Raw genomic sequence first — 144,179 nt, 5'->3', positions numbered from 1 at the left:
TGGTGGTGTTTCTACTTGGTCGGTGGTATTCCCCAACATCCAGAGAGCATTCCCTTGGACTTTGGCAGTCCTCAGAGGGGCAAGGCAGTGTAAACAGAGACAACAGTGGCATGGTATGGATTTTCGGGAAAGACGAGTCAAGCATGCATCATTCACGCATTTTGAGGGAGGGGCTGTGGCCACTTTAATTCTGTGTTTAATTTGTTAATTAATTAGAAATTCTATAATAATTAATTTAGTATTATTTATTCGGACTGTAATATTTATTCGGACCCTCTGCGCGAGGGCACAACTGTAATAAGTGTGCGTGTGTGTGATGTATGTCTTCCAACCCCACGTCTTTCTCCCTTTTATTTACCCATTTATAATGGTTAGATTAGGGCATGTTTCAATTAGCATACAGTATGATAGCATGTTTGCATTCATTCATCTGTCTTGCATGCACCGGGCTCGGCGCATCATACTAATTGCATTTGTATCTCAATTCCAAGTTGAATACATGTTAGTTATAGCATTTCACATGCCATCTTTAGAATAAGCCGAGCCTATCTTAGTTGCATTTTGCATGTGTTGCATTAGGCATTTCTGTATAGTTAGGATCATGTATGGATTTCTAACATAGCTTTTGTTTTGGCTTGGAGTACTCGGTAAGTGTTTATGCTTTAGCATCCTTGCATGTGTGTGAGTGACTGCCATGATAGCATGCTTACCATGAGGCTATATGCTTATATGATATAACTGCCTGAATGCCTGTGGGTGAAGGTTGGATTATTTGAATTGGAATAAATGCATTGACTGTGAGTTTTAAGCCCACTAGATAGTGGCAAAATCATGTTTTTCTAAGCCCACCCGAGGGTGGCAAATCCACGTCTTAAGCCTACTTGCGGGTAGCACCATCAAACCACTTTCAAAAATAAACATGAAATGTTTTGTTCCAATTCAGACGATCCAGTCTATACTTGTATGCTGTGCGCATCACATAGTAAATCTAGGCTAATAACCGGAATAAGAACGCATAAAGTCTTCAAAATTGGATATCATGGTTAGTAGAGGCCGATCTTCGGATCGGACGAAAGGGGGTGCTCATAGCTGACCTTCCCTAATCGTACCCAAGTTCCCGAGCCGAGGCAACTTTGGTGATGATTGACACGTGGCCTTTGGCACCGAGTCAGGGTTTCCTAAATCCCCCCAAAATAAAATATTTAGGTGGCGACTCTGTATCTGGCAAAGCAGTCCATGTTTGGCACTTCTTTTCAAAAATCTGTTTCTCAAAACGATTTGCCAGATTTGGACTCTTTGGTTCAGATTAAGAACCATGACAATTTGAGAGTCCTAAACTGTAGTGAACCCAAAACGAACAGAACCGGGGGGGGGAGGGGGGGACTCGTCCTCCCGGGGCGTTCGCGGACTTCTACAACAAGCTAAGCCATAAACTAGGCAACAATGCACAACACTCAAAGACACTTAAAGAGTGAATGAAGTGGGAACATGACAAAGCTAAAAGCTCTGAAATGTCATGTTAGATGATGCCAAATCATGTACACAATACAAATGAAGCATGCAATGGTGCTCAAAACTTGAAGCAAGCAAGAGCACTTGTACTACAAGTATGCAAAACATGAAGCATGTGATCAAGGCAACCCAAAACAGTCCTAGAACATATTAAAATAAGTCTAAAACATGCATGGAATGAAGCCAAAATAAGCTAGCATGAAGGGCATAAGTCATGATGCATACAAGGCAAATAAGGTGGATTACACTACACCTATTAAGACCAAGCATGGGATGACTTAACCAACAAAATTTAGAGTTATATCATGGCATAATAGCTCCAAAAACTCATTGAAATTATGGCTCGCAAGCTAAGGCATGAAGGCATACTCAATGACTCATGTTAAGGCATAAAGGGGCGAACCCTCCAATGCATTAAATGAGTGATAAATGCAAGTGCATGAGTATGAAACATGGACTAAAATCACATAATAAATGATGCCAAATCATTCAAATAGTCCAAGTAAAGCATGCTAGTGGGCTTGACACACAAAGCTAACAAGCTAAATTGAACCATAGCTATACAAAGCAAGTCATGCATGGCCAAAACAACAAAAATCAGAGCTAAAGCATGCTAAAACATGGACAAAAGCTTCATGAAGTTAAGCCAAAATCATGCTAGAATGACATGTTACAACATGATGCATGTTAGGCTATTTCATGGAATTACACCACAAGTGTATAAAGCATGCAAAGGGTGACCAAACCAAACCCTAACAAAGGTATGACATGGCAAAACATCACCAAAAACATGTTGAAATGGAAAGAAAACAAGCTAGAATGACATGTTACTTCATGAAGCATACAAAGCTAGTGTATGTGATTTACACCACAAGTGTATTATGCATGTATGGAGTGACAAAACCAAGCAAAAATAGTGGCATGCCACAACAAAATAACCACAAATACAAGCTAAGATATGGCCAACATAAGCTTAACAAACATGCTCACACATGAGGCTAATGAAGACAAGTATTGAAGACACAAGGAGAGGGGATGACCCTCTCCGTTTTGGGACCTCAAAACACCCTTCCCACCACTGAAATTCCTCTGAGTTTCAGTGGTGAGAAGGCCAAAACAAGGTGGTCCCAAAGGCTCACAAAGAACGCACAAAAGCCAGGCCAAACAAGGCCTAAGAGGGGGTAAACAACCCCAAACACAAAAGTGACATTAAGCAAACTTTTAAAGCACACAAAAGCAGAACTTTTTGCAGTAGGAAGCTAAGCTCAAAACAGCATGCAAAAAGGCTCAAAAGCTTAAGCAAAAATGGGGGTTTTAAGGGTTAAAGACTCACCCTTGATGAACTTTTTCAAGGTTGCAACTCCAGTAGGTTTTTCAAGCTCAAACCAACCCAAGAACACCAAAACCAGCTCCTAAGCACCTCAGTAGCAAAATGATGGTGTTTGAGTGTGTGTTTGTGTGTTAAAGTAAGACAAAATGACACTTTTGAACACAAAATAAGAGCAAAATAAAGAAGTATAAATACAAAACTATATGTATCACTCCTGCCCTTTTTTTCTGAACCTAGAGGAGGGAGGAGATGGTTCTCTCTTATAGAGAACCAAAAGCAAAGCTTCTTGGAGAAGCCAAGGTTCAAGGCAATCCCTCCATACATGTGTATGGAGGATAGCTTCAGTGCCCTCCAGTTGGCATAGCTGGAGAAAAATATCTCCAAAAAGATGGCAAAAAGCAGCTACTTCAAGTGGTTGGCCGACCACCACAAGTGGTCTCCCAAGACAACAAGTGGTCGGCCATGGTGGGAGATGATCAGCACACTGAAAACAAGCCAGAGATGGGGTGGTCGACCAGAAAAGATGGCTCAAAGACCTAGGAGACCAGTTGTCAGATCAAAAAACTGGCTGGCGAGAAGAAAAGTGGTCTCCAAGGAAAAAAATTGGTCTCCAACCCTTGTAAAATTTGCCCGCTGCCCAAAGCTTGCCCGCGGCTCGGGGTAGGCCCAGCTCGGCTCGTTGACAATGTGAATATTTATATTGACATGTTAGCATGTACATTGATAGGAATGTAGAATTGGCCCGCGTCCTGGGGCAGGCTCGTTTGGGTCCGGACCCGAGCCGGTGGGTCGAGCCTCGGGTCGGGCCGATGGGCCTGGGTTTAGCCTTAGGTTTGGGTTTGGGTTGGGCTTGGGCGGGCCTAGCCATTTTTTTAAAATTCTTTTTAATTTTTTCTACCAAAATTTTATTATTTTTCACAAAAAAATACACTAGGCTTCGATGCGGGCCGGGCCTTGGACCGAGCCTTGCATGGGCCTTAACCGGGCCGATGGGCCGGGCCGGGCTTCAAAGTGATGGCCCAGGCCTTAGCCTAGGGTCTTGGACTAGGCTCAAGCCTGGGCCCAAACGAGCCTTTCCCGAGTCGCGGGCGGCTTCGGGCAGCCTACGTTCTTTTTGACTATTCCATTAAGTCCTATTTGAGGTAAGAAGACCAAAATACCATTTTCATCTACTTATATTCTATTTAGTCCACATTATTTTCTTATGTTTCAATAAGTCCTATGGGAGACATAATTACCAAAATACCCATAATGTAAATGTTCGCATCGTCAATGTGAATGTTCATATCATCAATGCGTAGAGGCCCGGGCTAGCCCGTATCGAGCCTCGTGGGTGTCCGAAAAAATCCGGGCCGGGCCAAAAAATTAGGCCCACGCCCTAGTCTTGGCACAAGGGTATTCGGGCTTCGGATGGGCCGATGGATCGAGCCTCGGGTCGGGTCGGTGGGCCTGGGCCTAGCCTCGAGCTTAGGTCGGGCTTGGGCAGGCCTGGCCATTTTTTTTAATTCTTTTTCATTTTTTCTACAAAAATTTTATTATTTTCCACAAAAAAAGACATTGCGCTTCGGGCGGGCTGGGCCTCGGACTGAGCCTTGAATGGGCCATAAGCGGGCTGATGGGCGGGGCCAGGCTTCAAAGTGATGGCCTAGGCCCTAGCCTAGGGTCTCGGACATGCTCGGGCCCGGACCCAAACGAGCCTGTCCCGGTCCATGGGCAGGCTTCAGGCAGCCCACGGGCCGCGGGCCAATTCTACATTCCTATCAATGTGCATGTTAACATGTCAATGTGAATATTCACATTGTCAACGGGCCGGGGCGGGCCTACCTCGGGCCGCAGGCAAGTTTCGGGCAGCGGACAAAGTTTACACTCCTATCAATGTTAATGTTAACATATCAATGTGAATATTCACAATGTCACGGGTCGGGCTTCGGGCCACCCACGGGCTGCGGGCCAATTTACATTCTTATCAATGTGAATGTTTACATGTCAATGTGAATATTCACATTGTCAATGGGCCGGGTCGGGCCCGCCCTGGACCGCTGGCCAATTTTATACCCTTATCAATGTGAATGTTAACATGTCAATGTGAATATTCACATTGCCAACAGCCTAGGCCGGGTTCGCCCCGGACTGCCCACAGGCCGTGAGCGGGTTTCAGGCAGCCACGAGGCGCAGGCTAATTTTACACTCCTACCAATGTGAATGTTAACATGTCAATGTGAATATTCACATTATCAGCGGGCCGAGCCGGGCCTGGCCCGCCCCGAGCTGAGGACGGGCTTTTGGCTGCCCATGGGCCGCGGGCCAATTTTGTACTCTTATCAATGTGAATGTTAACATGTCAATGTGAATATTTACATTGTCAACGGGATGAACGGGGCCCGCCCCGGGCCGCGGGCGGGTTTCACATCGCCGCGGGACGCGGGCCAAATTTACACTCTTATTAATGTGAATGTTAACATGTCAATGTGAATGTTAACATGTCAATATGAATATTCAAATTGTCAACGGGCCGGGCCCGACCCGACCCGACTCGAATTTTTTCGGGCACCCACGATGATCGACATGGGTTGGGCCCCTACACATTGACGATATGAACATTCACATTGACGGTGTGAACATTCATATTAGGGGTATTGTGACAACCCCCACCACTGTTTACTAATAACACTACTAATTAGTGCTAATCTATGATTAAGCATGTTAATTGACTGACTGACTGAATTATTGAACTGATTGATTGATTGTGCTAGTTTGAATGTAATTCTATCTGTTAACTGTTAAATTATCTGTTCATGTTTTATGCTTTAAACTGCAAATTGAAGGTCTTATCGGCGGCCGAATCTGAAATTGATTGATGTTTTGTGCTAATTAAGATTTATATGATTTTATGATATATTTAATTGAAATGTGATTTGGTATGATTAAATTAGATTAAATGTTGATAAATTACAAGAGTTGGCCTTATTTACAACCTTGCCACTTAGTGGCCCACTCCATATCATATTTTGAGACTTAGAATCAACACTTCTTCAGCCATTTGCTTGCACCAAACCGACTAGAGAGAGAGAGCTAGGAGAAAAACTTGGTTTCATCTTGATTTGCTTGGAGGCTTAGGGATTTTGGAAGATAATTGGCAAATTGAGCTTCTAGACTTGTAATTGAGAACCCAAGGTAGGATATTCAACCTCTCATTAATGTATTCAAGTTAGTTCTTGCCTGGTTCTTGATTTATGGAAGAATTGAGTCTTGATTTAGTCTAATAATGTTGAATTGGAGCTTAATCCATGCATGCATGTGCATGATCTTGCATTTTGAGGTTGTTTTTCATGAAATTCTACATGCACGTTCATATCTTGAGCTTAGTCCATGAATTAATCTTGTTTTTGAGGCAATTGAGCTCATTTGAGCAAGTAATTGAAGCTTTGAATCTGATTGAACACATGCATGTTACATTTGAAGTATGTTCTTGAAGTTTGGTTTGAAATTGGGTTTAATTGACTCATCTTTGGGCCTTGATTTTACAAATTGAGCTTTGAATCATGTTATACTATGAGTTTTAAAGTGTTTTCCAGAAAATTAGCCCAAAAGGATCGAATTTGGTATATTGAAACTTGATTTTGAGCTTAGAGTTCAAATCTGAAAATTCCAGATTTTGGACTCCCGCTCGAGCGGGAAATTCGTGTATCCAGCACTTTTGTTGTGTCTACAGTCCGCTCGAGCGGAGTTTTGCACCATCGAGCGAGGACTTGTGTCACACGCTCGAGTGGGTGTCGAACGCCCATTGAGCGTGATTTTCACACATCCAGTACTTTTGCAGTCCGCTCGAGCGGGAAAGTTTAAGCTCGAGCGGAGCCTTTTGTTTGCATGTCCGCTCGAGTGGGGAAACCCACGCTCGAGCGGGACCTCTGTTTTCTGAAAATTTTGAAAATATTTTTAAAATGCATCTTTGAATCCTCATTCCATTCTAGGCATTCTTAGGCCTAGTTTAAGGTATCTTAACGGGGATATTGATGTAGAACTACACCGAGTCAAGATAGGGATTAAGTTATTATTTCCCAACTGTGTAGCTTAGTGTGTGTTCACTCTGTAACTGTGTAGGGATGGCATCCGAGAACGTGTACTAGCTTATCTATAGCCCAGAACTCTGTGAGTAACTATGTTGTAAAGATATGTTTAATTGAGATTATTTTCTGAATAAATGACTGTATTGCTTTATGAAATGACACTGTTTACTGAATGAATGTTTGTCCTATTTGTGAACTGTATTCGTGGCATCCATAGCAATTTACTGTTACTGAACTGTTACCACTACTGTTACAGAGATCTCTGTCGGTTCCCATGTTGGAACCACTACTTTTTACTGATATGTTGGCCATCAATTGACTGTTCGGTCTGTTAAGACCTACTGTATTATTTACTACTGGATGTATCACTTATGACTGCTATAATTGAATAACTGATATACTGTTTAAATGACTGTTTTAAATACTGAAAGGATATTTATTCTTAACCTCTTTATGCATATGTTATTCACTGGGTTTTAGCTCACTGCTCATATATATATGTAGGTGTTCAGGCACCGGACCGTTGCTAGAGGCGTCAAGCTTAACTCCTGTTTTGTCAAGCCAACCTTTGTGCCTCACTTTGAGGTTTCAGAACTGTTCAAGCTGAGGCTGCTTGGGGTGTTTTAGTTTTCCCCCTCTTTGTTTATGTTCTGTATAGACTGAATGATGTTGTACTGTACTGTTCTAATAGGAATTAAGTCTCTGTCCTGAATGATTGTATATATTGTACATACTGTTTTGGTACTGATTGTATATGTGTCTTGAAAAGTCTTTTTGCATACAGACTGTCACAGCTCATTAGACATCTTTTAATTGTTGTTTTGGCTTCCGCCAGCCCCTGTACTCTGTATTACTGTTAAGGAGGCCTTCGGTAATCTTAGATTACTGGCCGATTACGGTGCTAAACCCATAGGAGCGGGTTTGGGTCGTGACAGGTATTTTAGTAATTATGTCACTCATAAGACTTATTGAAACATAAAAAAATAATATGAACTAAATGGAACATAAATAGATGAAAATGGTATTTTGGTCTTCTTATCTCAAATAGGACCTAATGGAATAATAAAAAAGAATATATATTGGATGGAATAAAACTCTTAGAAACGGAATTTATCAAAAAAACTCTCTATATTTTTTAATCTATAATGAAATATCAAAATAAAAATAAATGTGAGAGAGATTTAATATGTAAAATTTATTACAAAATAATAGTTATATATATGAAAAATATTATGTAAAATTAATTTGTGTAATATATATAAAAAAATATTATACAAATTGATATTATATATTATGTAAATATTCAATAATTAATTATAATATTTTTCAATTAGTCAATCCATCTAAAATTGTTCAAATTATAATTTATCAAATCTGCCAATCTATTGATCTACAATTAAATTTATAATTTTACTTTTAAATCTACTGAATCGCACCGGACAGAGGTAATTTTTTTTTAAAAATACTTTAAAATTTTAATTTTTAAACCCTAAAACTAACTCTAATATGTTACAGTGAATTTCATTTTATGTAATGTGATATTTTAATTTATTTATTTTTTTTCTTACCATATCATCAGTCTCCATTAAAATATTAAAATTAGTGTTCTAAATGATGAAATTTTTTTGAAGTTGGTGAGTCGTTTCACTCTGACTCGCCACGTCGACCGTCCGTACCTGATCTTATCTTCTTCTCAGTCGCTCTCAACGGCACAAACCCACTCTCTCTCTCCGTCTCTCTCTCTCTCTCCAATCTCAGTTACAACTCCACTGCATAACTTTCACGCCATTTACAGCATTATATTGATTTTCCATGGAAATCCCGGCGAGACGATCGAATAACTTTCCCGAGAAACAAACAGGCCTTTCTGCGTCGACTTCAGCCGAATTATCCCCTGACACAGACAATTCCGAGTCCTCATCGGAATCGGCGTTCGGTCAGGATGTGTATGATAGGGTTTCGTACAAGAGCTGGGCTCAGCAGACTGAGGAGAGCTACCAGCTCCAGCTGGCTCTGGCTCTCCGGCTCTCGTTGGAGGCTTCGCGCGCCGACGATGCCAATTTCTTGGAACCTGGGACCGATGATCGGTCCACGAGGTCGGGTTCCGACTTGGCCGAGGTCCTCTCGCATCGATTTTGGGTATGGAGGTTTTTCTGTTTTTGAGTTTGTTTGTGTTTTATTGATTGACAATTTTGTGCTAATGTGGCTAAATAATTGTCTTAAACTATGCAAAATCTTTGGGGAAAAAATTGAATTAGACATTTGGATTGAAGTCGGGGTTGATAAATGTAGAATAATTTTCATTTGATGGGACTTAACTCTTGGGTTGGTTTGGGTTGGTTTGGTTTGGTTTGGTTTGGAAGATTTGGTCGAAATTAATCGAATTATTGAGAAAAGGATGGTAGTTTATTCTGCGATTGGGCGAATTTGGATTTGGACTAGAGAATTATTTGACCATAAATCCACGCTACATGTAAAACATTAGAAAATTCAGGCTTGTGATTTGGAGATGTGGAAGTTTTATTGTTTTTATTGATTCGGCTAACTATTTGGAATAAGAACTTTGAAATTTAGGTGAATAATTTAACAAATATGAAACATCAATAATTGCCCAGTGTCGTTATAAAAAAAATATGGATTCATTTGAAAACAGATCAGGTTTAGTTGGTTGCCATTCTTGTTCTTGCTGCTTACTTGCGCATTACATGATCTAAATGCAAATTAAAAGTACACTGGCTTGGGTGGAGTAAATGAACTTCAGTGTGCAATGCATTGCAAGTGGGTTTTGATTTTGTTTTATGTTTTGTTGATCCATTGTTGGATTCAATGTTGACAGTGAAATATGTAATAGAGGCATCTACCCAATCCTAATCAAGGCGGGATTCAATTTGAAGTCTCTAGCATGACTAACCACAAAAAGAATTTATTACACTTCAAGATTGTAGTGATTTTACGAACTTTCTTACAATTGTTTCTGTTGCTCTTAGAATAAACTACTACGTGATTTCGAATGTATTCTATGTCTTGAAAGATCCAGACTTTTTCCCCTTCTTGGTGCATGAAATGTGAATGGCATGTCATTTTTCTAACAGAAAATATTCTCAAAGAATCATGTCCACGCTTTAATTTATGTTATCTGTTTCAAGCTTGCATATTAATGAGTTATAATGGTTTTATAATATTTGTTTGAACCAGGTGAATGGCTGCATGTCTTACTATGACAAAGTTCCAGATGGGTTTTACTTGATTCATGGGGTGGATCCATATATATGGACTATAAGTACTGATCTACAAGAGACTGGTCGGGTCCCATCATTTGATTCATTGAAGGCTGTTGACCCTCTTGATGGTTTGCCAATTGAGGTGATTTTGATTGATAAATCTAGGGATCCTGGTTTGAAAGAACTGCAGAATAGGGTACTCAGCCTATCTAGTAGCTGGATTACTGGACAAGAGATGGTTGATCATCTTGCTGAGCTTGTCTGCAATCACATGGGGTAAGTTTTCTTACTTCCCTTTGTTTTGAATACTCACATTAAATATATTTTTGTTGTGATTCAATAGTCCAACCTTTCATTATGGTAACAAGGGGTGTAGCTTCTGGAGAAGATTGTTTTGCTGACGGCTGGAAAAAGTGCACTGGGCTTTTGAAGGGCTGCTTTGGCTCCGTTGTGCTTCCAATGGGAAGCTTGTCTGTTGGCTTTTGTGTTCATAGGGCTCTCCTGTTTAAAGTAAATTTTACAGCTTAACTATAATCTTATGAACTGTCGTGCTATTTTACATTTTCTGAATTGGTCTAATTTTCATATTATATCTGTTATTGATGGAGTGATTCACTCTTTTCATCATACATAAACTTCTATGTCTGTTATTAACTTACTGCACATGATGTTTGCTCATATCACTTATTAAATTATTGTTTGTTAAGGACTGGTGTGCACATTGAATTTTTGTAGCTGCTCTTCAGATGCTCTCAGATGAATTTTGTTCTTGCAGTTGTTGGCAGACATGGTTAACTTACCATGCCGTATAGCTAAGGGATGTAAATACTGTGGGAGGGATTTTGCTTCTTCCTGTCTTGTGCGATTTGGTAATGACAGGTAAGTTATGTTAGATTTGTTTACTATTTTACTTAAAAATAAGGATGCAGTCCCCTAGGGGACATCTTTGAGGTGGTCTATGGGCTACCATCAAACTTCTAGTTTTGACCCATATTATGGTTTCCTGTCATTAAAAAGCAAGTTATTAAAATCATAACACACACACACACACACAAATTATGATGAATGCTTCTTCAGGCTATAAACTAGACTAGACAATAAACCAAGCATAACGTGAGGATGAGAACAAAAATTATGAGTGGAACCTGAAAAAAAACCTCATAATGCAGGGAAGTAAAATTTACAGTTCTAATGATCATATGGGATGGTAGATGCAAACGATGGAATAAAGATGATAACTCACTTGAGTTTGAGGCAAAGGAATTGGAAAATTTTATTTTTTCTGTCAAGGGCATTACAAGTGAGACTACATAGGTTTATTTGAATAAGGATTGGACTGAGTAAAAGTAGATTTTGCAAATTTGAGTTCGGATTTCGTGTGAGGGAGGGTGTGGTGGGCACAAGGTGCCAGGCAATAAACTAGATTTTATCTTTTAAGCTCATTTCTTAAATGTTCAGACTTCAAACTATCTTTGTTTTCTGGGGTGGATTTCATTTTTTCTCTTGATCAGTCCTTGACATAATAGGTAGACTCAACATCATGCCTATTAATTATTTCATATTTGTAAAAACCTTGAGGTCAAATTTTGGTTCTTGCCAATAATGTGAACGTATGATTTTCAGAGAATATATTGTTGATCTGATTGGAAGGCCTGGATCTTTAAGCCAGCCTGATTCATTTCTTAATGGTACATCTTCCATTGTGGTTTCTTCACCATTATGTCATCCAAGGTTTAGAGCTGCTGAAAGTGCCGAGAACTTGAGGATGTTAGCCAGACTGTATTTTTCGGACTGCCAATCACTTAATATTACATTCGATGATGTTTCCTCAGGTAAATTTCTAGTTCCTTCACCATTATGTTATGTTATGTTATTTATTATTATTATTATTATTGAACGCTCATGTGTTTTTCTGTTTTAACCTTTTATTTATTTTTTTCTAATTCCTAAAATGTAAATATCTACAGTATTCTTCCAAAGACTATTAGACTCTTTTCTTAAAATCTTTTATCTTTGCATTTGTGAAGATTTGACATTAAAAGAAGTAAAATAATTAAAAACAAGAAAATTGAATTTTATGTAGAAAATATTATGTAATGATATATATATATATATATTTGTTACAATGAAAAAGGAGGGGCCAATCCAACCCATGACCTGCTAAGTGAGCTACAGTAGTTCTGACCACTAATATTTAAATATAAAAGGCCTTATTTTAACAATTCACCTTAGGCCCCTAAAAAGACTCTTGTGCCGCCCGCCCCTGCTTGGACACCATGCCTCGCCTTTGGTATGTGCTTCATTCAAGTAAAGAAATTGGAAGTTGAGATTAAAGCAGGGAGATAGGAGGAAATTTTTTTTGCGTCTGCCACTTCTATATAGGAAGCAGATATGTAAGAAAGCATATATGCCTATATATGTGTATTTGTGATTAGTCCTTAGTGCTTTTGCTAAAGCTTTGCAGATATGTTACTTTATAGTAGACATAGATTTGAAATAAGAAATTGCGAAGTAAATTTACCTAATTTCTGGTGGTAATGAAATAACTAAATTTGACAATTGAATCAAGCTCATATGTCTTCGTATTAAATCAGGACGCAGCCAACTGCCCAGATTTTACACGATATTTCTACCCTTGCCACTCCTATTTGTGGATTTAAGTTTCATTGTATATACCCTCATTGCGAGTGCTTCAGTTGACCTTGCATGCTTTTCCATAATGCATGCTTCAAGTTCATTTAAATTTTTTTATGAGCACATACATTCCTTTGTATGATAGAAGGTGATTATGCAATGAACAAATATATATGTTTAATTCTATTACAAATATTAAAAAGGGTTTTAGCATCTATAATTGTGCTGCGCTTTCATATGTTGTGTCTTTCTTTTGCACAGTTCCTATGAGTATTTGTAGTAAGCATAGTAACATAAGTGTTTGTGTCCCTTATGGCTACCTAAAAATGACCTGTGAGGTGACGTACCAAATGCATACATGATTTTGTGAATATGATGCAAAAAAATTGAGTATGCTAGTGATGCTGCTGTATTTAATGATTGCTAGGTAACATATTGTTCCTCAGTGATTTATCAAGACATTCAATGGGTTTTTGCTTTTCATCGTGACAGGTACTTCTATTAGTCAAGATAACACAGATCCTCAGGTCACTAAGCCACACGAAATGAAAAACTTTGATAGGAACAACCCTATTTCCAGTTCAAGTAATGACCATGAATTATCTGTGTCACCTTTGCCGGGAAGAGCTGGTTGGACAATCACCCATGACAGAGATTTCCAGATGCAAAACTCATTTAATCCTTTTTTAAATGTCTTAAGTTCAACACACTTGGCCAAAGGCCCTGTTCTTCCAAGTCAGATCCTTCGAAATGGATATAGAGAGGCTCAACCAACTTTAGCCTTCTCTGATCTAAGGCCCGAAACAGATAATAATGTGAGGTTCATGGAATCTAATTACTTAGCAACCAGGGAACCACCTAGTCATGGTCATGACTTTTCTCTCGACGAGGAGGATTTAGACATCCAATGGAGTGATCTTGTTTTGAAGGAGAAAATTGGATCAGGTCTCTGTTACTATAAAAATATTACAAACTGCAAGTCTTCATAGAGAAGTAGTAATTCAATGCAGTTCGGTAAAATTATTTTGAGATACATGAAAGATAATGATGATATAAATTTCAGGTTCTTTTGGAACTGTTCATCTTGCTGAGCTGCGTGGTTCAGTAAGCATCCTTTTCCCACTGTCCTTATTTACTTAGAAATATGTCATTACATTCAGATATTTTTGTTTCCTTAAAGAGCTCAATATTGAATGTGATAAGAAACTGGGATGTGCATGCCATTTTTTTTCACTCATAAGGGAAGTATGCATTTGGATTCAAAAAAACTGGCAATGAGCCTTTGTCAAACTTGAATAAATGACCTTTCAAGAACATATCTTCAACAAGGGCAATTAGCTGTAAGACAAGGTAAATGCTTACATATAGCAAATATTCTAAAAATATATCTCCATCAATTTTGATTCTATCCTAACTTTTTGCTTTGATCTTTACAATTCTTATTAAATTTGGTTTATTTTTTATAAATGATTGCACAGAAGGAGGGACAAGTTTCCTTCATAGCCATTGCCTTTTTGCCAAAAATATTTTGATATACTTTATTGGCTTCATTTTCAATGATGCTCAAAGCCTCAAACAAATATCAGGGTGTTTTAAGGAAATATGTTTTTGAACCATTTGAAGAGAAAATAGAGGGGTGGTATTATTCTTTTCTGGATGACAAGACTACCACATCAAAATATTCTTGTTCTGGATGATTCCATCTTATGAAGACTTGTACAAAAAGTTCAATTTGAAGACTTGTCAAGTCCTGGTTGTTGCTAAGTCATAGTCTACTGGATTATTAAGGTGTATCAGATCTCAATTAGTTTGGATTTCAGGCTTTTTTGAGTTCCTTATTGTGTAGGATCTGCACTGGAGCTTTTGTATGAAGTTTTCTATATTTCTTCCTTAACACAGTGATTCTTTCTCTGTTCTCTTGTTAATTTTATGATTTATTTATGGCCACATTTGCTAGTGCCAATAAGCACATGATTGCCCTTGCATCAGTCTCTAGTTTAGTGCTGCAGTGAAAATTGGCCTTGCATCCAAAGCATCCTTAGGAGGGATGGTTCATTTTAGAGTTGTAAATCTTATAATGCCCTTTCTTTTTTGCATTTTCTTTTAAAAATTTGTACAGGAATCTGTTTCTGATCCATTTTTTAATTTTCAACTTCCCTACTCAATTTTAGAGCTTTGAATTTGCTCTTCTAATATGAATCTTTACTTTTAGGATGTTGCTGTCAAGATTCTCATGGAACAAGATTTCTATGCAGAGCGCGTCAAGGAATTTCGGAGAGAGGTATGCTTTGGCTACTTTGTGATGCTTATCAACAGATTTGCCATGAACAAATGAACAAAGGTGTAGGATTACTTTGCCTCCGTTTTATTCCTCACCTGGGGTCTTTTGTTGTTGTTTGTTAGTTTGCAATGATGAAACGCTTGCGACACCCAAATATTGTTCTCTTTATGGGTGCTGTGACTCAGCCTCCAAACCTATCCATAGTTACAGAATATTTGTCAAGGTTTGCTGCAGCAAATTTATTAACATTTTACTTAAATTGTTCTCTCACAAAAAAAATACTTTGGAAATGCTTTTCCTGTTATAATTAGTATTCCAATTTGAATTGCAGAGGCAGCCTGTATAAACTTCTGGGCATGCGTGATGCAGGCGTAATACTGGATGATAGGCGTCGCTTGAATATGGCTTACGATGTGGTATACATTAGTAGCTAATTTTTCTCAAGTCGTACAGCGTTTCATTGTTTCATGATGTATATGCAAATTTTGTTAAAATTGATATCTACCATCTCTATGTAAGGAGCACCCAAGCTAAGTGGGGGTGGCAACTGGTCAGGTTTGGGGCAGGTCATCTGTTCCTTGCCCTTCTCTTGAGGAAAGGAATTGCTTCCAAAACCCATCCTTACCCCATGGCAGGGACAGATGGGTCTAAAAATATCTAAGGGCAGGGCTTGATGGGTAACCTGTATATGGTCTCTGAACTTTAAACTAAGTGTGTAGATGAATAGCTTATATACCACCTGCATGTAAAAAATCAGGAGGTTTTCTAAGCTCTTCATTTTTTTTTAATCACTCTTGAATAGGGCTGCAAACGAGCTTTGCTGAGCTCGAGCTCGGCTCTTTTACTTATGGAGCTCGTTTATTGAGCTCGAGCTCGGCTCGATAAGGAACTGGGCTCGAGCTCGGCTCAGCTCGTTAATTTTAATGAAACTCGAGCTCGGCTCGGCTCGGCTCGGCTCGGCTCGATAATTTTTTTTAATATTATTTATATTATTTAAATATAAATATTTAAATAAAAAATATTATTTAGATTATTTAATATATAAAAAATGTATTTATATTATTATTTATATATTTTTAATATATAAATAATGTATTTATATATTATTTAATATATAAATAATATATTTATTATATAATTTAAATAAAGATAAACGAGCCGAGCTTATGCGAGCTCGAGCTCGGCTCATTTACTAAACGAGCCGAGCCGTTAACGAACCGAGCCGAGCTTGTTCATGAACAGCTCGGTTCATTTGCAGCCCTACTCTTGAACTTATTTGGCACATGGAATTTAAAGAGGGAACGCCTTTCATGCAATTAAATGTAGAGAGGGGCCTTGGTTTCATGCACAATACCTCTCACATCTTACCTTTTTGTGTAACTATACTATAAGTGTTACCATCAATTTTTTCACACATCGATAATAAACAGACTTTTCTAGACTTCATAAACATCCAACACCACACTTCTTCCAAAGCATGTTTGACAGCGTGCCTGATAGTTGTAAAAATGGTATTTTAACATACAGGATATTTTTTTCATTAGAAAGTATAATCCGCGTAGGCTAGGGCAGGTAGGACTCTTTTATAATGATTGATTCTGACCAAAACCTGAGTTGTGATTGCTACTTTATTCTAAATCTGTGCTCATCCTCTGATTACTAGCTTCCCACACCTATCACATTAGGGGTGGGGTGGGACATGATACCTGAAGAAAATGTATTTGGACTTCTATCCGTACTGCCTGCTTTGTGTTATTATTATTTGTTTTCTACTTATTTTTAAGAAAAAGAAGAAAAAGAAAAACGGTCATCCTATCTTCATCTGACTGTGTTTATGGGTACATTTTATTGGATTTGGAACTGGTTTCTGCTTTTTCACAGGCAAAGGGAATGAATTACCTTCATCAGCTTAAACCTCCCATTGTCCATCGAGATTTAAAGTCTCCCAATCTTTTGGTGGACAGTAAATATACCGTAAAGGTAAGATTCAGATCAGATTGTATTGATATACTGAAAATTGTTTTTACCCGCTTTGTTTTTTGTTCATTTATCTTTTTCCTTCTTGCATTCAACTAGCTTTTCCATCAGCCAAGGCTACAAGACTGTTGGTTTGTTTATTTCTATGAGCTATTTGATACTAAAATTACTTCTTAAGAAACACCTTTTAGATAAATTAAGTGTTGTTTCTTTCTTTCTAATTAAAGGAAGTTTAAAATAGAAGGCTAATAGTTATCACTGGTGGCTCTTGCTGTGCTGATATTAAGCCCCATGTGGGTGATCATCAGGGTGGACTCACACATAGCAAAAAAAATTATTTTATTTATTTTATTCCTTCTTTGTTTCAAGTAAATCCTTCTATGCCATGCTTAGTGTTTTTATCTTTTACAAACGTTACTCCTCCTACAGTAGCTCTTAATATGAATAAGAGAAACTCTGTTAGTGATTTTTGTACATTTAACGTGCGAATAGAGGAATACATAGACTTAAACATAGTAAATTAAGAAATTGAAAGATTTTGTTGAAATTGTTCCTTCATGATTACGTCTTTTAGTAACATTTCTCAGTTGGATGCTGACATTTATGGTTACCCAGGTCTGTGATTTTGGCCTCTCCCGTACAAAACTCAACACGTTTCTTTCATCTAAAACGGCTGCTGGGACTGTAAGTTTTTATTTGGCAGCTTCCTTCAATTGTTCATGAATAGAAAGGGACATGGTTAGTTTTAGTTACTGACTTTTTCTTCTTGTTTCTTTTATTAGCCTGAGTGGATGGCACCAGAAGTCCTCCGTGATGAGCCATCAAATGAGAAGTCAGACGTTTACAGTTTTGGTGTAATTTTGTGGGAACTTGTGACCCTTCAACAGCCATGGAGAAACTTTACTCCATTGCAGGTTTTTATATAGTACTCACTTGAACTCCTACTGTCTTAGTATGAAAATGATGAAACTAAACAAAGGAAATTGATTTGTGTCTAGTCCTTGTAAACTTGCTACTTGATAAAAATTAAAAAATAAATAAATCAATGAAGTAAATTATAATGGAGAGTTTGTTACCAAAATGAGTGTGTAAGATGAAGGAAGAGCTGAGCCTGTGATAAATCTGTTAGATGTGATGTGATGTATCATGTGCACAGCACTATAAGATGTGCAGGGGATTTTTTTTTTTATCATGGACCCAAATAGACAAATTTATAACAAATCTGTAATCAAAAGAACCAAAAAGGCGTTAAATAAAACCCAACTCAAACATCTGCAAAGGGAATCTAGACTGGGAGGTTGAGTTTGCCAAGAAACAACTAGAATTTCAGTATTGAGTTTTATTGGATTGGGTGGCCACCAAAGTGAAGCTTTACTTCTTGCATGCTTTAATGGTAAAATTTGTCTAATTGTGTATGCTGTTAATATTTGTTTTTTGAAGTCCTCGGAATACTACCAAATAATTCTTTTTGCCATTCATGGTCATACACATCAACTAAATTACAACACACTCTACGAAGTGATTCGCCAACAAACAAATTGATGCATATACGTAGGCAGTTCCATTTTATTGTTGGGATCTAGCCAAACTTATATATACTTTACCTTTTGCAGGTTGTGGCATCTGTTGGATTTAAGGGCCAAAGGCTTGAAATTCCCAGCAACGTCAATCCTCAAGTGACTGCCTTAATTGAAGCCTGTTGGGCCGAGTGAGTATATATTCAAAATATGTTTGATTGAATTGAATTTACAAATTTTATGTTTCCGGAACTGTAGTCACGACAAGGCAGTAATTTACGTGATGATACATTGTTCTCTCTCTCTCTCTCTCATTTAAACTGTTTTGTGCTGCAGTGAGCCGGGGAGACGTCCTTCGTTCTCCTTCATTATGGAGGCTTTGCAGCAATTGATCTCGTAATGCACACACCAACCAATTCTTATATTCCACTAGTTACCTAAAAAGAGTAAATTTCCTGATGGCCGTGGGACAATTGCATAGAACATCTTGTTTACTCACGTGCGTCTACAGAATCCCCATCAGCAATTACTTTATTTTCTCATGTACAGAAAAAAGGGGTTCATGACTGGTACAGTTAACTAGATGGCTCAAGAAACCAACACCCCAAGTTTGATCATCGGGCTGACTTGATGCAAGTGATCTAGGGCTGATTCTGTGCAACAGTGGAGATTTTGGACTCATTGATACGATTAAAAAATGGTCCATTTTTATCTAGTAAAAAGAATGTTTAATCATGTATTGATGTCAACAGTCTTAGAGAATGAAGCAAGATGGCATAAGAGTAACCATATTAAAGGCAAGTTTGGCATGACCTAAATAATATAAAAAGTCAAAAAGTTACTATTCTATTTAAGTCACATCATCTTATTTAAATCACATCACTTCTCTAATATATCACATCAAACCCAATCCATATAAATCAATAAGTCAAAAAGTACATCTTTTTAGAAAATTCCAAACCAATCCTAAGAGTAACCGTATTGTACAAACATTTTCAACCCTTCAGTTGTTGATTTCAGATGCTCAAGTGTGGTCATTGTGTTTTGAATATCGGTCTCGGACATCATTTGTTGATTAGTCAAGTTGGATATCTTACCACCAGGATTGGTGTATCAAATATATGGGATCCAGTGGCGAAGTGAAGATTTTTACTTGTAATAATGTTCTCCACCTTTTGTCATGTCTCAGCTCTAGTGCACTTAATTCCCACTCCTAACTACGACACCAACTTGGATTGCAATGGTCATTTCCAGAGCAGCTCTAGTGCACTTAATTCCCACTCCTAACTACGACACCAACTTGGATTGCAATGGTCATTTCCAGAGTAATTAAGAAAGTGTTGTCAAAATCGTTTGGTATAAATTTTATATATTTAAAAATTAATTATTTAACGCATGAATTACAAATATATATATATTTAATTTATTTAAATTTTAATGTACAGTAAATTTTACAAAACAAAATGAAAAGGATTACACTTTTATTCATGTAGTTTGACTTAAATTTCATTTTAATTCTTATAGTTTTGTAATTTGAATAATTTAGTCTCTACATTTTAAATTTAGTTTCAATGTGGTCATTCTTTTCAAATTTTTGTTAATTTTCTTTATGTATACATCTTATAAAATTGACAAGTATTCTAAAATTATTAATTTTAATTTTTAATTTAGACGAAAGAATTAAATTGAAATTCTAGAAAATTAACAGTGTTTCAAAATTATTTACTTTAATCTCTAACTTAAGTGGAAGGATTAAATTAAAATTAAACTTAAAAGTGGATGGATTCAATTGTTTAAATTAAAACTATAAAGATTCAAATAAAATTTAAGTCAAACAATATGAGTGAAAAGTATAATTAACGCAAATAAAAAACACTTCAAACATTTTATAAACCAATATTTTTAAAATTGAACCGGTTCAATCACTCTGTTGAGTGGCTTTGGTTGGTTTAGGTCCTCATTCGGAATTAAAAAGAACTACAGTTAAACCGGTTTGATTAGGTAAATGGATTGGTTGTTGGAATTTATAGAAAGCGATGCACAAAATTTAAATCTAAGACTTTAGATGTAAGTAAGAAGATTCTTATTTAAACAATAAATTTTTTTTGAGGAATTATTTAAGCCATATATATATATATATTATAATATTAATTTTTTTATTATTTATTGCAGTATGCACCTATCTCAAAACATAGTGTAACTAAAATAAGTGATAATAAGGAGAAAATAAAATAAATAAATAAATAGGAAAAAAATAAAAAAAGGAAAAAGGGTGAAATGATGGAATTATTTATGAAATCACAGAAGAATGGACAAGAAAAGAAAAAATAAGAGAGAAGTGAAAAAGTAAAATATATACCGATAAGCTATTGTTTTTAAAAAGGGGATTTTTTTTTTAAGGTCTCTGCTATTAAGATTTTATAGCATAAAGGACACTCAATATTTTTATAATGTCTAAGGTCCCTCAACATCGATCCAGAGAATTTCTCTGGGCAAATCACAGAGAAAATTTCAAATTTCTCTGGACATATCACAGAAAAAATTTCAAATTTCTCCGGACAACAATGAGGACTACTGATTTGCTTCAGAGAAAATTGGGTTGGTCTAGAGAAATTCTCTAGTTTGGACCGAATTTTCTCTGGGTTGAACTCAAATTTCTCTGGGTTGGTGCAGAGAAATTTTCTGGTTTGGACTGAATTTTCTCTGGTTTGGTTCAGAGAAATTCTCTGGTTTGGATTAAAATTTCTTTGGATTGATTTGAGGGATCTTAGACATTATCTCCTTAGCATTTCATCAAATACATTCTTTGCTAAATCCATGTCCCCTTGTTTTTGTTTTTTGTTTTTTTTGTAAACTGTGCATCAAGGTGATGTCAATAAATAATTGCTTTTGTTTTGTTGTAAACCTCTATCTGCTCATGCTAAAAAGATGTGTGTTTTGTGTTACTACAGCCACTCTAGAAAGTATCAGGATATGACTCAACTGTAGTACTTTCATGTATACATTTCAAGTAATTGAATTTGTTCAATTTAAAGAACAATTACAACACTCTGGACAATATTTGATGGCAAAGATTGAAACACCCATTCTACAACTAAAGCAGAATGCAGATAACAACAATGAGGATTAGTGCTCTACTTCAGAGAAAATTGGGTTGGTCCAGATAAATTCTTTAATTTGAACTAAATTTTCTTTGGGTTGAACTCAATTTTCTCTGGGTTGGTGCAAAGAAATTCTCTGGTTTGGACTAAATTTTCTCTGGTTTGGTCCAGAAAAATTCTCTAGTTTGGATTGAATTTTCTCTAATTTGGTTCAGAGAAATTCTTTGGTTTGGATTGAAATTTCTCTAGATTTATTTGAGGGACCTTAGACATTCTCTCTTTGGCATTTCATCAAACACCTTTTTTGCTACATCCATGTCTCCAGCTCGTGTAAGGTTGTCTCCCTTTTTTAGTTGCCATTATGATATTTTCAATCATTATTTAATGACAGAAGTAGAGAAAAATCTTGTAATTGAAAAAGAACAGAACCACAATCACACTAAGACCTAGAATCTGTCAAACATAAAACATAAACGAGTGTAATGGAAACCCAAATTCCAATGTATACCTTCAACAGGTTTGGAAGAAACCTCTCCACTATATGACCATGATGATAATGGAGACGGACCACCACTACCACAACTATGAATTCGATTTAGAAGTTTCCGGCGATAAAAGTAACGATTGGAGACGAGCATGGGCATGGCGGTGGTGGTGGAAATGGGGATGATCTTGAAGTCTTCGTGGTGGGAATGTGGACAATCTGGAAGACGAGGAGATGAGAGAGAGAGAAGAAAAGATGGATTTAGCAGAGGATGAGAGTTTAGAGAGAGAAAAAAAAATGAAGTTTAATTTAAGAAATTTCTCTGTGATACATGAGTGTAAGGTTTAAGAAACCTTACACATCATAAAATAATATTGTGAATCTCTTCCATTACTAAATATAAGAGAGAGCCCTTAAATTAATTTTCTCTTTTTAAAAAAACATCTTAATTATTATTTTATAAAGGTGTGGCAAAAATATGTTAAGAATTCAAAAGACTCCTTGTGCTTTATTATATAAATATTTTTAATTTTAGGGTAGAAAGAAAGTTAGGGCTACCAGAGACTCCACGGCGTATCCATCTCGACGCCTACATTATACACACATATCTCTGCTCTCTCTGTAGTAGAGATTTCTCGTGTTCGGACCCAGAAATTCAGCTAAATCTCCGATCAGGTAACGAAGATATAGAGCCTACTGTACCTTTCCATATACATGAACAAGGTTTGTAAACATGTATATGTATTTGTTTTTGTTCAAAAACGAACACACCCTCGTTAATGATACTCAAGATTTATCTTATAGATCGGATAAATTTGTTGGTATTAGCAGAAGCAAAAACCCTAATTAAACTAAATTTGTTTGTTTTAAATGTTTATGGTGATTGAAAACTGTAATTGGGGCATTTTGGTTTCATCATTCATATATCTGAATTTGATTATTTTCTTTTGTATATGACTTTCTTATAATTATAACTTTTATATTTGTGCTGTTAGTGAGATGGGGGCCAAAGCAAAGAAAGCCATGATGAAGAAATTAAAGAAAGGTTCATCCCAAAAAGATGAATCTGCTGATTTCTTGGTATTTTTTATTAGTTATTCATAATTCTTTAAATTATATGCATTTTTTTTTTACATGTTGATTTATGTAGAATTTTATGTGATTGGCAGCCATTAGAGGGCGGTCCTGGCCATAAGCTTCCCAAAAGTGAAACTACGGAAAATAAAGCTACAGTGCTCTATATTGGTCGAATTCCACATGGGTTTTATGAGAATGAAATGGAAGGTACAATTTAAAAAAAAAAAAAAGTGTATATATACATGTATGTGCTGATGTGTGTATGAATTTCAAAGCAGAAAATGTTTTATTGTTCATATTTGTGCAGGTTTCTTTAAACAGTTTGGCACCATCAAGAAACTTAGACTTGCCAAGAATAAGAAGGTTGGGGTCTTAATTTTATTATTGCTTCTAGTTATTGTCATATATATTAAATTTAACTAAGCATTTGTGAATTCAAAGCTAAATTTGAAGATTTGTTTGTTTAATCATTATCTAAGAAGAATGGAAATTTCTAAGATTTTTAACCATGTCGGACGCATCCACTCACCGCAAGTCTCCTAATTAATTTTTTAAACTATACATGCTTTATACATTTGGAGGACACATGCTTAGATACAAATAAAGCATATTACCAGATTGAAGAAAATAACTTGGATCCAATAATAAAAATAAAAAAACAATATTGTTTTATTCCCATTAATCTCTCATCCTTTAGAATTTTTAAGTTTAAGAATTATGAAGGCCATATTGTTTTTGAATAGAGCTTTCTGAAATAGATATTAAAGCCTTTTGTACAATGTAGAAAATGCTTTCTTACTATTTCGATATAATATAAATGTATTTGCAATGTAAAAAATTGAGAGAATAATTATTATTTTAATGTATACATAAAAATGTATATTTATTTGTTAACTTGTCTCTAAAATTGTATGAAAAGAATGGAAATTACTAATATTTCTCCAAAATAACAAGGGAGGTAGGGGAGTTTCATACATTAGAAGGTAAAAAAACAACAATGAATTGTCTCCAATGTATAGCTAAAAGGATTGCTCTTCTTTATAATAATAATACAAGTTATATTATCATTGTTAATTCCTTTTGATTTTTTATGGTGTTATTGGTGTGACTAGAGCACTCATGTTTTGTGTTAGGTACGTATTTCTCTCTTTTAGTTTCAGTCTCTTAATTGCTAACTGTTTTTTATTGTTTATATGATTTGATGTTTTGTAGACAGGAAAATCCAAGCACTTTGGCTTCATTGAATTTGAGTCCCCTGAGGTTGTACTTACCTCAAAGAAAAAATTCATGTGGATACTTGTTATTTAGTAATGTTTCTTATCGTTTGTTTTTAATTAGTGCAGGTTGCAAAAATTGTATCTGAATGTATGCATAATTATCTTATGTTTGAGCACATGTTACAAGTCCATCTTATTCCTCCTGAGCGTGTTCACCCAAAGTTGTAAGCAATTATCTATTCTTGATTGTTATCGTTTAATTGTTTGAGACCTGCCTCATATGAATTCTAACTTATCATCTACTGTATGGAAAAATATGATATTACCATGTTCTTTTCAAAGTTGGGTTGGGTGTTTCCTCAGAAGCAGTTGCAGATTGTTAGATTGTGGTTTCCCATAATAATCGTAGATAATGATAAGATTTTCAAGAAGAAAAAAAAAAAAACAAAGGAATCAAATCAAGTAAATAAATAGAGGAGATAAATAAAATTGTTCTGCGTAAAGTTATTTAGTTTCTGTGACACCAATGAATTGCTGATGGTTTTACTTTATTTTTAAGGTGGAAAGGCCCTAGCAGATGGCACAAGCCAGTGGACTGGGTTCAAATTGAAAGGAAGCGACATAACAAGGTGTGTGAATATAGATACAGACGTCTGGCAATCCTTCTTGGATGCTTATGAGGCAAATTAAGAAAACCTGTCATTCACTATTGATCTCGAAGTGGTTATTTTTTAAGAGATAGTAACCATTTACCTGTGATGATTATTCAGGAAAGAACATTGGAAGAGCACAAGAAGCTGGTGGGAGAAATCCTAAAACGTGACCAAAAAAAGCGTAAGAAGATTGAAGCTGCTGGTATTGATTATGAGTGCCCTGAAATTGTAAGAATCTAAATCTTGCCATTTTTTGGTTCTTCAATGCTCTTGCAATTTTTATAAAAATATAGGGAACTACTTTCGAAAATTCAGGCTTGAATTTAAGGAATAATTTATGCTTTTCTGCTAATCCAAAATTTGGAGGCATGGGCCAGCGTTTTTTGACAAGCAAAGTTGCGAGTTCCTATTGTCTTGAGTCCTACCTAGTTTGGGTCCTATTGTCTTGGGTTTCTGGGTCAGTAACTGTTGAATTTAAGCCTTAAAACTATTCAGTTAGGTGATACATAGTAAGGCATCCAGATTTTCAGAGGATGTTATCCAGATTATCAGGAATTTGATTTTCCTGTTTTGTAATTTGATTTTATTGCAGGTGGGTAGCAACCAGCCTGCTTCGAAGAAGATTAGGTTTGAGGAAGACTAAATCTTTACGGGAGGATGAAAAGTATGCAATGTTGTTTATTTACTCAATGTTTCCAATTCGTAGTCATAGTTTTGCTTACAAATCCATAAGAAGAATTAATTTCCTTTCCCTTTCCGCTTCTAGGTTTATGATGATGGACATGGGGACGGAAAAAAGTGCACAAGTAACTGTGTTAGGTTCAGAAGTTTTGTATTTGCACTGGTTATGTAGGACTTCAATGGCTTTTTTGGATCTCCAAATGCCGTGTGCACCATTTGGATGCTGCTGTCCATGGCTTGCCTATTTTATTTTTATTTTTACCCTTTAATGTTTTTGGCTGTACTAACAATCTTCATCAATTTTGCTACAAGGAGAATAGAAGTAGTTGATGTCAAATTTTAGTTTGTTGTTCATCGGGGTTCAGCTTCAATGGCTGTGTGGAAACTTGTGTTTCTGTAAAAATTTGTATACCCTCGTCTCTCTCTTCTTCTTTTCACGCCTTTCCTCCTCTCCCCTTTCTACCTCTCTTAAATCATGTCTAATGCTGCTTTGAGTGGTGACGTTCAATGTTCATATAAGCATTCAATCGTCTCTTGGCTGCAAATTTGCTCTTGTAAATGGTTCTTTGCATCATATCTAACTTGATTGTGACGGTCATATTAACTCTCATAACCCACCCTGTATCAATTTCTTTGTGAGTCCGGATTCTCTACAGTACTTTCCTGCGGTGGTTCCTGTAATGTCTCAAAATGATGTCGTTTTGGGGCAAAATTTTCACAAAAAAAAAAAAAACTGTTGTTTACACTTCATGCTTCTCCAGTGTGCATCTTCCCTAACAGCTCCGATGACCCCCTTAACCCTCCTCACCCTCCGGTGACCTCCCCCAATTGTTCTCCACCGGCGATCCTCCCCCAGCCACATCACCCCCTCCTTCCTTGCTTTTCTTCTTCTTCCTTTCTTTCTTCTTCTAGATCTAGAAAAAAAAAAAAAACTGAGGGAGAGGAGAATCTGGTGGGTTTAATTGAGAGAGAAGTTAGAGAGAAAATGAAATATGCTATTGGAGTTTGTATGAACCCACTGCTAGAGCATTTGAAATATTCTTCATCTTCAAAGTCATCATCCAAATATTCCATTTTCAAGAGCCTATCATTGTCTCATCTTCCTCCACTTCGACTCTCTAAAGCAGAAACACAAAATTCGGTAGGAATTTGGGAAAGAACAAGACAGAAATTGAGGTGGGTCAATAAATCTGAGAGAAAAGGGAGATGGGTTTGGTGGGTTTTGGATGGATAAGGAAGAAATTGAGAGATGGTGCGGTGATGGGTGGTACGGCTGAACGAGGGTCGCCGTAGGGAGGAGAAACTGGGGGAGGGTTGCCGGAGAGGAGGGAGGGGTTAGGGGCTGGCCGAAGCTGGTGGACAGCTGGCCGGCAATGGAGGGGTGTGAAGATCAGGGCCTTGCTTGGTTTGTGTTTCCCAAAAATTTTTGAGAAAAATTCTCTACAAATAAGTTTTCAAAAGTAATCAAACCAAACAAATTTTTTCAAAAAAATTTCTCAAAACTTGTTTGGTTTACAAGTTTTCCAAACAAATCTCTTTCTCATACACATCAAATCAATCACTTTTTTCAAAACTCTCTCTCAAAATAATTTTTCAAAACATCTTTTGAAAAAAACCAAACCAAACAACTTTTCGTATTTTTTTATCTCTAAAACTCATCTTCCAAACTCAAACCAAACATATCCCAGATTTTTTTTAAAAAGAATTTTGTCCCAAAACGACATCGTTTTGAGGCGTTACAAAAATCACTGCAGAAAAACACTTGAGGATCTGGACTCTTTGTTCTTTCATGTTTTTTCGTCCACAATTTGAAGAATCAAACACTGCTTAGAAAAGTTAGTTTTCAGACTTGTTGAGAGCGTCTCCGGTGGTTGGCAATGTCGAAGCTAAGTTTTGATAGGCTGCTACAATAAAAAAGGTTATAGTTTTGGCAATTCTGTTTCAATATAATATATATATATATATATCTTTTATACATTCGGCACCGTTTGGGAAGAGGAATATGGAGTTTTTTTTGGCTATTTTAACCATAAAAGATAAAATAAGTTATTTTAGGCACAAAAAATAAAACATCACATCTAACCCATAATCATTACACTCTTCTTTCACAAAAAAAGTTCAAAAAGTCAAAAAGTTATTCCCTAACTAAACTTTTTAACTCAGGGTAAAATAGTCAAAAAAGCTAAAAAGTCAAAAAATCAACCCACTTTCCAAACCAACTCGGAATATTGTTTGAGTTTTATGATGAGACAGGTAAATAGAGAAAATTTGAGCAATATTATTGTTAGACAATAATTTTCCAGAACGTTCAAGAAATTAATTTTGAAAAGAGTGCTAAATTTTAGTTGCAGCAAGAAGATGGTCTATCATTTGGCTAAAATTAGAAGTCACTAATTTGTTTTTTGGTCTTATTTTGGGGTTTTCTGAAATTTTAAAAGAATTTTGGGTCAAATAATTAGATAATTTTATAACTAATTTTTTTTTTCAAAAAAAAAAAAACCAGAAAGTTATTTTGGATTTTTTAAAAAAAAATTATTTTAAAGATGGTCTAATTGAATTGTATTTAAAATTTTGACATAATTTTTTAAAAATTTATTAAAATGAAAATAAGTCAAACTAGGAAGAAAAAAAAAAAACAAGCAATTCCCAAAACATTGTACATGTTTCGTTGGCTAGCCCAAAGTTTTTTCTTGTGTGCTTTTTTGACTGATAATTATATGTCATTTGAAACAAATTAATGTAAAATGGCATTAAGCCTGGTTTGGCATTTTCAAAAAAAGATAAAAAATAAAAAAGTTATCAAAAAATTCAAAAAGTTATCCTACCTTCATGCATTGGGCGGCAAAAATGTGTCTAAATCTGCATAGAGTAAAAATACAATTCTGCCCCTGCTTTTTATTGCTTCCTTTGAGACAGATATATCACAATAATATATCCTCACCCAAAAGTTCCCCTTTCCTTCTCCAACCTGCATTCGTCGTTGAACAAGCAAGACAGTCCTTCAGTCGGAGAAACAAGTCCACTTCGTCACGCTCACACTAGCGACTGCCGAAGATCCGTCGCACCCTTCACCTTGCAGCACCACCACAGCCGTGGGAAAGTTGTACCTCGACTCGATCACGTGACAACAGTAACCGACGACTATCGGACCATCCGTCATCCATATCTACGCCACTGCTGACCAGATCTACACCACTCTAGCCCGTTTCACCCAAACTACAAGGTAACATCTCTTCTACGCCAATGAATTTTCGCATTTGAACTAATACCGTACAGATCCCCTTTTTGTCTAAGCAAAGCAAATCAGTACATAACAAATGAAAATAACCTGTTGAGAGGGTAATTTATATGAAAATTGGGCCGAGCTGGATAATGGGCCGTCATGGGCCGTAATACAAAGGGCTGAGTAAAAAGGCTGTAAAGTTAGTCCGGTCCAAGAGCCCCGAAGCTAGTCCGGCCTGGAGGAGACTTGAAGTTAGTCCGGTCTAAAGACACTTTGAAGTTAGTCCGGTCTCAGAGTTAGCCCGGTCATGGCGTATTGTGGTTAGAACGGTCAGAACCTTGCTACTCAGTAGCTCGGTCTAACCACGCCATTCTTTGTACATGAGAGAACCGAGATAAGGTGCAACGAAAGGAAGAACCGAACTAAGGATAGTTCGGCCTACTCAGCGGCTCAGCATAACCATGATTACTTTGGTCATATTGGAGTTCGGCCATGGTAAAAACCATCTCACTTGGTTTAAGCAGTGAGGGGGGTGTTGAAGGATAAGCATTATCTTTCAGGAGTATGAATCCTAGGAGGACTCTGCATGGAGAAGTAAAAGTCCTATTAGGATTATGCCACACGAAACCTATAAAAGCTCACAAGCATCACCTTTGGAGAGGTAACACACAACTTTGCTTTCTGAATACATAGAGCTTTTGTCTATTTGTCAAGCTTACTGACTTAGGCATCGGAGAGGTTTCCGGCACATACCCACTGGCTAGCTCACGTTTGTGTTTTCAGGTGATAAAGCGACGACGTACAGAGGAGTGCAGACTTGATCGACAGGATTATACGAAAAGGTTTATTTCTTTCCCGTACACCTGTTATTTTTCTTTACTTATTATAATATACCTTTGAAGCACCATCAACAGATAACTGAGTTTGAGAGACAGGAACATGACCAGATGTCTACTATCCCCACTAACGGTTTGTTTTTAGCGTAGAATGTTTGGTACTGCAGAAGAAATTTGATAAGATATAGAAAGGTAAATAAAAAATACAGGAATACAAATTGAAATAAAGATTTTTATTATTGCAGATTTGATATTTTCAGGGACTTTAATAATGCAATTCATGGAAACATTAAAAACTTACATCTTATTCCTGAAAAATTCATTAACATGACTCATTCTAGGATCTTTGTACCAATTAGCTAGAGAATCTCCATGTATGGAGTGTTGATGAAAATCAATCTCACGCAGCTGGGGAAGGTGTGGTAGTATATATATATATAAAGTTAAGTTGTAGCCACTGCTAGTTTTTATATATATATATATATATATATATGTATACACACACTGACACACATACAGTGTACCTACACTAGCTGTGATTTTCTAAATTGTTGTTTGGAGAGTGAAAATTGATATGGCAAGTGCTTAGTGTTGCGAGAATGCTCTGACCCTCCTCGGCGCAAGCTGTGGAGCAGGGCACGTTGAGGACTTTTGAGGCCTTAAGACCTACATTTCTGGTTCCCCTGATTCGAAGCTTGGGATCCTAATTGTCTCTGATGTTTTCCGTACTTTCCCTATTGCAATTTATATGTTTTTTCTTCGATATTTGATCTGACCACTTGTTCATTTGGTTTGCAATTGAGTCTTTTTCCTTAATTTCATTACAATCGGTATTGGGTCATACATTTATGATACACATCTCATGTTTGTCTGTATGTAACTATACTTCAACTGGGTACTTTTTTATTATCATTTTTTTAAAAGTTTTTACATTTTTAAAAAATAATAATAATATTTTAAGGTTAGTTTGGGAAGAACGTTTGTAGCATAATTTTTTGGCCTTTTGTCTAATTTAATTAGCTATGTTTGAGAATTTTTTATATGTTTTTGATTTTTTTTTTGAAAAAAAATAAAATAATTATGATTTATGTTATTGACTTATTTAGTTTATTTAAATGAAATTTAATTGTCCCAATTGAATTTGTAACAAATAACTAAGCAGTATTTTCACATTTTCGGTACACACACTTGTTCACATGTTCCTTAACTGATCATCATACACGAGTAGCACAACTTCAACATGACATGCGCTACGACAGTCTTACGCATTTTTTTCCAAGTAACTGACATAGCCTTCCAATTGTGACGTTCATCATACACCAGTAGCACTCAGTGTTAAACATGGTCTTCCAATTGAAGGCTGACATCGTCAACCTGTAGCACACATTGCATTTCCTACAAATTGTGACGTTCGTCTTGTCTATTATTGTTGTAATGTTGTGCTTCCATAGCTGTAGTTGATTTGCTTCGGTTGTTAGGTTGTATGTACTACCCACCTACATATTTGTTTGTCGATTTCATACAATGTATCCAATTTGTATTTCAAATGGTTAAGCAATATGCTATTTTATGTTATTTGTTATATTCTTGTCCATTATGTCGCCATGTTATGAATGCCCTTTTACGTTTGTCAAATACTTGCTTTTCTACGTATACCACAATTACTGTTGCATTGTAGTAGGTAAATGGAGCAGTCCCAAACGCAGTCGACGCCTTCCAAAACTTTGCGTAAGCGTGGTAGTAAACAGACACAGCAGCAATCCGCAAACATGCATAAAGTAGTTTGGGACTCCGACACAGTGTAGATTTTCTTGCAATTTGTTATCAAATAATTGGACTCTGGTTTCAAGGGGAGCTTCCATATAATGACAATGCATGGATATAGAGCTGTCTGCAAGGCCTTCCAGAAGTGTACAAATAAGGTCCATGATGTCAAGCAACTGCAAAACAAGCACGAGTTGCTAAAAAAGAATTGGCAGTCCTGGTCACGACTGATGGACAATAGGCATGGGCCAACCGTCATAAGTTACAATGAAGCGACGGGTTTGATACAAGCATTTGAAGACTGGTGGGCGCATTATGAAAAGGTAACATTTCCAAATTGTTTTACTTACGTCCAACGTGATACTCATGCATATATTAGAAACATTATTTTATATAATTATTGATTAATATTTTTATTTGAGCAAAAATGATAAAAGCCTTATCTGTCATTATATTCAATGAAACACAATGTCACTTGGTTGGACAGACAAATAAATGTAAGATAGATTGAAAATTTCAATTTTTTTGGGGAGAGCTTTAAGAGTTTTAGTGGCCATGTACTACTGCTGTATGACTAATGTTAGACATCTATTTTTCACCCCAAATAGCTTTGTTATACTTGCCAACTTGGCTCTCCGTTTCTCTATTCCCCCCCTCAATGTCAGACTATTTTGTGAAATTTTTTAAAGTGTTTTGTGAGTTTGTATGGGCAAGTACTTCTGTTAGACTTCCAGTTTGTACTGCAAATTGCATTGTTGTGGGTGTGGGCGTGCATGCACGTGTGTGGTTAAATTGGGACCTATTTTGGACTCCAAACAGCTTTATTATATTATTGACGTCGGAAAGTTGCCAAGCTAGTTTCATTCAAAAAACTCTTTCTCTCCGGTACTTTTATCTGGGTGTTTTTGTAGTTGTGAATGTGAATGTGAATGTGAATGTGAATGTGAATCTGCATGTACTAGTAGTGTTTTCCATATATTGAAGACTTCGTGATCCAAAGCAACTCGGTGAGGCTTTTTTTTTTTTTTGAAAAGTTCATAAATAAGAAAATTGTGAAGCATCTTTAACTTTTGTGATTTTTGAAAAATGTGCTACATCTTTAACTTTTTTAACGTTTTAACCCCTTCATTCTGATTTATACATATCAAAATAGAAGTTCTCTAAATAAACCTCAGAGAGTTTATCCCTTTCTGCTTTGGGTAGATAAATAAATTGAACTTCAAAGCCATATACATTTCAGTCCACATAGCAAAATTTAAATATAAATGAGTCATGCCTTATCACTTTGCTTCTATAAATTTCTTCTCTTTTTTGCCTTCCATGCTCAATTTTATGGCACGATTGAATAAGGAAACATAGTTATGATTGTATCTAACAGAATTTATTATTGACTTCATTGGTTTAATTTGACTAGAACATTGAAAATGAAATATCAACTAGACATCAGACACAGGAACTTCAATTAAAACACCAATAGGAACACAGAACATGTGGCATACACACTTGTAGGTGTCACCCCATTCAACCTTAGGATTTTAAAATTTTCAACTTTTGAGTGATAGATGTTTCAAGAAGGAAACATTTCAGGATGTTCCAACCAAAATGTTTGCAATCTAAATTATGAAAGAAAGTTATTGTATTGTAATTGGGAAGAATGAAGCCTCATTTGTCTGCAAGTTCAGTAAAGTTTACTAACCAAAACATGCATCTCCCTAGTTACACTGTTGAACGTGAATTTAGAATGTAGTTATCTAGTTATCTATGGTCTCAACTCTTAGCCTCAGATAATTAGTATAAGGAAGGAACCTTTCAATTGCAACACATAAAGATGTTGAAGATAATTTTACAATTAATTAAATGGTTCCCTTGTTCGTTGTCATTGATTTTTTAATAACAAGCTTAGTTTTTTTTTTTTTTTTTTTTGGTATGACTTAGCAGTAGGTTCATTCACACACCATGAAATACAAATATTTATTTCAAATCCTATGTTATAGATTTTGCAACCATTGGCATCTAATCCTGTGCAATTTTTTGGGTTTTTCCCAGGTTGACAAGAATACAATAAAGTTCAAAATGAAATCGTTGGAGCACATGGACCTCATACAAAGGGTGTACGAAGGCACTACGGCAACCGGAAAATATGCATGGACAACCAGGTGTAGTGTTCGAACCTGTCGCAATCGATGACGGTACTTCGCCGATAGATGAAGAAGATTTTGAGGACAATAGCGGTTTGCCCTCTTTCCATTCTGTCGCGCTGCGTGAAGACACCGTCCACCACACTTCTGTGCCAGAGGATGACATGCTGGTGACCGTAAACATTGCGTCGTCGACAATTCACGCTGATAACACACCTACAAGTGGCAGGAGCAAACGCAAATTTAGTCGCACAACACACCCACAGCGAAAAAAAGAGCAGAGTGAGGGAGCTTCGCTGTTGGCGAGTTGCATAGAAAACCTTGCATCTTCAGTTAAATTACAACAATGAGAATGTAGACACCCCATTTTTGACCGACCTTAAGACTCAGACGTCACCGATTGAGCGCTCGGTGATGGTGCATATTGTACTGGTTTAGAAGTTTTAGAGTCTCGGCTGCGAGCCTTGCCTCCGGACTTTCGGGCTCTTTCATGTCTTGCCTCGGTTTGCGAACCAGGCTCTATTTTCTCTGTTTTCTCTTCCCGAAGGGAGGGAGAGGTCTCGTAGATCATCTCTCAGTGGCCGTAGGCTACGTTTCGTGGTCGTAGGCCATTTTTCCCGTTTGGAGCTCGGTTTCTGATTTTTCGGAGCCGAGGGCCGTGTGCGTCGGTTCGGGACCCCTTAGCCACCTCCGTTTGCCCCGGTTTTTGGTATACACCCCACCACCATCCATTCCAACAACTTGGAGCTATTTTTTAGAGCTTGGGAGCACCATTTCTCAGACCAAGACCTGCTGGTTCATTGGTCTTCAAGGGTAAGCTTCTTTTCCCTCTTTTTTGTTCCATCTTGCTCTATATCTAAGGCTTGCTTGCAAGCATTTTTGGGCTCCGACCCAAACTGTAAATAGCCATATTTTGAGCTCCTTTTCATGTTTGATTAAGGACCTTTTACTGTTTGAGAACCCCAGCTACCACTTGCTTCTTTAACTCTCTTTTAGGCCTATTTTTGCATGTTATTTTAGGCCTGCTTGTGTTTATTTTCGTGGCTGGTTATAAACTAAAAAGTGTCTTGTTTTGAGCCCCTCTTCAACTTTGTTGAAGGGCTCTCTTCAGTTTGAGATCTCCTACTATCACTTGCCTCTTTAACTCTTTTTTAGGCCTATTTTGGGGGGAAATTTGAATTTCATTTTCCCCCCTTTTTTCTCCACTTCTCCCTCTATAAAACCAGACCCTCCAGCTCTGTTTTTAAGGTCACAAAAAATTGTTTGAAGCATTATACACACAACCTCCCTCTCCCTCTCCCTCTCCCTCTCTTCCAAGCTCCAAAACCCTTTGTTCTTGGACCATTTTTACACTACAACCCATAGCACCACTCCTCCTCACTCCATACCAGCAGCTTGGAGGCCATTTCCAGAGGCAAAGAGCACCTTTCCTTGGTTCAAGAGTTGTCAAAGATAAAGGCTACAAGGGTGAGTCCCATTTTCCCTCTTTTGTGTTTTATTTTGCTCTATATCTAAGCTTTACTTGCTTACATTTTTGGGCTCCGACCCTAACTGAAAATAGTCATGTTTTGAGGTTTTTTTTCATGTTTTATTAAGGGTCCTTCCCTGTTTAAGGGCTCCAGCTACCACTTGCTTCTTTACCCCTCTTGTATGCTTCTTTCTTGCATAGTATTCTAGGCCTATTTGTAAACTGTTTCGAGGCATGTTGTAAACTGTAAAGTGGCTTATTTTGAGCCCTTCTTCAACTTTGTTTAAGGGCTCCTCACTGTTTGAGGCTTCCTTTTGTTACGTGCCTCTTTATCCCTCTTTTGGCCTTATTTTTGCATGTTTTGTTAGCCCCTTGTGCTTGTATTTTTGGGCTCCGACCCGAACTGAAAATAGTCATATTTTGACCCTCTCTTCATGTTTGATCAAGGGTATTTTGCTATTTGAGGCTCCCTTTTTACACTTTGTGTTTAAACCTTCTTTTAGGCCTATTTCTTGCATAGTATTTTAAGCTTACTTGTGCACTGTTTTGGGCTCGTCCATAAACTGTAAAATACCTTTTTTTGAGCCCCTCTTCAACTTTGTTGAAGGGCTCTTCATTGTTTGGGGCCAGCAGCTGCTACTTGCTTCATTACCTCTCTTTTGAGGCCATTTTTGCATGTTAGCTTAGCCCTACTTGTGTTCACCTTTTGGCCTTGCTTAAAACTGGAAATATGCTTGTTTTGGGACTTCCTTGATTCTGTATTTATGCTTCATATTCAAATAATGCATGCTTTGTATAGCTATAAGTCATTCCATGCGCCTAGTTTTGTGTTTCGGGTTCATTCCATGCATCGGGTGCCATGTTTCCATGTTTCGGGGCTGTTTTGCATCATATTTCAGCACTGAAATTTGCATGTTTGCATACCATGTTTCATGCCTTGCCATGCCTTGTTAGTGTTGCATGCTATGCCTTGGGTTCGGTCCTCGGTTTGCGTGCATGTGTGCACGCATTTCGAGTGTCTCATTTTTCATCTCATGGCTACTAATGTGAGTGTGGCTGAGGTCCACTCATGTTGGTGTAAGTCCATTGTGCATTGAGTATGCCATTTCATTTTATAGCATTGCGTATGCTAGGTTGTATGTTAGAGCATTGCGTATGCCTTGTTACATCGTGCATTGTGTATGTCATTTCATAGCATTGTGCATGCTAGGTTGTATATTAGTTGCATTCATGCATGTCATGCATATTGCATTGTGTTTGGGATAGGAGTTAGCCCCAGCACGAGAAACGAGGGACGTTTCGTACTTTGAGTGACGGAACGTGTCTCAATTCCCAGTCACCGATACTCTGGATAATCCATGATGGAGTCTAGGCCCTGTTGTGTTTTCATGTGCATTCATTCCATATTGAATCATGCAATTTGACTCCCCGGTCATCATGCATCGAGATGCGTGATTTGTGGCACGAGGATCGAGGACTACACTCCCTGAAGAGTAGTCATGCATACATATGTGAAAATACTTTGCCATGCCCCTTTGTTGCTCTCTGTTACAGCAAATCAGAAATCGGCAGCCTTTTGGAGCTTGGCACGTATTCCAAGAACAATTACAAACAGACGTAAACTGGGGCATCGCGAGGGATTCTTCGCACAAGGCAACTCGAGCATGCATCATTCATCATCTGGAGCAGATTTGAGGCAGTCCCTGGCTTGCATGCCAATTTATTGCTTTCCTAGTTAAATTTGTTAATTAATTAGGGTTTTGTACTTATTCAGACTGTATTATTCATTTGGGTCTGTATATTATTTATTTGAACCCTCTGCGCGAGGGCACAACTGTAATAAGTGTGCGTGTGTGTGATGTATGTCTTCCAACCCCACGTCTTTCTCCCTTTTATTTACCCGCTTATGATGGTTAAATTAGGGCATGTTTCAATTAGCATACAGTATGATAGCATGTTTGCATTCATTCATCTGTTTTGCATGCATCAGGCTCGGCGCATCATACTAACTGCATTGTATTTTCAATTCCAAGTTGAATACATGTTAGCTGTAGCATTTCATATGCCATGTTTAGAATAGCCGAGCCTGCTATAGTTGCATTTTTGCATGTGTTGCATTAGGCATTTCCGTATAATTAGGATCATGCATGGATTTCTAATTAGCTTCTGTTTTGGCTTGGAGTACTCGGTGAGTTTTATGCTTTAGCATCCTTGCATGTGTGTGAGTGACTGCCATGATAGCATGCTTACCATGAGGCTATTTTCTTATGTGATATGACTGTCTGAATGCCTGTGGGTGAAGGTTGGGTTATTTGGATTGGAGCAATTCATCAAATGTGTGTTTTAAGCCCACTAGATAGTGGCAAAATTATGTTTTCTAAGCCCACCCGAGGGTGGCAAATCCACTTCTTAGCCTACTTGCGAGTAGCACCATCAAACCATCTTTCAAAAACAAACATGAAATGTTTTGTTCCAATTCAGGCGATCCAGTCTATACTTGTATGCTGTGCGCATCACATAGCAAATCTAGGCTAATAACCGGAATAAAAACACACAATGTTTTTCAAAAATAGATATCATGGTTAGTGGAGGCCGATCTTTGATCGGGCGAGCGGGGGTGCTCACGAAGTGACCTTCCCCAATCGTACCCAAGTTCCCGAGCCGAGGCAACTTTGGTGATGACGGACACGTGGCCTTAAGCAACGAGTCAGGGTTTCCTAAATTTTCCAAAATAAAATATTTAGGTGGAAACTCTGTATCTGGCAAAGCAGTCCATGTTTGGCACTTCTTTTCTAAAAATCTGTTTTCTCAAAACGATTTGCCGGATTTGGACTCTTTGGTTTAGATTAAGAACCATGACAATTTGAGGGTCCGAACTGTAGTGAGCCCAATATCGAACGGAACGGGGACTCGTTCCTCCTCGGGGCATTCGGGGACGTCTACAGAGAAGTCCGCGTGCATCATGATTATGGAGATTCGACATAGGAGCTCATTGATAAGTGTATGACAAGGTTGTACTCGCTGAAAGGGCTGGATCCACAAGACCCACTAATTGTTTTTGGTTTGATGGTACTGGACAACCCGGCAAATCAAGCCATAATGGTGCGGATTTTGACAGACGCGACTGTTATTAGCTGGTTGCGAATGAAGAAGTCCCAAAGTATGGGTGGCCCATCAGCGGCAAACTTTGGAATGGGTGGTTGGTTCTGACGATTGTCCAGCATTTGTATCACGTTGCAACCTCCTTTGTTTGTTGTTATTTTTTTTTCCCTTTTGAACAAACTAAGACAGTGTGCCCTTTTTTTTTTCCTTACCAAAAACTGTGACATTGTGCATGGAATTTTTTGTTATTATCAATCGGTTGGTTTGTGTGATGATGTTGATGTTGTAGTACATGCTTGCAGTTGTTTGCTGAAACAGGTTTTCTTTGGCCACTTGAGTTAGAAATTGTCTAATTTGCATTATGGGAATCTCAACCTGTTTTACTACTTTTTCAGTGAATATTGTTCGTACACTCTATCTTCTTCACAGAATTTCTTTGAAAGCTGCGTAGTGGGAGTGTATTTTCGTGGTTGTTGTTTGTAGTGAATTTTAAAACTGCATATTCCTCCAATTACAGATTCATAAAGAGAGTTGAACCAACAGAAGTTGATGCTTCACCTCTCACTGCTACTACTTCAAGTCTCAAGTTTCTGCATATTCCTCCAAATTTTTGAATGATTATATTTATTTATTAATTTTTTTAAATCCACTTCATAGAATTTTTAGCTCAAAAATAAGTATAGTGTGTCAAACTAGAACTCCTCTGTTTGGTTGTACATTTCTGTTTTTGATTTTTTTCTTTTTTATTATTATTTTTTTATTTTTCAGATTTGTAATAGAGCTGAAAAGTAAACAAAAAATTTACATAATTTTGAAAAAAAGATCATTAAAGATTAAAAAAAAATCAAGGAAAAAACTGGAGTTGCCCACACTAAACTAGAATCCTCCAAATTTTTTCAATGATCATTAAAGATAATTATATATATATATATATATATATATATATATGTACTTATTTTTCTTTTTAATCACTTATAAACGGTTACAATTGTAAATTTAGGAAACCCATTGTGGAGTTACCCACACTACACTGTGCTTTTATTTCCTCTTTTCACAGTTTACAATTTTCCTTTTTGCCATTACATTTTTCTTCTTTAACTGTTTTGAAGACTGGAGTCCTCCAAATTGGTTTCTTTTTTCTTTTTTCTTTTTTTTTTCATGCATAATTTTGTTCCCAATTAGTGTAAAAAAAAAATTCGGATTTTTTTTTGTAAAACTGTCTTACTATTTTTGTAAATTTATGTTACGTGTGTCTACCAATTTAAAAAGTTGACTATAAAATATGAACAGAAGGTGGAGAACACAAAAATTACGCAACGGGACAAAATAGAATTTTTTGAACACTATTTTTAAAAAATTATACCAAAACAAGGTGTCTATTTTTTTTTGGGTGCATAACATAGACTTTTCTGAACACAAATAATTTTTTTGGGTGAACCAAAAAAAGGGAATCATAGACGTAGGCTCCTTTCTCCTTGTTCTAATGCTCACAAGCAAGTGTACACAACACATACAAGAAAATGTACCCACCACCACCTTGTCCCATCTCTTCTTTCCCTTTTCATTTGTTTATATTCTTGTTTGTTGACAGTGTGGTTCTCTCTTACACTCTCTCTCCCCTAAACTCTTTGACTTTCCATAGTATTTGCAGAAGGTGTGTGCTTACATTTTTACTCATCACTCATTCAGGTTGTGGAAAATTCTTGTAAATCAAACTCGTAGCGGCCGTCGTATTGTCTTTAATTTTTGCATATTTTGCGTTCTATTTTTTACAAATGGCGGACGACGCTGGTCTTAGTCACATCGTGCACAATTGTACATCCCGGGAAGCTATCGCTGAAATTGCACGGGAAATGGTGGTTGAAATTGATCACAACTTGATAGAGACATGGAACAGTGCAGCTAGATATTATTACAACCATTATCACAAAGTCCCTCGAAATACATCAATACTTTCGGGACGTTTATGGATGTATGAGTTGTTTAACAGGCACGAAGGTCGGTTTGAAGATGCTGTCAGTATGTCTAAACCAGTCTTCTTGTTGTTATACGACGTGCTTCATAGTTTTGGGTTGACACTGCCACAGCGGGAGCATGACATTCTGCTGGAAAAGAAGGTAGCCATTTTCATTTGTGCATTGCAATGAATGTCTTAGAAAAATTTGCAAGAACGGTTCTAACACTCAAAGGAGACATTGTCATGCAATTTCCATGAGGCTATACAAGCTATGATACTGTTCACATCGGTTCATAGTAGGAGTCTTATGCCCGAGCAAGTGCAACAAGGGGGCCATCCACATTTACGATCGCAACGGCGGGACCGGTCATTCAAGGTGACACTTTTCATAAAATTTTAGTGAATACAGTACCGACATATACCCTGAATTTTTTATTTATACCTTCTGAAAAAATGATGCGTTGTGTAGGACTGCATTGGTGCACTAGATGGCACGCACGTGATGGCTCGTGTCTCGCAAGAGTACGCCACTTCGTACTATGGCCGGAAAAGCGTGCCAACACAGAATATACTGGCCATATGTGACTTCGATTTGTGCTTCACGTTTGTGTCAGCCAGTTGAGACGGGAGCATGCACGACAGTAGGATGTTGCACTATGTCACAACCGAGCCTAAACATCGCTTCCCAGACCCCGCACCTGGTAAAAATTATTAAACATTTAATAAAATAGTATACTTTAAAAATAATAGCAGATAAATTATGACATCATACTTGCTCTTTTACAAAAAATTGATAAAATTACTATTTCCAGTTGCTGATTGGAAAGATTATGAATAGTCATTCACAATAATAAGGAAATAAACAATATTATGAACATATCGGTAGGATTGATTTCATATTTTCTTCAAGTGTACACTTTTTGTATGTATTTTATTTGATACAATGAATAACGTTTCAATACTGGTAATACAAACAAAATTCATAAGTGTTGGTAGTGCTGCTGCTAAAAAATGTGCTCAGTGTAGTCATGCAAGTGCAATGTAATTTCTTCCCACAAATAATTGCCTTCACTAATGGCCACATATTTTGCTTGCATGTGCAGAACATATTTGTGTCAAAATTTCATCATCATCAAATTGCAAGTGCCAATAGCCAATATGTCCACATGATAATGCGATCATACACAGTATCATTTCAAAAAAAAAAATTGTAAATAAACAAATAAGAAAATAAATTAATTCAAAATTTTTTTATTTCGAAACAAAATATTTAAAACTGCAATTTACTAAAAACAGAAATGTAATTGAAAATTGTTGTATTTGACAAGAAAATTTATTGACAAAAAAAGTAGTTGAAAACAAAATTGGAAAACAAAATAATTAGTAACACAATAATAGAAAAATTATTTATTTGGAAAAAAAAAAACTGAATGGAAAGCAAAACTATTTCACAAAAAAAAAAAATGTAATTGGAAAATCATTATTTGAAAATCAAAATTAATTGAAAAACAATTACTTGCAAGAAAAATTATTTGAAACAAAAAACTTACTTGAAAAAAAAATTGTTACTAAAAATTTTAAATGTCAGTTTAAAAACAACGCAAACTCATTTTTTGACACTACGTTTTTTCCTCAAATTATTGTAGGTGACAATTATTTATAAACAAAAAAAAAAAAAAAAACTATTTTCAAATGATGTTTTATTGGCAGTAATTTTGAGTTTTGTAATTATAAACTGCAAACTGACAACGAAATGGTTACCAAAAACAAGCCACAGTGAATAACATTTTTGTGTTCGTTGCAGTAAAATACTATTTAGTGGATAGCAGCTATAGCAACAAGACAGGGTACCTAGCCCCGTACAAGGGTAATAGGTATCACCAAAATGCCCATCGGAATTGAACACCATAGAACGAGTTCGAACTGTTCAATGAGGCACATTTGTCATTGCGTAGTTGTATCGAGCGGACATTCCGTGCCTGAAAGGCGAAGTAGGGGGCATTGCAGAATATTCAGAAATTGAGTTCTCTAATCAGGTGACCTTTGTATGTACGTCGCTGGCGTTACATAACTTCATACGCCGACACAGTCAAATTGATGAGGCCACGCTGGCTATCCCAGATAGCGACGAATACGTGGCCCTGGAAATGCCCGACCACAATGAATACACATGGGTTACCGATGTGATTGAGGAGGGGGACTTCGACCCCACAATGGCTGCTGTAAGAGCAAACATTATGTACCAACTTGGACGACAAGCGCAGCGGTTGGGGCGAATATTTGAAACAATAATGTTGGTTAAAATTTTAATATGTATAACTGAGATTCAAATTTATATTATCATATATTTATAAAAACGTTTGGTTTTAATGTTTTGATGTCTTCGGTAAAATAGATTATGAACGAATTTTATTTATAAATGAAGTATGTCCAATCATTAATATATAAAATACATGATGGACGTATGTCCAATAATTTTGTGATACAAGCAATATTTTTTTTTTAGATGCACCTTCTATAAACAAAAATCTGTGACGAAGAAATTTGAAAAAACACATAACACAAAAATAATGTAATAAATTTGTTTTGGTTGTGTGAATTTTTAATACTTTTTAGCAGGAACTTTATATACTTTTCTATCCGTTTTTATGTTACATATGTCCACAAAAACATTGTTCAAAAAAATTTAAAAAAAATTACAATTTTTTTTTTGTTTATGGTACAGGGTTTTGATTTGTTGTTATTGGTCCCACACATCAAGCAAGACCAGCTAATAAAAAAGGAAAAGAATTAAAATAAAATAAAATAATGTTCAACAACAGCACTGCACATGACTATTGCACAGTGTTTCCTATTGTCCAGCTAATAAAAAAGGAAATGAATAAAAAATAAAAAATAATGTTCAACAATAGCACTAAAATATGACCGTTGCACAGTGTTTCCCATTGTCCAATTACGTGGACCAATAAGAGCCACTTATTCACAGGCAAGCTACCTAACAAGCACGTAACATCTCTTCCTGCCGCTGTGTCAATTTATAAGGGTAAAAAAGTCATTTTAGCATTTGTAATAATATTATATTACACATCTTTTCGTAAAAAATCAAAAAGTTATCCCAAATAACCATATTTTTTTCCTTCACTTTTTAGTCCAACAAGTTAAAAAGTGCACTTATTTAGGACACCCCAAACAACCTCTAAATTGGGAAATAGATGGAGATAGGCTTACATGAACTAATTTGAGAATTATATTAATAATTTTTTTTTCCTATAAAAATTACCAACGCTTCTAATCTTGATTGATCCCAACAATGAAAACTAAGGTAACATCTGTGTAAGGGGGTTCAAGGTTAGGAAGATGATTAGAGAGGCAAAACTATGATAATGATCCAATAATGGTGGAATGACTGGAGAATGAGCGGCAACAACTGTTTGGGAGTTGGAGAGTGTGTAGCTGGGTGAGGGTGAAGCAAGTAGCTCAAGGAGAAATGTATGGCAGTGCACAAATGGGCAGTATCTCTCCCAAATTTCCAAAATTCCTCCTCTTGAACCTTGGGAAATGGGTCCTATTTATAGGCTTTTCCTTGGTACCAAGAGGACACCAAGTGGCCAAATAGAGAGAGGACATGTGTCCTAGAGGATCACATGGAATATTCTGCCTTGAGCCACCAAACTGAAGGTGTCACGTATCCCTCTGCATGTACTGTGTACTAACAGTTTGCCTTTGCAACTACTTTTTTTGAGCCTCAGTAAGTATAGTTGTGACGGGAGTGTTTGGCGCTATAACTCCCTTTTGAGCCTCAGCAAGTGCAGTTACAGCGAAAGTGTTTGCCACTGCATTTGCCTTTTCAGCTCGAATCTCAACAAGTGCACTTACAACGGTAAACCTTGCTGCTGCACTTGCCTTCTTAGTTTTACTTGGCCAGTGCATGCATTCTCAGGACTCCATTAGTCTGCTATCGACTATGTTCATGCTCACCTCAGCGAAGCCTTCACCCTTAGCCACCTAACCACAAACTCCCCAGTTTTCCAAGGTGAAGGCCACAGCTAAGCCTGCTATCAGCCATGCTGTGTCTTACTACCAAGTCCAAGGGGGTTTCCTTAGTCTTGCCTACGCTACTAAGGTAGGTTCATGACCTAGGTAAATGGAAAGGGAGTCCCTTGCGCTTGGGCTGCACTGCTCCCATCTTTGCGGGGCTGTCGCAGTAAACTGATATCTCTAGGCCTGCTATCAACTCCAACCAGTAAGTCTTGAGACCTGCTATCAGTGCCAAGTGAATGAACTTTGGGGCCTGTTATCAGCCTTGGGCTAGTAATGCCTTGGGGCTTGCTATCAGCGCCAAGCATTAGCCTCTACTTGCAGAGGGGAAGCTTTTTCCAAAGACTGCTTTCACCTTGGCGGGATGTTTCCTTTGCAAGTTGGTTGCGGCGGCTGTAGTTGTTGCGGCAGTCATTTCCCGTAGCAAGTTCAAATGGCAAAGCTGACAATATTGGAGATGGCGGCGCCGACAAAGTGCCTCTGTAACTTGGGCGCTGCAAGTAATGCCTCTATAACTTAGTTGTTTCAGTTATCTCCTTCCCTCAGTAACTCCAGATGGCGGCGGAACCGACAATACTTAGAATGGCGGCGCTGAGACAAAGTACCTTCACAACTTGGCCGTCGCAAGTGTCACCTCTGCAACTTAATTGCTTCGATTGAACCGACATTATTGGAGAATGGCGGTGCTGAGGTAAAGTCCCTCAACAACTTGACCGCCGCAAGTGTTCCCTCTGTAGCTTGACCGTTGTATGTGTTGCCTCTACAACTTGACTGTTGCATGTGTTACCTCTGCAACTTGACTTAGGCATTTTCCTTTGTGGAGTCCATTTGGACCCTTGGCGGGTTAGACCTACTTCGACTTACTATTGGCCCACTTCCCTTGGGCTTTGGCCCATGCTTTTTTTTCCATTTCCAGTCGTCTCAGGAGGGTGACCTCACCACTTAGGCCCATACTTAATTTGGGGTTTAATTTCTGACCTTTTACAATCTGGAACACAAAAACAAATTTAGAGAGAGAGAGAGAGTCGAAGGAGGGAGGGTAATGAGGATGAAAAGGAGAAAAGCAGCCATGGATGTAAGAAAAATTGAAAAAACCGACAAAACCAATTGAACCGGACCAAACCGGCTATATTTGGTCTGTTTTTTAACAAGAATTGGTCTGTGCAGTTTTTAAATTTGAATTTTTTCGGTTTCGGTTCGGTATCTGTTTAAGCACCTTATGCACCGATCTAAACCAAAACCGATCGCTTCAACATATATTGTATTTATAATATATATATATAATCTATTAATATAATGATTTCTAATAAGTATAATAAATTATTAACCTTAATTAATTAATTTTATCATCTTCATAACCACAGTTGGTAAATTTTTATTATATATAATCTTAACTCTAACTCATTATTCTTGAAACCTTGATATTTTTAAACTTTTTTTTTGTTTTTATTTTTGTTAATTTAGGAATTGAAAAGTATATATTAAATGGATAGATTGGATATGTTTAAAATGGTGGACAAATAACTAATTTAATATTTTTATATAGATTAATAATTATATTTAAAAATGGTTTAAGTTTGAAAAATCTTAAACTGATTAAACCGCACCAAACTAAACCGTTCGGTTCGGTGCGGTTTGATGAGAGAAACAGTCTGTATTAGCATTCAAAATAATCAAACCGACATTATCGGTTCGGTGTAATTTTTTACCTTAATACCGACCGTACCGAACTGATTACATCCCTAAGAGCAACAATAAATGAATATTTGAGAGCTGCAACAATTATATATTAATGGGTAATATTAGAGATCCTAAAAGTTTTATCAAAATTTTTATTAAATGTCTCATATGGGTATGGGACCCACACCATATAGGTCCTATGTGAGTCCCACACTATGTGGGTTCCATATAAGTCCCACACCCATGCGAGATATTTGGCAAAACTTTTAAGTCTCTAACATTTTTGTTATATTATAGCCACTGATATAAAGAACGATTGCCATGCCACAACACTTGCACGCTTGCCCATGCCAGTAGCCTCGTCAATCCATCGGCCAAAATGTTATTAGGATCTGGGTCCAACAATAGATCTCCCTTCCCATCTCAAATTAAACGCTAGCCATCCATTCCTCATCTTCCTCACATCCTCCTCCTACTTATCACCAACGTTCATCTTCTTCTTCTTTTTTTTTTTTTTTTTTTTTTTTTTTTTTTTTTTTTTGTTGTTGTTGTTGTCATCACTATCATTTTCGTCCTCCTCCTCCTCCTCCTTCTTAGGACAATTTTTCTGGATTTTCTAGGATTTTTTTGAAATTGGGATTTAAGGGTTGAAGATGGAGGGATTTGGGTTTAGGTATTGATGGGGGGTTGGTAATAATGGAATTGTATGGAAGTAGCAGGAGAGAACCCTAACATGTTTTTCGAGAAAAAATGGGTTCCTTCCGAGCAAAGTTTTAAAAAACGGTAGCAACCGTTATGTAACGGTTGTGGTGCTTACCGTCATCCGTTACGGCTGCTATAGCGGTGTGACAGAAATTTACATGTGTAACGACTGTTTCGATATTACGTAATGGCCGTAGCAGTTCGTTAGACACCGTTACACCCTTTATAATATTCTGAATAACTTCATGTTCTTAAGAAAAAAAAAAAAACATACAAAAAAAGAACAAATACTCAAGTGATCAAAACCCAAAGAAAAAATCTTATATGAATTTTTTTTTAATTTATTTATGGCACAATTTTTATTTTATAATCCTTTCATTTAATAATTGTAAATATTTTTTATTTAGTTAGTTTAGGTATTGGTAAAAAATAATTTGTAAACATTTAGAATCAATTATTCTTAAAATCATTAATTATTGAAATAAAATGTAAAAAACTCATTTTATAGTGATTTAAAAATATAAAATATATTGGATCATACTTAAAAATTAACAAAAATTGATCAAAATTTATTTTAAACTCCAATAAATGTGATTCTAAAAAAAAAAATATGTGTATCGGTAAGTTTTCTTCAAATTGTGCAAAAAATTAAAAAAAATCATGATTCTGGTTACCGTAATCATTGAGCTACAACCTTTACACCCTGCAACCGTCACCGCAATCATTACGGTGACCACAACCACTTTTCAAAATCTTGCTTCCGAGAAGATAAAACCAAAGCGAAGAAAGGTGCACAAAGCACCAATCTAGAAAAAGGGAAATTCTATTTACACCCCTCCACTACTCTCAGGTGTTTTGGCGACATTAAATAAGTCAAAAATCAACTTTTAATTCATTTTGGGTCACCTCACCTCTCACATGAAACAATAAAAAAAAATCAAAAAAGTTAAAAATTAATTTTTATCCATCTTCCCAAAACACTCATCAATACACACTGTCACTCTATTTTTTTAATTACAATTTTAACTCACACTTGAATTATTTTTTTAGATAAAATTTTAAATTCTAAACCCTAATCGATACTTGTTGAAGTGACAGATTCTAAATGAAAATATAAATAATAAAGTAATTTTTTGAGGAAAAATACTCAATACATATACATGTAAAAGTATAATTTGTTAATATAACAATATACAAAATTTGGAGTATATTTTCATTTATATATATTTTTATATTTATTGAATTTTTAATTTTTTTAATAAATATTTAACTTTTTAAATACATTTAGATTAGGTGTATTTAAAAAATAATAATTTAAAATGTAAAAAAAAAAATCACTACAGACAAGACAACAAAATGCCAAACAATAAAAAACTAAAAAATTCAAAATATTTTTGAAAACTTAAAACCAAACACACCTTCAACAAATTGTTTTTAAATTTATTTTCTAAATTGAGGTGAGGAAGGGGGAAGGGGGAGGGATGAGGGTGGGGAGAGAGGTTCAGAAGGGGCTAGGAAAGGGAAAAAACCCAAAGTGAAAATAAATTATTTTCTTGTGTGTATTGAGTTAAGATACAATTTTTGCAAAGAACATGACATTATGCCCCTAAAATACACATGGATCCTACTAACAATTTCGTGCCTACATTGTCTTGTTTAATCGATAAGAATGCTTCATTAACAATTTTGGGTAAATATATATCCCTTTATAATCTACTCACTCGTGTAGATGTTATAATCCATTCCACATCAAACATTTTCAAGTCCGATTCTTCTGTCATGGTTTCCTGTAATGAGTTTGCTTGCTGTAATTTTTATTACAACAAGATATGTCAATATACGTCAGCAAAAATACACAATTCACCAAAACTTTTCTTCTATTGTCCAAATTCATGTCTCCAATCATTTCCAGACTGATGCACCACCATCAGTGTTGAATTCAATGAGCTGCCAGTGGGAAAATCTTTCCACCTTCAAACTCAGAAATAAAATTTCTGATCCATTTAGTTGAAATTGAGGATTACTGCTCATATTTTAAAGCCATCCCACTGAGTTTGAACCATCTCAAAATGATGACTGCATCACCAATAATCCCTACATGAACATGAACCATCAAGAAAGTGGTGGAATCTATTTCCATCTTGAATGACAATCTTCCTCCCAGTAACCTTGGACAAATATTTCATAAAATTGTGACAGTCGCAGCAAATCCTCAAGTTCTTCAAAATCCGAATAGGTGATCCATTAGGTGTGCTCAAGATCCCGAGGATAACAGCAAGCTTTTCGCTGTGGTAGAGAAGCTCATTTTGCTTTTGCTTCTCCTCCACATCATGCAGAACAAAGTCTGTGTCTGGGACATAACCCGTTGCTTGAAAGTGCCCATAAAATTCCATTAACACCGAGTAAATATTTTTAATCTGATTATGTGTCTTATCCCCTGTGAGGAAATAGTGAAGCTTACTCTTGATCTGAATCCAGCTCAATCCTTGTTCTCTACTCACTCCTCGATCAACCATTGATTTCTGTATTTCCCTTACTTTGTCCTGCATGCCATGAGAAGCATATAAATTTGATAATAAGACATAAGGCCCAGATTTCTGTGTACCCATTTGAACGAGCCTTTCTGCAACTTTTTGCCCCAGTTTGATATTACGATGGAATCTACAAGCAGCAAGAAGAGCTTCCCATATCACCAAATCTGCCTCTATGGGCATGTTCTCAATAAGAGACTCTGCTTCAGAGAGCCGTCCAGCCCACCCAAGAAGATCAACCATACAAGTATAGTGATGAACTAATGGCAAAATATCATGATCTTGGCTCATTGAATTGAAATACCCCAATCCTTCATCTACCAACCCTGAATGGCTACAAGCAGACAAAATCCCAAGAAAACTAATTTGATCAGGAACTACACCGTTGGTCTTCATTTTTTCAAAAATCTTGATAGCCTTGTCACCAAATCCATTTTGTGCACAGCCAGCTAGAATTGCATTCCATGTAACGATGTCTTGTTCACCCATCTCCTCAAATACTGAAAATCCATCCTCACACCCACACTTGAAGTACATTGTTACCAGAGAATTACCAACACAGACATATGAATTGAATCCAAATTTATATATCAAGGCATGTATTTGTTCACCAAGCTTAGTAGCACCTAGGCTCCCGCAGGTACTTAGGAGGCTAGTAACTGTCAGTTCATTTGGATTTATTCCATGGGCTAACATGTCAAGGAACAATTGCAAAGCCACTTCTCCATTACGGGCTTGGACATAAGCTGATATAATGGCAGTCCAAGACACAACATCCCGCTTAGGCATCTTCTCAAAAGTATTACGAGCATCATCCAACATGTGATTCTCTGAAAGGCCAGTGATGAGGGAGTTCCAAGAGACAATATCTCTGTGTCTCATTCTACAGAACATCTGAGAAACATCTTCTATGCTCTTGCACTTGGCATACATGGATATCAACCCATTTCCAACATATGAATTAAATTGACATCCACTTTTAATGGAGAGACTGTGTATTTGTCGACCCATCTCAATGGCTCCAATGTTGGCACACGCGGAGAGAGCACTCGTGAAACTGGAATGACTTGGAACAGCTCCTGATCTATGGAGCTCAGCTAACAGTTCTACAGCTTCCTTACTTTGTCCGTTTTGCACAAGCCCCGCAATCATGGCTGCCCAAGAAGCAGAATTCGTACTAGGCATTCGCAAAAACAAGTTGTTTGCTTCTTCAAGCATTCCATTTTGGGCATACCCAGCAAGCATAGCATTCCATGCAACAACATTAGGGTTCGGTATCTCATCAAATATTTGTTTTGCTTGTCCAATTCTCCCATTCTGGGCATATGCAGTCATAGTTGCAGTCTGTGTAGACACACTCTTCTCGGGAACCCTTCTAGACAATGCGATTGCGTCACCAAATCTGCCGCACTGCGAAAAGGCTGCAATCATGCTGGTCCAAGTAAATTCATTCCTTTCTGCCATCGATTCAAAAAAATTCATAGCAACCTCCAAACACCCACTTCTAGTATACGCATTTAAGATTCCTGTGCCAACAACCACATCACTCTCAAGACCCATCTTTATGGCAAGTGTCCTTAAACTCCCAATCAATTCAAAATCATTTAAACCCGTAATCGCCGAAAATGCTACAACAAAGATTGACTGGTCAGGCCTAACCTCACTTCTATGCATCCTCACAAACACATCCCAAGCTTCTTTAAAATCATTAATCTGAACATACCCAGAAATCATAACCATCCAAGAAACTGAATTTCTTTCAGGCATTTGATCAAACAACTCTCGAGCTTCCCTCATTCGACAACAATGACAATACCCAGTAATAATTGAATTCCAAGACACAATATTTCTCTCCCCCATCTGATCAAACAACCTACGAGCATTGCACAAATCACCATTTTGGACATACCCACTAACCATAGCGTTCCAAGAAACAATGTTTCGCTCAGGCATAGACTCAAACACCCAACGAGCCTCCTCAATTCGGCCATATTTGGAATACCCAGTTAACATTGAAGTCCAAGTCCTCACATTCTTGCCTGCAAACGAGTCAAAGAGCGCTCGAGCCTCCTCCAATCGGCCATTTTGAGAGTACCCAGAAATCATAGTGTTCCAAGCTACAGAGTCTCTCTGAATCATATCATCAAACAGTTTGCGGGCTTCATCGACTCGGCCGAGCCTCCCAAGCTCTTGAATCCTCTTGTTGGATTGAAAAAGCTTGAATTGTGGGGTCTCTTGAATTGGCAGAGCGCGAGTGGAGAGAGAGCGATAGCAGCGAAAGAGACCACGATTCATTAAACGTCGTGTTCACGACTTGCCTCTGCATATCTCAGTTACATTCAAAACCAAAACGAAACACAGTTCATTCGCGCAATTAAGAACTGTTTGGATTGATAACTTTTTGGAAAAGGAAGCAAAAACAGACGCGCAATTAGGAACTGTTTGGATTGATAACTTTTTGGAAAAGGGAGCAAAAGCAGACTATTTGTAAGAAAAACGCAGCATCCAAACAGAACGTTACCGAGATTAGGAACTGTTTGGATTGACTACTTTTTTCAAAAGGGCGCAAAATAAACTTTTTTGTAAAAGTACGAAACCGGAGTGGTAAGTAAAATGCGACCACAGTGGGAGTCGAACCCACGACCTTTTGATCCGAAGTCAAACGCGCTAATCCACTGCGCTATGCGGTCTTATATTTGTGATCTATTAAACTACTAATGCATAAGAGCTTTGTTTTTCTTGGGTAGAAGAAAAAAAATTATTTTTCACATAAACAACAAAAACAAAATAAGAAAAACACCATACAAATATTAATTATAATTCATTTAAATATAATAGAAGTTCAAAAACAATCATTTTTAGAGTTTCACTTAACAAATAAGTATTGAAATATTCAACTAATAAATGTATATAATTTAATGAATATGTTAAAATTATAAATATAATAAAATTAAGAAAAATTAATATAAAATTACTATAATATTACTTTAGTGGCAAAATTAGTTATTCTCCATACGAGAATCAATAAAGATGTGGGAAATACCGTGCACCATATGCACATTATAACTAAAATGAAAAATGACATAATTTTAATTTTCTAAGTTATAACTCAAAAAAAAAAAAAAAAATCCTAATTAAACACAACATGAGATATAACTAAAGGACTCATGTGTCATAATTAAAGAACTCATGAGTCATAATTAAAACAATGTTATAACTAAAGAAGAAAATTAGTCATAATTAAAAAAGAAAATTACATAACTATATATAGGTGCATATGATATGAAATTTATAAAGTGGAGTACATTAAAATTTCCCTTAAGATGTGTATATAAAATTCATAACTAGAAAAGTACTTATAAGTGTAACGTGTGATTCATATTAATTTTTGTAAAAGATAAGACCTTAGAATAGTGTGAATTAAGAAAAATATTTTTTAAAAATTCAAATTATATGTAATATAAACTAAGCCAATAAAGTGAATTGGGTGAATCTCTCATGCATCAATATTAATTTCAAATACATTTGTCTCAATTATTATATTTTTGGTATCTCCTAATGACTCATGTTTAATCACCCTTTTGTTTCAATCCACTCAAGACCCCAACAATCAAAACCATATATATAGGTCACATGATATGATATGGTAGTATAATGACAAGGGTTAGGCTGTCAAAAGATTGGGACCCACCTTTCCTAATTTGCATACACCTCACTTTTTTTTGTTTTTGTTTTTTTAAATCTTCCCCATCCAATTGGGTTATCCTTGCTTTACCATCTTTGGCTGGCCCTGGGCTGAGCTTGGCTTGGCTTGGCTTGGCTTTGACACCTAAAGAACAACATCTGGTCTCAGTTGAGGTACAAAAAAAGCTTTGGATGACCTGACCAGTGATGCAGTCATGCACTAGGGTTAAATTCAGCAACCTTTTCCTCACCTTAGTGATTTAAAATCATTCAATTTTTAGTATTTGTTAAGTAAATAATGTATCTATATAAAAAACAGATTGATTAGCTCTCAATGGTCAATTTTTTTTTTAAAATATTAAATATTCGATTGATTTAATTTTTTACATCAAAAATATTTTGAACGGTGCACAACAACTTCAACTAGACAATAACAAATAAGAATGGATGGTTGGATGAAAAACCAGTGCTTGGTGCGGCCTTCATACCATGGAAAAGTAAAACCCAAGGTAGAGGGAGAGAAGAATTGTTTGCGTGATCTTGTGCAAACTATGGTCAATTTTAGCCAATCTCAACCCACCAGTAGTTAATAAGTACAAGGTGGTAATTAAACTACATGCATTACTCGTAATAATTCTTTTCCATATGCACCCAAGGAAAGGGAAAGTCTCCACTTTAGGCTGATTGAGAGGAAATTAGGCCAGTGTTTATGGACTATAAATAAGTCTAAAAGCTAGCTAGGTATTGAGTAGAGAGAGAGAGGCCAATATGGACTAATTATTTAAGCTAGGTATTGAATTGTTTAAACATGATTTATAGAATATATATATATATATATATATATGTGAGTTTTTAAAACCAAACTTGAATATGATGTTATTTTAACAACTAATTCTTATGTTAAAATCTAGGACTTTTAGCATGACAAATGTAGAAATAGACTTTATGACATATCTTAAATAAGACAAATAAAATGTTATTTTTCATTGGTTAAAGAATACAGTTTGTGTCAAAAGGTATCCTTTTATGTCTTCTCACTTTAATGTTGACAATACATTTGGTAAAACCTTTTCCAATTGTAGGGTAAAAGATGGGTTTCTAGAGACTTGTCACAATGTATTCAACCCTAATATCTTAATCACTACTTTACAGTACTTTATGTTTCTTTTTTTGTTAGCAATCACTAGTTTTGTATTGCTTAGAAATAGGGAGTTCTGATGTATTTTGTTTATGCCCTTAGCAAAAAATATCATCATTATACATCATTAATTTTATCTTCATAAAAATTAAGCTAGTCTATTCTATATGTGGAGAGATAATTAGATTAAGAGAACAAGTTATACAAATCAAAAAGTGCTAATATAATTAATGTTAGACATTTCAAAACCTACGTGCTTAAAAAATGAATCGAACAATATATATTAAACTAACATATAGAAAGCCTTAAAAAATACAGTCAATTGAACTAATAGAGTTGGTTCAAGTTTACAATTAGGAAAATGTTAAAGCACCAAGAAATTTATACATAAATCATTTTATTATGTACAACAATTCTATACAATTTTTATTTATTTTTTGTATGTCACCATTTAAGTTCTATAGTAATTCAATTAACCAGTGTGCAAGCTGAAATGTGTTTCTTAACAAGCCGAGTTTATGATGTATATTTACAAGCTAAGCCACAGTTTGGTTAATTTACATCTCTCAAAAAAGATACTCCTATAATCTTAGGCACTAATCAAATCAAACCTTGGCTAACATTGGATCTCCAAATTCCCATCCTGTACTCTCAAACATTTGTCGGCCACCTATTGGTGGAGCAAAACCATTCCTTCTCTCTCCTCTTCTCTCACCTCTTCTCTCTCTCTCTCACTTTCCAGTTCCAACTATATAAACAGAGTTAAATCATTTACAAAATCAACCACAATTCTCTCATGTGAATTTTATAAAAAAAATGAGACTTGTTTTATATAAGAGATTATTAAAAAATGAGACTTGCTTTATATAAGAGATTATATCTTATGTTTAGTTTCTTTATTTTTTATTTTTTAATTAGATTAGATAATAATGATATTTATAATATTTCAAGTAAAATATAGAGTCAAATACCATATAAGTTAAACTAGATATTTAAAACCTAATTCTAATGAATTTTAAGTATCTAGGCTTGGATTTAACTTAAGATATTTGGCTTTACCTATTATTAAGAATATTATAATATTTTTATTTATAAAAAATAATTATTATAAATTTTTTTTTTATAAAATTGAACATAATTCTCAAAGTTCAATTTATATGAGAGGATTGTATGGGTATTTTGAAACTTTTTGAGTAAAGAAAGGTGCGGTGGACTCGGATCCTGTCGTCCACTAAAAGCTCGAATTTGTGCAGCTGCTTGTTGGCCCCCCTCTTCTCCATTTTTGAATCTTTAGGTCCATCTACCTAGCTTTAACTCTCTCTCTCTCTCTTTCTCTCTCTCAACTTTCTCTCTTTTCACATTCAGTCACTCACATATGATCTTCTCTTCTCTATTGCAAATAATTTCAGTTTCAAAACCTAATAATGGAGGAGAGAAACAGAAACAATTATGGCTTCCTTGATCTGAGACAGATCATGGGCGGAACCGGAAGGAACTGTTTTCCACAGCCACCACAGCCACAGCCACAGCCACAGCTCTCAGAACCATTCATATTGGGTGGTTATTGTCACAGCACTGGAGAGGTGTTTGGTCATGAATTTGGACAACATAACAACATTAATAACAACACTGGTAGTACTAGTACTAGTAGTGTTGTTGTTGTCACTCCTAATCCTAGTCCTAGTCCTCCTCCTCCTTCATTTTCTGCTGCTGCTCATGCTCATCAGTTTGGCTTAGAGATGGAGACCGTTAATGGAGATGGTGGTGGTGGAAGTAGTAGTAGTAGTAGTAGATGGCCTAGACAAGAGACTCTCACTCTTCTTGAAATCAGATCTCGTCTTGATTCTAAATTCAAAGAGATCAATCTCAAAGCTCCCTTGTGGGATGATGTCTCTAGGTATATGATATATCTAACCTTCTATTGTTTTTATTTTTTTTATTGTTTTTTGTTTCTTGCTATGCTGATTCTTGAGTAAAACTAAGGAAGACCACTAGGGTTCTTTTATATTTTACAAAATCTTGAGAACCCTATTTGGTTTTGTTGTGAAGGTAACTTAGCTTTCACTGCCTTACTTGGTTTATGTTTCACAAATCTTTGATTGAACACTTGAATTAATTCAATTATTAGTGTTTTAATTATCAATGGGTTTACACTTTGGTGCTTGTAAACAACATGCCTTCTATGTTATTCAGAGACCAAATATCCATATCAGTCAATACGAATTAGAAATTTGGATTTCTGTACTGATATTTACCAACATATTACCCGATATGAATTGGAACCTCTTCAATTCTGCTCTCTTTGTTTTGGGTTTACATATGATTGGACTTGATTCGAATGCCAACATAGTTGGGATGCGTTGTATTGATACTAATGCATTTTTGCCCAAAACCTAGATATGTATATATCTTGTATCTTGTTTGTTCTTTAAAAATATTTCTCCCTTTTTTCTTTTTTTTTTTTCGCTGATAAATAAACACATTACTTAATACTATCTTATATCTACCGATATATATGATGCAAAATGTTAGAGGAGAAACTTAAAATCTAGGGTTATTTATATATGTTTATGTCAATACTTTAGCTTCAGTTTTCAGGTTATTTCTGTTGGAAAAAATAAGGATGATTTGTTCCATTTAAGAACTCATGTTCACATAATAAATGTAAATATGTTTACCTAATAAGCAGAAAATTTGTGGAGATTGTACTCTTCTAAGGTCGTACAGAGCTCTTAACAGACACTAGTGCCTTTCAAGAACTCTAAAAACTTCTTTTCTTCTATAGTTTCTTATTCTTCTTTTCTTCTATAAACTAGCCTCTTTATATACAAGACATAGATACATCTAAACTCTTACAAAATGTATTTATCTCCCTATCATATTTAGTAGTGGTCCAAGATTTTTAGAGATCCGTCTTAGACTAAACATAAAAATAAAGTGTCCATCTAACTAAACTTTTGAAAAATTGGAGTCTTCCAACAATAAGAATTTTTTAAAACTATTTTATGAGACTCATGCGACAGTCTAAGTAACTTAATGGTTGAATCACCCCTGTTCATACTTAAGAAATTCAAGATAATTACACTCACACTTTAAACATATCTTAAGTGACTCTTAAAATCCCAACACTCTACTACATATTATACCATAAATAGTATTACGGATTATGAAAAAATTATCATGAAATATTTCATGAAAATTTTTCATCATTTGATTAGTGTGTGGTATTTTATTGTATTTGTAATCTAAGGATGAAAAATCTTTTATGATCATTTTATGATATTTTTTTTATCATCCCACACATTACTTCATACCATTCAATACATTTTACTTAATTACTAAAATTCTGGATTACTCCAACAATTTCTATTTTCTTTACTCTCTCTCTCTCTCTCTCTTTACAGGATAATGTGGGAGGAACATGGGTACCAGAGAAGTGGAAGGAAATGCAGAGAGAAGTTTGAGAACTTGTACAAGTACTATAAGAAGACTAAGGAAGGTAAAGCTGGAAGACATGATGGCAAGCACTATAGGTTCTTTCGCCAGCTTCAAGCCCTCTGTGAAGAACCCATCAATGAATCTTCAGATACCCATCTTGCCAAATACAATCTTGTTTATCCAAACCCAATGACAAACAGTTTTATTTTCAATCAAGAAAATCAAGAAGATTTGCAGGACCAGAAGCTACTCGAGAGCGATAACCGATCTAATTCATCTGAATTTGAGACTTCTTCTTCCATAAACAATGGTGATGATCTTTCAGCCATGGCATTGATGTTGAAGCGTTCTATGGAGAAGAAGGTAAGCACTAATTGTTTGGAATTTTAACAAAAACAAAGTTATTATTTAATAATTCAGTTAAAATTTTAATATGGTACATAATTACTATTTATTATATGAATCAATGTGTAATTGTTGTATATTTATTGAGAATTAATCACATTTGTTGCAATTCTCCTACATATATACTAGTGTATTCTTCAAGAGAAAACACGATACAATGTGTTACATTTGTTTTTCATAGTGTTTATATAGGATGTGATTTTTTGTTGGAAAATTTAAATTTAAATTTATTCCAGTTGTTGTGTCTCTTGAGATGGAAATGCGTGTCCTTTGAAGAGTCACAACCTCTTTGAAGAGTCACATAGAAGTATCTAAATTCCATATCCCCCACTTCAATTTGTATAGAGAATTGTCATTTTCTTCTTCACTTTGTATTTATTCTTCATATTTCCTGAGTCTAATTTTTCTATAAAGAGGGTACATGCATAGCTAAGTTCGCTAGGCTTGCAATAGTAGTGTTGCTAGTGTAAGATATTGATCGTTGTATCTTGGGAGATAGACGTCCATTGAATCCTAAGCACCGGTGGAAGGATGAATCTGTCTTAAGGAAAGAGCGTCACACACTCGACTCGATCAGGTTTTATCTATTTAAGTACTGTAAGTTTTATCACGTTATTATGTCGATTTATTTTAGTTTTTGATTTTGCCCAAAAATCGTTTACATAATTTTAAATTATATTTTTCATATAGTTTGATATTATTTTTCTAACAATTTTCCCATATAACAAAATTTGAGAGTTCTTATATTTCACATATTTTCAATCTTGAGTAATTTTGTTTCTTGAGTTGGTTCGAGTCTTTTAGTAATTATGAACACTGAAGAGAGATTACATCAACACATGTTGTGACTAAGAGGTTATTTGGAGTGTCTTAAATAAGTGTACTTTTTGTCTTTTTAGACTAAAAAATAGAGGAAAAAAATATGAATGTTTGGGGTTAACTTTTTGACTTTTTATGAAAAAATATGTATTAAAAAATTGTATAAATTAGTGTGTAGAAAAAAATTAGGATTGAGAGTTGTGTAGCCGTAATTTTTGACTTTTGGTGAATAATGATAACTTTTTAACTTTTTGAATAATTTTTTGACTTTTTGACTTTTTTGCAATATATCAAACTTAGCCTAAGTTTTATTTTGAAATTGTTTCATTCGTGTAACACTTTCGTGATATGAGTAAAAACATTTATGAGATAATGACATCATGATTCTCATATTCGCCAAAGGATCCCTATCCTAAATATTTTTGTCCAAATTACTCACAACTATTGGATATGTCTTGAGATTCTCAAATCTTGAGATTCTCATATGATCCAATGACTATGAATGATTTGAGATAGGGGGACAGAAATATTTAGGAACAAGGATCCTTGCTTCTTAGATTCTTACGAGCTATTGTTCTAAACTCTGATGACTTTACAAATTCTTAAAGTGCATGCTTATTATTTATTTTGAGTCAATTTGATCATAATATTTGTGATTAACATTCTGTTTATTGTTTTGCTAGACTAACACGAATGAGAGCCAAAGTTTTAGAAAGGTCAAGAAGAGCTGGAAAGCGAAGGTGGTCGAATTTGTAGACTCAGGGATGAGGAAGTTGATGGACACACAGGAGGTTTGGATGGAGAAGATGTTGAAAACTATTGAGCAGAAAGAAGAGGAGAGTATGATCAGAGAGGAAGAATGGAGGAAAGAAAACAAGGCTCGGTTGGATCAAGAATATAAATTTTGGGCTAATGAGAGAGCATGGATCGAAGCTCGAGACACCGCATTAATGGATGTTTTGCAGAAATTTACAAGGAAAGAACTAAAAGTTTCTTTACCGGAGATCCAAGATTGCAAAGATATGGAAGATGACACTAACAGAAGTACCGAGTGGCTTGAACCGGAGATCTCAAGTTTCATTCAACTAAGGACAAGTATGGAACCAAGGTTTCAAGAAAGTGAGAATTCAAAAGAATGGCTATGGGAGGAGATAGTGGCAAGAATGGCTTGTTTGGGGTATGATTGGAGTGTGATGAGGTGTAGACAGACATGGGAAAATATCAGCTTCTATTTTAACAAGACAATGGAGTATGAGAAGAAGGGTGGTAGTGTTCAGAATTCAAGAATTTATTACGATGGACAAGAGATTGGTACGCAAAACAATGATGGACTCTCAACTTGTAGCTCTAAAATTGGCAATGAAGTGCATGAGAACAACTTTCCAGTCCTGATGATGAATGAAAAGGGAACCCTGTGGGACAATTATGATTTGAAGTTCAGTAAAGAATAAAAATCATTGGGTATGGTGTGGAAGGCTCGTCTTACCAATCTTATATGTTGTCGCGCACATGACTAACACCGGAAGAGTTGAACCTGAACTTTGGTATAATATCCAATATCTTTTTACTCAACCAAACCCCTTTGGATTAAAACCACCAAGATTAGCTCAAATAAGAATTGCAGTGTATTTTTTTTTTTTTTTTTTTTTTTTTTTTAAAGGTCTTCAAATCTAAGTGATGTAAATTGTTTATTGGAAGAGGTATGATGATCTGTGTCGATTGGAAGATAGGTTTGTCTCTTCATGCAGGCAAAAGATTTGTGCTCAGAATTTTTATCAAGAATTTTATCTACAATGGTTAAAAGTGGTCAAGACTCAATCAGTGTGTTGTGGGTCTTTTCATGAAATGAATATGAAGCATTTGTTGATATTTTTGAATAAAATTATGAATAAGAATATTGAGTATGTAATATTGTTGGTTCATGTAATAAGTGGTGACTGGGGATATCTTTGTCATTAACTTCATTTATTAGGGTCACAGCTTGAAGGTTCTTGAAACCTAAATTATTATGGGGTGTTCTTCATGTTTTTAAATTGGAAGAGAAATTTGCTTCCATTTTTTCCCCCTTCTAAATTTGCCTTATTTTTTAATTTGGAGTTTTGTCCTCTTTTTTTTTTTTTTTTTTGTGTGTGTAAAAAATAGAATTTAATTATTTATATTTCTAATATTTCTTGATATCACTACAACATATAAGAGTTTTAGAGATCAAATATTTTGGTCTTTAAAAATGAAAATTTTGTTGTAGAAGACATTTAGGAACTAATTTTTATCGTCATGAGAATAATCGCTAAAAGGTCGTCCTGAAAAGTCAAAAACAAGGCTTTTATTGACAATTTTAAAAATGTTACTAATAAATAGATTTTTAGGGACAAAATAATTTGGTTTCAAATAGTTTATTTTTTAAGACAAAAAATTTGGTCCAAAAAAAATAATAATTCATCACTAATGTCTAATTTTAATTGCTAAAAATATAATAACACTTTTCATAACAAAATATTTGGTCTCTAAAAAATAATTTTGTCTCTAAATTGTGATCTCCAAAACCTTCTGTGTTTGGTTGTGTTTTGTAAATGTGATTTGAGAGTATGAGTTGTATTTTGAGTTTGTGTGTTGTGAAATTATGATTTGAGTGTAAAAAATTTGTTGGTAAAGAGTTTTGAAAATAGTTTTGATTTGAGTGTGAAATTATTGATGTGACATTTGATATGTGATAGAAATTTACAACTCATAACTAAACATACAACTCAAAATTATTTTAAAGCACATAAAAAATTTTAAAAATTTCAGAAAATATTTTTTTCGATTATATAAATCAATTGCAAAAAAAAATAAAAATAAATTACTGTTCCGGACAGTCGGCCGGTCAATCGGACAGACGTCCCGCCAAGCAAAATTTTCCCCAACAAAAGGAAAAATGCATCTGTCAAAAACAGAACAACGCAGGTGTTCTGTGCAGAGTTCTCAAAACATCATTTGAGAATCACAACCAAACATCATGCTTGAATTAGGGTGTGGAATTGTGATTTGAAATCACAACCAAACACTTTTTTTTTTTGTAGTGTATATATGAGCTAATAAAGTTAGATTAGCTAATAACGATCAGGATTCATTCTTTAGTGACTACATTTTGTGGGATTTATATTTTTTTTCAAATAAGAGAAAAAAAGAAAAAAGAAAAAGTGTGAGACATTTGGTAGAAATTTCGATAGAAATTTTGAGATCTCTAGCATTTTAAGAGAGGATTCCCTCCGGTCTAAGATCTGAAAATTAGAGGGGCTGTTTGGGTTCGTAGGGCCTACTGCAGGTCCTATTTTGATGATCCGAACAGTTAATTTTATCGGACACTTCGTATATTTCATAAAAAAATAAAGAAAATTTAGGTTAATATGATAATTGTAATTTGTTCAATTTATTATTTTTGCCATAATATGGTTCATGTTTTGGAAACATAATTATCGTTTATTTTTATAGTAAAAAACACGATAAATTGAACAAGTTACAGTTATCGGATCGACCTATTTTTTTTTAAAAGTGCATGAGGTGCCCAACAAAATAAACGGTTCGGATTATCAAAACATGGCTTGTGGTGGGCTCCACGGGCCCAAATAACACCCTCTAATTTAGATTTTGGACCGGAGGGAGTCCTCTTCAAAAAAAAAAAAAAAAAAAAGTTAGGGTTCTCTTATGTTGGGATCTCAACATGACAAAATTTGAGGGGCTCAACACGGGTCTCGTTTTGATAATCCGAATTATTCATTTTGAAGGGCTCGCAATGTATATTATCTATGAACAAATTTAAACCGATCCTATAATCGTAACATTTTCATTTTATCGCATTCGTCTCTAACAAAATAAATGACCAATATGTATTTGAAATAGACTATTTATTTTTTTAGAGACAAATGCGATAAAATAAAAGGTTACGATTATTAAATCGCTCCAAATTTTTTCATGAGTAATATTCATGGTGCGTCTTATAAATTAAACAATTCAAATTATCGAAATGATACCGTGTTGGGACCTATGGACCTCTTAAATTATGTTACGAGCGAAGTATAACAACAACAAAAAAACAAAAAAAACAAAAAAAAAAAACTCAGGGGTCTTTGATTCTCATTAAATGGAGAAGACCAGTAGGAGGTTGAGAAATTAATATTGCTTTCTAGTTGGCCAATTTAATTAATGTTGAAAAAAATTTGTGACAATTAGATACTATTTGAATAATGCCATATGCACCGATTAGGCACTATTTGACATAAATTAAATAAGTCCATTTAAGTCATATTATTTTATTATTTTTTTGTACATCTTTTCATAAAATAATAAAAATATATATTTATGTACATCATTCTAAATAACCCCTTAATGTCTTAATGTGGCCTGAAAATTACTACCCAAAGCTCGACATTTGCCCAATTCATACCGTAATCTAGTTTTTAACACAAGTTTTTTTACACAATTGACAGTATTTGATGATTCAACAATTTGTTTGATCCATTATTATTTTTTCTTTTTTCTTTTTACAATCAATTGAAAGGGAGTATGAGAAAGAAAGCTGCAATCGTAATCATAAAACTTATATTCAAACATTATAGATGGTGAAAGAATGGCTCATCAACAAAGTTAACCTGTTCGATCTTTCTAATTCATTATTTCAATGCTTCAAACTATGTTATGATTTTGCTTCTAATGGCATAATTCTACAAAAGCATGGGCCATGGGAATTTCACTTGATTCATAGGGGAATATGGTTTAATGGAAATAGGGGTTTATTATTAATTCTACAAATCAGTGGTTTAATGGCATAATTCTACAAAAATAGTTGTCTTTTTGGGATTTTTTTTTTTTAAGTAAAATTTTTAAATTTTTTGTTTTTTTTTTACTTTTAGATTCCTCTACAATAGACGGATTGGATATTTTTTTGATTCAAATTTTAAAAAACAATTACTAAAGATAAAATAGTTTGAAAAATTTATAATTTTTTTAGTTAGATGGGAAATGATAATGGTAGACTGTTACAATTGGTTCTTCTCTTCCTATTTTTTTTTTCAATTTCTCTCTCAATTAAAATTTAATTATTTTGATACTATATTTGGTGAGATGAGAGGAGAGACAAAATGAGGTTTTTTTAAGTTATTCTTGCCTAGCAAAACTAAGCGGTGATTAAATGCTATATATTAGATATATTTGATGAAAAAAAAATAAATTTTTTTTTTTAAATTCAACATTTATTTTAGTGCACAAAAAATTACAAAATTAAAACAAAAAGGCAAGAGAAAATAACAGCTGGGCGAAGCCTGGTTTGAAGATGGAGCACATGGGTGGGCATAGCCCATTTGCTTCCCAAACATAGACAGCCCTTGAAACTATGATGTCGACGAAGCAGGTGTTCCAGATATGGCAATTTATTAACAATTGGCCCAAGACTACAAAATTATTAGAGAATATCATCTTATTTATTTTTAATAAATTCATACATTTTAATCTCTCAATTATAAAAATATATTACTTTTACTTATCTAGAAGAGAGAATTTATACGAATTTTCCTTTAATAGTTGAAAAAGTCAAAATGTACAAATTTATGAATAAGATTATATTAACTAATAATTAAGGAATTTTAATATAATTAATCCTATATTTTGATGATAATATAATTTCAAAATACAATCAATTAAACGAAAAAAATTATTTACCTTTTCAGGAGTTAAAGACAAATAATTTGTTACACGAAGGGTTAGTCAGAATTTTGTTTTTTGAATATATATCAATGATCAATAATCAATGATATGATATCATCATCTAATTATTTTTTCTCTTAAGTATATATGGCATCCTAAAAAAAGATCATCTCTCTCCTATAGACATTTTATTAATTAACGATACCATGTATCACCGATGATGTAATGTCACTTTTACATTAAATTTTTACTCGTGAGTTAGAGCATCTCCAATCTAACATCAGATATTTCATCAAATTTGATGAAAAGTGCCAAATGAGGCACTCCAATCATTTTACCAAAATCATATCAAATAGAGGCAAAACTAAGGCTCTGTTTGGTTGTGAATTCAAAATGTAATTTCACATGTGTATTTCAGTATGATGTTTGGTTGTGTGTTTGGAATCAACTTTCCAAACTTCTGCAGAGAGCTCTGTATTACAGCCGCATTTTTTGTTCAAATTTTGGCCAGGGGAAGACCACGCAGACGTCCTTAGGGACTACCGCCCGGACGTCCATGGGGACATCCACCTGGATGTCCTCTGCTGTACAGGAAATTTTTTTTTTTTTTTTTTTGCAATTGATTTATATAATTGGAAAAAAAAATTTCTGAAATTTTTTTAATTTTTAATGTGCTTTAAAATAATTTTGAGTTGTATATTTAGTTATGAGTTGTAAATTTTTGTATCACATATCAAATATCACATCAACAATTCCCCACTCAAATCAAACATATTTTCCAAAACTATTTTCAAAACTCTTTACCAAACAAATTTTCTACACTCAAATCATAATTTTACAACACACAAATTCAAAATACAATTCATACTCTCAAATCACATTTACAAAACACAACCAAACGCAACCTAAAACTTTCATCAAATGAAGGGAACCTTTCATTTTTCATCAAATTTACTGTTGGGTCGAACATCATCCCAAGTGTCCACCAAGAGCAATTTTGACAATTTTTTTGTTCATGTTCGGATGACTTTTAGGATATCCGTTTGGACATTCTCCCGGACAACTGAAAATATGAAAAATCTAATAAAACTTTTAATTTTAACATTGAAGTGAATGATATCAAATCAAATTTTTTTTTATCAAAATTTCATTTAAATTTAATACTCCCTCTGTCTCAAAATATTAGTTCCTTAGTTCATTTTTCATTGTCTCAAAATATTAGTACCTTTTCAAAAATTAAGAAATAAAATAATATGAATTTATTATTTTGTTCTTCTTTTAAATTCATTAATAACACGAAGTATAATTATGACAATTGATATTTTTAAAAAAATATACTAACAAAAGGTAATTTTAAAATTTTAATAATTTTAAAATATAATAATTATATTATTAAAAAAAATTAAATTTTCTAAAAAAATTTATTATTTAGAAACGAAAGGAATAAATTTTTTAATTTACAGTTGGAAATGATCTAAGAAATGTAACAACCAAGTGCGGGGTAATTAAGGCCACCGCGTGCTAACTGATTCTGACAAGTATCACGCTCCCATGATCAAAGTAATTTATCATCCCAGACCTCTAACGACTTTTTTTTTTTTTTTGGGTAGGTAGATTTTCCTTTTATTTTTTATTAACAAAAACAAAAACAAAGATTCAATTGTAACCCAAAATATTGGCATTTATAATTGTGAACATAATATTGACATCTCTAATTATAATTATTTTATCTTATGTTTGTATATGTTGTATGTGTGTAAAAAAAATTTCTATCTATAATAATTTCATAACAGAGGTGTAACTTATTGAGAGCCTAACTTAGAATTTTATAAGGTTTGAACAATATATTTTTTAATTTAGCGGAGGCCTGAGCATAAATTTTAAAGGAAAATGCATCAAACCTCCACTGGGGTGACCCCCAAAACCCCCAGTGGGGTATGATTGGCCAAAAAAAATTTTTTTTTTTTTTTCTTCAAGTCTTGCACAGCTTCCACATGGGGCTGGGGGTGCTGGAGGTGCCCCACTGGGGTCACCAGCACGGCTGAATTTTAAAACTTGAATTAAATTTGAGCTGAATTGAGATAGAAACACTAAACAATCCAGCCAACTCCAAATCCGAATTGTATATATACATATATAAAATATTAAATACATATAAATTATTAGTTAAATATTCTTAGCATAATTATATATTTTTTTCTTGTTAAATATTGAAAGTATATGTTCTTTATTATTTTGTTAATATAAAAAAATTATATATCATCAGATTAATTTATACATGTTTTAAAATTTTTTTTAAACATGTTTAATAAAAATGTTTAAAAAAATAAAAGAAAGAAATATTATATACTTAAAAGTCAATTTCATCATTTAACTAGTTAATTCAGAGATTGGCTCAATTCGCTCATTACTATCCCACATATGGATAGTTTGATTTTTATTTGACTAATATTAGAGATTCCAAAAATTTTATCAAAATTTCTACCGAATGTCTCATGTGAATATGAGACTCACATGAAATCTGAGTCCCACGAAAACATTGCGTGTTTGGTAACATTTACGTTTTCAGTTTATATTTACAAAAATTTTATAAACTGGTTTTTGTTTATTTTTAAAAAAACATAAACTACAAACGCATTTGGTAATTGACAAAATGTTTAAAAAAATTTAAAAATATAAAAACTAGTGAGAAATGGCAAGTGGCGACGGAAGACGGTGGTGGAAAGTGGTGATGGTGGGTGTTGGGTGGGTAGTGGTGGTGGGTGGTGGGGTGGTAATGGTGGCAGGTGGCGGGTGGCGCGTGGCGCGTGGTGGGTGACGGTGGCGCGTGGTGGGTGGTGGTGGTGGCACATGGTGAGTGGTGGTGGCAAGTGGGTAGTGGGTGGTGATGGTGGGTGGGTGACGGTGGCCGGTGGTGGGTGGTGGCGAGTGGGTGGCAGTGGCGGTGGTGGTGGCGGGTGGTGGGTGGCGGATGGCGGATGGTGGTGGATGGTTGCGGGTAGGTGGCCGGTGGTAATGGTGGTGGGTGGGTGGGTGGGTGGGTGGGTGGGTGATGGTGGCGGGTGGTAGGTGGTAGCGAGTGGATGGTGGTGGTGGTGGTGATGGCGGCGGCGAGGGATGGGTGGTGATGGCGAGTGGGTGATAGGTGGGTGGCGGGTGGTGGCTGATGGTGGCAAGTGGGTGGTGAGTGGTGGTGGCAGGTGGTGGTGGGAGATGGGTGGTGGGTGGTGGCGGCGGCAAACGGTGGTGGAAAATGGTAGCGGGTGGTGGCTAGTGTTGGGCGGTAAAAAAAAAAACTCAAAACGGAAACACATTTTTTGTGTTTTTATTTTTGGGCCAAATTTATAAACTGAGACAACTGATTTATAAATCAAAAATTTTACCAAACAAGTTTTATTTGAATTTTTTAAATTTTTATAAATATAAACAGAAAATTAAAAACGTAATTGTTACCAAACGACATAATAATTAAAATCTCTAACATTTTTATTTTTATTTTTCTATCTAAACATTAAACTAAAATTCAATCTCATAATTCTATCCCACCAAACAACCACCACCTTCTCTCTCAGAGTGAATGAATATGAAGCCAAGGAGCCAAACGACCACTGCCAGTGCATGCTCTAAATGCGGTACAGTATGGGTACGATCGTCCATCCAGTCAGAGAGAGTGAGAATTTGACAATAGAAATAGAAGTACCTAGAGTTTGATATGGCTCACATATCAATAAGATCAAATTAAATTAGAATTTCATTAAATGAACTCTGAAAAATGTTACCATGGTTCGTTGAATCTGTAGTCTTCACCTGCAGCCTTTTAAAACCGTTGGCTTTCACCGCCAGATTTGGTTTTTCAGATAAAAATTATTTATTTTTATTTATTATTTTTTAAAATTTTAATATAATTGATCTTGTATTTTAGACTAATAAATTGTAGATAAACTTTCTTCCTTTCGTGTTTGACTATTTTCACTTTGATTCTTAAAATTTGTTTGATTTCACTTTGGCTTTCATATTTTAATTTTTTTTTTCAATTTATTCTAAAAATTAATTTATGTTCAAAATTAAATAGAAAATGATAAATTGACGGCAACTTGTCTTGCTAGCCACAAATAAAATATTAAATACATATAAATTATTAGTTAAATATTCTTAGCATAATTATATATTTTTTTCTTGTTAAATATTGAAAGTATATTTTCTTTATTATTTTGTTAATATAAAAAAAATTATATATCATCAGATTAATTTATACATGTTTTAAAAAAAAATTTAACATGTTTAATAAAAATAAAAGAAAGAAATATTATATACTTAAAAATCAATTTCATCATTTAACTAGTTAATTCAAAGATTGGCTCAATCCGCTCATTACTATCCCACATATGGATAGTCTGATTTTTATTTGACTAATATTAGAGATTCCAAAAATTTTATCAAAACTTCTACCGAATGTCTCACATGAATATGAGACTCACATGAAATCTGAGTCCCACGAAAACATGGTGCCGTTTGGTAACACTTACGTTTTCAGTTTTCTGTTTATATTTACAAAAATTTAAAAAACTCAAATAAAAACTTGTTTGGTAAAATTTTTGATTTATAAATCAGTGGTCTCAGTTTATAAATTTAGCCAAAAAATGAAAACACAAAAAATGTGTTTTCATTTTGAGTTTTCAGTTTTTTTTTTTTTGTCACCCAACATTAGCCACCACCTGCCACCATTTTCCACCACCGTCTTTCGCCACCACCCACCCTCCACCACCACCTGCCACCACCACTCACCACTCACCTGCTACCACCAGCCACCACCCGCCACTACCACCCACCTGCCACCCACTCGCCACCACCACCTACCCCTCGCTGCCGCCGCCGCCGCCGCCGCCGCCGCCACCACCACCACCCACCAGTCATCCACCTGCCACCACCCACCACCTGCCACTACCATTCACCGCCCGCCACCACCACCACCACCCACTACTTACTTGCCACCACCACTCACCACCCACCTGTCACTACTAGCCACCCACCACCACCTGCTATCCACCCGCCACCACCACCACCATCACCCACCACCCACCCGCCACCCACCTGCCACCACCACCCACCACCCACCACTACCACCCACTCGCTATCACTTACCACCTGCCACCGTCACCCACCCACCCACCACCACCACCACCACCCGACACCCACCCCCACCCACCACCCACCACCACCACCACCATCACCACCACCCGCCACAGTCACCCACCCACCCACCACCACCACCACCGCCACTTACCCGCCACCACCCGCCATCCGCCACCCACTTACTACCACCACCCACCACCCGCCGCCACCACCACCACCACCACCACCCACTCGCTACCACCCATCACCCGCCACCGTCACCCACCCACCCGCCACCACCCACTACCACCCGCCCGCCGCCACCACCACCACCACCACCACCATCGCCCACTCGCTACCACCCACCACCATCACCCACCCACCTACCACCACCACCACCACCCGCCACCCGCCACCCGCCATCGGCCACTCACCACCCACCCACCCATCCACCACCACGAGTTACCCACCACCCACCGTCACCACTTTCCACCACCGTCTTGCGCCGCCACTTGCCATTTCTCACTCTTTTTTATATTTTTAAATTTTTTTAAATATTTTGTCAATTACCAAACGCGTTTGTAGTTTATGTTTTTTTAAAAATAAATAAAAAATAAACAAAAACCTGTTTATAAAATTTTTGTAAATATAAACTGAAAACGTAAACGTTACCAAACACACGGTAACGTTTACATTTTCAGTTTATATTTACAAAAATTTTATAAATTGATTTTTGTTTATTTTTTGCTTATTTTTAAAAAAATATAAACTACAAATGCATTTAGTAATTGACAAAATATTTTAAAAAATTTTAAAAAGAGTGAGAAATGACTTTTAATCTACTTGTTAAAACAGGTTGTGGGTAGCAAGACAAGTTGCTTATGTTCAACTTTTTTTCGTCACATTACCTCACTATTTTTTTTATACTTCTTTTTAAAAAAACCAAAAAAAAAAAAAATTAAAAATTAACTTTTAATCTACTTGTTAAACACAGGTTGATATAATTTCAAGACACTTTCATCTCTCTAACTCAAGTGAGAGTTCTAACTTTTTCCGTATAGAATTTATTAAGATAAAGAAGGCATTTGCAAGTGATTAATAAGACATGCAACTGTCTCTGAAGCCTCCCCATTTCCCAACCCTCCTTCCATCTCCACTTGTTTAAATAAGTTGGGTAGCGAATGTTCTAGGAATGTCACATAAGAAAAAAAAAATTAAAAAATAATTATAATAACATTATAAAACACTTTTATTAATTTTAAAATATTTTCTTAATTTAATTTTTTAAAATAATTTTTTCCACCATTTAAAGTATTTTTATGCAAATATTAATACTTTTGTTAGTATTTACCAAACACGTTTAGGAATTAAGTAAAATCAGATACATAAAATAATATTGATGGGCAAAATTTTTTAAAAGTAGAAACTCAACTAATAGATTTTATAAATTCTTCTCTATTCATACTATTTATCACAATATTTATTTAATCCCGTGTATATTTATATAATCAAAGTTGTCTGTATGCATAATAAGACCTATTATATTTAAGAAATAATACTTTTACGCGAAGAGTTGGAGTAAAAGATTTTGATAATATATAATAATCTTTTCTTTCCAAAAAATCTACACACCTTCAATATCTAATGAATTAATGAATAAACAAAATTTAAATTATTAATTTATAATAATAAAAAGCCAGAATAATAAAAAAATGTTTGAGATCTTTAAAAAAGCTCTCACAGTTGTATTTACAATGATGTAATATTATATAATGTGTTAAATTTTAATTTGATATATACCCAATGATATAGAGCCTAATTTAGGTGGTGTTTGATAAAATTAAAAATTGAAAACTAAAAATTAAGTATTGAAAATTGAATATTGAATTTTTTAAACTGAAAAACTGTTTGATAAAAAATTTAAGTGTTGAACTAAAAATAATTCGTATACGATTAAATTTAGAATTTATTATTTTTAAAGTTTATATTCAATTTTTATATTATGATAGTGGTGGTAGTAATTGTGGTGGTGGTGGTAATAGTAGCGATAACAGTAGTAGTAAAATGATGATGGTGCTTATGACAACAATGACAATGATGATGAAAGTAATGGTAGTAGTTGTAGTGGCGACGAGATGATGGAGGTGGCAATAGTAGTGCTGGTGGCTGTAATGATAGCGGTAGCAGTAGTAATGGTAATAGTAGTAATAGTAATAGTGGTAGTGACATGATGATAGTGGTTGTGGTGGTGATAGTGATAGTGATGGTGATGGTGATGGTAGAGTAGTAGCGATAGCGATGACAATGATAGTAAAATGATGATGGTGCTTATGGTAACAGTGACAATTGGTGTATTCACTCAAAAAATAGTGACAACGGTGATGAAATTGGTAGCGGTAATAGTAGCAACAGCGATGACAGTAATAGTAAAATGATAATGGTGCTTATGGTAGTAGTGGTGGCAGCGGCAGCAGCATGATGGTGATAGTCGTAATGGTGGCGATGGAATGATAGTGTTGGTAGCAGTGGTGAGTTTATAATATTGTATATCGATATTTATGTTTAGTATTTATAATTTCAATTAGAATAAAATAAGTATCATATGATCTAAATTTTTTATAAATTTTAACTTATATTTTAAGAGATAATTAAGTGATATCAATTATAATTATTAAACCGAGCGAATTGATTATCCCTTACTGATATATTTAGTTTTAAATATTAAAGCCTTGTTTGGGGTGTACTAATACACTTTTTATCTTTTTTTCATCACATCACCTCTCTATTTTTCTGTACATCTTTTCGTAAAAAGTCAAAAAGTGCACTTATTTAGATTATTCTAAACCACACCTAAATCATATTATCAAAGGCAGTGGCTTTGGTCTAGTCGAAGATCGGACTGGACCGTGTTGTTGGGCTTATGGGGGCTCACCACAGGTCCCGTTTTGATAATCCGAACCGTTCAATGTGTAGAACTCGTCGAGTACTAAATGCCTATAAAAAATCAAGTTGATCGGATATCGATAGCTATGTGAACAAAACAGTTTTTTTATCAACCGTTAACTTTTTCACCATCTATTTTTTTTTATACAAATTGATTTGATCACATAGCTATTGATATCCGATCAATGTGATTTTTTACAGATATATAGTACTCGGCGATTTCTACATATTGAACGGTTCAGATTATCAAAACGGATCCAAAAAATAAATCCCATGAACCGAACTAGACGAATCTAGTTTTAATCTCAACTTGAGACAAGCTGGACCCATTATCAAATAACTTTTATTTATATCTGAATAAATTTATGTACTCACAAGAATGGGCCTCTGTCATCGTTCAGAATAATATACATTCATTGCTCAAATAATTGGGGAGTGTTTGGAAAGAAAGCTTTTTAGTTTTTTTTTTTTTGGGTTAAAATAACACTAAAAAATAAAATAGGTTAAAAGTTAATAAAATAAAATGTCATATCAAATTCATAATCATTTTATTTTTTCTCTTACAAATATCACATCTAACTATAAAAAAATCTAACCATCTTCTCAAATACAAAAATTTTAACCTCTTAAAATAACTAAAAACTAAAATATTCTACTATCTCTTCTGCCAAATCAGGAATGAAAAGAAACCGGTCTCATAGTGCTGACATGTGAAGTGATTAATAGACAACACCATTTACTCCATTTGTTTTTGCTTTCACTTGTATGTATATATATATACTAGTGGTGTGGCACATGCGATGCATGTGCAATTCAGATAAATAAGCATAAAAACAAATACTAAAGAAATTAATGCAATAATATGTATATTGTCTAAATGGTAAGAGTGTTCTTAATGAAACCCAAGGTCTTGGGTTCAAATCTTACTCATGCCTTTGAATAACATTTTTTTATTTTAGGATAGAAAAATTTGCCACGTGGCAGAAGGAGAAGCTACCACACTATTAGACACCAAGTCATGTGCTCACATATATAATAGTATAGATATATATATATGCATATCTTTCTCTACCATTAATTTTAATGCCTACCACTGGTTTTCTAGTTGAAAAATATTAATAGCCTTAATTGAACCCACCTGTAATTTCAAGCTGTTTTCCTTTTTTATACCACTTTCCCCCTTTGCTTCCTCCCACATTATACTCTCTTACTCTCTCTCTCTCCACCACCACCAACACCACCACCACCATGGATTCAATCTCATTTTCCTCACTCTCCCCCTACTACCATCTCATCTTCACTGCTCTAGCCTTCATTGCATCAAGCTTAGTCTTCTTGCTTTCTCGAAAATCGAAATCGAAGGTGGTCAATCTCCCTCCTGGACCCCCGGGTTGGCCAGTCGTCGGAAACCTCTTCCAAGTCGCTCGATCCGGCAAACCCTTCTTCCAATACGTGAGAGATCTGTTACCCAAGTATGGTCCAATCTTTACTCTGAGAATGGGGACTCGAACCATGATCATCATCAGCAGTGCCGAGCTCGCTTACGAAGCACTTATCGAAAAGGGTCAAGTCTTCTCGAGTCGGCCGAGGGAGAATCCGACCAGAACCATCTTCAGTTGCGACAAATTCACCGTCAACGCCGCCGTCTACGGCCCCGTGTGGAGGTCCTTGCGGCGGAACATGGTTCAGGGCATGCTGAGTACGAGTCGACTCAGAGAGTTTCGTGATGTGAGAGATGTTGCCATGGATAAGCTCGTTGCTCGGCTTAAATCCGAAGCAGAGGCTAACAATGGGGCTGTTTGGGTGCTGAGCAACGCTCGGTTCGCAGTTTTCTGTATTCTTCTATCGATGTGTTTTGGGGTCGAAATGGACGAGAAAATGATCGAGAAAATCGATCAGATGATGAAGACTGTGTTGATTACTGTCGATCCGAGGATTGATGATTTTTTACCCATTTTGAGTCCATTTTTTCCGAAACAACGGAAGAGAGTCACGGAGGTTCGGAAGGAGCAAATTGAAGGCTTAGTTCCATTGATCGAGAAGCGTCGAGCGGTGCTCAAAAACCCGGGTTTGGAACCAAACCCGGTGTCTTTTTCATACCTCGACACGCTTTTCGATCTTAAAATTGAGGGTCGGAAATCGGGTCCGACCACCGCTGAGATCGTCACTCTCTGCTCCGAATTTGTCAACGGTGGGACGGACACGACAGGTACGGCAATCGAGTGGGCCATCGCTCGAATGATCGAGAACCCGGATATTCAATCCAGGCTCTACGATGAAATTCGATCGACGGTCGGTGATCGGAAAGTGAACGAGAGAGATGCAGAGAAGATGGTGTACCTAAACGCCGTCGTTAAAGAGTTGCTACGTAAACACCCTCCTACGTACTTTTCATTGACCCATGCAGTCATAGAACCAGCCAAGTTAGCGGGTTATGATATACCCACGGACACCAATGTGGAGTTCTTTTTGCCTGGTATTTCGGATGACCCGAAGTTATGGACCAACCCGGAAAAGTTCAACCCGGATCGGTTTATCACCGGGGGAGAGGACGCTGATATAACGGGGGTGAAGGGAGTGAAGATGATGCCATTTGGGGTCGGGCGGAGGATTTGTCCGGGTTTGGGTATGGCCACAACCCACGTGAATTTGATGATAGCCCGGATGGTTCAGGAATTCGAATGGTCCGCTTACCCGGAAAATAGCAAAGTGGATTTTAGTGAGAAGTTGGAGTTCACTGTGGTGATGAAAAATACACTAAGAGCCAAGGTCGAACCAAGGGTTTGACTAAAGTGGTTTTTTTAAGGTGACAGCGAGGTTTATAAATATTTTATTTTATTTTATTTTTTGGGTGTTTTGTTTGTTTTTATTGTTTAATTTTGGGTTTAAGTAATTAGTGGAGTTTATGCAATATTGTATGTTTGGAATGTGAAACTCTTTGCCACACAACAAAAGAGGCACTATCCCTTTCAATCAATGTGACTACTCGTGTTTATTAATTATAAATGTTTGGTTAGCTCATGGAAATGGGCCGTGAATTTTTCCAAATGTGATTTTGGTGTACAATTTTTCTCTCATAATAACTTTAGTAAGGAGTAATAACATTAATAAACTTTAATCTTTTTTATTTGTATGTCTAAAGTTTTTAGAGGTGTCCACCACCATTTTTTCCTCCTCTCATTTAAAAAAGAGGAATTACTGTAAGTCAATCAAAAATACCAAACGAACAAAAAAGTCTCACACTAAAAAAAGTCAAAAAAATTAAAAAGTTAACTTAAAAAAATCATTGCCAACCAAAGCCTTCATGAGGTGGTGATGGCCACATTGGCCCCTTGTGTAAGCTCAGACGGATTGTTGTGATATATTTGATATATAATATGCTTTTTATAACTTTTGTTAGGAAAATTGTCTATTAATGTTAAAGTTGCTATAAAGCTAACAAAATATCTATACTCACTCTTATATGTAATGTGTACAAAAACACATTTTGAAGCTTTATGACAAGTTTTCACATTTCAAAATTATCTCTATATATCTTTTACTTTCAAATTTTGTAATTTTTTAAGCACACGTAAACTCATTCTAATAGTAATTTATGTACACAATTAGAAGTTCACAAGATGAAAATGACACCTAAAAATAAAAAGGAACATCTGTGGTGGAGTTTATTGGTTTTAAATTAAAAAAAATTATTAAGTGTTTTAGAGACATCACGTCTCTATTTTTAACTAACCATCGATTGTTATATTCTATATTGTTTTTCATTATTAGTAGAAATTAATAAGCTCCGCACCTATTTTATCAAGGAAAATGTTTGGTGGTCGTAAATTCTGTGGTTCAAATGGCTCGAAAATACTAAAACGACGTCATTTTGACATTTTCGGAGTTGTTTTGTATCTAAAATGATGTCGTTTTGGTATTTTCGAACTATTTAAATCACAGAATTTGTGACCACCAATTATTACCTTTCATCGATTACATTTAATTTGTGACATCACATAACCATAATTTGTCTTTAATTGGAGAAGGTGGCCGGTATTCTTGGTTGACCTGTTTAATAAGGCTAATAAATCTAATCTCAAAAAAATAAAATTAAGGCTAATAAATACTAGAAAACACTTGTATTAAATTTGGGTCACATTGGCTGACAATGATTTCACGTATGTGGTGTTGTCATCAATTTCGACCTGGCATATGCACGTGTAAAAATATGTATACACCAAAAGCCTTGGACTTTCTCCAAGTAAATTGCTGCCAACGCAATTTATTCTTTGGTCAGTGTCTCAGAGTGATTCTTTGCTCAGTGTCTCAGTGTCTCAACTAGAGAGAGAAAAAAATATAGAGTGATTCTACCGCTACTTTAATTTTTTTATATCTTCAATCTCATTATATCATTAAAAAGAATATAATTCTTATTATATTTATTATATTATTAAAATTAATCTTAAAGTAAAGTTCTTTAAAAACTCTTTCATCTCTTTACACCAATAGTTTTTGGAAGAAAAAGAAGGGAACAGAAAAAGACCCAGCAAAGAGAAAGGAAAAGAGAAAGACGCAGTTAATTTACATTCCTTCAGTGTTATGTTGTTGGAAAAAATAAATTTCTCTAGCATTTTGTTGTTATACATTTACATAGTCACTTTCTTCCAAATAATGATTTTTAAATTTGTGTTTGATTTGTTCAGTAATACAATGCTAATGAATTTAAATTGATCCAGTGTCATGTTACCAGACAAACTTTTTTTCTTAGCAATATGTTGACGTTCAATTGGATGATAATAAGAAATTAATTCGGGGCCATTTGTGCAATGTCTGTTTGGTAATACATTGCTATACAAATTAGATTGCTCTAGTATCATGTTGCCAAACTATAATAGATTTGTCTAGCCATTTCTCGTTGTACGTTGAAAGATTTACTTTTTTCTTCAAGCATCTATAAAAAGATATCTATAAATGAAACATGCATCCATAAAATCATACATAAAAAGTATCGATAAAAATATCAAGTGTACGAACATCCATAAAAGCATCCATAAAATCTGTCATTGTTTGCATCTATCAATCAAACATGTTATCAAAATTCATCTATATTGATAGTTTTGGTAGTTACTACATCAGGTCTGACAAACAAGCGGAATTGATGAATATGGGTAGTATATGCTTTCTCCTATCCACTAGCACACGGGTGATAAAAATGAATTCAATTATTTGTTATCGGAGGTACTGGATGACCAGGTTACAAATAAACTTATAACAAAGACATCAATAAGTAAAATTAAAAAATAAGATATGGTAATGATCTAAGTAGGCTCAGTAGTTTATACTTGCACGAAATGGTATCAATTTATAAATCCTATGCAGATATCTCTTTGATTAGGTGTTGCAGTCGATATTGATCTAAGTGGTAGAAATGTCAAGCACTGTTGCATGGATAAATGATAAAGAACGACTCAGTAGGATGATGCTATCAAATGACCTATGCCAGGTATAGTCATCCAATGATTAAATCCAGGGCCATGTTCAAAGTAGGATAAAATAGAAGTAATGTCATCAACCTTTTCCTGTGAACCTAGTGCACTACATTTGAATGCAGCTCAAGTGTAAGTCTTGATTTTTTGCCATTACTTTCTGCATTTGATGTCTTTATAATAATGATAAATCCAATCTTCTTCTTAACGTTAGAAGTCCATTTATTAATATTTGACGACTACTAAAAGTCTAAAGATAATAAATACATTTATACGTTAAATTATTAATATAATTTAATACAAATTAAAAATAAGAAAAAAAATCATATTCATAAAAAAACTTAACAAATCTCGTTTGTAATGAATTCATGACTGGAGTCCTCTAATAATGTAGTATTTGCATTGTTGCAATGAGTAGAAACATAATCATTCCAAGCAAAATATATATATATATATATATATATATATATATATAAAATGTAACGCCCTCAAAATAGAGAGGATAAACCAACCCAAGGGATTCATAAATATGATAGAAAAATGTTATACAATCATTCATCAGAGTTTATATTACAAGAGACACTACATGCATTATACTTCCATAAATGTTCATTCTGAAACTACAACATGTAATATTAGTTGATTACAACAAAATAAACGCCCTACGGGCTTACACATTTCCAAGATATCATTGGGTTACAACAAAAGAAAGAGTCCTACCTCTATACATATGAAGCCCTCGGCTTGAATAAACATTTAACACAAAACAAGATAACAAAATGAAGCCTTCAGCCCTTAAACCTCCCAAGCTATGTCATTGGAGGCGGCATGTCACCTGTACCTGAAAATGATTTCCCAAATAGGGTGAACCAAAGCCTAATAGAGATATGCTAAAACAGTATATGAGATTTAACTAAGATATAAGCATCAGATAAATGTGCAATATTCATAACCAACACATATTCTTTCCAAGACCATTCAATATAAATAACCATACCTCAATCCATTTCCATTCATCCGTTTCAGATTAATTTATTTACCAAATTCGTTATCATCTAATCAACCAAAATGAGACCACAACTCAGTGGTTTATAATTCAATACATTCATCAATCCAACACTTCTATTTTCTTGCCATTTTAAGGAATTCACATCTGAGGGAATCAACACCCATATATATAAGATTTCAGGACTTTCACTCTGGACACTCTAGCCAACTTAATTTCAATAGAGTCCATCCCCTATCTCCTCCCAAACAATGGAGTACATCCCCTATCTCCTCCCAAACAATAATATATGTACAATGTATTTAAAAGCGTTGTCATATACAATGACTAACCAAATCACATATTTAATGGTTTACTCAAACCGTCATATTCAATGACATAATTCAAACGATTAGTTTCAATTCACCTAATCCTTATGCAGTTTCTACAACAACCATAGCTATCCTCCACCGATAGCCCAAAACAGATATTTCTAAACAGATACACAATCTATTAAACCGATAATTTATCAAATTTCCATAGGTGAGTGACTTAACAAATCTAACTACACTAGTCATTTATACACTCTTCCAATTTCATATTTTCTACATCAATTTCATTATTTATACAAAATAATTTATTTAATACAAATTAGGGCAAGTTTCCTCTTGTTACCTAAAAAGCAACCTAAGAGGGGGGTGAATTAGATTTCTACAAATTAAAATTAATAATACCCCAATAAAATTAACTACTAGTACAACAAATTATTAACAAGCACAATGATGAACTTAGCAGTAAATGATCAAGCAAAATAACAATGAAGTATAACTAACATACATGGTAAATCAAATGATTAACATATGAATATTAGATAGCTATAGCAGTAGTAGGAAAGTAAAGAGATTATGGAAGAGGAGACAAACAGATTTATAGTGGTTCGGCTTCAACCAAGCCTACATCCACTCCTCAAGCTTCACTTGTTATTTTTCACTATCTTCTAGCTTCACAGGGGTGCTAGCAATCTCTTTACAAATGGAGCAATCCTCTACAAATTTTACATAAACTTCACAAGCCCAAACCTTTGCAAATCTTAGGTGATTCACAATCACTCTCAAGATTTCAAGAACACAGTATTACAAGATGAAATGGTATTTTTGCTTTCAAAGAAAACTTACAATAAATATCTCTCAAAGATAAATATATAAAATGAAGTTTTGATTTTTTTGTAAATCTCACACATGAAAGATGAGCTTAATGCTATAAGACTTAGTGTATAATTTCTGAGCGATGATGTAAACAAAAATTGAAGAACACTTCTTAGAGAATTTTTCAGAGAATAGATGTGAGTGATTATAGATCAAAGAATATTTTCTGATTTTTTGTAACTTGTTTATTTTTGAGGCTTTGGTATATCTAATGAAAGTTATAGCCGTTTATAGCCGTTGTATTTATTTGAATTTATAGCCGTTGTACTCCATCATTACTAATTTGAATATCTTCCACTTCATCATTACAAATTTAAATATCTTCCACTTGAACCTTTTGAACCTTTTGGCCTGCTGCTGTACTGGGCTGTTTGAACTTTTGTTTTAGACTGTTTGAACTCCTGATTTAATCAAATATTAAATACATTCTAATAACATTTAGAATAAAGGTTTAGGTGAGAAATAATGGGACAAAATAAATTTTGATTCTATTTTTCTCTTTCAAATAAATTAAAACATAATTAAATAAATCATCAAAATAAATAAGTCTAACACCTCTTTTTCCAATTATTAACCCCAAGACCCAATTTCACCAATTATACTCAAGTAACATCATGTTCAAGACCTCTCATACATATATGGAGCCCAAAAGTAGAAAACTCCTCTTTCTAAATTCAAATCCAAACCCTAGTTTTACCCAAATCCTCCCAAATTCCACTATTTATACAAAATGACCAATACCTAGGTTAAAATTCATATTAAAGAGTAGAATATCCCTACCTCAAGTGTAGAAGCTCAAAGGAAGAATGGAAGAAGCCTCAAAGATGCCCAAACTCGATTTTGCTTGGATGAAATGGAAGCCCACAAGATACTCTACATTTTTCTCAAAGGAAGTAGAGTAGAAACTCTTAGATTCTAAGGGACTTGTAGAGAGAAGTTGGATTTTTAGAGAGAGAGGGAGCCAGATTAGGGTTTTTAGTAAAAAAGAAATCAAAAAAGTGAAGTAAAAGGACCCAGTTGCGAACTGATATACGCGATCTTTGCTCGAGCAAAGGAGTTGTCGCTCGAGCGACCAGACACAACAAGTGACCTCGCTCGAGCGCAAGAAGCATCGCTCGAGCGTAAAATACAAAGCTTCAGAAATTTCACAGACGCGCACGCTCTGTAACGCCCTCAAAAAAATAACATTAAACCCATCAATAAAGACATGCATTGATACATAAAAACTTCACATTCCTCTATTCATCAGAGTTCCATTACAAAAAGTATTACATGTTAACGACAAAAGCAAATGCCCTACGGGCTTACAGCTTTCCAAGTTAACACTTGGTTATAATAAAAGAGTACTAACTCATTTACACATTAAGCCCTTGGCTTGAATTTACATGTAATACATCAAAAAGAAATAAGACAACAAAAGTGTGTCCGCCTTTAGCCTCCCAAGCTATGTCCTTGGAGGTGGCATGCTACCTGTACCTGAAAATGATATTCCCATATAGGGTGAGTCACAGCCCAGTAGAAATACACTAAACCAAATATGAACAATGACTAAAAGATTAGCAGTTGATAGATGGCCAACAGTGATACTTTCTCTTATCACACTTCACAGTTTCATGACATACAATTCCATGTTACAATTCATTTTCCAGTTCCTTTCAATTCTCATTTTATAACCATGGCTCAGAACCTGGCCAGACAACTCATATGAGACAGTAACTCATATCAAGCACTTCCCCATTTCATAATAGATAAGCATACTAGCTATATCACATACCAACAGATAAGCGTACAAGCTATATCATCAATTCCACAGATATGCATATGAGCACTATCACACTTCTAATGACAAGCATATGAGCTCTGTCAATACATCACTAGATGAGCATATGAGCTCTATCTACGGAGTCCATCCCCTATCTCCTCCCAACAACATCCGGTTTAGAGGTCCATCCCCTATCTTCCCCTAAACCGTGGAGTACATCCCCTATCTCCTCCAACGCAACACAATGCATATAAACAATAATTATACACATCATCACACAACACATAAATTTAACGTGTTCTTTCAATCATCATACTCAATGACTCATTCCAGTGATTAGTTTCCGTTTGCCTAATCATCATGCATTGTCTACAACAATCAAGACTATCCTCCACCGATAGCCCAAAGCAGTTATTTCTATACAAAAAAAATAAATGCAACAATGGATATACAATCAACATTTCAACCAGGTGAGCGATAAATAATCCAACTACACCCCTTAACCCCTTTCCCTTTCCAATTTCCACATTCTCAATTCAATTCCTCATTTCTAACAATTAATTATACAAATTAATCAACCAATGTAATTAGGGCATTTTCCATAATTAACATTACAACCCTTAGGTTCCATTTTCATTAATGTTTTAACATTAATTTCACTTTTTCCATGCCAAACATGCATCTAGGCTTTATATGGCTAAAGCCCCAACTTTTGTAAATTTACACAAAAGCCCCAAACTTTCACAAAATTACCAAACCAACCCCAACATCTCAAAATATTAAAATTTAAAGACAAAGCTCATAGTAAGGAGTAGGTTATCCCTACCTCAAAGAATGACACCCAACCAAGAAGATGATGGAAATGAAAATGCTCCAAACCACGAACTATTCGGATCAAAAGATAGCCCTCGACGATCAACAACTTTTTTGTAAAAGCCAAAGGTGAGGAAATCACTCCTACTAGATCAATACCTAGAGAGAAGGTAGAGCTCTAGAGTGAGAGGCTCAACAATGGTGTTTTTGAAAAAGTAAGAGAGAGAAGAGAAGTGGGGAAAGTGATTTAAAAGATCAAAACACGGAGCTTTAACCCAGTCGCCCCGCTCGAGCGTCCAACGCCCTGCTCGAGCGTCACTCACAGACTCCCGCTTGAGCGTCAACAATCCCGCTTGAGCGAAGGATACACACTTCCAGAACTTTTACAGAACCAGGTCTCCGCTCGAGCGTCAACTCTCCCACTCGAGCGTCACACACAACATCCCGCTCGAGCGTCAAAATCTCGCTCGAGCGTACAACACTGCAGAGGAGATACTGGAAGATGGAAAACTACGCTCGAGCGTCGAAAACCCCGCTCGAGCGGACAGCCAACAACGAAGGGCCCGCTCGAGTGTCAAAATCCCCGCTCGAGCGTGAAGGCCAAAATCTGGGCAACTACTCTTGGTTTCCAAGTTCAACCATCCTGTTTCAAACCTGCCCAACACAACCCAAGACTCGAACACAAGGAGTAAAGGATGTAAATAAGACGCACACAGCAACTAAGGCCTAGTTTGGGAAGACTAAATAAGTGTACTTTTTAACTTTTTATGAAATATGGGTTGAGTTTGGGTTGGGTTTGAAGTGATGTATTAGAGAGGTGATGTGACTTAAATAAGATGATGTGACTTAAATAGGATAGTGACTTTTTGACTTTTTGTCTTTTTTCAATCTTCCCAAACTAAGCCTAACTCCACGGAACCTAAGTCCGGATACAACAATTAAAGAAAAGGGAAGCCGGGATCGCTATACGCTTGCTTGAGCGCAAGAAGCCTCGCTCGAGCGAAGCACTTTACCTTTCCAGAAATTCTGCTTATGGAAAAGAAACCTGAGGACTCTCAATTCTCCCTCGAGCGTAAAAAACCTCGCTCGAGCGAAGAAGAAAATTACACAAGGCTCGCTTGAGCGCAAGAATCTTCGCTCGAGCGAAAAAGCCAAAATCTGGGCAACAACAATCTAGACCAACTAACAACCAACCTGTTCCAAACGCGCCCAACAAGTTCCAAAACTCAAATACAAAGAGTCAAAGGGAGAAAACAAGACATGGATACAATATTCAACCACGGAACGCAAGTCCGGGACACAATGAAGGTCGGGGCAAAATCGGAATCGCTATAACCTCCCCCCCTTAAAGAATTTCGTCCCTGAAATTTTAGTACAAGTTTCAAAACCATGATTATCCAATTTTCAAAGTGATTATAATTCTACTCTCATCACCATGACCCACCCATCGGTCATTCTACCTCCTCACAAGAGAACAAATCCGCAATATATATATAGCTCAACATATTTTATCAATATGCATTTTTCGAAATTTAACTAATTTCAATACATATATTCCATATCTCCAAAACATATTCAATGTTTATGATATATTTGCATTTTCAAACCGAAACAATATATATGATGTCAAAATCAACTTGCATTTCCGAAACATATTCAACATATACAATGCTTTCATAATTCAAAACATATACAATGTTCTCATAGTTCATAAGTAAAACTAAAATCTTAACATACACTCAAATATCAACAAATAAGTCCAGATATTTCTCTCGGACTTCCAATTCACGCTCTCAAGTTGCTTCTTCAACCCCGTGATGTTTTCACAATACTTTGACCAAAGGAATTGTCTTGCCTCACAAGACTTGGTCCCGTCTATCCAAGACTCTTACCGGTCTCTCCTCATATGAGGCATCATCATCTACCTCTAAGTCTGTCCAATCCAACACATGTGATGGATCCGACTCATATTTCCAAAGCATACTAATATGAAGCACGTCATGCACTCCGAAAAGTTGTGGAGGCAATGCCCAACGGTATGAAACCTCCCCAATCCGTTCAAGGATCTCAAAAGGACCAATAAATCGAGGGGATAACTTCCCACTCTTCCCAAATCTCATCAAACCCTCCCTAGGTGATATTTTCAAAAAGACATGATCGCCTAACTCGAATGACAAAGTTCTTCTTCTACGGTCGGCATAACTCTTTTGGCGACTCTGGGCTATAATCAACCTCTTACGGATAAGTGTCACTTTCTCTGTCGTTTCTCGAACCAACTCTGGACCTAACAAAGGTGCATCACCCACCTCGGCCCAACACACTGAAGATCTACACGGTCGGTTATACAAGGCCTCAAACGGTGCCATGCCAATACTCAATTGGAAACTATTATTGTAGGCAAACTTCACTAAGGGTAAGTGTCTCTCCTACGACCCTTTAAAGTCAAGGACACAGCCTCGAAGCATATCCTCAAGGATCTGAATAATACGCTCGGACTGCCCGTCAGTCTGAGGATGGTAAGCCGTGCTAAAAGTCAATCTAGTGCCCAAGGCACTCTGCAAGCTCTGCCACAACCGTGCAGTGAAACGCGAGTCTCTATCCAAGACAATCGTCGCATGGACCCCATGCAACCTCACTATGTCCTGAATGTACAAGTCAGCAAGGTAATCTACCGAATCTTTTACGCGCATAGGAATAAAATACGCCGACTTGGTCAACCAGTCAATTACCACCCAGATGGCATCACTACCCTATTGAGTCCTCGGAAGGCCACTACAAAATCCATCGTGACATGTTCCTATTTCCACTCAGCTATAGACAAGGGTTGTAACAAACCCGCTGGCCTCTGATGTTCGGCTTTCACTTGCTGACAAGTAAGGCACTTCGATACAAACACTGCCACATCCTTCTTCATATCCTTTCACCAAAACTAGCGACTCAGATCATGATACATCTTTGTGTCTCCCAGATGCACCGCAAGACGTGAATGATGAAACTCTTGGAGTACTTCCTCTCAGCAAGACTCCGGCGTAAACAAGTGGTCACGGTATCTCACACTCAGGTTGGGATACACAATTAAACCATTCTCTACCTTCCCACTGAAGATCTTCTCCCGGAGAAATTTTACCTCAAAGTCATCCTTTTGTGCTTCTAACACTCAATTTACAAGTGTAGGTTGTGCAGCTATAGAAAACAAGGCTGTAGACTCAACAGACTCGCCCAGATGCAAGTCAAATTCACAAAGGACACCCAACATCTCCCATTCCCGGATGGCAATACAAGCTACGCTACTAATAGATTTCCTACTCAAAGCGTCAGCCACTACATTGGCCTTCCCTAGATGGTAATGCAACTCAAAATTATAATCTTCTATGAATTCCATCCATCTTCTCTGCCTCAAGTTCGAGTCCTTCTGTGTAAACGATGCTTCAGACTCTTATTATCAGAAAACACCTCAAATCTCTTACCATACAGATAGTGCCTCCAAATTTTCAAGGCAAAAATCACAGCTGTTAACTCTAAATCATGAGTAGGGTAGTTCCTCTCGTGTGTTTTTCAACTGTCGTGAGCCATAGGCTACTACTTTCCCTTCTTGCATCAATATGTAACCCAAACCCTCTCGTGAGGCATCACAATACACTGAATAGGCTAATCCCCTCTTCGAAATAATCAGAACTGGATCGATGGTAAGTCTAACCTTAAGCTCTTGGAACGACTTTTCACAAGTCTCACTGTACACAAATTTGACCCATTTCATCGTTAATCTAGTCAAAGACGAAGCTAATCTAGAGAAATCCTTCACAAACCGACGGTAATACCCCGCCAACCCCAAGAAACTACGAATTTTGAAAGCATTCTTAGGTTGTGCCCAATCCTGCACTGTCTCAATTTTGGATGAATCTACAGTCACCCTTTCCTCGGATACAACATGACCTAAGAACTTAACCTCTTTTAGCCAAAACTCACACTTTCTGAACTTAGCATACAACTTATGGGCTCTAAGCAACTCAAGCACCACTCGCAAGTGTATCTTGTGCTCCTTCTCAAAGGGTGAGTAAATCAGAATATCGTCCACAAAGACGACCACAAAACGGTCTAAGAATTATCGAAAGATTCGGTTCATCAAGTCCATAAACACAGCTGGGGCATTGGTTAGCCCGAAAGGCATCACAAGAAACTCATAGTGGCCATACCGCGCACGGAATGCCGTCTTCGGGATATCCTCCTCCCTGACCCTCAACTGATGATAGCCCGATCTCAAGTCTATCTTAGAGAAACAACAGGATCATTTCAACTGATCAAACAGGTCATCTATACGTGGCATTGGATACTTGTTCTTAATCGTAACCCAGTTCAACTTTCGGTAATTAATACAAAGTCGCAAGGCTCCATCTTTCTTTTTAGCAAAAAGAGCCGGTGCTCTCCAAGGTGAAGTGCTAGGGCGAATGATACCCTTATCTAGTAATTCTTAGAGTTGAATCTTCAACTCACTCAACTCAATTGGTGTAAACTGATACGGTGCCATAGAAATTGGTGTTGTGCCAGACACTAAATCAATAGAGAACTCGATCTATCAGTGATGTGGTAAATTAGTAAGATTCTTGGGAAAGACATCTGAATACTCACAAGCCACTCTTGGTAACTCGACCCAAACTTCATCATACTACTCACTCAAGAAGCTAGCAAGAAGACAACTAAGTTCACTCTGCCCCCGTGGATCATACACCGGTGGTAAAACTCTACCAATCCGATCTCCCAAGAAATGAAAACAATCACCGCTCAAGGTACATACAGTAACCCTCTGACGGTAGCAATCTATAACAGTCCGGTATGACGATAACTAGTCTATACCCAAAATAACATCAAAACCAGTCATATCCATCAATACAAATGAAAAAGGGAGTCGGCGATCGACAACCTTTATATCACAACCCGACACCCCTGTTTCAAAACGATCTCACCTCTAATAGGTGATACAACACATATAGGAGATGCTAACTGTGCCAACTCCAACCCCAAAACTAATGCAAATGATAAAGATATAAAGGAGTGTAATGCACCTGTATCAATTAACACACCAGCAACTGAATTGCAAAACAGAAAGGTATCTCTCACAACAGATGGAACCGATACAAGATCTGGCGCTGTAATAGCATACACGTGCCCTAAAGGTCTCTGATCTACCTACTCACCCCTTGGAGCATAAGACTACAGCACTGACTGAGCCGAAAAGGCTCTCTGATTGGCCCTCGAGGCCTGTGCTGACTGAGCTGGCTGGTGACTCTGTGTTTGCCTCGAACCAGACACACCAGGTGTGCCACCCAACTGTGGGAAAACCCTTTTTAAGTGTCCCGTTTGCCCACACTGATAACAAGTGAGCGGCTAGCCTCTGCCTTGACTCTAGCCCTGAGAATGAGCCGAAGATGAAGTTGTTCGCTGCTCTCATCCCCTCTGTGGGCAAGCTGGAGACTTATGGCCTAACTGACCACATTTGAAACAAGTAATGTCTTCCTGATCACCTCTCCTAGAACCCGAACTTTGCATTGGAAAGGTAGATCTCGAATGCGCTCCCTGGGACTGCTGAAGGTTAGAACCCTTCTGCCTCTTACTGTCCCCCTGACTCCTCTTGGAGCCCCTCATCCTCTCCTCCTCCGCATGCATGATAGTCTCGAGATGGGCTGCCGCCTCCACAAAGCGCCCATAGTCCCTAATCATGGACCCAGCTACTCTGAACATGAGTCTGGTCCGCAACCTCTCTCAAACTCCAAACATTGGCGCTCCTCAGTCACTACTAACTCCGGTGCAAACCTCGACAAACTAGTGAAGGTGGCTTTAAACTCAGCAACTGGTATATTCAATTGCACCAACTTGGAGAATTAATCCCTCAACTTCTCCCTTACTGTAGCAGGTAAGTACTTGTCGTGGAAAGTATCAACGAAAGCTTCCCAAGTCCCTCCAATGCGCCCCTGCGCATACTTTCACAACTGACCCGCGTCTTCCTTCAGCTGGAAGGACGCCAAGGTTACTCACAAGCCCCCGTTCGCGATGCCAAGTATCTCAAACGTTTTCACCATCTGTTCCAACCACTCATAAGCCTTCAGTGGCTCCTTAGGATCACCCAAAAACTCGTTCGGATTCGATCTGAAAGACTCCCTCTTCAGAAAAGACGGCCCTGTTTCAGCTACATGGGACTGGACTTGATTCTTAGCTCTGAGAATGTCCATGGGCCGCTATATATAAAAAAACCGGGGTCGCTATATATAAAAAAATAAAACTGAAAATACACGGTAATAAGTAGTCGAACAAATTAAAAAAATCCAGCCTTGAGTTACCTAAATTGTATCTTTAATTCGACAGTTGGTTATCAGACATATATTTTTTGTTCGGCAATGTGATGTTGGACTATTTTATTTTGTTCGATTTCAAAATACCGAACAAAAGTTGAAGAACGGTCCAGAAAAACAAAACAAAAACCTATCAAACAAATAAAAAACTCAAATGTTTATTTTTGTTGAAATCTAGGTCGACTACCCTACCGGTACAATTCAGAAGACTAAACAGTCTACCCCATTTTGTACGTGTATGTATTGACGAAAGTTTGTTAACATCATAATGTTAAGTAACTTCGGTAGGAAAAATTTGTAAATCAAAACGTAGAATCAAATTGAGAATAGTATGATTCTATTTCTAATGTAAAATAAAATAAAAAATTATTTATGATGATAATATATTTTTTATGTTAACATAATTAGAAATGTTTAAAGAAAGAGTTTATAATCAAATTTCTTATATAAATATACATACATATATAAGAAATAAATAATAATGATTTTTTTTAAAAAAGGATTGGGATTGTAATAGAGTTAGTGCAATTCTACACGATTGTATAACTAAAATTGTAATTGCTTACTGAATTTAAGATTATAGTGAATCGTTTAATCTAACTAGAGTCTCCTACTAGCCGAATGGACACTACAACAATTAACACTTTTAGCAACAAAAAAATTGGTCGCTAAAAGTCTATTTTTGGTCGGCAAAAGTTATTCGCGACCAATTTTTTTGGTCGCTAGTTTGGTCGCCAATTGAGGGTCGGCAAAAGTAATTCGCGACCAAAATTTTCATTGGTCGGCAAAAGTTGGATTTGCCGACTAAATTTTTGGTCGCTAAATATTTAATTACCGCGACTAATTCATTTTGTCGCTAAAACACTTTGGTCGCGAAAAGTCACCTTTTGCCGACCAAATTTCTTAGTCGCCAATTGACACATTTCGCGACCAAAAAGTTTGGTCGCCAATTGTAACATTTCGCGACAAAAAATTTTGGTCGCCAACTGTGACATTGTGCGACCAAAATTAGTTTGGTTGCCAATTGTTACTTTTCGCGACCAAAACTGTTGGTCGGCAAAAGTGAGTTTCCACGACCAACAAAATTTTTGGTCGGCAATAGATGTATTTTTTGCGACCAAAACTCTTGGTCGGCAATTGTCATTTTTCGCGAAAAAAAATAATTTATTTGTCGCGACTAATAAATTGGTCGCCAAAGCAGGAAAATAATACACCTGTAATATTTAGCGAATTCATAATCAAAATAGGACGAATTCATTATCAAAACAGGTCTTATTATAGAATTTTCTATATCCAAGTTTCAACACATAACTCAGCAGCAACAACATATAAATGTCAATTGATCAATTCAGATAAATGTCAAGGAACTGAGATAGTGGCATCATATAAGACCAAGTCAATTGACAAGTCAATAAGACCAAGTCTCAAGCCTTCCATCTTCAACTCCCAATGCCACCTCACAATGGATAAGGAGATGGCTAACCAATTTCTCATCATGTTTATACATACAACACCAATTAACATGCACTTGCGTTCTGCTAATCAAATTGTCAAAGCACCACATCACAAATAGGAAACTCCGAGGAACTATCACTTTTATTTCAACTTGCTTTGGAAATTCATAAAGGTGAACACCTGAGGATTCTAGACAGTCTTATATTTCATACACCTCTCTTTTAAAAAAAAATAAATATAAGCAATGCTCTCCAATACTAGAAACGACTCTTGCTTGGGACATGGAAACTTGATCTTTTACATGTATATTTCTTTTTCTCCATTAATGAAACCATGTTTGAATTTTGATGGTCCAATTTGGCCAGTATGTAAAAATAAAAGGTCTGAGCTTACCTTCAATTTGTAGATATGCAATCCACATTGACTGAAGAGCTCCTTGAAGTATAAGTCTGACCTGGTAACGCTCTTATCTTCTTTATCCAACACAAATCCTAGAAAACATGTTATATGTAGTTTAGCAGGTATTCATATTTTAAAAACCTCCAGTACTACCTAGTGTATAAGCAAGGCTAGGCCAAAATGAAATTGAATCAAATCCACTTTTATCTACTAAAAGAATGCTCAATGTGGTAAAATATTAATTGGCCAATAACACTCCAAAAAGGAGATGATTTGAGCAGCAATCAACCAAGAGAAATGGAAAACTTGTTTGAATGATCCTCCTCAAGGCTGCTGCTAGTAGTCGTGGTAGTAGTAGCAGTAATAATAGCAATAATAACATGATAATAATTAACAAATTAGACCTTATTTTCTTAGGATCGTACACAATTTTAGAATCATTTACACTCATGATTAATAAAATTGAGTAATTTGACAATATCTAACAATTTTTAATTCGTAACAACATTGATTTTTTCTTTTTTTAATTTATATATATTTAGATATATTTCAGTTCATTTTTTCAAGCATTTTTTATTCAAATTCTTTTTGTCACCTTCAAAAAGGTTCCGAAACTTTACCTAAATGTTTCTATTTTTGTGAATGGAATGACATACTGAGAAGTAATTCAATCCTACCTAGGAGTCTATGTGAAGTTCCATATTTGCTATTCTTCTTCCTTCCATACTCGTCATCATCAGTATGTGTACTTAGTTTGGTTTTATTTAATCATTAAATTTTCGAACCTCAAGACTTAAGCATTCACAGGATACTTGGGATTTCAAATTGCTTTCAGACATCATCAGTATTTGACTGTTGTCAGCTATTGTGCTAGATAGTTGAGGTCAGCCTGATTCCTCTTAATTTCCCCCAAAACAAGAGAAAGAACCATCCTTACATGCAAAATATGAATAAACATTCAACCATACCATAAGTTTATCTCATTTTCTCCAATTTCAATATCATATTTACAATAGATGTCTAGGCATACATTTCACCTACTTAAATTTCAAATCAACAATGTCACAAGTGTAGAGATACAGAAGCTTTTAAGCCTTGCACTAAAAAAAAAAAAAAAGGGGGGGGGCTTTTAAGTCCTGAGTTGACTATACATTTCTTTTTATTTTTCCTTTATTTTAATAGGAGGCCACTAGTTTAGTGGGTACCCATCTACCCCTCCCAAACCCCCCATCTAATGGGGTACTAAACTGGGTATACTTTTTATTTTTCCCTTAATTTGATTTGGGTATCACATCTCTTTTGTCAATTCTTTCATTTGATTGTCTCTTGGTTGATACAACACAATACAAAGATGAAGACAAAAGAAAATATTAGTTTGTGCCCAATTAATAATAAACTGTGAAAGATGGAACTCAACTAATATTAAACCTAATGAAAATTTTCAAAAAATATAGGATATGACAAGTGGAGAGCATGCACACACTATATAGTTGAATATACTTACTACATGGCATAGATAATGATAAACAATTATTAAATGTCATATACATGACTATTTAATATAGTAATAATAAAAATAATAATTTTAAAAATTCAAAGGAGAAGAAAAAATATATAAACTTACGTTATTTTTCTTTAATAATTTGATTTCAAGCTATTTTATTCAATATTATAATGTGATTCATGTATGTTTAAGAAATAGACACATATTTCTTAAGTGTAAGAACTATGTCCAAGTAAACAAATTTTAAAGATATGTTTGGACATATGTTCGACAAATGTTGGGAATTGTTCGACGAGTGTCATGCCGTGTTAGTGTCCAACATGATACGACACCTTCTTAGAAGTGTTTGTGCCTCTTAGACTATGACTTTTATTAATTTATGTTCTCAACAGCGATATTATTTTCCTTGAATAGAACGGTTCATTACATGCCAGACTAGTGAGGTTATGTATATGATGATGTGACATCTTCTTCCAGAGCATAAAATCTGAGATATATTTAGGGGGGTGTTGGGTTGTGTTTAGTGTTCAAAATTAACACTCTCATTTTAAATTATATTTTTGATAAGTAAAGTCATTTTCTAAATGTTCGAAATGCTTCTACAAGAAAGTCATTTTCTAAATGTTAGACATGCTTCTACGAGTGTCCAAGAAGTTGGTGTTTGACACTAACACAACACCTCACTGGAAGTATCTGTCACCATTGAAGTGTACATGCTACTTGATCATGACAACCATTGATTTCATAACCAGCATGAATGACTTCATCTGAATCATAAGGCTATTTTCATAAACATGCTGGCCAGAAATTTGGACATTAGCTATTTCTGTCAGTTATTTCCAATATTGCAGCTGGCACCACTTTAGCTTCCATGACTTCAAGCTTGACTCAGTGAAGGAACAATTAACTCAAGACGAGAGACAAAAACAAGAGTAACTCTATAGGAAAGATAATTTGTGAATATGCAAGCAGCTACAAGTTATCCAGAACTGAATAGGTTAAAAGTGGGAAACATAAAAAGTGTACCAGCTCTTGCAATGTTCTCCTTCAGCACAAAGAATCCACCAAGCTTCAGACCACCCTAGAAGTGAAAACATAGTCCATCAAAATTGGAATTCACCACATAGAAATGTTCTTTAAAATCATTCAACACAACAACAAAAAATTAAAATAAATAAAAAATAAAAATAAATAAAATCCCACGTGTTGAATAAAATCATCCTACAAGGAAACTACGTGACCTTGATATAGATAAGATTGTCCATTGCCACAATGTACATAGTTTCTTTAAGATATTGAGCTCCAAGAATTGTAAATGCAAATGGAATATTTTTATGGATACAAATTTTTGGTGTCATTGTTGAATACGGCAATAAAGGCAAAGATAAAATAATCCATATTTGTCCATAGCTTTTCATCATGAGTACTAAGCATCAGTTAAAAGAATTCAGAGAGGCCGTGACCTAGTGTAACTGACGACAGCAAATGCTATCCACAAACGAGTAGTCATGACAGGTAGGAGACCTTACCTTTGCTCTCTTAAAGAATGATACAAAATCATCATTTGCAAGATGCCCAATACACCATTGAACCCATATAACATCATACCTTCCAGCCTCTGGAGTGAATTCCTAAAACCAATCAAGATTTTAGTTTCACTTTATTTAAAAATCCATAGACAAAACATTAGTGTCATATGTCTCATCTCAAAGAATATTACAAAAATCAAGCCATTGGGCATAAAAAAAAACATAATAAAAAAGAAATAAAAAAAATAAAAAGTTACCGGCCATGGCAGATCAACCTAATTAAGAAAAAAATAATGATTTTAACACCAGATAATCTACCATACACTAACCTAGATAAACAAGATAAGTGGCAAACTTAACATTAAAAGATTAGGCACTACAACACTGCCGTGAATAAAAACCAGATGAGGCACTACAGCAGCCCTTCCAAGCACCAAAACAGATCACGAAAACAGAACAGGTAGAGAAGACAACCAGCCCTTCAGGCAGAGAATCCAGAACAGAACAGAACTGCCATGAAATACTACAGCCCAGCAATCATACCAAACACACTGCCTTGAACTACAGCAGCCCTACATCCACTTCAAGCACCAAGATTGTTTAAGCCAACACAGCAACAAAACAGATACACAGCCATGAGCAAAGCAAAACAAATCAGGCACCACAGATCAACACATCAGCAAAAACAGAACAGATACTACAGCAGACAGCCAGCCCTTCAGGTACCTACACTACAGCAGACAGACAGAACAGGCACTACAGCAGACACACAGCACAGAACACACTGTAAATTAAATGCACCAGAACAGAACAACAACCAGAGCAACAGGGGAAACAGATCAGCAGAACAGAATAGTGGAAGATTGGACTGCCACAATAGTGGAAGAGTTTGGCAAGAAAAATGGAGGTGAAGTAGAAGAAGAGGAAGAGGAGGAGGAAGGAGCTGGAAACATTGTAGAACAAACTTTGTAAAATAAAATATTAAAATATGGCCAACAAAAAGTTCTATTATTTTAAAATTAGGTTAATTAAAAAACTATTAACATAGGTTAATTGCTTGTGGTTTTAGACAAGTTCATTTGGGAAGGGCTTATGAGTATTCCTTGCATCTTAATGGAGAAAGGGCCTTTATAACAATAGAGGGGTGTTTAGTCATTTTAGAGCTTTTCATTGGATTCTTCTCATTTGCTTATTATTCTTGTCTTAAACTTGGCCACTAAGGTCTCTTTCTTTTGAATCAAAAAAAAAAAAACTAAGGTTTCTTTCCATATACCTCTGTCTGCTATTGTGCGCTTTATGGACAAGCAACCAAATCTCTATTCGGTTTGGTGCCCTAAACTCTAAAGTAATTAATCAACTCTACAGAAGTCAACACCTATGAGTGTTGAAAAATTATTGAACAAATTTATGTGGTGGTTCAATTAAATATTTATTTGTTTAAATAGTAAGATTTATTAATTTTTTTTGTTGGTGTTTCATAAGATAACATAAAAGCATCAATTGATAAATGAATAAAATAACACTTCATAAATTTTTCCATCTGATTTGCTGAATAAACAAATGGCAATCCTATGTCCAAATCATCTCTTCCTCTTTATACTAGATCAACTCTCCACTACACAATCATATTAAAAATATTTATTGTGCGGTACGATATAGAATTTGAGACGAGAATAGGACAAGATTGTGTAAAACTCTTTTGTGGGCAATAGTATGGTAAGTGTGGAGGATTTAAAGTTAAGTGCTCTTGTGGGTTATAAACAATTGTAAAACTAGTCTTTGGGTGGCCCCAAGTGTTGGCTTAAGCTAGAGTTAGTTTCTCACCAACATCATGCTCTGTTCCCCCCCCCTTTTTTTTTTTTCCTTTTCATCCTTATTGATGTAAACTCATATGTAATATATGATTTCTTCATCAGCCTAAAAATTTTCTTTACTGATAATAAAAAAAAAAAATTAGGAGAGATGCTCCCCTAGCATATAAACTCGGATTAAAAATTCTACTACTTTATTTTTTTTCCTTAACCCCACATAAATCCCACTTAGACAAGGTCTATAACATAATTAGGGCTGTTAGTCTAGTGGTTGTATGGTACTACTTGGTAATGTGAAGTTTGCAGGTTCAATTCTTATAGAAAAGAATTTGATATATCTTTTGTTTACCTTACGTAAATAGCATAGAGATGAACAATAATTGCATACCTAAGAGGATATTGTCACGATGTTAACTTTTTTTTATAATTTTTTTTATTATATTTTAATTGGTTTAGGATATTGTAATTGGTTTAGGGATTGATAGACATCTTTCATATTTATTATAGTATTTGAGAGGCAACATAAATGGCTATGATACTTTTCTAGTGCTCAATAGACAAACATAAATGATCGTTCATCTCCAAACTTTTCTATCCTTCGTCCCAAAACATTCAAGTCATTGGATCATTGAAAATCTCAAAATGTGATGATCTAAAGACATAATCTAATAAATGTGAATGTTTTGAGACAAGGGAAGCAAAAAATTGGAGACAAAAAGACTCCATATCGTAGATAATATATGAATTTTCACATGGCTTCCCTGTTGTACACACACAGCATAGGCACTAATGGAAGCAAGTACTGAATGCTTCACATGATTTACCTTTACCCATTACTACCATGGCTTTGGTCACCTAGCAGAGTGTGAGTGTTGAATCTTTTTATTAAGCCCAATTCTCAGGTAAGCTTCCTACAACTGATTTGGCTTCACACCCACCATGTGCTTTAGGTTTTTTTGAAATGATAAGACTTCTTCAAAAAAATTAGGTAGGGCAATGTGATAGAGCAACAATTTCAATGGCAAGCCTCACCATCTCACATATAGAACCTAGTTATACTCTATTAATCGATTACGTGATTAATTCTCCATCCATAAATTAGTCATCAACTCATCCAAATGAGATGTGGGTAAGCAGTTGGGCAGATGCGTCTGTATGAGCTGAAATTTCTTAAAATAAAAGGGTTTAACAACCAGCTCTTATTCAACCTGGACGTCACTTAGTGTTCAACACTTGATATTATGCTACATTTAAGCAATGCCTTCGTCTGAGCTCTAGCTCATCTACAGGGTTGATATGGCAAAGTTTGAAATTTCCATTTTGTAAAACCCTCCATCTTATCACCACCCTCATTTTAACTTAGAAAGAAGGGGAAAAAATGTTCCACATAGTTTTTAAGAAAATAAAAAGTTTCAACCTTAGGTAGTGCAAGAAATAGCAGCACTGCTAAGGAAAAAATGCCACCCCCACCCTCTGAGTCTGAGTCATGCAGTTGCTGAAGAGGGTGCTCAAACTCACCATCAACAAGATTGTCTATATCTTTATTTCTAGAAAATGTAATAGCAGAGCTATTGAAGGACTGAAAAAGGAAAACTACAATTTTTTAAAAGAAAAAAAAAATTACTTCTAGCATCAATATCATGAGTGAAACATGAGGTTCTAAAGAAAATGATAAAGAAATGAGGGAATATGAAAATTTTTGAGAATCTCAAAAAGCCGTTCCAACCAAAGTAACTATCACTTTTGTTTCATCTTCTTACAAGTGAAATAAAACATAATGCTCTAACTTTTTTCATTGAAATAAATTAAGAAATAACAGAAAAAATTGTATACTCCACACATGTATTGTGTGTGATAAATGATGATAAGAAAGAGAGTTATCTCTGCCAACATCACAAGGTTATGTCCATAACAAAGGTTGCTTCATGAGCTATTTATATGGATGGTGATATGAAACTTACAACAATTTATGCAATGAACTTATTACTAATCAAAAAACATAATGAAAATTTTAACAATATGGATTTTGTCCGTCATTTTCCAACAGAGGCAAACAAAAACATGAATATCAATCGAAAACTATACTTCCTCGAGGAAAAAAAATGTTTAAATTTTCAATTTGATATATTAGATTGGGACAATTTGTGTTTCAATCTCACGTCAAAGCACTAGACATAAATTTTACGCTGTTATTACTAACCAAGACCATCACTATCTATGATCTCATAAAAGCCTAATAAACCATTTTTTCTTTTATTGCCAATATGTATAGACACATATTATATGCATACATCATAGCACCATTGATATATCTTTCTCCATAATTCAAACCTTTGTCTTCATGAATTGTCAAATAACTGAAAATAATTTTTTTAAGAGGCATTACAACAAACACCAATCATCCACACAACAGTTACCCATTTCATCATTACTTATAAAAAGAAGAAGAAGAAGAAGAAGAAGAAGAAGAAGTAGCAACAGCTAATTTCAACAAAGATGATACATAAAATAATAAGATTAAAGAAATAATACCCAATTGCATAGTGAAGGCAAGAATAAAGCAACAACTACAATCACAACAAAAAATTTAGTACCAATTATGTATGTACAGATTGCTAGGGTTAGGATCTTACCAAAATTATGGTGGGTGTGAAGACAAATTAAGTGGGTGTATTTAGAAGCACACAAAAATAACATACACCCATAATTAGTTGCAAATTTCAATTATAAATAATCAAAATTGCTATTAGTCATGATGCTCATAAGATGATTAAAGGATCTTGTAACAGATTTTTTGGAACACATTGATTGAATAAGAACTGTGATGCTGTGCTAAATAGAGATGTCAATAATCTTGAAGAGAGAATAAGAATTTTACCTCCATATGGGAACCTAATCATTAGCTCCGTTCAGCTGCTTTCTGCATAAGTTTATAAAGGTTACATTAGAAAAAAGAGAATGACAAAGAAACTTCAAAAACAAAAAACAAAAAAACAAAATTGAGATATTGTAGAAATTATTAATTACATGAGAAACATGACAGTTGTAGAAATTATTTGATGTAAATACAATCTGGAGATATTCTATATTCTATGTATAGTACTCACCTTTCAACATTAGTATTAGTTCACATTATACATCAATGTAATTTCTTTATCTCTTTATAATATATATATATATATACACGTGTTTTTAATTAAACTAAACAGTAGGAACCATTCAATTAAACTAAACAGTAGGAACCAAGTTTAATCTTTCAGAATCACACCCCTATATCTCACTTTCAGGATCATACTTTCAAAATCACATGCCTATACTTTCAAAGAAAGGAACTAAGAGTTTTAAGTAGGATCACACCCCTATATCTCACAAATTGAACAATCAAAGCTAAATTCAAAATCTTAAAAAAGGTCTACTCAACCACCATACATATAAATCAATAAAGTTCCACAATCAAAATCATCTGATTAAAAAAAATGAACACAAACCCCAGAATTCAAATTGACAATCAAACAAGAAACAAAGTGAGACCAACAATGTCAAAATTTTACACATAGAAAAAATGGCACAGAACAATCGAGCACTATTGCTGCAATACAAAACATATATATATATATACATAAACCCTAAAACAATCGTAAAACCCCAAATCAATGACACTAAACAACACAGTCATACAAAATCAATGTGGCCTAGAAGATGAATCGAGTAGGGCCATTCTTATAAAGGTCAGGGGGAAAGCAAAAGAACACAAACAAAAATATGTTAGTTTTAAAAGAGTCAATTATCCCTTGTAAACATAATTAGGTCCTAGTCATAGGAAAGCACTAAAAATATACTTGAAGAGTAATGCCTATACAAACTAACAAATTTTACAAACTTTCCTTGATGGAGGAGGATCATATCATCTTTACTCACTTATTTTGGAACGGAAATGATTTGAAGCAGAAAACAGAAGGAGATTAAGGTTCTTCTTTTTCGCTAACTTATACAGAAGGGATAAAGTCGACACTGTAAAATCAAAAGCAATGAGATAGAATCCGTACTAGATATCTCCGGTTAGGGATATAGGTGTAGGAAAAGGGAGCTTTAACTAAGTGTGTAATTGTTGCAGAAAATTTAACCACAAAGGTAAGAGCGGTATTGACATGTAAATTAAAGATTCCTTTGCCAAGAAAGCAATTGTAGAGCAACAATTAAGTCAGATGAGTGGTTGAAAAAGAATAGAAGAAAATTACAGAAGCCAACCTTAGAAATCAAACCTGCAAGCAAGCCAAAAAAAAATACCCATTAGATGCCTAATTCAAACTGTCGTCGAACATTCAGTCCCTTGCTTAGAACTCAATGGACCTGTCGGTATAGTTGGTCCAAAATCAATGAACAAACAGAGCAAAAACCAAGATATATATATATATATATATATATATAGATATAGATTCAGAGAGATTCAAATAGATATCAATGAACAAACAGATCAAAAACGGCCATGGCTTCGATCACCTTTTCTTCACTTTGTTCTTGCACCTCCAAACGCTCGCCTCTCATCTCTTCTCTTCCTCACTCGTTGGCAGTAGTCGTGGCTACAACCGTTAGTACAATCGTGGAAAATGAATGGCAAACGACCATGGCTTCGATCTCCACAGATTGGAGCCTGGATATCATCTCAGACAGATCTTCTCGAATTCGGTGGAGCCGTAAGAATTAGGGATTTTTGATTGAAGGGGATTTTTGGCTTTTCAGATTGGGTATTTTGGTTCAAGAGATGGAGAGGGGGGAAGCCGAGCGGGAATGGAAAAAAGGGGGGTGGAAAATCGAGCGGGAAATTTTTTTTTGTTTGTTTGGTAAATATTTAAACAGCAAAATGATTCTTTTTTTAAAAAAAAAAATATTTTTTGTTAAAATAATTTTTTTTTATAGTTAATGAATTTATTTTTTCCAGTTATGAAGGTTGAAAATTTATTTGTTTCATTTTTATTTTAATGAATAAAAAATTATTCTTATTTTTTTACTTTGGTAGAAATAGGAGTAATATTTTAATGAAAAATAATTTCTATAAATTTTATAAATTGGTTTTTGTTTATTTTTAGAAAAAAATAAATTACAAACGCGTTTGGTTTGAACAAAATGTTTAAAAAAATTTAAAAACATAAACTAAAAAACATGTTTGTTTAGGCCTAAAATATTTATATTTATTTTTTGTATTATTTATGACGATGGAATTATACACATTATAATTGAAAAAAAAATATTTGAAAAAAAAATATTTGAAAAGAGATGAGAGAGATAGAGAAGAGAAATGAGTAAGAGAGATGAGTGAAAGAGAGAGAAGAGAAATGAGTGAGAGACATAGAGAGTAAGAGACAGAGAGAAAGAGAGACCCATTTCATTTTTTGACTTTTTCCTCTTTCAATAATAATGGGCTCAGAGAAAGAGATGAGTGTGATTGAGAGAAATGAACGATTGAGAGAGAAGAGAAATGAGTGAGAGAGAGAGAGAGAGACAGAGAGAAAGAAAAAAAAAGAAAGATAAACAAGATGAGCGAGAGATAGACAGAGAGAGAGAGACAGAGAGAAAGACAGCAAAAAGAGATGAACAAGAGATATAGAGAGAGTGAGAGGGAGAATAAAGATAAGAAAGAGAGATAGAGAGAGCCAACGAGAATAGTGATGAGTGACAGAGAGAGGAAAAAAAAGATAGAGAAACAAGATGAGCGAGAGATAGACACAGAGAAAGAGAGATAGAGAGAGAAAGACAACAAAAAGAAATGAACAAGAGATAGAGAAAGAGACATAGAGAGAGAGAGAGAGAGAATAAAGATGAACAAGAGAGATAAAGAGCGGAGAGATATGAAAGAGCCAGAGAGGAGTGATGAGTGAGAGAGAGAGGGAAAAAAATTGGGGAAAGATAGAGGGAAAAAGATAGAGAGAGAGATAGAGAGAAGAGATATTTTTTATTTGGCGACCAAAACTTTTTGGTTGCCAAAGGTAAAAACAAATTTTTATTTTCCATTCGACGACTAAATAGTTTTGGTAGCCAAAACTCAATATACGGCAACTAAAATACTTTTAGTCACTAAAAATAAGTTTTTTGGCGACCAAAATTTTGGTCGCTAAAGATAAAAAAATAATTTTTTATTTTCCATTCGGCGACTAATTTGTTTTAGTAGCCAAAACTCAATATACGGCGACTAAAATATTTTGTCGCTAAAAATAAGTTTTTGGCGACCAAAATTTTGGTCGCCAATTCCATAACCAACTTATTTTTGGTCTTCCGCGACCAACTTATTTTTTGGTCGCCAAAATGTGACCTTCCGCGACCAAATTTATAGTTGGTCGCCAAAACCATACCACTTTCTGCGACCAACTCATTTTTTGGTCTCTAAAATATGACCTTCTGCGACCAACTCATATTTGGTCGCCAAAAATAATGATCATTCGCGACTAATTAATATTTGGTCGCCAAAAGATAACTTTTAGCTACCAACTTTTATATTAGTCGCGAAAAATAGTCGCTAAAAGCGCAGATTCTTGTAGTGGGAGTTTATGATAATCATGATATTGACATGATTTAGAGGACACCTCAAATATAAGATACAATTTTTTAAACATTCCTATGATAATATTAACGTTATATTTTACCTACTAGAATAAAATAAAGTGTAATAATCGTTTCCTATTTTTTTATAATAATAAATGATAAATTAATTTACAATGTATATATATATATATATATTTTAGTTAATCAAACATAAAAATAAACATTTTAATAAAATGCTTATTAAATTTTACTTCATTTGAGTGAACCAAATATTATTTAATAGACTCCATTTTATGGTAACACTGGCGTAAAATAATTAAAATGCTCGAAGAGTTACTCCGTCGAATCTAGTCAAAGTAGTCATTGAATATTTTATTTGACTAATTACTAGCAAGTCTTAAGCTACACTATTATAGATACTAATCACCATTTGTTTTGTTTCGGAACACCACTTGAACTTATTGTAGAAGGATCAAATTGTTTGGTTTGTTTTTTAGAAAATTTTTTGAAAAAAATTCTCTACAAACAAATTTTCAAGAGTAATCAAACCAAACAAATTTTTTCAAAAAAAATCTCAAAATTTTGTTTGGTTACATACTTTCCAAAATCTCTCTCTCTCTCTCTCTCTCTCTCTCTCTCTCTCTCATACATATCAAATCAATCAATTTTTTTAAAACTCTCTTTTCAAAATAATTTTCCAAAACTATTTCTGAAAAAAGACAAACTAAACAAGTTTTCGTACTTTTTATCTAAAAAACTACTCTACAAATACAAACCAAACACTGGTTTCTCCGAGCTCATGCTCTTGGTTAGAAATTATGACAGCTCATTCTTGTTATTTATGACCTATATTTATTGAATGTGAAATTAAAATTTTAAATAAAATATGATATTTAAATCCCCTAACAGCTTAAAATTTCATATTTATCTTAACTTAACAGCTTAAAATTTCATATTTATTATTAAAAAAACTCACGTGAGCCTCAACATAACAGAATTAAGTATCAGATAGCTACAACTACATATGCAATTCAGATGGAAAGTAGTTAAGATAAAGCAAGCAAAAGAAGCACTAATTACACTGTCTGGATTTTGAACAAACTTGAACTATCCAGGTTTTTACAACTGACCTAGCAACAGCTCTGTTGAGAAAATCACTGTGCTATATGTACCACTAGCCACAAGCAAGAACAATCAAATTTCCTGTTTCCTATTTTCAATCTCATAGCAATGTCGAAGTCTCAATCTTGCAGCTTGGACCAAATCAGAAACAGACACTTGTAGAGTCACTTTCCTATATTACAAATAAAGGGCCAATCGCTTCTCATTTTATGTATTAGATGTGCTATCCACATGTTTGTTTTCTGAATCTTTTGCAGTCTGACTATCCTCAATCAAGATGGAGATGCTCTCTCTGGCTTCCACTCCATTACTCTCTGATGCAAACTGATTCTCTTCAATTGTGCGCATCCGATAATCATCCTGTGCTCTTGATGAAAAGCTGGGGCTTGTCGATAGACAGTTATAAGAATGGGTGCAGAGGGACTCCATTCTATAATGAGATCGGATGACTGAACTGAACATAGGTTGCATGCACTTTTTCTCAGGAATCTCCCGCAATGAAATTCTACAAACTGGGCACGTTGAATGTTGATGCAGCCATCTATCAATGCAGGCTGCGTGAAAGGAGTGCCCGCAATAAGGAAGGATACGCAATGTATCTTCCTCACGATATTCAGCAAGGCAAACCGTGCACCTGGCGCGCACAAAATTTGAGCAGTTTGGTTAGAAGGAAAATCGAGATATATAAGATTGGTAATGATATTGGCGAGCAAAAGCATTCTCAAGAAGTGGTGAGGGGTTGAAGTGGGAGTTGATTTGGCTTCAGTTTTTGAAGGATTCTTGTCAGTATGTTCATTTGACTCCTTTGAATTCCATATTCGAAGTTGCGATCGGATCGATTTATGATGCCAATGGTGGTTGAGTTCTCAACAAGGTGGACAGGGCTTTGGATAAGCTAGAGCAGTTTTAAATCTTATTACTAATAAGGGTGAATGTTCATAAGCAAATGGATGAAGCGATGAAGAGGGTGAATGAGCTCGCTCATGTGGATGGTAAGGTGAATGGAAATGGCGATGATTGTATGAGTTTGGAGAAGTCAGATTTGAAGAAATGGTTAAACCTTACCTCTAGAAAGAAGAAGGAAGTTTAAAATAAGGCTTCGGTTGACAAAAGGGGAGTGGCCTTTAGGAGAGCAATGTCGGGAAAAAAAACAACGCTGAGTGTTTGGGAGACATATAAGAGAGAGGTACTGTCTTCTAAAGGATTGAAGCCCAACAAGAATGTTAGTGTTTTTTTGTTTTTATGGAAGAGTTTAAAAAGACAGTTCAAAGAAAAGCATGGAAGTTAAATCGGTTGTTATTGCTAAAGCTCGAGGGAAAGAGAGGAAATCAATGTCTAAAGTTAAAAAAGCATGTTAGGCTTGCACAGTGTTGAAATGTATATATGCGTGTAATATGTTGGGTGGGCTTTTTTTGTGGGTTGTACAGGGGGTTATTGGGACTGTCTCCTTTCTCTTTTTTCTGGTTGCAACCACCCCCCCCCCCCCCCCAAAATATCAGCACATTCTTTACTACAATTTCAATTTTGTTGCTGATCAAAAATAAAAAAATAAAAATCCCTTATTGTACAAGCAGCCACAATCTTTAGGAGAACCAAAATCTTATACTAACAAATAAATCAAAAAGTTCCAATAATTCCAACTTCTACACAAATCAGCAATGTGAACCCCATATCGAGAAAGCAAGAACCAACCATAAAGTAACACCACTACCAGAGATATCAACTGACATTTCGCATCCCCAAGATTGTCATATGGCCCTTTCTATGACGGAAAAAATAATCACAGAAAACTAAGCATTGGATATATTAAGGCTCTGTTTGTTTGTGCTCTGAAAATAGTTTTCAACACTTGAGTTTGAGCATGATGTTTGGTAAGAGTTTTGGAATTAATTTTTCAAAACTCTGCCGGAAGCTCTGTCTATATGTCAAAGCATTCTGTTTGTTGCAGAGGAGGCGTTTGAGGGAACGGGACGTCCGGCCGGTCGTCCGGCCGGCTGTTCGAAACAGTGATTTTTTTATTTTTTTATTTTGCAATTGATTTATATAATCGGGAAAAATATTTTCTGAAAATTTTTAAATTTTTAAAATAATTTTGAATTGTATGTTTAGTTATGAGTTGTAAATTTTTGTATCACATATCAAATGTCACATCAATAATTTCCCACTCAAATCAAACCTCTTTTCCAAAACTATTTTCAAAATTCTTTACCAAACAAATTTTCTACACTCAAATCATAATTCTATAACACACAAACTCAAAATATAACTCATACTCTCAAATCACATTTACAAAATACAACCAAACGCAAGCTAAGCCTTGCCACCAAAATTTCTCCCTCAAAAAACCATCATCAAGCTAACTCAAACTAGCACTCTTCCCCAAATATTAATTATGGGCTGTGGATTAGAATAAAATTAACTATTTTAATATCAAATGAGAACTGTCTGTTTCAGGATAAACTTCACAAAGAACACATCGATAGGAAACTTTCCATATCCTTGGAATCAGTTATTGTACAGATGAATAAAGTCCATAAAACTGTGCAAAACGAGAAAGCAACTTTTGAAGGACCCAAAACTTCCAAATGAAAGTTATTGGAAAGTAAACTTCCCTGAAATAAAGAAACCAAAAGAGAAAAGTTACTTGAGAGGCAATCAATGGGTTATGTTCCCTTATCTTCACTACTATGGTCCCGAGAGGCAATGAATGGGTCATGTACTCTCATTTGTCAACCCCTTGCAATTACAAGGGAATAAATGAGTTTCAAGAGAACAATCACAATCCTAATACTGACAGCATTAATCACTAGCATTACTCTATCCCAACAAATGCTAAAAGATTAGAGCAACGACTTTGAGGAAAATAAACAAGATGACAATTCCCAAACCTTCACCCTTAAACCGGTGCCAACCATCACATTAGTAACCCATGCCCTGTTGTAAGCAGGAACTTTTGAGCACAAGGTACAACCTTAATTACAGGATGATGTTTTAAAAAAAAAGAAAAAAAAACCATTCTCCGGCCAGATCCTTAGGAGCCCACAACATCAACAGACGCTCAAATCACAAATTCCCCTTTATGTGGCCAGATCCTTTAGTCCCTTCTTTCTATTTAATGATCCATGCTCTGTTCAAATATAATGTTTGGATTAAGACAATTATCTGTGAATGTATTTTCACTTTTCTTATACCAATCTGCACTTAATTATTTGAAATTTGTTTAGTGTATATGTTTTTGTTATGCAAGTTTCTCACAAGTAAAATGTAATACCAAACTCCCACACACACTACTCTGTTGGACCCTCAGCTCCACCTATAGAATTATATTAATTTCTTCGATAGAAGACCATCAAATTAGTAGAGCGATAACCCCATGCATGTTTAAAACATTCCTATTAGTCCCTCTCTCCCCTTAGACATCCTTTATCAGATTCCTTAAACAATAACTAACGATGGGTAGATAACAAATTCTAAATAACATAATTACATCACATTACCCTGCTTGCCTAACCTAGTAAAAAACAGGGCATATTATAATAAATTGATCAAACATGGCTGCATACATTTCATAAAGATTCAATTTGGAGTGATTCATGACTACACCGTGAGGAACGATGAGTGAATGAAAACAAAGAGTTATGCAAAACATACACCAAACAAAGCCAGTAAAGTAAGGAACAACAAGTACAAAAAACCAACTTACTGAGCATCTTGTGAAGAGGAAACAAATGCATCACTGTACTTCTTTGTCGGAAAGTTGGCTACGACAAGAGGATCAAGGCCGCGTAAACCCCGTACCAGCTGTACCACACGAAAGTGAACAATCATTTAGGTAATGATAGCAAGAAATGATCCACAAAGGATAAAACAAAATGCGAGGCAAAAGTGTGAAGTTTGTCTTATGTTACATGCTGATAAGAAACAACAAAAAAACAGTTCAAATAAAAAGGAGAACAGAAAGTTTTCAATTTTTTAGCAAAGCTACAAGCCTTACATTACAAATGGTTTTACCTAGGCTTTCAAATTGAGTGCTAAGAAACCAAAAACCCACAAACATTATCCCCAAAAAAACAAAAAAAAAGTCAAGGGATCAAAATGTTTGATATACAAAAATAAGGCAAAAGAAACCTCATCATCTTCTTTTGTTCAAACAAATAAAAACTTCTCAAAATTTTATGGTTGGTTAATTTTTCAAAATCTGTTTTCTAAAATTAGTTTCCTGAAAAAAAAAAAATAAATAAGAAAATAAAAACACTCATTATTTTCATTAGAATTTCGCTTTTTTGGGGGGCGAAATTAACTTTTAAATGTCTTTATTTTTAAGTATTTAATTTTGTCAAACTATTTTTAAATTTTTCAAAAAAAAATAAAATCAGAAAACATGACAACATTTCCACCAAACCTATCATAAAAACCAACACAAAAGAAATGAAAATGAAAATGAAGAGAGAAAAATGGGAATAAAAATAAAACCATGTAAAAAATATCAAGCACCTACAAATTACTAATTTTTACAAATAAATAAACTACAAATTCATGATATCACATACCAAACCAATAAAAAAAAATTCCAATTAGACCTAAATTAAGCAAACTTATTACTGATGAATAAATGATTAAGAAGGAAGAAGAAGAGCTTACTATGCTAAAATCAGATCTAGAAGTAGAAGAGATTGGGAAGGACCGCCTCGAAGCGTTCAATTGAATTCGAGCACAAACGAGTCGCGTGCAAACGAAAACGATGAACAACGTACTCACCGCGAATCCAATCACGGTCATCACCAAATTGATTCCTGTTGATATCATTTTTTGTGTATGTGAAACTAGAATTAGGTTGCCATACATAGTTTCAAATCTCTTTCCATCGTAACGATTTGGAGCTTCAACCAACAACCAAACAACTACTAATCATCATTACTGTCTCTCTCTCTCTCTCTCTCTCTGTTGCTCTCCCCACCTGAGCACTGAACTTTTTTAATTTATCTTCAATTAAGGAAACTCTTTTCTCTCTCCAATATATATATATATGTGTGTGTGTGTAGCTGTTTTGTCTCTGTAGAATTCAGGCCTTAGATTGTCTGGGACTGAAGAGAGTGTAGAGATTTGTTTGTCTACAAACGGACAAAGTGAGAGACACAGACAGAAAGTCAGAGATAAGAGGTTTGTGTTAGATAATTAAGTGAGTGAGACAGAGAGTGACTAGATTGATATCAGGCGCCGTTTGTTTTTGAAAGATATAGTTGGAATTGAGATTGAGACACAGCAGACCTCGGGCAAATTATTCAATAATTTCGAAACACTACGTGTCTATATTTTAAGTCAATTATCAATTATTTAGATTTATGTTGTTCTACCATTTTCAACATAAATCGTGATTCTTTGCACGTTTTCATCAATCAAAATTTTATGAAGTACCATGTGTCTATACTCTGAGAGTACTGAATAATCACCCCATTATATGTGAGGTATATTTTGGGAGATAAAAAAAGGATTTATAATTTTAGGCTCCGTTTATTTGGGGTTATAGGAAAGAGATTGGGATTGATAGTGAGGTGGAACTACTATATGGGGTGTTTGTTTTGAGAGATTGGCAAGGGACTACTAATACCTTAGTATTAGTAAAGGCCTTGGAAGGGGGATTCATAGTGAGGAGGTAGAGATGGTATTAGAAAAATAGTGAGGGGATTAGAAATTTTATTTATTTTTTATTTTTTATATATTGAGAATTTTTTTAAAAATATTAACGTTTAATTTTTTTTAAAAAAAATTATTTCTTTTATTATTTTATATAAAAATAATTTAACAATTTCTCACTATTAATCCCCTCACTATCAATCCCCTCAGTATTAATCCCATCACTATCAATCCTCTCACTAACAATCCCTTCACTCTTAATCCCCTCACTATCAATCCTCTCCATTCTATCTCTGAAAACAAACGGAGCCTTATAGAATTATGATGTGGTTTGGTGTTGGGATTAAGATGGAGGAAGTGGAGGTAGTATTAAGAAATTAGTTCTTTATCTTAGTTTTTTTTTTTTTTTAATGTTTTTGTATTTTTTGTTAAGTAGAAATCATAATTTTATTTATTTTAATATTTTATATTTCTTTTATAGGGGAATAATTTAACAATCCTTATACTAACAACTATCATCTAAATAAATATAATTTTACTTAATTTCCTCACTAACAATCCTCTCACTATTAATCTCCTCCATCTTACCTCTAAAAACAAACGGAGTCCATAGTTATTGATATTGGAAGAAGGTGAGGCTAGGCTAGGAAAAATTGTTTTGGGATCCTAGGACGCCACGTGGCGATATTCTCACAAATTACAAATTTTTATATTTCCTTATATTCTCCAATCACCTAATACAAATTCATGGGTCTTAGGCCATCTCCAATGGTTCAGCAAACTTGACATCAGATTTGAAATTTGGTGAAAAATGCACTTTTTGGAACTCCAACGGCTTCACCAAATTGGTATCAAAATGAGAATTGAACAAAAAAATCATCAAACTGAGAACAGGGTACAGATTTCACTTCTTTACTGTGCGTGACCGTTGGAAGAGGAGACCAACCAATCAACTAGCCGGTTGACCGGGTCATCAAATCTGCTTTGTTTTGTTCTCAACAAGTGCTAATATTATTTGAACTGGTTTATTTTGAGATAGGTTATTTTGTGGACTATGAATAATTTGAGGAGTGATATAAATTTAAATTCCCATGAAAACATAATTGAAAATGTTACATCTCATATACATATTTCAGAACTAGCCGTTCTAATAATTTACCGTTGGATGGACAGAGTATTTTGAAAATTTACCGTTGCTGATGTGCTCTATAAAATATATCTGTTTCGTAATATCAAGCTGTGCATTTCAATTGGGTTGACAGAGTATTTCATTTTCAGAATAGCATTACATTATATGCTGTGAATTTTGTTTGTTTTGTGTCATTATAAATTTTTTTCTTATCAGTGCACTTTAATTTATATTATCTGATTCTCAGGTTGAGTGTATATCATTCTAATATTTTTCAGTAAGTTAGATATTGTATGTACTGAATTTGTTTCAAACTATGGAAGATTTTGAAATGATTGAGGAATCACAAATGTTGGAGCACAACATTGAAAATTTACCGTTGCTGATGTACTGAATTGAACACATCTACTGAATTGAATAAATGTAAGACATGATTATTAAATTATTATTTAAGACATGATTATTAAATGTGAATAAATTGATGTGGTATTATCATTTGTGGCACATCAATACTGAATTGAACACAGAATTGAAGACATGATTATTAAATTTGGTTAGGTATTATCATATGTAACTAATTAAGACATGATTAAACTCATTTGTAATTCTCATGAATTGAATACAGAACAATTCTGAATATTAAAGATTGGATCATCACAACAGCATATCATCACATAACTTCTGAACTACTTGGTTAATATAGTGCATCGTAATGAAGATTACAAACGAGACAACCTTCCATTCCAAAACTATAAAAAAAATTACATGTATTGATGTGGTGAATTTAGTTTTCACCATGAAGATGCCACATATGTTCTATTAAATCATTACGGGGGGCATGGTATGCATCCTTACCTCTAATACCTAAATGACGAGACAAAAACGATTGAAAATCATTGGTAGGAATAGAGGAAAGTTGCACTGGTGCGTTGATTGATGAAAATTCAGAATCGAAATCAAGGTGCTCATTCCTCTCATCTTCGACAATCATATTATGTAATATAATGCAACTCTTTATTATGTTGGCAAACATTTTCGAATCCCAAAAACGTACATCACCACCTATAATTGCGAATCAAGATTGAAGTACTCTGAATGCCCGCTCTACATCTTTCCTGGAAGACACTTGCATCATTGCAAAATGTTATTTCTTTGCTCCTTGGAGAGAAGAAATTGCTTGAACCAGTGTTGCCCATTGAGGGTATATACCATCAGCAAGGTAATAACCCATATCGTAACTATGTCCATTAATAGTGTAATGGACAGGGGAAACTTTACCTTGAGCAAGATTAGAAAAACAAAGGCGATCAGTCCAACACATTCAAGTCATTGTGTGAGCCAGACATTCCAAAAAATGCACGCCAAATCCATAAGTCATAAGATGTTACTGCTTCAAGAATAATGGTTGGCTTTTTTTGATGCCTACGTATTGACTTTGCCATGCTTTTGGACAATTTTTCCACTCATAATGCATGCAATCTAAACTTCCCAACATACCCGGAAAGCCCCGAACCTCCCCAATAGCAAATAATCTAGCAATATCAGTTGGTGTTGGAGATCTCAGATGTTCTGGTCCAAAGATTTCAATCACCGAATTACAAATTTGTTGCAAACTTTGAATTGCAGTGCTTTCCCCGATACGTATATAATCATCAATTACATCTGCTGTGACACCATATGACAATATTCTCATCGTTGAAGTCATTTTTTGTAGGGGAGATAATCCAACTACATGAGCTGCATCTTGTTTCTGAACAAAATATGAATTATGTGTTTGGATTGCATTCAAAATTCGCAGATACCAAGGACGACGCATTCGAAAACATCTCCGAAATATTGTAAGTGAATACACTGGATTTGTAGCAAAATAATCTGCAAACAATCTCTCATGACCCTGCTTTCTATCTTTACGTATATACTTATGGCCTACAACAGAACCACCTATTTTCTTTGAGCTATCACTTGACTTAAGAATCTGAAGCATACTAGCATTATTCTTCTCATAAGCCCCTAAAAGTGTGACCATATATTCATCATTAGACTTATCATCAGAGGATGAGGAAGAAGAAGATGATGAAAATGAAGTCAACATCATGGATTTGAAGGTATTCATTATATTCTGTTTTGTTTAAGCTATGATCATATCAGTTGTCTGGCATATGGATAATGTGTTTATGTGATATTTTAGAAGCAAATCATTGTTGGAGGTAAACCAAAATGAAATATATGTAATGGAGGGAAAAAGAAATAGGAAAAGAATTGGGAACAGAAAGGAAGGGAAACAAAAAAAACAATAAAATAATGGCCTTACCGGTCGACCCGCCGGTCGACCAAACGGTTGACCCTCCCCCTTTGGATGCTCACCGTTGGAGGAAGCAATATCAAACTGAGAAAATTGACTTTTTTTTACTCAAATTTGATGAAAAATTTGGTTAAGCATTGGAGATGCTCTTATTTCTTCCACTAATCTAAACACCATTGGGACACCATATGACAGTGCCCTAAGACCAACCAATAACTTCTCCTAGGCTTGGCGATGGATAAGGTATTTGGTGATATTGAGACACAATGACATGGTGCCTTAGGGGTGTGTTTGATTGGGGGATTATTCACTGTTCGGATTGCTTATCCGAATGAGTGAGTAGTCCATCGTTTGTTTTTTTTTTAGTTCGCCGAACATGGAGTCCAGCCGGACTCCTTATCCCCCATATGGGGAATTGTATTATCTTAGGGGGGGGTATGAGACAATTTTGGAGGAACTATTTACTGTTGGGATTAGGTGATAAAATGACTATTTGGACACTCTACTATTTAATTATGTATTATATTTAGTAAAATTCAATAAAATTTAAATGTCTCAATTTAAAAATAAAATAATTTTATTTAACTTTTTATTGATGTTTTGTTTATTTGTTTTTTTAAATAATTTTTTATAGATATTTTATGGGTAAATTACAAACACCCCTTCGAGGTTTGGTGAAAATACAGATTCCCCCATGAGATTTGAGAAATTACATCCCGCCTCCTGAGGTTTATATTTTCATAACAAATTGCCCCCTGAGGTTTTTATTTTCATACAGATTCCCCCTAATTTGTTATGCAAATTTGACCCTCAGGGGGCAATTTGTAATTTCTCAAACCTCAGGGGGAATCTGTATTTTCACCAAATCTCGAGGGAGGTGTTTGTAATTTGCCCATATTTTATTGATGTTTTATTTTAAAATTTTGTTTATATTTTATTTAATTTCATTATTTAAATGTTAATAGATGTTTTATTTAATTTCATTGTTTAATTATTATTATTTTAAAAAACAAAATTGTTTAAAATTTTAATTAAAGAAATAACATATATTTTTATTGATATTTTATTGATAGTTTATTTATTTTATTTAAAAAAAATAAATTTATTTAATTGTGTAAAAAATAAAATAAAATAAATTTTTATTTAATCTAGCTAAAAATAATTAAAATATTAAAGATATGTTTAATATTATTATTACTTAGTAAACAATTGAAAAAAGGGTAAAATAGTCTGTTGTTCATTTATCCTATCCAGTTCGTTCAACAAAACATTGGTTTCACTAAAAATAACCTTTTTCAGGCATCTAATCCCATGAAAAAACAAACACATGATACATATGCAGTCCAACCAAATAGTTCGGGGATTCACAGTCCCAGAACTCAAGTCTCCCGGACTCAAGTCCAATGAATTCTAATCTCCCTTATTCAGTCCGTCTAATCAAACATACCCTAAGTGTGTTGAGTTTGGTAAAAAAAGTTGTAATTTATGATTTTGTATCAGGTGATTAACTAATATGAGAGGATATGATGGTTTGTGATTTGTAAGAGTATAGTTCAAGTAGTTTAAGAGTAAAATTATAAATCGAATATGACGGATTGACAAATTGACAAATAGCGATTTAAGCGAGTTTGGATGGATTAGCGGATTAAAGAATATTCTAATAAATTATCAAGTATTTGCATAATATATAATATTAATTTCTATAATATTATATATATATATATAATATAAATTAATTTTACATACTATTTTTCATACATATAACTACTAATTTGTAATAAATTTTACATATTAAGGTGTCGTTTGGCAAACTTGACTTTTTAGTTTTTTTAGCCTGGGACTTTTTTGTTCGTTTGTTTTCTTGTTTGGCTTTTTTGCATTGGAATGACAAAATTGCCCTTCACTTGGAAATGATACTTTTTTGACTTTTTGTTTGTATATGGGTTAATTTGGTAATTTTGCATCAAAAGTTAAGTGTGTTTGTCATTTTGTGATTTTTTTTTTGTCCTTATGTGCTTATTTAGTCCAAATATGTTTACCAAACCAAGGCTAAATTTCTCTAATATTCATTTTTAGTTTGATATTTTATCAGATATTAAAAAATATATATGTATTAATTATAACAGAGTGAAATGATTTCGAAAATAAATTATAAATTTTAAAATTTAATACATTAATAGTAGATTAAACGGCATAAATTGATACGAATTAATGTAATATTGACGAAGTAAATAATACACAATCTAATGAGACTACGATTACATAGGGTCCCGAACCAACAAATAATTTTTCCACACAGTGACATAATTTTGTTAGTAGCCCTAGTTCTTCGACAAGACTGTCTCTCTCTCTCTCTCTCGCGAGCGACGAGCGGCGATCGGCGACTGTGGTGGCTAGCGACGATCGGCGATCGGTGACAGTGGCGGCGAGCAGCGATCGAAGCATAGATTCGAAGGTTTTCTTCTCTTCTCTTCTTCTCTTTGATGGATCTTCTCTTCTCAACCTTTTCTGTGAGTGTGTTCTGTGTTCTGTGTTTTTTTTTTTTTTTTTAATTTTTTTCCCAGTAATTAGGGCTTCGGCTTAAATTAATCATGTAGAAATACAGATATGCTCATTTTCTTATCACTATGTTCTTCATTTGGTATATCAACATGATGCAAAATCTTCTGATTAAGATGACACAAACATATTGTTTGTATTAGATATATATAAATGAGTTTTCAACATCTATAACAGCTGGTCCAACCTTTTGTAGGGAAGAAAAGTGTGTCCAAATACACCTGGAAATTGAGGTGGGTTTTGTCTGAAACTCATAACACACACACATATCAATATATTTATATATATGCAATAGAATATATAAAATGAGATAGGGACTCCAGTGAGGTCCAAGTGATGAGAGTGATTAATGTTACATCTAGCTATTCTATTATTAAAAGCCAACACCAACTTTGGTGTCATGAAGCCTAGCTTAGAAGTGAGGCTTGAATTTGGTCTATTGAAGCCTCTACCATATGCTGCCACGTGGAATTTAAGTAATTTGGAAAAAAAAAAAAATAGATCCCACGTTTTTCACTTTCTTCCTTAATCAACTACCTAATGCTTTATTATTATTATTATTATTATTATTATTATTATATTCCTTTTAAAATAATACTAATAATAAATTCAATTGTGTAAAACATATATAGAAAAAATAAATAAATTCAATTGCGTAAAAGATATATAGAAAAAATAAAGAGGTAATCAGTGTGTTTAGTTTCAATTTTTTGACAAAATTTTTGAATTATTAATTAAAAATTTATCTGACAAAAAATATACGAAAAAATGTTTTAGATTATCAATTTTGAATTATTAAACCAACTACAAATGGGTTATAAATCATATCTATTCTATTATTAAAAGCCAACACCAATTTTGGTGTCATGAAGCCACTTCTCAAATTTTTTTTCCAATTTTCCCTAAAATGTCCTTAACTTTTTACACTTACATCAGTTTTAATTAGGGATAAAATGATAAATTAAAACATTCAATTTCACTTTCTCACTTTCCACTCTCCACGTCTCCTTATTGTTGAAAAGTTCTGAATCAGTTACTCCCCACGTCTCCAAACTGCTGTGCAGTTAAATTAGTATCAACATCTTCACCGAAAAGTTCTAAAAAAACATGCTTTTCATGAAACTGCATCTGTTTTGATGGATGCTAGGCAGAGTCTCTTTCGAAAGTGTCCCTACAAATATGTGATTGGTTGTAAATGCCCTTTGATGATGTGGAGATGGGTTACAAGACCCTAGGTTCCAGATGGATTCACAATCACATTTTATAGAAAATGCTGGGTTTGTACAGAGAGATTTCTTGGGTTTCTATTTCCTATTTGGTATGCTTTTATATTTTTCTATTCAATCTTATAAATGGGAGTTGGTGCAATTTATTTATTTAGTTCCCTATTTCACTTTGTTAATTTTTGGTTTGTTTCTATTTTGTATGTTTCTTTCCCTGTTTCACTTTGTTTGTTTTCCCTATTTTTTGAACTCAATTTTTTTAAGATTCTACGTTTCAATTTGACCAACGTGTGGAGTTTTAGTAAAAATTGGTATATGAGTGCATTTAATTGCTGTGATTTTATTTTTAAATTGTTAATTATTTTTTGTGCATATCAAATTCAATGTTATTATTTATTTTTCTTTATATCTATCAAATCTATTTGACTATGAGTGTTGTAAGTGTCTTGGATTTATACTTTTTTTATTTTGTGTGCTTCTGTATATTTATATTTAATTTTTTTCCTAAAAATTGTGAAGCCTAAAATGTGTACAATTTGGTTTGGGATTTTTCGTGTTTCACTTTTTTAAGTTTTTGTTTGTTTTTGTGTATAAATTCATTTTTATTTTTAAATTTGGTTTGTTTATGTGTGTTTTAAAATACAAAAAAACCACTGTTCTATGTGTTTTGGATTTGTATTTTTTTCTATTTCGTGTTATGTTCAATTTTTTTTCTAAAACTGAACTGGAGTATCAAAATAGTCAATACAAAAGATTGAACTCAGCATTCAAAAAAAACTAAAACCAAAAATCATAACCCAACCAAAAAAAATCAAGAGTTCAAAAGGATTTATGTGAATTAACCCAACAAAAGTAATCATAAATCCATCAAAAATACCAAAATACTCTCATCTAGATCCATTCAACTTTTTTAGGGAAAAAAAGAAGAACAAATCTGCAATCAATGGCATTGAAATCCAAAGAGAGGGTCGACCAAAAAATAACTAAAAAAAATCCAAAAAGAGGGAAGTGGAAATAACCAAACACAAATCACAATCCAAACCCATAACACAACAAACATACAATTTTAAACACACATACATATATATATATATATACATATAAATGTATATACCCAAATCTTGTAAAATAAGAGAGAAAAAAAAGAGCAGAAAGCAGTGGAAGAGAGAGAGACGAAAGTGGAGAGAGGGAATTTTAAATGAAGCAGATCTCAGCCGTTCATTTTTAAGTCGGGGACGTAGCACAATTTGGGCCATCCCCCGTAAGGAGCACCGGAGAGAAGTCAAGGAGACGATCTGGACTCCAGATCATCTGTATATGCAGTCTCTCTCTCTCTCTCTCTCTCTCTCTTGTTGGTGCGACGAAGGACAACACGATCAGAAAATAAATTCTTCACAAAATGAAGGTCAGTTCGCAAATCTCAAATTGCTCTTTCAATTCCAAAAAATTAATTTTTGGTCTCTCAATCTTCAAAACTAATCAATTTTGTTTCGTTTTTAGCTCATTTTGTTTGGTTTGAGTGTATTCATGTTCTTGTTCTTGTGGTTTTAATGATTCACCTTATGGAGTTTAGGAATTCGAGGGTTCTAAATGTTTCAATGTAGATTCAGAGTTGTAGACTAGACAGAATTGGGAATTTGATTCCTCATCAGTTCAATAGGCTTAAACGATTAATCAACTTTATAAATTTTGAAGTTAGATTCCATTCGAATTTCAGATTTTAGAAGTTCGATCATATTTGCGTTCCAGATCTTGGAAGTTTGATGATATTTTGTTAATAGTGTTTCAACACGTTGTATTTGGCTACACATCAACTATATCAGTTGATGTCAAAAAATTAGGAATCTGATATATTGTTGTATGTTCTCTTCCAATTAGTGATGCTTAAAGCCTATGCTTTCATTTTCGCCACAGAACGGGATGGAAGTTTTTCTATGGATTTTTGAATGGCCAAAGCTCTTAGTAAGAAATACCCTGCAAACTTATCAGTGTCTTCAACATGTCACAATTTGGGTGCTACTTGAATTAAACCAATGATTTTTTGGTTTAAAAAAGTTGCACAATCCATGAGTCGTAGAGTCATTCCCTATCGGATCAGACATTAACAAAATGTCTTTTTAATAAATATTTTGTTGTATGCCGTCATGTCTTTGAAGCTGCTTGTTTGAAACGAGTATTAAGGATTTTAAGTTCAAAAATTGGATGAGATGAGGAATGTAGAAAAGAAAAATATGAACTCACATTTGCATATGTATTATATATATAGCAGGCACCATTTCAATATCCCATTTGGACGCCGAATGTTCAACTTTGAGCCAAACTTCAAACTACTAAATGGTCTAGAAGGAGCTTTTGCAGGACTGCTGATCTTCTTTGTTTTCCAATTTTTTTTATCATTTGATTCTCAAATCTAGTCACAATAACTTTCCCACTCGAGGAATCTGAAAATTTCCAACTAAGTAAATGAATATGGCCATCTCTTCCACGCCCACTTCATTTTCCAAATCCCTAAAGCCCTCCCTTCCAAAAGCTAGAGTCTTCAACCTCCTTAAAACTCCTCCCAATTCCCACCTCCTTAAAACTCCTCCCAATTCCCACCTCCGCTACACCCTCAATCTCAAACCTCCACCTCCCCGGCTCCTCTTCCGCATTGGCAACCCCAAATCCAAATCCCAATTCAAGTGCCACCACAGTCCGATTCGTTCCCTCTTTACTGGCATTGTGGAAGAAATAGGCGAGGTCAAGCAGCTGGGTTCCGACGATGACGGCGGATTCACCATGACAATCCATGCGAAGACTGTCCTTGAAGACGTCAACCTTGGTGATAGCATCTCCATCAATGGTACCTGTCTTACAGTCACCCATTTCGACACTCAATTATTTGAATTCACTGTCGGATTATCGCCTGAAACACTCAGAAAAACGTCGCTGATTGAGCTCCAAATGGGCTCATTGGTCAATTTGGAGAGAGCATTGAAACCATCAACCCGAATGGGAGGGCATTTCGTTCAAGGCCATGTTGATGGGACAGGTGAAATTGTGTCCACTGAGCCGGAAGGCGATTCGTTGTGGGTGAAGGTGAAGACAACACCGGAGTTGTTGAAGTATATTGTGCCAAAAGGGTTCATAGCTGTGGATGGGACTAGTCTGACTGTTGTGAAGGTGTTTGATGAAGAGGAGTGTTTTAATTTCATGCTAGTGGCTTACACTCAGCAGAATGTGGTGATTCCATTGAAGAAAGTTGGGCAGAAGGTGAACTTGGAGGTAGACATTCTTGGCAAGTATGTGGAGCGGCTTCTCAATAATGGGGTTGTCAATGCCATCAAATGAAAAGGTATCACAAGATTTATTTATGCTTTTTCAACTTAATGTGGCATTTCGGTTCAATGTTATGGATGATCAATGTGCTTCACAAGGTGATATGAACACGAATTGAAATTTTGAAGTGTTGATTACTATTAGATATTTCAATATGAATTTGAATTTGGTGATGTTGATATTTATGGCATTTGTGTGATGTTTGTGGACTTGCACTAGTTAGACTTAGCTTTAGAAGAGGAAAACATTAGATAGAAAGAAACAAAAAAATGAAAAAAAAGAAAGAAAAAAAAGAAAAGAAAAGGAAATGGGTAAGGATTTACAACCTCATCCTTGGTTTCCTAGTATTTGTCAGTCTCTAGAGCTGGATATGGTTTTCTAACAACCTTCTTTCTTTTTAAGTAGTAACAGTCCAATTCTAATTTCTGTTCCCAAAATCCCATCAGAGACTTTTGCTTGACTGCCTCCTGAAAGGCCTTTCTGGAGACTTGCAGTTTGTTAAGGATTAATTACATGATATAGAGAAGTTAGATTTCACCTTTTTGTGTGTTTTTTTTAATGTTCTTCAATTATATTTATTTTTTTGTTTTGTTTTGTGTTTTGTGTTTTGTGTTTTTTTTTTCTCTAGTGGGTTTTGCTCTTTCTCTTGTGCAGGATGTAGTTAGACAGGTTTGTCTATCCTTTCTTGCCCCTTAATTCTTTTGATTAAAATTTAAATTTAAGGGTAAAACCATCACGACCATTAAAAAAAATGATTAAGCTTCCAAACAATTTTCCGTGTGTGACATCAGCCGTTATGCTAGGACTTCATTGTATAAGTTCATGTAGATAGACTTTACACTAAATATTTCATTTTTTTTTCCAAAAAAATCACCTTCAATGGAGCATACTCAAGATTCAGTAGTTAGCTAATTAATCTAATCTAAATTATGACTTTTTAATTTGAGTTTCAACTGTTAGGTGATGTGCACTATCAAATGTATACTTCATAGAAGATTCCTTGACAAATTTTCAATTTAAGTATGTGATGGGATTAGATTAGTGAACAACCTCCAAGTCTTCTACCAAAGTTGATAACAAAAAGAAGGATAAACAAGGTCTGCTACTATGCTAGATTCACAATATCATAGCATTTGAAAGAGAGAGGTTGAGGTTCCAAAAACTTATCATTGACATATTGATAACTGTAGTTGCAATTTATTATGGGTGATGACAGTGATTTGTTATTGACAATGACTTTTGGTTTAGAGAAAATAAGGATTAGGGCAAGTTGCTTCTATTATAATATGTAACAGGTTTTAATTTATAGGATATGCTGTGATTAATATTGGCATGTGTAAGAATTTTATTAAATTTTTTTTTAAAACTTTATTTAATTTGAATGCTCATTGAACGGTAGTAGGGCCCTTCATTTATAAATATCTCAATGGGACATTAAGTGGTTGTCACCCTCACAAAAACATCATGGAAACAAACAGTGATGCCTGCTATATAAGAATCCATATTTATATCCATATTTAGTAGTTCAACTATTGTTTGTGCCATTGATTTAAAGGCTATTATGTTAAATGAGGAGACATAAAGTGATATAATGGAAGTAGTAAAAAAAACATTGATGTACCCGGCACTTCTGATAATCACAAAGAATTTTCGTATGGTTTAATAAAAAAATTATCATGGTTAATTGTCTGGATAACAATAATTAAGCCTGGATACTTTAGTTGCGATGGCATCTTTTGGTTTCCACTAATCGCATTATCTTAATTCTGAGTCAAATCAGTACATAAATCAATGATTATTGTTAATCATGATTATTATCCATCCTTTTACCTTCTCCAACTGAAAAAATGGTGAACTTGTGATTATGAAGCCACACCCTAAAGCTATGGTTCAAATGTTAATGGTTCCCTCACCTTTTGATCCATCAATAGTTTGGTCTAGTATTCTATTTTTTATTTTTGTAACAAATTCCTCTCGTTTAATCATTACCAAAAGTTGGCCCACATTTATACACAAAAATCAATATCAGATTTTTTTGGTGTATGGATGAATGAGAATAAATCTTGACCACATACCAAGTAAAGAAGAGATCAAGGGGGGGAAAAGCATTATGAAATACAAAAATGACATTAATAAACCAGGAAAGCAATATTTACGCAGAATTCTATTTGTACAAATTCACAGATTACAGTGTTAGAAGTGTTGTATTCCTTTTACGTGGGGTTCAATTTTATTTACTTCTCTATGGAAAAAAAATCCATGATAAAATAATGAATGAATAAACAATACAGTCAAATATATATTATACATTTTCACCATTATTGTACATAGTATAGTATTGTGTTCTTGGGTCTTTTTGTTTCTTCAAGTCAAAGCTTTCATTTGAAAGCAATGGACTTGGAAGTATCCCCTTGGCCTTGTGTCAAGGTGCGTTTATCCAAGAGTCAACACATTGACGTCACACTTATTTGTGCTCTTTGGAGAGCTAAAAACATGTTTAAAGAAGTTGTTGGTGCAAGTGCAAGCCAAGGCTCAAGGCATAGTGCAAGACAGCCCAAGGCATGCCATGAAGCAGCCCAGCCACAACAGGCACTACAAGAAAATCAAGCTTTAGCAGCGTTTTTTATTGCAACGGTCTGAAAAATGCTGCTATAAATAGGCTATTGTAACGGTTATTGACCACACAACTAAAAATAAAATTTTTAGTAACATTTTTTTCTTGAAACGCTGCCATAAATTTTTTTATAGTAGCGGTTTGTACGCAACCGTTACAAAAAGCCAAGAAAAATAAAAAGGCCCGCCAAAACAAATCTGATTTTGCGCGGAATAACATATTAGAATTTGTGGGTGAATAACATATCAGAATTTCAGTCCAAACAAAAAAACCGTTCAACTCACAATTTGTGCCCTAGTTTATCAATACTTCTTTTGCGAAATATCAGAGCATTCGTTCATCCTCCCCCGCAGCGTATTGACGACGTCAAGCTATAACATCACTGTGATTTCAAGGTCAGTTTGCTGTCTCTGTTTGTCTTTCTCTATCACTCTCTTTCTTCTGGTCTCTCGGTTTCTCTCCCTTCCGTTCTCTCTTTCTTCTACTGTCTTGGTTTTTCTTTTTCCCTTACTGTCTTCGGACAAGTTTGGGTCAATGTAATTCATTGTTAAGATGAGACTTGCCATTCCATTCATTGCTTCTAATATCTCCAAAACTTCTCTACTTTGAAGGATTTCATGAACATCTTGAATGATTTTGATTTGGGAAAATAATTTAGGAAATAGATTGATTAACACGTTCTATATTTTGATTATGATATACACACACACACACACATATATATATATTTGATCATCTATAATATTCATATTTTAACCAATATAATTAGTGAAGTGAATGGATTGTTGTTGATGCGACACAATAAAATCCCATGCTTGTGGAATCATTATGTATGCTAGGTGTTTGATAAAATGCCACAATGGAATAATAGTGCCTATCTTTTTGTTTATTGGTTTGTTCTGCTTCTCTCTCTCTTTTTTTTTTTTTTTCTTTTTTTGTTTTTTTGGTTGAGAAAATTGTTGTCTATGAATTTAATGCAGTTTGTAATGTTTTGTTGGCTTAATAATGTAATTATAGAAAATTGTTGCCTCTTTTTATTGTCATTGCTTCTTGTTTATGAAAGTGTTCATGCATTACACCATGAGATAAATAAGCAAAGATGCAAGTTTTCTGGAATTTATTGTGTCCTTGTGTTTGTGTTGTGTCATGTTTGTGTCCCATTCTCTGTGTATGCTACGTAGATATGTGTGTCTATCAGGGATTATGATTGAAGATGGTGACACAAACACACACATCATTTGCAAACCACCTTAATAATGGCCGTTGAGCATTCACGGTTTTAGTGTTGTTGTGGGATCTAATAGTAACAGTGACGTAATGTACCACTGATTATCATATTTTGTATTAAAATTGGCTTGTTAAAGCTTTTAAAAATAATGGTCACCAAAAGTTTCTTTGCTACTTTCCAATCTTTTTCTTTGTTACATAAGAATTCTTCATACATTACAGGGGTCGAGGATAATTCCTTTTCTTTATTTCATTTTCTTCTGCTAATTTTATTTTGTACAAGTTGTAGTTCAGGTAGAGAAGCTAAAGTGACTTCTTGACTGATGTTGAATTGGCACTAACATTGTATTTAATTTCTTCCAAGTTATTTTTGTGATGGACTCTGAACCTTTTCCAGATTGTTTTAGGTTGAATGTAGTCTAAACTTTGAATTGGTTGTGGATTGGTCACCTTGACCCATATAACTATCATTAATTGGTTACTGTCTTTTTAGTACTTCATGTATCATTGTTAAGTCTTCTTTGCCATTTTGTTATATCATAGATACAAGAGAAGGAATAATCTGTCTGGGCTTCAGCCCTAAACTGTTTATTTTGTCTGTGATAGAGGCAAAATCCGGAGGAAGAAGCTAGAAGGACTTGACATAAGGGTAATTCATTTTCCCCTGCTCAGTATTGTATTTTCTGTGCAAGTACAATTTTGTGTGTTCTTTATTATGAGGAGCTTCAAATTGATGAGAAATCACTTTTGATGATGTTTACTCTAGGTGCCAACTATTGAAAACATAAATAAAAATTATTATTATTTAATAATTTATTCATGTTTTTGGCTGTTGATGGATGCTACAAGCTTGTGTATCACACAGATGCCCATTTTTAGATAAATGATGGAACAAAAGGTTTTATATGAGTAGCTTATCAAATATTTTTAATGTAGTTTTATACAACTGAAAATGCTTGCTTGGTTTTCCTACTTGCTGTTGCGATCTCTATTATTAGCCACATTTGAGCATGGGGGGTGGCTTGTCATCAGACTTTTGTTTTAATTGCAGCCTTTAGGAATTTGAACCTGAACAAAGTTTTTGATTTTGACAATTCAGGGAATTTAGTTGACTTATATTCAGGTAATGATTGTTTTTTATGTTTTCTTAATGAAATCTTAAGAAAAGTGAAATAAAGAATGAGGACAAGTTTGATATTTTACCATTATACTGCCACAACTGATCTCCCTTTAGTGATGCTAATGAGAATCTGCTACAGTTTCTAATCATGTATTTTTATTGACTATTTATCATTGTTTGAGCTTGTTTGTTTTGTATTGTGCAATAGTTTCTACATAGTCAGTAAATTTTTTTGTTCTATGCTTCTATTGAACTTCATGTACATCAACATCTCCATTGAGTTTTGGGTTTAACTTTCTTTTTTTTTCATCTACCTGAAGGTGGGTAAGGTTCTTCTAGAGGTTGGCAGGAGAAATTCTTGGGCGGAACTTGTTGGCAGCAAGCTTATTTGCATGCTAACCAACATGTTTTATCAAGTTCCTAACATAACTGTTTCGTTCTTCTTTTTGGGTTTTCAGCTTTAAAAACTCAAATAGTCTCTATTTTTTTTAAGTTGGATTTTAGATGCTTTTTTAATGTTGTTTTTTTTTATTATTTAATTGGACACAAATGGAGCCTACTGTTGTTCGATTGTTATTGAAAAACCCTCTTAGCTAATTCAATTGTTAATTTTCTGATTGCTCAACCCTGTTTGATCTCTTGCTATTGTTGTTGTTGTTGTTGTGTCTTTTTTTTAGAAAGTAATTTGTAGACATTATATTGATCAAATTGCTAATAGTTTAATTGGAGTTGCTTTTTATTTTTGGCCATTGAATTTATTTATTTATTTATTATTTACAATATGCAAGTTTTGATATGTAAACCACATACTTACCAAAAAAATAAGACTTGTCAAGAACTATTTGTAGTCTAAATTTTCTTTATAGATTTTGAAATTGAAAATGATACTTATGCTCATTCAATCATTTTTATTGCAGTGCAGGAAAGAAGACAATATGAAGCATCAAACAATGGATGTCATTTCTCGATTTGAACATTTTTTATGGAGGTCTTTATAAAATGGCGTCATGAGTAATACTTTTGAGTACTATTGTAATGTGACAAGTTTATATATACCTTTTAGATTATGGCGTGGCCTATTAGTTTGCTAGAAATATTGAATCTATTTTGCATTACAAGCTTATGTAATGAACCTTTTAATTATGGTGTTTTGTATATTTTGGAATTATGAAAATGCAGACTCTTTTACCTTTTACAATTATTGAATATTGAGCTATTAGAATAAAAAAGTGTTTTTATAGATATATAATATGAGTAGGGATAAGTGAGAGACAACCATTAATGGTTAGCAAATCATTAAAAATTTTAAGTTATATATTATTGGTAATTGAATAGTAAACGTAGCCTACAACCGCGGCTAATAACTGTTGCTGCAAATAAAATTCAAAAAGAATTCTATGGCTATAGCGACAGTGTAAAACTGATGGAATAGAGTCAAAATATAGCAGCAGTTCACAAAATGTCGCAAAAGTGAAGGATATACAAGCAATCGACCTGTCGCTATAAAGTTAGCGAGTAATGGGTAAATTTAAGATATAGCGACATTTATAACTGTCACTACATCGACCGTCGCAATAAAAATAACTATACCAGCGTTTGAGGACAACGTCACTATAAGGATATGCCGACGGGGCTATTGCGGCGGTTTGGCTGTCACTATTTCAACCGCGGGTAAAGGTTTTCTAATTTTTAGCGACGCTTTTTTCTGCTTTTAGCGACAATTTTGGCCACTGCTAAAAGTGAAATTTTTTGTAGTGAGGCCACAGACTTGCCTGCCCAGCAGCAACTTTAGGCCAACTTTTGGAGGGTCAAATGTTGTCTTTTTGCTTTGTAATTTTTTATGTAAATACCTTAGTATTAAAGGTGTTTCGGGTGCAGTATTGTAATTTTTATCTTTTTGTAATTTTTTTTAAAAATTCATTATGACTCCTCAAATATAATGGATGTTTCCTTTTGCCAACTAGGAAATGGCTTGACAAACTATATTAGGGAGGGGGTATCCCAGTGTTGAACCAAACCACTTGTGCGTTTAAAGTACCCCAACCTAGCCAATGGTAAGACACCTTTTGTAGCATTTTTGGTGTATTGTTCAACTATTTTAATGCTTACTTTTGATCAATGAAAAGTTCATTTCGCCTTTAAATTGTGCAAAGCTTTTTCATTATTACTTGCTTTAATTTTAGCTTGTTGTTTGTTATTTTGTGGCTCGTCTCCAATCTTGTGGCTCATCAACTTAACTAATATTGTGTTTGCTTGTCTTTGCAAACCTTTTAAGCTTTATTAGCGGGCTAGTGAAGAGAGTTAACTAGCGCCACACACACTTGCATATCTTTGACAAGGCTTCCGCATTGCCGGTGTGCGACAGTTGGTATCAGAGCCCAGTCTATTTGGCTTTCTCTATTATTGGCTTTCTAAATGGATACTTTGGCAATCGTCAACCCATGCAAAGGGAGAGAATTGAGCTCTTAGAGCAGCGTATGGACAATATGGATGCCTTGGCAGCTTCATTAGCCAACCTTGAGCAACGGATTCATGATCTTAAACAAACTTATGGCCTCACTCAATGGCAAGATTGGGAGGATGTTGTCACTGAACTCAAGCTAGAGATTGAAGATCTTAGTGGCCGAGTTGGTGTTCTTACTCGTGCCTTTGGCAACGCACCTGGTAGTGGCATGGAATTCCCTAGGGTGCGTGTGCCCGAGTCCGTGCCTACGGTGGCGCCCAAGATGCCAAGGAGATAGACAACTTTCTCTTCAACATGGAGCAATATATCAAAGTTGTGAAAACTGAAGCTGAGGAGACAAGGATTTTTATAGCCACAATATATTTGTCCGGTGATGCCAAGTTGTGGTGGCGGACTAAACATGATGAGATGCAACGCGACTTATGCACAATTGAGACTTGGGAGCAACTTAAGCATGAACTTAAGCTCCAGTTCTTCCTTGAAAATGTTGAGTATAATGACCGGCGTGCTTTGCGGGATCTCAAGCACACCGGCACTATAAGAGATTATGTGAAACAATTCTCTAGGCTTATGCTAGACATCAAAGACATGTCAGAGAAAGACAAGCTTTTCTTTTTTCTTAAGGGATTGAAGCCATGGGCCAGAGTTGAACTTCAAAGGCAAAGAGTGCAAGATTTAGCCCATGCACAAGCAGCAACTGAGTGCTTTGCGGACTACGCCGAACCTAAGCAATGGGATAGTGGTTCCCCGCACAAGAGTAGGGGAGGTGGAAAGTCTTAAGGCTATGGCAAACCTAAGAGTGGGGGAGCCAACACTTCTACATCCAAAACCCATTCGGGTAACAGAAGAGCTATGGTGACAAGGCAAAAGCCCCTCAACAGTTCTCTACAAGCAAAGCAAAGGGCCGTATCTCTTGTTTCTTATGCAATGGGCCACATCGGTTATCTGAATGTCCACAAAAGCATGCCTTGAATGCTTTAGCAGCGATGACTAACCATGTCTCTCAACCAAGTGACGATGATAGCAAGGAAAAAGATGTGCAGTCTAGGCAAAGTGGTAAGGGTTTTAAGGGTCTAGAGTAGGAGCCTTTCATATGATGAATGCCATGGAGAAGAAGGCTTTTATAAGGAGGCCTAAGAAGAATGCCAAGAGTGGCAAAGTGGGAAAGCATTCAGATCCTAAACAACTTGTGGAGTCTAAAGATGCAGGCAAAGGGAAGAAACCCATGTATAGTGGGGAATCATCAGGCAAGTTGATTAAGAGCAAGTCATCCAACAAAGGTTTGATGTTTGTGGATATAAAACTCAATGGGAAGTCCATTCGTGCTTTGATTGACACAAGGGCCACCCACAACTTTGTTACAGGGATCGAAGTTGAAAGATTTGGGCTATCTTTAGAGAAGGATGGCAGTCATATCAAGGCGGTTAACTCGGTGGTGCAACCCATCTATGGGGTTGCAAAATCTGTTCATTTGAAAGTCAGCACTTAGGAAGGAAAAGTAGATTTCACCGCAGTACCCATAGATGACTTCCAAGCCATCCTTGGGTTGGATTTCTTGAGAAGCTCAAAGTCGGTAGTCATGCCTTATTCTAATAGTATGTGTGTTATGGGGGATAAGCCATGTCTTATTCCTACTACGGCCACTAACAACAGTAATCGATTTGTCTCAGCTATACAACTCAAGAGGGATATTAGGCATGGTGAACAAACTTGTGTTGCCGCATTGAAGTTGAATGAAGCTCTTGAATCTATTTCTGCCCTAGCCGTAGTCAAGAAGGTCTTAAGGCAATTTGTAGATGTTATGCCTGAACAGTTGTCTAAGGATTTGCCTCCATGCCGAGGTATGGATCATGCTATTGAGTTGGTGCCAGGGGCAAAGCCACTAGCTCGTGCACCATATAGAATGGCTATTTCTGAGTTGAATGAATTAAGGAAGCAACTTACAGAGTTATTGGAATTAGGCCATCGAAGGCCCTATTTGGTCCACCTGTCTTATTCCAAAAAAAGCATGATGGTAGTCTTCACTTATGTGTGGATTATCGGGCACTCAATAAGCTGACCATTAAGAACAAGTATCCCCTTCCCCTAATTGCTAATTCATTTGATCAATTGAGCAAAGTGAGGTATTTTACAAAGTTAGATCTTCGATCGGGGTACTATCAAGTAAGAATTGATGAGGGAGACGAGCCCAAAACTACATGTGTTACTCACTATGGCTCTTATAAGTTCTTAGTCATGCCATTTGGCTTGACCAATGCCCCAGCAACATTTTGCACCATGATGAATGAAGTTTTTCAAAGAGTACTTAGACCAATTAGTGGTAGTATACATGGATAACATTGTGATTTATAGCTCTACTTTAGAAGAGCACGTGAAACATCTCAAGAAAGCACTATCCAAGTTGAGAGAGCACAAGCTTTATGTTAAGCTAGAGAAGTGTTCTTTTGTCCAAGAGAGGATTAAGTTCCTAGGGTACATTGTTGAGCATGGATGCATCAAAATGGACCAAGAGAAGGTCAAGGCTATTCAAGAGTGAAAACCACCTGCTAATGTCTCAGAGTTGCGGTCATTCCTTGGGTTGACTAATTATTATTACAAGTTTATTGAAGGCTACTCAAGACTAGCTTCCCCATTGACCAAGTTACTAAAGAAGAGCAAGTCATATGTTTGGGTGAAAGAGTGTCAACAAGCCTTTTAAGCCTTGAAAGAAGCTATGTCTAAAGACCCTGTTCTTGCTTTACCTGACTTAGGTAAAGCTTTTGAGATACAAACTGATGCATTTGATTTTGCTTTGGGTGGTGTTCTTTTGCAGGATGGTCATCCAATTGCCTATGAGAGTAGGAAGCTCAATGATGCCGAACGGAGATATCCGACTTATGAGAAAGAGTTGCTTGCAGTAGTGCATTGTTTGAGGACTTTGAGGCACTACATCTTGGGCTCACGGTTGTTATAAAGACTGACAACACGGCGGTTGGCCATTTCTTAACACAGCCCAAGCTGAGCATACGACAAGCACGGTGGCAAGAGAAGTTGACAGAGTTTGATTTTGCCTTAGAATACAAGATTGGTGGCACCAACCATGTTGCTGATACACTAAGTAGGTAGGCAGAGCTTGCCGTGTGCCATCATGTATGTTCACTCATTTCCATTTCAACCAGCATCAAGAAGAAAATCAAGGCTCATCTAGACAAGGATCCTATGGCAGAGAATCTTATGAACCTTGTCAAAATGGGAAAGACTCGCCAATTTTGGGTGCAAGATGGACTACTAATGACAACAGGCAACTGCATCTTTGTACCCAGGGCTGGTGATTTGAGAAAGACACTTCTTAGGGAGTGCCATGATACACTTTGGGCAGGACATCCGGGTTGGGAGCGAACATTGGCCTTGGTGAAGCAAGGATATTATTAGCCCCGAATGCGTGATAATGTGGAAGAATATGTCTACATTTGTCTCACTTGCCAGCAAAACAAGGTTGAGCATAAGAAGAAAGCAGGCTTGCTTGAACCTTTGCCTGTGCCTAAATGTTCATTGGAAAGTGTATCACTTGACTTCATCACTAGACTGCCTAAAGTGGTAGACATCGAAACTATCTTGACTATTGTGGATCGGTTCTCCAAGTATGCCACCTTTGTAGCTGCCCCAAAATATGTTTCAACGGAGGAGACTGCCCAACTCTTCTTCAAGCATATTGTTAAATATTGGGGTGTGCCTAAAATTATTGTTAGTGATCGAGATTCACATTTCGTTGGCAACTTCTGGATAGAGTTATTCAAGCTTCTTGGGTTACAACTTAACACTTTATCAAGTTACCATCTGGAGACGGATGGGCAAACTGAACACTTCAACCGTATGCTCGAAGAGTATTTGCGCTACTTTGTTAATGCTAATCAACGAAATTGGGTGCAACTTCTTGATGTAGCACAGTTATGCTTTAACTCTCAAAAGAGTAGCTCTATGGGAAAAAGTGCTTTTGAGATAGTGAATGGACAGCAACACATTGTTACCCCACACAGTGGATGGACCTTATGAAGGAAAGGCACCCAAGGCTTACCAATTTGTTAAGGAATGGAAGAGAAATCATGACATTACTCGTGCCTATCTTGAAAAAGCATCAAGTAAAATGAAGAAATGGGCTAATAAAAAAAGGAGGCCATTTGAGTTTAGAGTTGGGGATCAAGTTCTTGTCAAACTCAACTTTGAGCAACGCAAGTTCATGAGGGGAAGAGACAAAAGGCTAGTGCGCAAGTATGAGGGACCGGTAACCATTCTGAAGAGAATTGGCAAGTGTGCTTACAAGATAGATGCTCCATCTTGGCTGAAAGTGCACCCGATTTTCCATGTAAGTTATTTGAAGCCTTATTATCCAAACAAGGAAGATCCAACCCGAAATGAGCTGAAACGCCAAACCATCATAGCTAAAGCAGGAAAAAAGTCTATTGAATCTATCTTGGCCGATCGGGTGAAAATGGTTTCCAAGAAGAAACAAAGGCAGTACTTGGTGAAATGGAGAGGCCTTGGGGATGAAGAAATCAGCTGGGAACGGGAGACAGACTTGTCGGCTTTTCAAGACGAGATTGATGCTTATTGGGCAAAGTCGTCGAGGATGTCGACCGTTCAAGTGGGGAAGACTGTCAAGGTGCGCCCATCCAAGGGTCAACACCTTGATGACACACTCATTTGTGCCATTTGGAGAACCAAAAACATGCCCAAGAAGTTGTTGGTGCAAGTGCAAGCCAAAGCCCAAGGCATGGTGCAAGACAACCCAAGGCATGCCATGAAGTAGCCCAGCCACAGCAAGCCACAGACTTGTCTGCCCAGCAACAACTTTAGGCCGTTGGAGGGTCAAATGTTGTCTTTTTGCCTTGTAAGTTTTTATGTAAATACTTTAGTATTAAAGATGTTTTAGGTCCTTAAACACCATTATGAATTTTTTAAAGGTGTTTTTCCTTGTAGAATTTTTTAAAAATCCATTATGACTCCTCAAACATAGTGGATGTTTCCTCTTGCCAACTAGGAAATGGCTTAACAAGCTATATTAAGGAAGGGGTACCCAAGTGTTGAACCAAATCACTTGTGCCTTTAAAGGACCCCAACCTAGCCAATGGTAAGACACCTTTTGTAGCACTTTTGGTGCATTGTTCAACTATTGTAATGCCTACTTTTGATCAATAAAAAGTTCATTTGCCTTTAAATTGTGCAAAGTTTTTCTATTGTTGCTTGCTTTAATTTTAACTTGTTTGCTATTTTGTGGCTTGTCTCTAATCTTGTGGCTCATCAACTTAATTAATATTATGTTTGCTTGTCTTTGCAAACCTTTTGAGCTTTATTGGCAGGCTAGTGAAGAGAATTAACTAGCGCCACACACACTTGCTTATCTTTGACAAGGCTTCCGCATTATCGGTGTGTGACACCTTGCCCTTGCCCACCTTGTTGAACACCACCACTCAAAACCGGTGGAGTCCTAACTTTGAATTGCTCAAGTCTCGATGTCTTTTCTTGTTCAACTCCACCACGAGGCGAGGACCCAAAACTCAAGCTTCTCTGCATGGTTTGAGCTTTTCTACCATGCCTCTGTGACAAAACTCCCTCAAATTTCTCATACAACTTTGCGAATTCATCATGCAGCCCTGGAAAGCTTTTCTTGAAGAATTCCCTTCTTTCCATATAAAGCTCTTTGAAAATTTCCAGCAGCCTTGGATCCACTGATTTTCCTGACCTCTATCGGATCAAAATGTTGAGAGATCGCTTTCTTGTAGCATAAAATAATGTTTTCGGTGAGTTTTTGATGGAGTTGATGATGAACCACAGAGGCCTTCCATAGACATGTTTTGTTCTAAAATGGATGTGTTTAGGGTGTGTTTGTTTTGAAAGATTAGGGGGTGGAATTGGACTATTAGTCCCACCGGATTAATAGTCCATTGTTTGTTTCATTTTTTTTACTCCGAACTAATAGTCCTCCCGGACTATTAGTCCCACAAATATGGGACTATCCTATCCCATGGGGGAGGGTGGGATAGAAACCATGTGATTGGTATCCCATGAGATTATTTTGTGAAATATCCATTTTACCGTCCATGCTATTACCTACCAAACAATTAGAAAATGATAAAATAGTGTTTTGAACATTTATAAATTATTTTTTTAGTGTTGTTAATTTAAAATTATATATTAAATAAAAAAATTTAATTATAAATTGTAAATTATAAATTATGGCCTTATAAATTAAATTTTTTAGTGTTGTTAAAAAATTAAATTTACATATTAAATTAAATTATTTTTTTAGTGTTGTTAGTTTAAAATTATATATTAAATAAAAATATAAATTATAAATTAAATTTATTTAAAAATAATAAATTATAAATTATGGCTTTATAAATTAAACTTTTTTAGTGTTGTTGAAAATTTAATTTATATATTAAATAAAATTATTTTTTATTGTCGTTAATTTAAAATTATATATTAAATAAAAAATATAAATTATAAATTATAAATTTAAGTTAATTGAAAATAATAAATTAAAAAATTAAAATATTGTGCAAAAAATAAAATAAAACAAATTTTTATTTAATCTAGTTAAAAATAATTAAAATATTAAAGCTATGTTTAATATTGTTATTACTTAGTAAATAATTGAAAAGGATAAAATAATCATTTGAGTATTTATCCTACTCCATAATATCCCAAACAAATATTGGATAACTAAAAATAGTCCAATCCAGATATTTAATCCCATGACTAAACAAACATAGGATACAAATTTAGTCTAACCAAATAGTCCCGGGACAATGTATCCCAGGACTAATAGTCCGATGAATTACAATCCCCCCTTATCCAGTCTGTCTAAACAAACACACATGTTTGTTTGGGCGGACTGGATTAACATTCCCATGACTAATAGTCCTAGGACTACGATCCGTTGGATTATGTATCATATCTTAACTAATAGTCAAGTTTAAAATAATTAGTTCGTACTTCAATTGTTTAACCAAACACCGGATTAATAATTTTATTGGACTATTAGTCCAATCCTAAACTCATGTCCACACAAACAAACATGACCTTAGAGTTTAGATTGAAGGGTCGATAGGAGATAAGTTTGTTTTTTTGGTATATATATTTAGCTCTGTTTTGGGTTATATATATATATATATATAGTGGTGAAACATGTTGAATAATCAAACTATTTATGAGCAATTTTCAACATAGTTGTCAAAGAATCTCCCAAACAATGTTATGCTGAGTCATCAATGACCAACACTATGTTGATTGAATTTGATTATACTCAATTGTGTAAGTCAATTTAATCATGTGGCTTGCCTTTAATCCGACTGTTTCATCACTTTCCTTCTTGGAATTTTTTGTATTTATTGGAGAATTTGGGTCAATTACGGATGCTTATATAATTGTTTTTAGAAAACTTAGGTCCCACGCCTCAGTTCTTGGAAGGCTTAAATTTTTTTTTTAAAAAAAAAAAAATTTTACGGAAGGAGAGAGAGATTTATAGAATAAGAAAAAGAATAGGAGAGGCAACTGGTTTTGATTAATCAGTTTTGTTGGGGACTTCGATTGATTTGGTTTTGATTAGTTAGTTAGAACATCTTCAATAAAAATATATTTGTATGTTAATGTGTTTCGTAATAAAAAATGATTAGTTAGTTAGAACATCTCCAATAAAAATATTTTTTTATGTTAATGTGTTACATAATTAAAAGTAATAAAGTGAAATCTAACTTTGAATACTTTAAGGCCATGTTTAATTCACAAGATCAATAGTGAGGTATTAATAATCTTATTAAATTAGTGTGGTATTCACTATCCAATTGGATTAATAGGATAAATTATCCATTGGATTAATAATCTCACCCCTACCCCATTACTAATAATCTTACAAATTTGTTGGATTAATTATCCATTAAATTAATAATCCTAAACTAAAATGTTAAAACAAACATAAGATAATTGGACCCACGAATTAATAATCCCAATCCCATACTCTAATCCATCCAACCAAACATGCTCTAAAAGATGTATACATACATTATATATAGATAAATTTAATTTTTTTTTTTTTTTTTGTTTTTTTATAGTCCCCATTTTTTTTTCCCCACTCTTCTCCTCGTTCTCTCTCCTTTGTTAAACACATTTTCCCCTAACTAATGCCTCTCAACATTTCCATTGGAGCTCTTTTTGAAAGAAAATTGTGTTTCAAAATAATCTGACACTAAAGTGGATTAAGCATCTCCATTGCAGAAAGATTTGATTTTGGGGGTCTATTTTTTTGATTTTTAGTTTTGTCAGGAACAAGGGTAGGGGTGTCAAATGGATGCTTTAAAAGTAAAATTGCTGATCATTCCAATATACCCAAAAAAAAAAAAATGAGTTGCCTTCGACAACAAAATTGGTTTTTTTCAACACATTGCACATTTATTCAACACAATGCACATCCGACCAGAAATCGGTCAATTAATACATTGGAATACAAAACAACTCCCAAAAAGGATAATAAAATCCTACATATGGGAAAAAGCCCAATAATCCTCTACACAACCAGATTAAAAAAAGAAAAGAAAAAGACAAAGAAAAAAGAAGCAGAATACCACTCCTGAATGAAATACACACAACCATATCAAAAGATACAGACAAGATATAGAATACATCTCCTGAATCCTAACCCAAGAATACAACATTCAACCAAAATATATACTATATATGTATATATACCATATACCCACCCTACAAAGCTCTAAACTCATGAAACTTCTTAATCAAGCTGTGGAACAAGAATTACCCTAAAATTTGCTATCTATACATATTGGGTCTACGAGGGGCATCGTGGAAGGAAGGATTTGCTGGAGAACTGCCAGCTCCACTGCTACTTGAAAAGAGCCATGGCCCTTCATTAGCGGGCATTTGTGGCACCAGGTTTGGATAGAATGGGTAGTTACGGGTGGCGTATGTATTAGAAACAGCAAGACTTGTATCAATGTTTGGAGTGTTAATATATCCATTGGAATGAGTTAGACCTGTAACCAAGCTAGGCGGCACAAAGAATGGCTGGTGAGAAGAAAATCTTGACTGTGTTTCCAGTGGTGCCCAACTTGGAATTCTCAACCTGTTTTCCATGGAGAGACTGGTTGGGATGGAAAGATGTCTATCGTCATTAGAAACGCTTGGCCTGGACTCTGTCGAAGGACTGGTGACAAAATGATCAACAGCGGTCAATGCACTTCCTGCATCAGGATAGTAATTTGTCAAACTCAATCGAGGGCTTGAAGCTGCGATGTTGGCTCTAGTAGTTGCTTCTATGTTAAAATCAGATGGCACTCTGAAAAGCCCAGCATATCCAATAGGAACCTCGGGTCTGTCCCCAACAGAAGGTTGAATAGCTTTCCCAATAGACCCACTGTCTTTTGGTGGCAAGGCATTGAGTTTGTTCTTCAATGATAACTTAGCTTGATGAAGACTCCCCAGAACAGATACTAATTTATTGGGTGTTTCGCGTGGCATCAACGCATAAGGTTCATTTTTGCTCCCCGAAGTGTCTCCTTTAGAGAAATTATTGGATGTATGAGAATGGATGTTGCGTGCTGACTGATCCCCAGTAGGACTCTCCAAGTGTTGATAGCTATGTGAAGGTGGAACACTGTAGTTTCCTGATTGTCGTTGCTCTTGCTTTGCTATAGCCACGGGGAATACGAAATCTGAAGCTGGAGATTCATGAGCAAGCATGCTGCCGGATTTTTTATACTGAACATCATCAAATTGAATTTTGGATGATTCTTTACCATTACGAACCTCTTCCACCTCGGCCTTTGGTTCTTGGTCTTCAGAGGCAATAGTCCCAACAGGGTATGGAGGAGTGTGTGCATTAGTCTCATCTCTTTCTTCAGTGATATCAGAGTGGTTCCCGGGTTCACAAAAATCCTAATGGTTCATGATCAAAATACCAGATATGTTACAATGTAGCATAATGAATTCTCACAAAAAACAAAGGGAAAGTGAACAATTTCAAACACAAATTAAAACTATGAAAAAACTGGATCATAGTTAATGGCATAAATCTACGATGCACAGACACCTCCCCAGAGGTCAGATACTGTTGTTGGACACGGACATCAAGAAGGCAACATGGATGATCATTTCAAGCCACCACTCAACCAGTATGATCCATGTACATGGAAAATTACAATATTACTACAATGTGAATAAGTTTTTCCTGACGAGTAAATGTAACATTTATACATATGCATACAGAATGAAGACACAACAAACGCAGAAAACATCCAAAATTGTTCTGAATGAAGACAGATCAAAGGATTTATATCTGGTTGAACAAACGAGGAACTAGTGATGCCTAAATCAATCAACACTTCTCATGTCATGGTAAGGTTTTGGACAAAAGAATGAAGTGTTTATGTAGAGTGATGCTCAAACCTTAGACAAGGAAAAATTCTATGGTCTGGCAGGGCTTGGTTCCAAGATGCGAACAGTGCTCTTATTAAACCATGCCAGATCAAAAGCATATGAATGGTTTGTGAGAGAAAGGAGTTAACAAGGCATACCGGTGTACTGTTATTGTTCTCTCTGAACTTCTCTTCCCATTCTCTTTGCGCTTTTTCCTCCTCTTCATACTGCCCTATGAGTTGTGCTTGATGTTCTAGAGCTCTCTCCATGTCTTTGTCACTTCCATGTTCACCCATATAATTGCTAGCACTAGCCACCGATTTCTGATTTTCTAAATCCCCTGCAACTGAGCCTTCAAGATTGACTTTTGCATCCTGCTTTTCAGAACTCTTTCTCAAGATCTCAGGCTTAATGTCAAAGCAAGTAGCAATTTCACTCTCTTGAGGAGATAGCATGCTATTGTCAATTTGTGACTCCTCAACTGCTGATCTGAAAAGCCAAACACTAAATTGTAATACTTATCTGTGTGGAGAAATAGGTATCCATGATAAACTCCATTCATGCAATGAGTTGAGAAGCACCTAGGAGATTTATAAAAGAAAAGGTCAAATAGTTTGACCCAATCATATCAAGAAAAACAAGTGAAATAAATCCATTCAGAGAACAAGGGAACCCCTCCCCCCCACCCCTTTCCCTTTTGGCTGACAGCCTGGCACTATGTTTTCCAAAACAAATTTCACAAATTCAGAATGTCAAGTAAAAGGAAAGACCAACAGAAACTATCTTAGGTTCTTAAAAGAAAAAGAAAAAGAAAAAGCTGACCTTGCCTCTCTCCTCCGTATGTGGCGACAACATTTACCATCGCGGCGTCTCGGTGAAGCAGATGTGGTGGATGCAAAAGTGCTTCGGCTTCTAGTGGAAGAATCTGTATACTTCTTTTCACGTGAGCATGAAGAATCTTTGCCACTTTTCCAAGACAAGCTTCTACGAGGTAAAGGAGAAGACTCAGGCTCCGAACCAGAGAATTCATCAGTGTGATTCCTCCTCATCTTTGAACCAACCAAGCTTCCCTCCTCCTCTTCCTCCTCCTCCTCCTCTGCAGAATTATTACTCACTTTAGACTCGCAATGGATCACTTTATGGTCAGAGCTCGAGTCAAATTTGTCGGAGAACCCACTCATCCCATGGTTCTCCAAAATAGCATGAGCATATGCTATTGTCTTTTCAGCCTTCTTTCTCTGGAGAGAGACAGTCGTTAGCTGTTCCTCCAGTTCCAATACCTATAATGTATGCATAACCAACTATGTAAACTTATAAAAGAAGGATTGAGGCATGTGTCGGCATACAAACACACCCACAAATGCAGAGAGAGAGAGAGAGAGAATGTTATTCCACAGGGGTCAAAACATAAAATCTCCTAATGCAGTTGAAACATTTAACCAAACTAACCCTTTTGGCCAGTTCATCAGCTCTCTGTCTTGCAGTGCTAGAGACAGATCTTTCAGCGAGCAAGCGTGCCCGAAGGAAATCAATTGTCATTGTATTTGAATTTTCCATCCTATCATCGTGCCTGGTTAATAAAATCCCAGTAAGTCAGGACTCAAAGAAAAGAAGAGCAAGAATAAAGCAAACCCCAAATCTTAATGCTGAAAATTGAAGAAAGCTGACCATCCTAATATTAAGGAACAGTTCAGCTTCAACGTTAAGTAGACCCAAATCGATTTCTGTCTATTTGGTTTGTAAAAGTAGAGACAAATTGGAAGACACTGCTCAAGAAACAAATCCAGTTCTAACTATTAAACATTTTGTTTTCCTCTCATTTTATTTATGAATACCAAACAGAGCCTAATTGTACTAAGTACTAGAGGACATAATTGAAGCATTCCTGAGATATTCCGATTCTTCCATTATCCCAAAAAATAAAAATATTTACGGTGAAAACAAAAGAAAGACCGATTCACCAACTTCAAAGTAAGGACTACAAACAATCTAGTCATTCAAGAATTGCGGGAAAATGTAAGAAACTGAAATCCCAGAAAGCCAAATCTTCCAACAAAGAAGCTCAGTATGACTGTGCAAGAACAATCTAATACTTCAAGAATTGTGGGAAAATGAAAGAAGCCGCAATCCCAGAAAGCCAAATCTATTCCAACAATGGAGCCCAATATGACTGCGCCAGAAACAACCTAGTAATTCAAGAATTGTGTGAAAATGAAAGAAGAATAACAGTGAAATTCATGATAGACCCAGCTCACCCGATTCCTAAAACTCTCATTTTCCACAGAAACACAGAAAAATCCCAAACAATCTATGAACTTACGAAGAATCAATCAAGAAAACAGTAATTTAAATGTTAAACACAAAAACCCGAACTACAGTTCAAAGCACAAAAAAGCAAAGAAGATGAGAACAAGACAAGATCATCACCTCGGATCTTGATCAGGGTCTTGCTGGTTCGGAGAATTCTGCATTATCATAAGCAAAACCCTAACTCGAATTCCCACCAAAAAAAAAAAAAAAAAAAAAAAAACTTCAAACTGCAAAGATTCAAGATTCTGTTTAGAGTAATACCCAATGAAGTAGTAAAGAAATTGAGGTGATTTAAGTGGTCAAACCAACAAATTGAAACAAAGATTTAGAGAGAGAAAATCAGAGAAATTAGCAGATGAGAAAGACGACTTCAAAGAAGAGAAGGAGAGTAATTGAAAACCCTAAAGAGGCGATTTAGGTGTAGAGGGTATAGAGAGAGAGAGAGAGAGAGAGAGGAGGAGTGAGCTTCGTGGTGAAACGTTGGGAATGATCATAGGAAGCTTCTGTCTTTAAAATCACCATCCACTCAAGAAATATAATCCGAACAGTAATCCAAACAGTGTTCCCTAAATTTGATGGCTGCTGGTGTCAATTCTCTCTCTCTCTCTCTCTCTCTTATTTTTCTTCTTTGGTTTTTTTAGAATAAATTATAATTACATTTGAGATTTATTTAAATTATAAATTATTTTTTGTATTTTTAAAAATTATATTATATCTTATAAGATTTTTAATTTTATAAAAAATAGATCATTTTTTAGAATAAATTATCAAGTTAATTAACAATTTTTAATAATATTAAAATTTTATTTTAATTAATAATTTGAATAATATTATTATAGTTGTGAAAAGTGATAATTATAATTGACAAGAGTTTCACCGATTATTTAATATATACAAATTCAAACGATTCGAATACACTCAAATTTAATAGATGAATAATTTTTGTTTCAATTATTAATGATTTCTCTTTTTATGTTTGGATTCTTTCATTGGGTTTGGTGGATACATTTTAGAATCGGGTGATTTTAGTTATTCATATTTTAATATTAGTTGGATAAAATATTTATAAAAATAAGAGGACAAATTATAAATATACACCTATGAGAATTGCTTAAATGTTATTTTAAAAATTATACCCCGTCTATTTAAATCTCTAATTGCATGATAATCAACTCTTTTATTAATAAATTATTATGTCAGTTAATTATTTTAATGATGTCACAAACATATTTTTTGTTAACAAATTAGATAATTTTATTATTGTATAAAAGAGTAGTTAAGATCTTTTTTTTTGTTAATTCTATTAAATAAAAAATTCTATTAAAAAAAATTGACAAGTAGATATTTGTAATTTTTAAGATTATAAGAAATAATTCATATTTTAACCAAATCACAATGAGTATACTTGCAATTTATCCAAAAAAAAAAGTAAAATAATTAAATGTCAGTAGCTATATATATATTGACAATGATAGAGAGTTATAATTTTAAAATTTTAAAGAGAGCTCTAGTAATGTGATAAGAGAAAAAAAAAAAAAAAAAAAAAAAACCTAGGTATACACATTATATCACATATAGGTCTTATTTTTTGCTACATCACTAGAGCTCTCTTTAAAATTTTAAAATTAGAACTCTCAATCTTTATTTTGTATATATATATATATATATTTGGTGGAATGGAGGCCCTAAGGTCAAAACACAAGAAGAAGAAACTAAGACAATCGGCTAAATCCCAGACCAATAATGTTTGAGAGCTCTAATTTGAGAGTTCTAATGTAACTCAAATGATGTAGAGTGTACCTATGTGAAGGTGGAGCCCACACTCCTCTCTCTATCTCTCTCTCTACTGTCTCTCTCTCTTTTATCTCACTAATGCTCCATTTAGAACTCTCAAATTAGAAGTATATATCATTATTCATCCCAGACTAACAGGGGTCGAATTGACAAGGGAGGGGTGTGAACAACTTGCAACTCCATCATGGCTCTTACGCCTTTCGTTGCCATTGCATCCGCACAAACATTCATTTACGACACACAAATTGCAAGGAGCAGTTCCAATTCCTTGCCATGAGCCTACAAATTTCCATCACAATATTATGCTCCGGAAATGCTTGACTGGAGTGATCGATAAGCTCAATGGCAACTTGGACATCAAATTCCACCACAACTCTGAAACAAGAGCATCTGTATCAAACTCTTCAAAATAAATTTTTAGCTAAAAATTTAAAAAAATCAACTCCATCAAACTCGCATAGAGCATCCACACCAAACTCTTTAATTTTTTAGTTAAATTAAAGCTATTTTATTATTTTAGCTCTCACATTTTAACACCTACTATATCAAACTCTTTATTCTAACTTATTCTTATTAAATATTATTTTCTTTTTATATTTGTTAGTTTTTCCTTTTTTTATTAAATTGATAAGTTACCAGTCAAATAATTTTTAAAAAAAGCAAAAAAAAAAAAAAAAATGGCCATTGACCAGTTTACCAGCCTGACTTTCGAGCGGACATCCGGTAATACACAAATAGCGATGAACAGTGCCTCGTTTGTTGCAACGAGTTACTGTAGCCATCGTATATTTTGACGAGCTGTAAGCGAGTTTGATGGAATTGATTTTTTGAAGTTTTTAGCTAAAAAATTATTTTGAAGAGCTTGATATAGATGCTCTTATAGCTCGTTAAAATATACGATGATTACAGTAACTTGTTACAACAAACGAGGCACTGTTCATCGCTATTTGTGTGTTACCGGATGTCTGGCCAGTCAACCGGTCAACGGCCTTTTTTTTTTTTGCTTTTTTAAGAATTGTTTAGCTAGTAACTTATCAATTTAATAAAAAAGAAAGACTAACAAACATAATAAGAAAATAATATTTAATAAGAATAAATTAAAATAAAGAGTTTAATATAGTAGGTGTTAAAAGGTGAGTAATTAAAATAATAAAATAGCTTTAATTTAACTAAAAAATTAAAAAAATTGGTATGAATGCTTTAAGCCTTGGAATATTGCTCAATTGACACTCCAACCATGCTTTTGAAAAAGCCCCCAAGCTAGAGCCCAGATCAGTCCCTAATTAAGCCACGGGAGCTTTTATTTGCTTTGCACACACCTTGTGTGAGTGATTTTCCGATCACACTGCCCAACTCAGTATTCAGTTGGAGAACACTGGCAGAATAGATGACACCTGGCTAACCTGTAACAGAAAGAGAAGATTCCGACAGTGGTTCGTCCACCCGGGGGCACTCCGTCGATCAAGTCAGTATATCTCTCAAAGATAATCAATTGTGTTAAACTTACTATTCAGAATATAAATTGCGTACCTTAGACCTACGGGGGTGCCTCTCTTTTATAGCTAACCCAATCCTTTTCCCAACAGGAGCCTAGCTTCAATGGACTTAGAATTACTATCAATCTTGGACTCCCAGTAGGATTTGGATAAACTCCCTAAGAGTCTTATCCTTTCCCAACTGTAGTCTTTTCCTTTTCCAGGACTCTTGTGCCTTATCCGCATATCTCGGATTCCGATATCTTCGGAGGTAACCTCGGCCTCGCTGAGATAACCTCGGCGTCATGACCAGGACACGTGGCACCTCGGCTGATACATCGGCGTCACCTTAGCCACGTGTTGGTACTCAGAAAATATAACCCCACAACTACCCCCTAGGTTCTATTACCTCGGCATTCTGAGGTGATGGAACCTATATCAGTACCTCATGCTAGTACATCGGCTTAATCCGAGATCATCATCATAGGCCGGTATGTCTTCTTAAAGATCAAGAATTCCAAGAGCTCCTCCACGCGTATGAGCTGTCATACATAACAACTCAACCGTTTAACCACGTGTTTTCTCTTTACTGGATCGTACTCCGGACGCGCTTATAAGTCGTTTCGCGCCTACATGCGCCGTCTGACGCATTCGCTGTTCTAGGCGAATTAATTGCCCTCTTTTGCCGCCGTTTCAAGTTTTTGACAAAACTTGTTTCCCCCTTTCATTTTTTTCACTTTTTATTGTCTTTATTCAAAACTCTTTCTCTCTCTAGCTTCCTCTAATCCTCCATTTTTCCGAGCTCTGAAGCTCTGCAAGTTGCTCCATCCATTTCTTCCGTTGAAGTTCTTGCCAATCTGTTCTGCTGCCGCCGTTCTTCTGATTTCAGCGATCTTAAGCATCGGCCTCTTTTCTCTGGTAAGTCACCATTCCTCCTGGTTTTCAGTTTTTGTTGTGTTCCCTGAAATTCTGATTTATCATTTAGTCACCATTACTGTTTTACTCGAATATTTGATTTGCGAATCATGTATCTGAACATGTTTATTTCATAATTTTGTTCTTTGTCCATGTCTTGAACACTCGCACTGTTCACGTACCTGTTGCTTTCTGCCCCTGTTCTTGGCCTGATACACTTGTGCAAACTTTTTGTCTTGATTTCTTGATGTCTTCATCACCATTCTTGTTTCTGAAATGAATCCTTGTTTTTCTGTTTTCTAGATTCGTTCCTTCAATCTTATCTCCATAGCTTTAGGTTTGGGA

General features: G+C 35.2%; 9 protein-coding genes and 1 non-coding gene across 42 annotated transcripts; 5 read left to right on the top strand and 5 right to left on the bottom strand.

The window, feature by feature from the left end:
• The first annotated feature begins 8,513 nt into the window (after nt 1–8,513).
• On the top strand, nt 8,514–19,393 carry LOC114294157 (serine/threonine-protein kinase CTR1). Of its 2 annotated transcripts, none has more exons than XR_014331283.1 (15): nt 8,514–9,048; nt 10,105–10,406; nt 10,499–10,640; nt 10,906–11,009; nt 11,754–11,962; nt 13,257–13,709; nt 13,828–13,868; nt 14,977–15,045; nt 15,168–15,268; nt 15,377–15,461; nt 16,927–17,025; nt 17,638–17,706; nt 17,805–17,947; nt 18,636–18,730; nt 18,876–19,393. XR_014331283.1 is itself a non-coding variant. In XM_028238280.2 (15 exons), exons 1-15 carry the CDS (start codon nt 8,722–8,724, stop codon nt 18,937–18,939), a joined length of 2,292 nt encoding a protein of 763 aa, XP_028094081.2. In that variant the 5' UTR covers nt 8,514–8,721; the 3' UTR covers nt 18,940–19,393. The 2 variants fall into 2 exon arrangements, 1 of the variants encoding a protein (XP_028094081.2); XM_028238280.2 differs by having other exon boundaries at nt 17,805–17,936.
• Nucleotides 19,394–22,591: 3,198 nt separating this feature from the next.
• Nucleotides 22,592–26,089, top strand: LOC114294152 (RNA-binding (RRM/RBD/RNP motifs) family protein). Of its 2 annotated transcripts, none has more exons than XM_028238274.2 (10): nt 22,592–22,799; nt 23,120–23,204; nt 23,294–23,408; nt 23,509–23,564; nt 24,414–24,461; nt 24,545–24,642; nt 24,978–25,047; nt 25,189–25,299; nt 25,664–25,735; nt 25,838–26,089. In XM_028238274.2, the coding sequence occupies exons 2-9, from the start codon at nt 23,124–23,126 to the stop codon at nt 25,712–25,714; spliced, it is 630 nt and encodes a 209-aa protein (XP_028094075.2). In that variant the 5' UTR covers nt 22,592–22,799; nt 23,120–23,123; the 3' UTR covers nt 25,715–25,735; nt 25,838–26,089. The 2 variants fall into 2 exon arrangements, with proteins under 2 accessions (XP_028094075.2, XP_028094076.2); XM_028238275.2 differs by having other exon boundaries at nt 22,684–22,847.
• A 22,106-nt stretch (nt 26,090–48,195) lies between these two features.
• On the bottom strand, nt 48,196–51,790 carry LOC114294147 (pentatricopeptide repeat-containing protein ELI1, chloroplastic). The gene has a single exon (XM_028238267.2). The coding sequence runs from the start codon at nt 51,484–51,486 to the stop codon at nt 48,742–48,744; it is 2,745 nt and encodes a 914-aa protein (XP_028094068.2). The 5' UTR covers nt 51,487–51,790; the 3' UTR covers nt 48,196–48,741.
• Nucleotides 51,791–51,807: 17 nt separating this feature from the next.
• TRNAR-UCG (transfer RNA arginine (anticodon UCG)) lies at nt 51,808–51,881 on the bottom strand. The gene has a single exon. It is a non-coding gene; the product is annotated as a tRNA-Arg (tRNA).
• A 3,314-nt stretch (nt 51,882–55,195) lies between these two features.
• Nucleotides 55,196–60,579, top strand: LOC114294137 (trihelix transcription factor PTL-like). Its single transcript, XM_028238253.2, has 3 exons — nt 55,196–55,910; nt 57,418–57,814; nt 59,359–60,579. Exons 1-3 carry the CDS (start codon nt 55,438–55,440, stop codon nt 60,124–60,126), a joined length of 1,638 nt encoding a protein of 545 aa, XP_028094054.2. The 5' UTR covers nt 55,196–55,437; the 3' UTR covers nt 60,127–60,579.
• Nucleotides 60,580–73,603: 13,024 nt separating this feature from the next.
• On the top strand, nt 73,604–75,415 carry LOC114294138 (cytochrome P450 77A2). The gene has a single exon (XM_028238254.2). The coding sequence runs from the start codon at nt 73,658–73,660 to the stop codon at nt 75,194–75,196; it is 1,539 nt and encodes a 512-aa protein (XP_028094055.2). The 5' UTR covers nt 73,604–73,657; the 3' UTR covers nt 75,197–75,415.
• Nucleotides 75,416–78,474: 3,059 nt separating this feature from the next.
• LOC114294162 (alpha N-terminal protein methyltransferase 1) lies at nt 78,475–108,552 on the bottom strand. Of its 4 annotated transcripts, XM_082872617.1 has the most exons (7): nt 107,985–108,494; nt 107,047–107,144; nt 98,563–98,604; nt 93,874–93,975; nt 93,371–93,425; nt 90,835–90,932; nt 78,475–78,718 (listed from the first exon to the last, which is right to left on the bottom strand). In XM_082872617.1, exons 3-7 carry the CDS (start codon nt 98,566–98,568, stop codon nt 78,692–78,694), a joined length of 288 nt encoding a protein of 95 aa, XP_082728743.1. In that variant the 5' UTR covers nt 98,569–98,604; nt 107,047–107,144; nt 107,985–108,494; the 3' UTR covers nt 78,475–78,691. The 4 variants fall into 4 exon arrangements, 3 of the variants coding, with proteins under 3 accessions (XP_082728743.1, XP_082728742.1, XP_028094089.2); XM_082872616.1 differs by lacking the exon at nt 78,475–78,718 and having other exon boundaries at nt 90,667–90,932; XM_028238288.2 differs by lacking the exons at nt 78,475–78,718; nt 90,835–90,932; nt 93,371–93,425; nt 93,874–93,975; nt 98,563–98,604 and adding an exon at nt 103,252–103,977 and having other exon boundaries at nt 107,985–108,552.
• Nucleotides 108,553–111,250: 2,698 nt separating this feature from the next.
• Nucleotides 111,251–112,219, bottom strand: LOC114294129 (uncharacterized). The gene is made up of 2 exons (XM_028238243.2): nt 111,604–112,219; nt 111,251–111,384 (listed from the first exon to the last, which is right to left on the bottom strand). Exons 1-2 carry the CDS (start codon nt 112,217–112,219, stop codon nt 111,251–111,253), a joined length of 750 nt encoding a protein of 249 aa, XP_028094044.2.
• Nucleotides 112,220–114,632: 2,413 nt separating this feature from the next.
• Nucleotides 114,633–125,667, top strand: LOC114294164 (riboflavin synthase). 27 transcript variants are annotated; one of them, XR_014331255.1, is made up of 6 exons: nt 114,702–114,863; nt 115,164–117,595; nt 118,457–119,524; nt 123,956–123,998; nt 124,401–124,472; nt 125,392–125,667. XR_014331255.1 is itself a non-coding variant. In XM_082872576.1 (5 exons), exon 3 carries the CDS (start codon nt 118,654–118,656, stop codon nt 119,518–119,520), a length of 867 nt encoding a protein of 288 aa, XP_082728702.1. In that variant the 5' UTR covers nt 114,702–114,863; nt 115,164–117,595; nt 118,457–118,653; the 3' UTR covers nt 119,521–119,524; nt 123,956–123,998; nt 125,392–125,667. The 27 variants fall into 27 exon arrangements, 14 of the variants coding, with proteins under 14 accessions (XP_082728728.1, XP_082728727.1, XP_082728698.1 ...); XR_014331243.1 differs by lacking the exon at nt 115,164–117,595 and having other exon boundaries at nt 114,665–114,863; XR_014331244.1 differs by lacking the exon at nt 115,164–117,595 and having other exon boundaries at nt 114,665–114,863; nt 125,387–125,667.
• A 9,671-nt stretch (nt 125,668–135,338) lies between these two features.
• Nucleotides 135,339–140,245, bottom strand: LOC114294165 (uncharacterized). Of its 2 annotated transcripts, XM_028238301.2 has the most exons (6): nt 139,768–139,878; nt 139,434–139,526; nt 138,790–138,910; nt 138,163–138,620; nt 137,499–137,829; nt 135,339–136,860 (listed from the first exon to the last, which is right to left on the bottom strand). In XM_028238301.2, the coding sequence occupies exons 3-6, from the start codon at nt 138,895–138,897 to the stop codon at nt 135,736–135,738; spliced, it is 2,022 nt and encodes a 673-aa protein (XP_028094102.2). In that variant the 5' UTR covers nt 138,898–138,910; nt 139,434–139,526; nt 139,768–139,878; the 3' UTR covers nt 135,339–135,735. The 2 variants fall into 2 exon arrangements, with proteins under 2 accessions (XP_028094102.2, XP_082728692.1); XM_082872566.1 differs by lacking the exon at nt 139,434–139,526 and having other exon boundaries at nt 139,768–140,245.
• Nucleotides 140,246–144,179: the final 3,934 nt, after the last annotated feature.

Source organism: Camellia sinensis, chromosome 1, assembly GCF_055761805.1.
Source record: "Camellia sinensis isolate YWXY chromosome 1, ASM5576180v1, whole genome shotgun sequence".
Classification (NCBI taxonomy): Eukaryota; Viridiplantae; Streptophyta; class Magnoliopsida; order Ericales; family Theaceae; genus Camellia; species Camellia sinensis.
Note: the sequence above shows the minus strand (reverse complement) of the source record. Positions and strands in the feature narration are given on the sequence as shown.

Coding starts and splice junctions, on each gene's coding strand:
- LOC114294147 (XM_028238267.2), bottom strand. CDS start 51,486: ATGAATCGTGGTCTCTTTCGCTGCTATCGCTCTCTCTCCACTCGCGCT.
- LOC114294157 (XM_028238280.2), top strand. CDS start 8,722: ATGGAAATCCCGGCGAGACGATCGAATAACTTTCCCGAGAAACAAACA. Junction 13,710..13,827: donor GAAGGAGAAAATTGGATCAG/GTCTCTGTTACT, acceptor TATAAATTTCAG/GTTCTTTTGGAACTGTTCAT. Junction 15,046..15,167: donor TCAAGGAATTTCGGAGAGAG/GTATGCTTTGGC, acceptor GTTGTTTGTTAG/TTTGCAATGATGAAACGCTT.
- LOC114294138 (XM_028238254.2), top strand. CDS start 73,658: ATGGATTCAATCTCATTTTCCTCACTCTCCCCCTACTACCATCTCATC.
- LOC114294164 (XM_082872602.1), top strand. CDS start 118,654: ATGAATATGGCCATCTCTTCCACGCCCACTTCATTTTCCAAATCCCTA.
- LOC114294137 (XM_028238253.2), top strand. CDS start 55,438: ATGGAGGAGAGAAACAGAAACAATTATGGCTTCCTTGATCTGAGACAG. Junction 55,911..57,417: donor TTGTGGGATGATGTCTCTAG/GTATATGATATA, acceptor CTCTCTTTACAG/GATAATGTGGGAGGAACATG. Junction 57,815..59,358: donor AGCGTTCTATGGAGAAGAAG/GTAAGCACTAAT, acceptor TTGTTTTGCTAG/ACTAACACGAATGAGAGCCA.
- LOC114294129 (XM_028238243.2), bottom strand. CDS start 112,219: ATGAATACCTTCAAATCCATGATGTTGACTTCATTTTCATCATCTTCT. Junction 111,385..111,603: donor GGAGGTTCGGGGCTTTCCGG/GTATGTTGGGAA, acceptor ATCTTGCTCAAG/GTAAAGTTTCCCCTGTCCAT.
- LOC114294152 (XM_028238274.2), top strand. CDS start 23,124: ATGGGGGCCAAAGCAAAGAAAGCCATGATGAAGAAATTAAAGAAAGGT. Junction 23,409..23,508: donor TTATGAGAATGAAATGGAAG/GTACAATTTAAA, acceptor ATATTTGTGCAG/GTTTCTTTAAACAGTTTGGC. Junction 25,300..25,663: donor ATTATGAGTGCCCTGAAATT/GTAAGAATCTAA, acceptor ATTTTATTGCAG/GTGGGTAGCAACCAGCCTGC.
- LOC114294165 (XM_082872566.1), bottom strand. CDS start 139,817: ATGATAATGCAGAATTCTCCGAACCAGCAAGACCCTGATCAAGATCCG. Junction 138,911..139,767: donor GACCCTGATCAAGATCCGAG/GTGATGATCTTG, acceptor TTTATTAACCAG/GCACGATGATAGGATGGAAA. Junction 136,861..137,498: donor AGAACAATAACAGTACACCG/GTATGCCTTGTT, acceptor ATGAACCATTAG/GATTTTTGTGAACCCGGGAA.
- LOC114294162 (XM_028238288.2), bottom strand. CDS start 108,188: ATGTATGGCAACCTAATTCTAGTTTCACATACACAAAAAATGATATCA. Junction 107,145..107,984: donor CTAGATCTGATTTTAGCATA/GTAAGCTCTTCT, acceptor CGTGTGGTACAG/CTGGTACGGGGTTTACGCGG. Junction 103,978..107,046: donor TCCTCTTCACAAGATGCTCA/GTAAGTTGGTTT, acceptor TGTGCGCGCCAG/GTGCACGGTTTGCCTTGCTG.